General features: G+C 37.1%; 2 protein-coding genes across 3 annotated transcripts in view; both read right to left on the bottom strand.

Annotated features, from left to right (window-relative positions):
- Positions 1-2,301, bottom strand: part of SLC35A3 (solute carrier family 35 member A3) — a 52,475-nt gene extending 50,174 nt beyond the window's left edge. Inside the window, exon 1 of the mRNA XM_049616745.1 lies at positions 2,158-2,301. The gene's annotated coding sequence lies outside the window, so the exon portion shown is untranslated. The remainder of the gene's footprint in view (positions 1-2,157) is intronic.
- Positions 2,302-22,504: 20,203 nt separating this feature from the next.
- AGL (amylo-alpha-1, 6-glucosidase, 4-alpha-glucanotransferase) lies at positions 22,505-105,773 on the bottom strand. Of its 2 annotated transcripts, none has more exons than XM_049616746.1 (34): positions 105,433-105,773; positions 104,731-104,880; positions 89,225-89,435; positions 88,297-88,463; positions 87,262-87,465; positions 78,444-78,625; positions 77,969-78,080; positions 72,934-73,060; positions 72,483-72,585; positions 72,290-72,387; positions 71,263-71,402; positions 70,017-70,204; positions 68,304-68,427; positions 67,319-67,482; positions 66,649-66,750; positions 66,375-66,530; positions 66,127-66,277; positions 63,592-63,716; positions 63,390-63,502; positions 62,891-63,025; positions 59,734-59,864; positions 55,717-55,853; positions 55,335-55,468; positions 53,877-54,052; positions 49,982-50,084; positions 46,481-46,706; positions 45,139-45,250; positions 37,610-37,745; positions 36,258-36,370; positions 35,111-35,322; positions 33,817-33,914; positions 31,072-31,159; positions 30,823-30,956; positions 22,505-25,402 (listed from the first exon to the last, which is right to left on the bottom strand). In XM_049616746.1, the coding sequence occupies exons 2-34, from the start codon at positions 104,810-104,812 to the stop codon at positions 25,285-25,287; spliced, it is 4,602 nt and encodes a 1,533-aa protein (XP_049472703.1). In that variant the 5' UTR covers positions 104,813-104,880; positions 105,433-105,773; the 3' UTR covers positions 22,505-25,284. The 2 variants fall into 2 exon arrangements, with proteins under 2 accessions (XP_049472703.1, XP_049472704.1); XM_049616747.1 differs by lacking the exon at positions 105,433-105,773 and adding an exon at positions 104,957-105,416.
- Between the last annotated feature and the right edge of the window lie 10,476 nt (positions 105,774-116,249).

The following is a 116,249-nucleotide window of genomic DNA, read 5'->3' on the forward strand; positions in this document are numbered from 1 at the left end:
AAGAAAGAAAGAAAGAAAGAAAGAAAGAAAGAAAGAAAGAAAGAAAGAAAAAGAATACTTTGGACTAATAGTAGACTTCAAAAAGCTTTATAAGAAGGAGGTATAGGGGCACCTGGGTGGCTCAGTTGGTTAAGCATCCAACTTCAGCTCAGGTCATGGTCTTGCCCTTTGTGGGTTCAAGCCCTACGTGGGGCTCTGTGCTGACAGCTCAGAGCCTGGAGCCTGCTTCTGATTCTGTGTCTCCCTCTCTCTCTGATCCCTCCCCTGCTTGCTCTCTGTCTCTTTCTAGAAAATAAATAGACATTAAAAAAAATTTTTTTAAAGGAGGTGTCAACTTCCAGTTATAAATAAAATAAGTCAGTCCTGGGGATATTGTACAGCATGGTGACTACAGTTAATAATACTGTATTATATATTTGAAAGTTGCTAAGAGAGTAGATCTTAAAAGTTCTTATCAGAAGAAAAAAATGTGTAATTATGTGTGGTAATGAACTTTAACTAGACTTATTGTGGTGATCATTTTGCAATATATACAAACATCAAATCCTTATGTTGTACACCTGAAATTAATATAATGTAACATGTCAATTATATCTTAATAAGAAATATTTTTTTTTAAGAAATATTTTTTAAAAGAAGGTGGCATTAAAGAATAAGTAGAATTTCTACAAAGATGGTAAGGAAGACCTTCCTTGTAAAATAAAGGATACAAGCAAAGACCAAGGCAGGTAGGCATAGACCATGTTCAGAAATAACATTTCCAAGCAAGTACTGTGGTTTTGTTAAAAAATAGAATTGTGTGGGATACAGTAATTTTAAAAAATGAAAAGGATATATCGATCTGAGTGGAGCTATGAACAGCTCCAATTTTGAAGGGTTTGAATGCCACCCTAAATCATTTTACATTTGTTTGGGAGCCAATAGTGGGTCACGGAATATTTCTGAGGGAAATAACCAGGGACTGCATAAGCTCCCTATCTTTAAGAAGCAGTATGGAAGGGAGTGACTGGAAGAGGAGCAGATTGAGGGAAGCAAGTTCAGTTTGGAAGTCACTGCTATAGTGCAAGTAAGAGGGCAGAAGCACCACATTTCGCACACAGGGAGTGGGAATGAAATAGGGGAGAAGCAAATTGAAATGCTGAAAAAAGTAGAATCTATACTTGGGAGGAAATGTTAAGACCAGAAATGTAAACTTAAAAAGTCATTACCTTAAAGGAAACAACCCGAGTTTTACCAATGAAAATAAGAGCACCAAGTGAGAAACTACCACATTTCATCTTTAACTATCCAAGCTGAATGCTGACGGAAAACCAAAAACTCTGATTCCACTTTCAAACACTGCATGTAATAGGCCATAATAAAAGATTCAGTCTTTTCCACTATAAAGTAATGAAGTGTAAGTGGTTTGCTAAGCAAGGCCCATTACATTTATTATTATTTTTTTGGCCCATTACATCTAATATCATTCTTTAACTCATGTGAACCAGCATTCCCGAGAGGTGTTTAGTTGGTTTAAATAAATGTTAACATCTTACCTTCCTCGACACTCAGAACCCTCCCCCAACATACACGCGCGCACACACACACACAACCTGTTCTGATACTAATCTCACCCAGCTTCGGACAGCCCTTGCCTATGTACTACCCTTACCAAGGACAGCACTTCCATTTCCTTAAGTCCCTGCAGCTTCTTGAGCGCAGGGTCCTGGTCTGGTGGATCAGCGCCTACCACGAGGCTACACTCGGAGCAGGAGCCCAAGGTTCGTTCACTGAAGGAATGACCGCCAACCGGGCCCACGGGCCACCTGGCCCCGCACGCCCCGGGCTCTGAGGCTCACAGCGCGGTTTTCAGTCGCTTGACACACCCCTTTCCTCGGGCCCTTTTCCCTCCTCCACCCAGCACATTCCGCACGTCTTCCCTCGGAGGTACAAACGCGTCACTTCACCCGCTCCCACCCTTGCTGAGTTCGACACGGTCCCCTTCACTCGGACTTTCCATCAGCGCCCCCGCACACCTTTTCCCCCTCCTCCTCCTCCCGGAGCTCCTCCGGGCCCCCGCCCCCCAGCCCCCCGCCAGCAGCCTCTCGCGCCCCGGCCGGCCGCCGCAGCAGCCGGCTGCCCTGCGCCCGCCGCCCTCCAGGAGCGCGCCACGCTCACCTCCCGCGCAGCTCGGCCGGCTGCGCGCACCCCGGGCGGCGGCTCAGCCCCGCCCGGAGCCCCGCTGGGTCCCCCGCGACCCCCGACGCGCAGAGCTTGCCGGCTCCTGCCGCCTTCGCCGCCGCCAGCTGGTGCGGCCCGGGCGTTTCCGGGTTCCCGCGGTCCCGTCCCCCAAATGCTCCGGCTTCCGCCTCGGCCCGGGCAAACGCAGTTCCCGGCTCGGCTCCCGCGGCCCCAGCTTGGCACTTGCCCGCTCTGTCCCGAAAGCGAGGCACCTGGGCAGCCCGGCGGGCAGCTCCCGGTGCAGGCTTCACTGTCGCGTCGCCACCTCGGGCACTGCCTCCTGCTGGATGTGTTCCAGGTGGAAGAGTCAGATGGAGCGTCTCCCGCCCGCGGGCTTCTGCGGGCATGTCCGGTTGTGGAGGGTGCCAGGTGTCCAACTGGGAAAGGAAAGGCAAAGTCCTTTGGGGCAGAGGACCCCGAGAGGGGGTGGGGAGGCGGATCCAGGAAACCAGCCGTAGAAATAGTTGTCGCTGTCACTGAAAACGAGATTAGCTCTGGAGCAGTCTGCCACCCAGGAGCCTGGAAGAAGTCTTGAGTTGGAAATGACCACCTTCTCCCACCCTCGCACCTTGAGTCTGGGGACAGCCCAAAGCGACGCCAGCAATGCGCCTAGTGCTATTAACCAGGAGAGGGGAAGAAACAACAGCAACAAAAGACAAATGGGTCCGGAGGATCTCAGAGTCCTAGGGGACTAACCCCTTCCTGGCTTCACGGATCCCTCACACAACACTAGCTTTTAAAGGCCTTCTGATATCTTTGTTGGAAACCGTCCAGCCACAGCGGCCCATTCTGATAATGAACAGGCTGGAATTAATATTCTACATCCAGTTTGGTCATCAAAGAGTAGGGCAGGACTATCCCTTTCCTCTTAACACAATGCCTGGATAAATTAAGCCTGCATCTGTTTATGTTGCGCATGATTAAAACTACCTCCATAGAGACAGGGAGAGAACAGAAAAATAAAATTAAGCAACTGTGTTAGAAAAATAACTGGCTTGGGGCTGGCTCAGTTGGAGGAGCATGCGACTCTTAATCTGTGGGTGGTGAGTTCAAGACCCACAAGGGGTGTAGAGATTACTTTAAAAAATAAATAAAACTTTAGGGGTGCCTGGGTGGCTGAGTCAGTTAACTATCTGACTTCAGCTCAAGTCATGATCTCAGGGTCTGTGAGTTTGAGCCCCTTGTTGGGCTCTGTGCTGACAGCTCAGAGCCTGGAGCCTGCTTCACATTCTGTGTCTCCCTCTCTCGCTGCCCTTCCCTCCCTCATGCTCTCTCTCTGTCTCTGAAAAATGAATAAACCTTAAAAATAATAATAAATAAAACTTTAAATAAAAGAGAAAAAAAGGAAAAGAAATGACTTTAAATTTTTCTATGCTATGACCTTGAGAAAATCCCTGGATGGTGAAATATATATTAGATATTTTTTTAAGGAGATAGAAGTTTATTGAACACACCCAAGGGAGTGGTGGGCAGGACAGCAGAGGAGAGGCTGTCTGCTGAACTATATATTAGATCTTAATGCTTGTCCAAATAATTTGGAAACAAAATATGGCTAATATAAAATGATAATAGCTATGCACTATCCTAAGATATCTATATTTTTTAATTCAAAAAATAGTAGGTAGTCAGTAAATATGAGTTGTTTTAAGGGGTTGTAAGGGGAAAGAAAGATGTAAATGTTTTAAAAAATATACTAGCTGGAAAAATATACTTTAACACATGAATAGAATTTTTTAGATACAGAAAGACCTTTCAGTCTGCACAGAAAGCTTTAAAATGAGAAAGATGAGAAGTGGAAGCACTTTTAATTATGAAACAGTAACATATGTCTTGGCATCTGGGACAGGCTTGAAACTGAAAATGACCAAAACTCTATACAAACAAAAGCGACAATGAAAATGGAGGGCCAAATATATGAAACACACACCTGATGTAAAGATAGGAGCCCTAACACTGATGACCAAAGTAATACTTCCATTAATCTTTCCTAGCTTTACTATTTATACTCATAATACCTACTGAATTGCTTTGAGTTTCCCTGTATATAGCATCCATGGACTTTTTTCCTATTTCTCATGCTGTTCGCTAAGTGTAGAATATGTTTCCACTGCTCCTTCATATTTTTTATAGCTAGCCCCACTCCACTTTTAATTCTCTGCTCAGATATTATCACAGACTTGAAGCCTTTTCTGGCCTCCTTCCTCCCGGGGGTCTGAACTCCTTCTCTGTGGTCTCATAGAGACTTGAGGAATCCTGTGCATACCTAGATAATTTCACTTCATTGCATTGTGATCTGTTTGATATCAATTCTTTCTGCCTAACACTTGCCTTGAGATCAGTGCTATCCTATTTATCTCTGGATCTTCAGCATTTAGCATACTACTTAGCACATGGTGGAAACTCAGTACATATTTCCTGAACTGAATTGGTTGGTAATAATGTCAAAGACAAGCCAGACAGTACGAAATTTACCAAGGAAGAATGTGAGCAGAGCCTGAAGTGCAAATCAAAGAAGTTAAGTCAGTACCAAGGTCTAAAGCTCTTTTAATAATAATTTAATAGAGGTGCCTGGGTGGCTCAGTAAGTTGAGCACATCTAGATCTTGATTTTGGCTCAGGTCATGATCTCAGGGTTTGTGGGATAGAATCCCGCATTGGGCTCCTGGCTGAGTGTGGAGCCTGCTTGGGATTCTCTGTCTCCCTCTCTCTCTCCCTGCCCCGCGCCCCCCCCCCCCCCGGAACTCTCTCTCTCTCTCTCTCTCCCTCTCTTTCTCCCTTTCTAAATACATAAACATTAAAAGGAAAAGAAAAAAGAAATGCCCCAACCTTTTGTTTTCCAAAGTTCTTTCACCTTTTTGTGTTCTGAGAAATGGCTTACCATAAAGAACCACCTTTTCCCACTTAAATAAGATTTGCTATCCAACTTATTCGTGGTTCTCATAAAACTCGCAAATATCTCCATCGTTTACCCATGACAAGCCCCTTTTACAAGAAACCTGATGAGGTGGGCAGACTCAAAACATCTAACTTCCATTCTCTGTCTCATGATTGATGAGCTGAGATTAGAAATGCTTGTATGCCTGAAACTAGCTATACACAGAGAAAACATCCTGTTTAGCTAACTAAGTGAGACTTCAATGCTTGCAAAACACCTCCAACTACAAATCAATCTGCATGAATACTGAGACACTCATTGCAAAGCATAATTTTTAGCTTACGCACTTTTTATGTACTTTTTGCCTCTCATTTTTATGTGAAACAGAGAGGCCATATATTTGGATCTGTTAAAGAATGTGTTCATTTTTGCAGCCCCGGGATGTGTATGGCTATAAAAAGTTATAAGTTGTATATTCATAAGCTCTGCTGGTCTGCTGAAAATAGTAGTGTGTTACAGTCAAAATTATCTAACCTCTCAGAAGTCACTGTGGTTTAAAGTTATAACCAATATATGCGAATAAGTCTCAGCAATAATGACAGAGAGGAACAACATTGCAATAATGACAGAGAGGAACAACATTGTATGCAAGGTTTTCAGGATGACTTTTTGTTAAGCAAAAAGAGAGTAGTTTTGTGCCCAAGTAAAATGACTCTTTGTACCACAGTGAGAAGGAAGAAAGTGTAGGAAAAAATCCAAATGGATATATAAAGTTGTAGAAGGTTCTCAGAAAGGAAGTTTTAATTGTGGTGGTCAAAGCTGGATAAAGTTTAATTGAATAATATTTTAATAAATAAAAGTTTAATAGAATAATGTTTAAAAGAATAATGTACATTTAATCAGATATGATCACTTTTAAGGAACTATGGTTAATTTTATGACGCTAATGCTTACAAAGCATGCTTAGGAAAACTAGACTTGTATCTGTTTTATAGGGTGAGTAATGAAGATCACTGCCTCGCAGGTCTAGGAAACTTAGGATATTTTAGGGAATCTGAGAGGAGAGTTCACCCAAGTTTATATGTGCCACAGATGAAATCTGATGGCAAGTTCTTGGCTTGGCTCAAGAGGCTTTTAAAAGCATACTCTGACATCTCTTATTAAACTTTCAACAAAGCAAATTGAAAGAGCACTATGTGAAAGATTACTATTTTTGCTGTGACTGTGTAAGTAATAAGACCAACTTTATTTTATGATCAAGAGTCACCTTTCTAGGGGCTCTGGGGTGGCTTAGTCGGTTAGCATCTGACTTTGGCTCAGGTCATGATCTCACGATTCTTGAGTTCGAGCCCCGCGTCGGGCTCTGTGCTGACCGCTCAGAGCCTGGAGCCTGCTTCAGATTCTGTGTCTCCCTCTCTCTCTGCCCCTCCCCCACTCACACTCTGTCTCTCTCTGTCTCTCAAAAATAAATAAACATTAAAAATAAAATAAAATAAAATAAAATAAAATAAAATAAAATAAAATAAAAACAATCATCTTTCTTGGAATGCCTGGGTGGCTCAGTTGGTTAAGCGTCCAACTTGATTTCAGCTCAGTTCACGGTTCCTGGGTTTTGAGCTTGGCATGCTCTCTCTGCCCCTCCCCCTACTTGTGCTCTTTCTCTCTCTCTCCCTCTCTCAAAAGTAAATAAATAAACTTAAAAAAAAAAGAATAATCTTTCTTTGCCAATATCTTTGATTAAAAGGGGGAATGCTTGTAGAGAGAAATTTTGTATTTCAGTGCAAAACTATAGCACACTCTTCAGACTCTAGTCCCAAGTTAGCAAAAGTTGGGTTATCAGACTACAGCCCTGTTCACTGCCTTTACTCTATTTAGGCACTTTGTAAATTTCAGTTAGTTGGTAGATATGCAGACTATGTCTTCTCTGGTGGAGATTTCAGTGAATTCTCCCTGCTTGTGGAAAAACCAGTTTGGGTACCTTCCTGCAAATCCGACCAGAAGTTATCCTATTACCTTGCACAGAAATCATTAACACTTACCAGTTCAGTTCTAGATTCCTTCAATATCTGGCTACTACTCTCTAAACTAAATTTTCCAAATTTTCTCCCTCTTGCTTGACTCAATGTGTTCAAGAACTAAAACCTGACCACCCATACCCCTTTTGTGTGCTGCAAAGGCCTTTCCCTTCAGGATCTGAAGAAGCGCTGTGAGCTAAAGCCCGGATGACTTCATTTAAACCTTGAAGAGCTCAAGCGTTTATCATCATAGTAGACCATGCAGGGTTGGATTACTCCCCGGACAAGCCACTGTCTGGATCAAAAAGGAAGCTTGGCAAGATACTGGGTTACACATGCCCTTACATAAGAGGTAACCAAATTGTGAATGACATCACCAAGAGCCTCCACACCTTAGCTTTCAAAGAACTCAGTGAGTGGTGCTCCACCAACTTCTTAGAATCCACTGGACACCAGGTTCTCTTCTGAGGCTATTTACTTTGGTACAGACTTTCACATTTATGTTTCCCCTTTCAGTTTATTTACTTATTTTTATTATTCATTTTGAAAGACAGAGAGAGAGAGAGAGAGAGAGAAAGAGAGAGTGAGCACAAGCAGGGGAGGGGCAGAGAGAAGGAGAGAGAGAATCCCAAGCAGGCTCCACACCATCAGTGTAGAGCCCAATGCAGTGCTCTAACTCACAAACTGTAAGACCATGCCCTGAGCCGAGATCAAGAGTTGGTCACTTAACTAACTGTGCCACCTAGGTGCCCTTATGTTTCCCTTTTCATTTCAGGCATTCCATTTGATTGATTGATTGATTGATTGATTGATTTTGACTGACTTAGAGAGCAGGCAGGGAAGGGGCAGAGGGAGAAAGAATCTCAAGTAGGCTCCACTCCTAGCACAGAGCCTGATAAGGGGGCTCAATGTGAGGACTGTGAGATCATGACCTGAGCCAAAATCAAGAGTTGGACACTTAAGTGACTGAGCCACCCACGTGCCACTCAGGCATTCCCTTTTAAAAGATATCTGATGGGGATGATAGTATTTTATTATCTAAAATTAAAAATAAATAAATAAATAATACCTGATTAAAAAAGATATCTGATGTCTAGGACTTTAAAACAACTGAACTTTTTCATGACCTCTCTACAAATGGTTCATGTAATTTTACAGAAACAATATCAAAAAGAGACCTTAAGAGATTATTTCTTGGACCCTACTTGGCTCCACTTAGGAATTTATTCACCCCTCTGAGTTGTTGAGCAAAAAATGATATTCATTCACCTTGAACAAAAGATATGTTGAACTCCACCTGAGCCTTGTGCCCTTGGAGAACAGAGTTAAGATACTCCCCCAACCACCACACAGCAATCTCTTGTGTTCCAGGAAAAGGCTTATGGCAAAGACATAACCTTTTCTGTATGACTTAGATAAGACTCACTGTCCACTCTTTCTCATGACCCCTATAAGACTTGAGGATAACTCTACTATTTATCTGTGACAAAGCCAAATATATACCTTTCCCTTTTCTCATGAACCTGCGGACAAGGCCAAATAGACCCTCCTACTTCTTGTTCTTTGTTTCATGATCGATTAGCTGAAATTAGATTCTTTTCCCCCTGAAGCCAGCTGTGCTGGTGCATTTTAGGTGTCAGCTCTGCTGGGCTAATGGATGCTCATATAGCTGGTAAAACATTATTGCTCTGTCTGTGAGGGTGTTTCCAGAAAAGATTAGCGTTTGAATTGGTGAACTGAGTAAAGTGGTGGGTGGGCTGGGAATCACCCAATACTTTGAGGGCAGAATAGAACAGAAAGGAGAAGGAAGGATGAATTAACTCTCTGCTTGAGTTGAGACATCCATCTCCTGTTCACAGCTCCTGATCCTCAGGCTTTTGGACTCAGATCAACTTTACATCATCAGCCCCTTGGTTCTAAGGTCTTTGGACTCAGTCTGAATTATATCACCAGTTTCCCTGGTTCTCCAGCTTGCAGATTGCAGACTTTGGTCTTCTTGGCCTTCATAACTGTGTGAGCCAATTCCTTTAATGAATCTCTTCGTGTGTGTCTGTGCATGTCTGTGTGTCTGTGGACACACACACACACAGACACGCACAGACACACACAGACACACACACACAAATTGGTTTTGTTTTTCTGTAGATTCCTGACTAATACACTAGCTATCCACAGGGAAATAAAATATCCTGTTCAGCTAACTGAGTGAGACTTTCCCTGCTTGCAAAACAAGTTTAACTGTAAATCACTCCATCTACAACTTGTTTACTCCTCTTTATGAAACTCTAAGGCAAAACCACCTGCTGAAATACTCTGATCTTTGGATCTGAATGCTCTCTCTTTTGCAATAGCTTGAATAAAATCCATGTTCTTCCCTATCCAGTTTTTGTCTTTGACAATAGCAAGAGGAATTTTGTAGATTATTTAGGATCTCTATAATCAGTGGACTTAAAGACAGGGAGACCATACTTGGTGGGTCTAACCTAAACAGGGGAGACCTTGAAAAGCACTGCATTTTCTCTAGCTAGCCACAGGAGGGGAGATTAGAGAGACACACTCTATATGACGGGCAAAAAACTAGGCATCCATGTCATTAATTGCCTATGGGTATGATATGGCCTGAAACTGCAGGAGGCCTTTAGTTGCTGACAGTAGCCCCAGCTGATACACAGCCAGGCAGTGGGGGTCTTCAGTCCTTCAACTATAAGGAACTGAATTGTGCCAACAAAGTGATAGCCTTGGAGAAGTTCCTCAAGCCTCAGATGAGAATTGCAGTCTCACCAACACCCTGATATCACCCTGGAGGCTGACCAGAGATCCCAACCACATCATGTTGGACTTCTGATCTACAGAACTGTGAGTGAATAAATGAATGTTGTTTCAAGCTGCTACACAGCAATAGAGAATGAACACAACCCCATACAAACCGTTCTGCATCTTCACTGATCTGCACCTTTTTTCCTTTCTTGGTGCTTGACACCTCTGTGCTATGATCCCTCCGCTTTCTGCACCCTCATTGACAGATGTCTTACTCTATTGATTGCTCATATTGTTACTCTTCCTCTGGTTCATTCCTCTCAACATATAAGCATGCTTAAATCTTTCCTATTAAAAAGAACACCTTCAGGGCACCTGGGTGGCTCAGTCGGTTGAGCGTCAGACTTCGGCTCAGGTCATGATCTCACAATTCCTGAGTTCGGCCCCTCATCTGGCTCTGTGCTGACAGCTCAGATCCTGGAGCCTGCTTCCGATTCTGTGCCCCTCTCTCTGCCCCTCTCTCTGCCCCTCCCCCACACGTGCTCTGTCTCTCTCTGCCTCTCAAAAATAAAGAAAACTAATTAAAAAATTAAAAAAAAAACCCTTCATTTGAACTTATCCTATACTGATCTCTTCTTCCTTTAGTTGTCAACTGATTTGAAAGAATAGTAATCTACACTTGATGTTTCTACTTATTTCTTATTTACTACTGATCTGTTATAGTGGGGCTTTTAAACAAACATACTATCAGAATTGGTCTCAGCAAGGTCACCAGTGACCTCAGTTTTGTTAAATGCAGTATATGACTGTCACATTTGATCTCTTTGTTGTGAGAAATAAGCCCACTGACCCAATCAAAGGAGGGATGTGGAGACTGGGAGCACAGTGAAGTGAAGCTTTAATCAATGTTCTTGCAAGACCCGGTGTCTGATGGACCGGCACACTCCGGGCAGTCACAGCAGGCAATTTATCTCCTAGCATGTAAGTCCCTCCCCTGTTCTTCATTGGCTGAGTACTACAGAGGTTACAGCCTTACCAGACATTGCTTATGCCCATGTAATTCAAAAATAGTCTTATTGGAACAAATGTATATTCCCTGAGGTGTCCCAGAGACTTTCAGTCCCTCCTTCCTCTGTTCTTTGGCACATGCTCATTGCAAAGCCTGCTAAAATAAGCCCGTGAAACCAAGAGGGGAAGAAGAACCAGAAAGTGAAGTGTCTAAGCGTTTGGGATTCCATTGTGTGTGTGTGTGTGTGTGTGTGTGTGGTGGGGCGGGGGGGGGGTTGTACATATTTCCAATAGCTTGTAAACTTATTGTTAGAGAGCACAGCTTTTATTTGGTATTTCCAAAAATGAATCATCGCCCTTACTTGTCCCATCTTTTTTGTTGTTGTTGTTGGGGGTGGGGCTGAGTTTCAAGAAGGGGCCCTGGAAGCTGTCTGCTGAGTCAGCTCCAGGTTCAGAGCACAGCCTTGCTGGAGGTCACTCAGTGAGATGGGCAGCTGGAAACACACTTGTGGACCTCATGCTGCTTAGTCAGCATTGATCCAGCCTAAATCCAAGCCAGTTCTGGTCTGGAGTGTCCACTGATCTTTCTCCTCTACAACTCTCATTCTTCTGCCCGGACCCCCTGCTCTCAGAGACCCCAGGCAGCTCAGTGTGGGCATACAGGGGGAGCAGAGGTGGGATGGATGGAAGAGATTATTAGTCTCAACGTGCACTATCCAGAGTTTGAGTCCCACATGGGATGAGCTTGAGCCCCGCTTTGGGTGAGCCCTGCTTCTCTCTTTCTCTCCTTTTCTCTCTCCCACCTCTGCCCCTCTGGTATCCCCCCCCTCTGCCCCTTACTCACTTGCACCACCCCCCTCAAAAGTAAATAAAAAAATAAACAAAACAAACAAACAAACCAACAAACCTGCCCTATCCAATATGACAGCCACTAATCATCTGCAGCTATTTGAATTAACATTAAATCAAATTAGAAACCCACTTTCCTCAGTTACCCTAGCCACATGTAGCTAGTGGCTCTCATATTGGACAGCACAGTCTAAGGCGTTTCTATCCTTGCTGAAGACTCTGCAGCCCAGCGCTGCACCCCACTTCCTGATAAAAGTGGGGCCTGAAGGCTGACAGGGGCACCTTCTGTGCACTGCCCCACTGCCTCCAGTAACAAGTCAACTTATAGGAGGCATCCATGGGTGAGCCCCCGGGGGCCAGGCTAGCTCTACAGTCCACTGCATGAGGCACAAACTTCCATCTCCTCAGAGAGGTCAGGCTGAATTTCCATTTTTTCCAGATCTTCATGGTCCTGCTTATTCTTGGGTTGGGATAAGCTGCAGACACTTCTTTTCCTTCTCTGATAAGTGTTACTTTATCGATACTCTCCTGCTTTCCATAACACCACTCTCTTGTCTTTTCCCTCATTTCTCTGATGATTCCTTTGCTTCTTCTTAGTCTCCTTTATGGGAATCCTCTTCCTCTACCCACTCCACGCATTAACAGTGATAGCTCTGATTTTTAGGGTTTTGCACTCCCTTGCTACTGCACCTCACACACACATTTGTGCCCGCACACACCCCACACTCCCACACCTCCCGCACACACATACACTCTCCCTCGATTTAACTGGGATTCACTTCTCACGAACAAGTTGCTGCAATGGCTGGTAAGTGATCTCCTTCTGTTATTGCTCATGTTCTCAATTGTACATATGCCTCCCAGTAGTGGCTGTCCCTGCTCTACAAACATCACACCCCCTTCCAATGCTGCTTCCACCCTTCAGCAGATAGAAACAGAACTCAGGAGCTCCAGACCCTCCACCTCCTGTTTATTTTAATTTTTAATTTCTTTATTTCTTTATTTCTTTTTAAAAGTAAGCTCTATGCCCAACATGGGGCTCAAACTCATGACCTTGAGTTCAAGAGTCTCAAGCTCTATACTGAGCTACCATGTGTCCCTCCACCTCCTATTTAAATTGGGCAGTTACCATGAGCAAAGTGAGCAAACTGAGGTCTGCAGTGAGGAATGCAATGCCTCTCCCCCCCCCAACCTTGTTTTATCTGCAGTTAGAGGGAGTGTCTAGTTAGTGTTGCTTGTTGCCTGATGCTTCACTACATTTAGGAAAAATCATTTCTTTTTTTTTATATAATTTTTTTAACGTTTATTTATTATTGAGAGACAGAGAGACACAGAACATGAGCAGGGGAGGGACACAGAGAGGGGGAGACACAGAATCCAAGGCAGGTTCCCGGTTCTGAGCTGTCAGCACAGAGCCCAATGCGGGGCTTGAACTCATAAACCGCGAGATCATGACCTGAGCTGAAGTTGGACGCTTAACCGACTGAGCCACCCTGGCACCCCTAGGAAAAATCATTTCTTGCAGCCTTGTCTCTCTCTAGGACTCAGACTTAAATACCCAGGGAGAAAAATGGAAATAGGGTCCATGGATAACCACTGAAATGTTCTTGAAATGCTGCTCCCCTCTAATGGCAAAGTTCTTCTCAATTCTTTACTGAGTCAAGTTCATTAAACTAGTTCTTCATCCTTTAGGAAGAATCTGTTCCCAGGAGGCTCCTAAGACCGTGAAGGCAGGTCTCTCCATCATCACATCAGATAAGCCCTGATACTTCTGAACCTCCTCTAAGGGGCGACTAGGGCAAAGTTTCTCAAATGATCCCAGTGACGGACCAATCCTTTCCCTTCCAAATCATCTTGGATTGATACTTTTGGTAAAATACAATAAAAAAGAACTGCCAGAAAAATGTGATAAAAATCAGTCCGATCACGCAATGCCAGACTGCTATAAAATTTCCTAAGTGCTTGTACTCAGTTTCTATACTTCTCTATTTGTAGACCTATAGTACCCTGTTTGTTTCCCTACACTGGTTTGTGGAGCATTCTGAGTAGCCCTGATCTGTGGAGAGAAGGGAGACCAAGGTGCAAATGTTGTCTGCCATCTTTTTTCAGGATTTATTTTTTTCTTCCAGCTTCTGGTGAACTGGGAAGGTGATGACCATCTTTATTTCATTTGAACTCCCTGCTCTCTATTTGTGGGTGCCAAACCTTTTACTTTCTGAATTATTTTTTGATCATAAACGTTCCTCTAAGTGTCCTCTCTCTTTGGTTGATTGCTCCTTAGTAATGTTGACATCTTCACTGGAGAGTGTGAGAGGTATTTTGCAGGGAGTTAAAATGCATTGTCAGCATTTTTTGTAGCAACTCTTGCTAGAGGTTAGGGTTAAACACAAGTTTGAATGTGATTTGTGAATTTCATTTTACTTCAGAAAAATATTACTGTATTCTTGATCTGAAGGATCATCCTTTAGAGCAAGACTTAGCTGACACAGAACGGAAATAGTCCTCTAAGCAGGTGATAAATGCACAGCGGGTGGGCACTGGACTCACTTACATCAGCCTTTTCATCTACACTCCAATGGTTCTCTTTCCTTTTCCAATTTTCTTCAACTCCTTTTTTTTTTTTTTTTTAATGTTTATTTATTTTTGAAGGAGAGAAAGACAGAGTGTGTGCGGGGCAGGGGCAGAGAGAGAGGAAGGAGACAGAATCCGAAGCAGGCTCCAAGCTCTGAACTGTCAGCACAGAGTCCAACACAGGGCTGGAACTCAAGACCTGAGCTGAAGTTGGACGCTTAACTGACTGAGCCTCCCAGGCGCCCCTCTCCAACTCTTTATTGGGTAGATGGTCTTAATCTCTAGAGCTCTTTTCCAGGCTCCGGATTTTGAATCATGACGTGAGATTCCCAATTCAGAAAAATTGAGGAGGAGGGAATTATCCGTATAAACGAAGCCATATTCACAATTGTTTTCTTTTACATATAAATCTCTGGGTCATGAACATGAAAGCGATGTTAGACCTGAAGTTTTTTCACTTTTGTTATTCGAAAACACCAACTTTGACTAGAAAGGACACTCAAGAGCAATTTGTGATCATTTTTGAGGAGAAAACAAACAAACAAAACCCCTTCAACACCTCTGGGATCTTTTTCTTTTCTCCCAATACCAAACAGAAATGGATATGTGCCTAATTCTTCCTTTACAACTTGTTTGAAGAGGTTTAAAATGCCAGTTTTAAGAATGCTACCAGTAAAGAAAGGACCAAGGTTATGGACCTCTCCTCTTAGTAATAAGCTGTCATATGTTAGGTATGGTCATGTCTCATATTTTTAAAAAATTTCTCTAGATACTTGTGCCCTGAAAGTCTCTGAGTTGAGTAGGAGAGGCTCTCATCCAAAATTGACTGAGAACAAAACAGGACAGGATTGAGTTACTTTGTTTACTAAAGGGAAAAGATTAAACTTTACAGAGTCATATAAAATGCTGAGACATTTTATAGAGTCTACAGAAAACAGAGCTTGCCTTTCAACCTCTCCAACTTCAAATACTTTGCAATGAGGAAATGTCTCCCATGTTTCTTTACTCAGTATCCTACCCACCCCTAACCGTAGGAAATAATTTGAAGGCAGTGGGAATTTTGTCATCCTGACCCAAACTGGCTACATAGAAATACCTTACCTCTTAATACTGTAGTAGACATTGTTATCCAAAGAGACTTCATGTAAAAGTGTTTTTTTCCCCCTCCCATATAATTACTAAAGTGAAATTAAAATCTCTTTACTGGTTGCAAAAAAAAAAAAAAAAAAAAAAAACCCTCTTCAATTTTCTCTTGAATTAAAACTTCTCTTGAATTATTATTGTTACAATTATAGTATTTAACTTTGGGTTTGGGGCCTTGGTTTCATTTTTCCCTCCAGCTTTATTCTGATATAATTGACATGTAACATTGTGTAAGCTTAAAGTGGACAATGTGATATTTGCTGTAAATATATATTAAGAAATGGTTACTGAAATAAAGGATTTCTTTTCAATAAGGATGCATGAATGAGCTTGCTGATAAAGAGACATAGGTAGGGCACCTGGGTGGCTCAGTCAATTAAGCAGTCGACTTCAGATCAGATCATGATCTCCTGGTTTCTGAGTTCAAGCCCCGTGTCCAGCTCGTGCTGACAGCTCGGATTCAAATTCTGTTTCAGATTCTCTGTCTCCCTCTCTCTCTGCCCCTTCCTGCTTGCACTCTGTCTCTCTCTCTCAAAAATAAATAAACGTTAAAAAATTAAAAAAACAAACCAAAACTATGTTGTTTAAAAAGAGATGATAGCAATTGGAGAAATTACCCTTTCTTGAATGGAAATGTGAAGAATTTGTAAATTCACATTTTCAACGTGAAGAGACAGCTATTGTCATAATTGGCACTCTTACCGAGCGATTTGTTAAAAAGTCATCGCATTTCTTTTAGAATCAGTTAACTCCTTTCCAAGGGTAATGTCACCAACCCCAATAGGGAAGTTTGGGAGAATTTGGAAAGGTTTATGTAAAGACTGACAAGGCAGAGCAGAATAATTATGCTCATTATTGATCCAAAAGGAAAGCGAAGTTTCATTTATGACAGGAAAGATGTCCATAGCTTACAATTTATATCAAACTTACTATATAGTTAGATATATTATGAAATTGAAAGAAAGCATACATATCCTGATTTCACCTGGCAAAGGTCCGAGGTTGGTAGGGTAAAAGAGTTGGTTCCTCCAGCCTTAGGACAGTGCAGTTCTTGGTGAGTCGGGTGGTGAGCTGAGCACACACTGCCCTCTGGTGGCGCTCGCCCGAGTTTGCCCAGCCTTCAGAGTCGCCCTCAGTAGAGACCCGCGCATCTCTGCCTGTACAACACTCCTGGATCTTCAGGGGGCTTGTAGAATGGCTCTGCAAAGGCCTTCTTTTCAAAATTAAACATACATTTAAGAATATGGCAAAAATAAGAGAGAAATCTTAATTGTACCTAAGTTTTCTAAGATGGCTTTTTGTGACATTTGAGAAATGACTAGTGCTTTAAAAAAAATTTTTTTTACGTTTATTTATTTTTCAGAGACAGAGAGAGACAGAGCACAAGTGGGGGAGGGGCAGAGAGAGAATGAGACACAGAATCCGAAGCAGGCCCTAGGCTCTGAGCTGTCAGCACAGAACCTGACCTGGGGCTCAAACCCACAAACTGTGGGATCATGACCTGAGCCGAATTCTGGTGGTTACTTTACCTCGTCTGAGCCACGCAGGCACCCCGAGAAATGACTAGTGCTTTTTAACTGAGGAGTTCTGTTTAAAATATAAAAAAATTACCATGTTCCATAGAAGTCAAATACTACTTTAAATAAATGCTCATATTGTTTTGATGTGAATTCTGACTTTATTGAATTCCATGACCTCTCCACCATAGGGTCGATTTTATACCTTTGTCCAAATGACATAGAACCCTCTGTTGTCACAAGAGGGCAAATGGCAGCATTCATCAGGGAAGTTGCCCAGAGGCATCCAGCTCTTTTCTTATATGGTAGAATTATGGGGAAAAAGATCTCCGAACTAGGCAATGTTACATCTGTGTAACATTGGATAAAGCACTTAGGTCCTAATTTTTTTAGAGAAATGTATAAAAAGGGGTGTTGTGTGTGTGTGTGTGTGTGTGTGTGTGTGTGCGCGTGCGCGCATGACAGAGAGAGAGAGAAAGAGAGAGAACTGATTACAGATGAAAAGACTTAGGATATGCTAGAAGCCTATATAAAACTCAAGCTAATTATGTAAATATAATTAGGACAAACAGGTTTACAGATCAAACTGAGTAATAATTCTATAAGCATAAATTTAGCGTAAATAAAAACCAAGACTACTTCACACAGTAGATGGTCTCAAAAACCTTAAGTGGTAAAGCACAAAATCTAAGTTCAGTTACAATTGAAAGAATACAAGGGCTCTGTAAAGGTTTTTATGGCAGAGGTGGGGAGACTTTTTATTGATCTCTAACCTACAGAAAGAAAAGTGCATAAATTTTAAGTGTGCAGCAAGAATTGTTAAGTGTGTAGCTCAAGTACAACTGTGACCCTTGTACAACAAAGGGGTTAGGATGCCAATCCCTTGTGCAGTCAAAAAGCTGCATATGACTTTTTGACTCCCCCAAATAAATATTTTTTAATTTTTAAATGTTTATTTTTGAGAGAGAGAGAGAGAGAGAGAGAGAGGGAGAGAGAATGTGAGCAGGGGAGGGGCAGGGGGGCGGGCAGGGCAGAGAATCTGAAGCGGGTTGTTTGCTGACAGCAGAGAGCCTGAGTGGGGCTTAAACCCACAAACCATGAGAACATGACCTGAGCTGAAGTTGGACACTCAACCAGCTGAGTCACCCAGGGCCCCCATGATTCCCCAAAATCTTAACTACTAATAGCCTCCTGTTGATGGGAAGCCTTACTGATAACATAAATAGTTAACACATATTTTGTATGTTATATATGTTATCTACAGTATTCTTACAATAAAGTAAGCTAGAGGAAAGAAAATGTTATTAAGAAATAATAAGAGAGCGGCTCCTGGGTGGCTCAGTCAGTTAAGTGTCTGACTTTGGCTCAGGTCATAATCTTAGGGCTCCTGAGTTCAAGCCCTGCAGTGGGCTCTGCACTGACAGTGTGGAGCTTGTTTGGGATTCTCTCTCTCTCTGCCTCTCTCTTTGCTCCTCCCCTGCATGCACTCTCTTTCTCTCTCAAAAATATATAAACTTTAGGAAAAAAAAGAGAAATACGTTTAAAGTACTGTACTTAAAAAAAATCCATGTATAAGTGGACTTGTGTCTTTAAAATTTAATGTGTTAAATACATTTAAAAAATTTAAATATAAAATTATTAATTATAAAATTTGTTCTTATTTCAACCAAGCCATAAAATTTGCAATGAATTTAGACAATATGAACTTTGACTTCTTGTTTTCCCAAGATCAAGCTTTGGAAAGTCAAGAGAAAAAATAATTTGGAGAAACCACTGATTAAAATAAGTGAATAGATTATTGTACACCTCTGCTCATATCTAGGAGACAATGAGCTCACTTTATACCTGAGAAATGATAGAATGTACTTTGTCCAGTAGTTGCTAGCCTTGGTTCCTGATGACCATGGAACCAGTGTATTAGCTTTGGATTGCACACCTCTGCACCTCAATCTCATGTAGGGCACTGTCATTTGGGTTCTGTCACATGCCATCAATCTCTTTTTTTTTTTTTTTTTTTTTTTTGAGAGCATGAGCATGAATGGGAGAGGGGTAGAGGGAAAGGGAGACAGAGAATCTTATGCAGTTTCCATGCCCAGCATGGAGGCTGACTCGGGGCTCAATCCCATGACCCTGCGATCATGACCTGAGCTGAAATCAAGAGTCAGATGTTTAACCCACTGAGCCACCCCAATGCCCCACATGCTGTCATACTTAATCCTGATATACCATGGGTTGCCTTCATGAATCTTTACTTCTCTATAGGGTAGGTATTACTATTATTCTTTTTTTTTAATTTTTTTATTTTTTAATTTTTTTTACTATTATTCTATTTTAAAGAATAAAATAATTTAAAAATATATATAATATATATATTATATATATTTATTTTATTTATGTATTTAATTTTATATTTATTTTTTATTTTATTTATGTATTTGTTTTATTTTATATTTATTTATTTTTGACAGAGGGTTCGCTGGGAGGTGCACAGAGAAAGGGAGAGAGAGAATCCCAAGCAGGCTCCACAACATCAGCACAGAGCCCAATGTGGGGCTCAAGCTCACGAACCGTGAAATCATGATGTGAGCAGAAACCAAGAGTCGGATGCCACCCAAGCACCAAGTATTACCATCATACTTTGTTTACAGTTGAAGAAACAAAGGCTCAGAGAGGCAAGTAATCAGCTTTGGAAAGAGCAAAGTGTCATTGCACCAAGACTGGAAAGAGATTGGGCCAGATTGTAGAGGATCCCAAATGTCCTCTGAGCAGTGATGGGTTATAATCAGTGTTCAAGAGAGATTTTCCTCATAGTTCTATGAGAGTCAAAGTAAGTTGTGACCAACAAAGAAATTATTATATTAGTCTGAGCATAAGACAAGAGTGCAAACAGAAAGAGGGGAATAGATGAGAATCTAGTCAGGTAAACGTGAGACTTTTGTGAACTATCGAAGGTGATGTGGAGTTAAGATGAATCATTTTTGGAGCACTTTTATGTTACAATAAAAGGTGTCTAATAAGACTTGTGCTTAGTTTTGCACTTTCAAAAATCATTAATTACCATAAATGTTAACATTGAACATCTGCAGAGTTAAGTGCCATATTTGTTGGTAAACTTCCATAGATATAGCCTGCTTCCTTTAGTATTCTTCATGCCTGAGAGTGAATTCTAACTTCTTACCAAAATTTTCATGTAGCCACTTTGACAGTTGGCCATCTCTTAACCATTCTTATCCTTATTGTCTGACTTTTTTCTGCCTTACCTTGATAGGACACTTATATTTGCAAATGTATCCAAGTTGTGTAACGTAACCAATGCTTGGCACTTGGGGTCTGAATATTTAGCCAGAAATAGATCAGTTACCTTATTAAGGCAGATGACTGCAGATACAGCATTTTGATCGGGTGATAAGGGATTATGTCCAGACCTAAATAGAGCAAGATCTAATGCTTTCTATAATCAGGTGGCAACTGATAATAGCCATGCTTGACCTATGGATGGATGATGGCAAGAACTGTGAAACCTTCAATTTTGAGGATCTTTGGGAGTTGTAGTAGGAAGACTAAGGGTGGAGTCTTGGTTCAGTAATTTATGTGTTGTGTGACTTAGGGCATGACTCTTTTTTTTTTTTTTAATGTTTATTTGAGAGTGAGCAAGTGGCAGAAGGGCAGAGGGAAAGTGACAGAGAGAATCTCAAGCAGGCTCTGTGCTGCGGGGTCAATCTCATGAACAGTGAGATCACGAACTGAGCCAAAACCAAAAGTCAGATGCTTAACCAACTGAATCACCCAGGAGCCCCAAGTCTGAATTTGTTATTCCAACTAATTGGCTGTTAAGTTGAACCCAAATGGATTATGTACATAATAGCAACAAAAAACATAAAAATCAGTAAGAATTTCAGCAAGCTAAAAATTTTTTTTGGATGTTGTTAGATGAAATTAAATACTGTCAATGCCAGTTCTAATCACATTAACTTACAGTGTGAGTATACGTTTAGTAAAAATAGTAAGAGAATACTTTTCAGATATGTAGAAATACTTAAGAAGAACAAAGGAGGGTACATAATACAGGATTCTAAGAAAGGGGAGTAGGGGATTGGCAAGAAAGAACTCTAAAAATATTAAAACAAAATATTATAATAGTTAAATGAGTGAACGGCACAAATAATTCCAATAGTATATCCCAGAAATTAAATAATTGAAAAAAGGAATCACTACCAGTCATATTCAATTCATGAGTGTGGAATATAACAATTTGGAAAAAACCCAAGTAATGTCTCACCTCATTCCTGGACACTGCTATAAAACACTAAATATTAAATCAGAAGAAAAAGCTTATTAAATTATTAAATGAAGTTGATTAAATTTTGAAGACATTGAAGAGTTCACAAAGATAAACATGAAAAGACTTGATTAAAGAAAAATCAAATGCTTTTTGTAAGTTAAACAAAATACTTTTAACCAAAAAAAAAAAACAACAAAAAAAACCAAGGAAAATATTAAGAAAAAACTGTAGCCAAAATGATAAAGTATCAGTATTCCTTAATAGTTCAAGGCTAATACAAATGGAAAAAGAAACAAACTAAAGAATGTGCTTCAGTTTATTATTTTGGCACATTGATCAGTTTGACAAATTCATTCATAAAAACTGTTTGATAGAAGTTTGGATTTCTATATAATTTTTTATCTGAAGATAAAGAGATATATTTGCAGGAAAAATGAAGTAATTAAGGCAAAGACTAAATGGATCAACTTTGGTCACTAGATGTTATTCTTTTTTAAAAAAATTTTAATGTTTATTTATTTTTGAGAGAGACAGAGACAGCGCATGAGCAGGGCTGAAACAGAGAGAGGGAGACACAGAATCCGAAGCAGGCTCCAGGATCTGAGCCGTCAGCACAGAGCCTGATGTGGGCTCAAACTCTTACGACCTGAGCCAAAGTCAAGACGCTTAACTGACTGAGCCACCCCAGGCACCCCACTGGGTGTTATTCTTATATTATAGTTAAAAGTGAAACAATCTTTCTGGCCACTACAGGAAGCACACATCTACATTATATCAATCCTAGCCTACGGTATTTGCCTTTTAGCAAGTTGATGAAAGGTAAATAAAAAGTTCATGGTAGAGTAAAAGGTTTCAAGAAGTACCAGGAAAGTGTATAGTTGCTAACCAATCTAATTATGTATCAAGAGTGTGTTTTGGGGCTCCTGGGTGGCTCAGTCGGTTAAGTGCCTGACTTCAGCTCAGGTCATGATCTCACAGTTTGTGAGTTCGAGCCCCACATCACACTCTGTGCTGACAGCTCAGAGCCTGGAGCCTGCTTCAGATTCTGTGTCTCCCTCTCCCTCTGCTCCCTCCCCTGTGTATGCTCTGTCTCTTAGAATTAAGTAAAACAAAATTTTAAAATAAGTATGCTTTGCTCCTAATTTCAACTTGGCTAATTAAATACATTGCCAAACAGCCTAAAATTCTTCTTTTTCTTTCTGCCCTCATACATCCTGCAAAAAATAAACACCCAAAAATAAATACCCAAAATAAGCAAGCCCTGAATAAATGGTAGTGGCATCAAAAGATCAGTTAACTGGTAAATAATGGAATGAAAGTAAAATATAGTCCTTTAGAAAATATTTTTATTTTCTTGGCACACAGACATAAAAATGACATTTCTTACTAGATGTAGCAGTTGAAGACATATCAGAAATGGATTACAATTCACATAGGTTTTATTGTCCACAGATACGATGACAGGTCTAATGTTTCCTCAACTATCCTTGAAACATTAAATTATCACAGCATACTGGCTCTACTGGCAAACTTACGTCTCATGTTAAAGAGTAAGATTGATCTGGATTAGTGAGGAACCAAGGCATAGAACCATTACCGAAACATAATATAATGGTACATCATCCAACATCATTCAGGAATGAAGCATTCTATTTAGATGTTCTTTAGTGAAATGACATTTATGCCTCTAAAGTCTAAAACCATTATTTTAACTACCTTTGATGAAATAATGTCTAACATGCCTTCTTAAACTTTAAAAAAGATCATGCACATTATCACAATGTTCTTTCCCTAATATTCCTTATTAGAATATCAACCACTTAATTTTCTAGTACAACATGATATCCTTAAAAATTACTGAGGTGGGGAATTGCCTTACAACCCAGTATGGTTATGTTTTAGAAGTTCTCAACTTGTTTATCTATCTATCTATCTACCTACCTACCTACCTACCTACCTACCTATCCATCCATCTATCCATCCATCCATCCATCCATCCATTCATCCTATTTAATTGTCAACTATTACTTCTTGCTTTTATTAAATACATTGGTTTTCGGTTATTTTTCTTACTATCTTTAATATAGAAGTTAAAGTAGAGCAACATAACTGCATCAACCTTTGATAACTAATGGTTTTCTCTCTCAAGGAATGTCATTCCTTTTAACTGCAAAGCTTAGAGAAAGTTATATATTGAGCAATGAAGAAGGAAGGGAAACTTGGAAACGAATGTATTTAAAGACAGCGATCAGATTAATATCACAACTCTCCTTAAATTTCTAGGATTTAATCTGCTTTAGGTTGGGAAACCAAAAAAGCAAGCTAGTTAAAACTATTTCTTTTTCTTTTAATTTTTAATGTTTATTTATTTTTGAGAGAGATAGAGTGTGAGCAGGGGAGGGGCAGAGAGAGTGGGAGACACAGAATCCCAAGCAGGCTCCAGGCTCTGAGCTGTCAGCATGGAGTCGGACATGGAGCTTGAACTCCACAAACTGCGAGATCATGACCTGAGCTGAAGTTGGATGTTCAACCAACTGAGCCACCCAGGCGCCCCTAGTTAAAACTATTTCTAAAGTACAGTCCATTTTGAAGAAGACTGTGCAGTATACATTAAGTTACATGAGCTTTTAAGCATGGGTATTTGATATCTTCTGTATTCATAGATTTTTACTACCTAAAAGTTTTAGTTTACTTTTCTTATTTTTATTTCTTAATCATACTTAAGATGGTTGGGTACGTTATCTTTAACTGAGAAAAGTATTACTGTACCATTATTTTATTAGCTATAAATATACCACTGAATAATATTAAATAGCGATGAAAGGATTTTTGCAACTATTTTCTTTCAACTAAAAGTATAACGATCTGATTTAAGTGTTTTCTTGAGACAAAAATAGTAAACAATAAAAAAAATCCATCTAGAGAATAAGTATTATTCAAAAATATTAACTCATATGAATGTTAAAAACCTTTTTTCCTTTTATGACTTTTTGGATTTAAGGTCATGAAAAACTTTTCAAATGATTCTATTGAATTCAAGAGAACTACTAAATTCATATCTATATTTTTATTATACCAAGATTTTTCTCAGTGCTAAACTTGTCAATGTAGGTTTTAGTTAATAGGAAACTAGTATCTGCTATGATCTATCAATACACTTTTGCACACAAACTAAAAATAATTGTTAAGTTTTAGAAAATTAATATAGCATGTTTTTCTTTAAAGTTCTCATAAATATGCCCAACAATGTGCATTTTGAGAATGTGAACCATCTCATAGTAGGAAACTCGTACTCAAGATTAATTTTACAAAACTATTTTTAGGAAATAAATTCTTAAATGCTTGTGTTTTTTCATATATCCTGTGCATCATTAACATAAGCAAATTATGACATTCATTATATTAAAAACATATTAGTATTCTAGTGAAAAAAAAACACACACAGTGAACATCTGTGTTCTGAACATCCTTTCTGAACATAACAGTGTAGGTAGACAACTCCATGAGTCAATATTCAGTTAATATTTATCAAATGCAGTGTAGAAGGTGCTAGGAATAATATAGTAAAAGGTGAGAACATTAGTTAACCACAGCATAATCAATATGTATTATTACTGAAGAAAATATATACCACAATTTGAAGATACTTTTCCATTTCTTTCATTATTACATTCTAATACTTCATTTTCACTTATGTACAAGTGGAAGATTACATAACTTTTCTGTTTCAAACTCTGGACTTCAAACTCTTATTTATTTCTAGGCAATTAAGGAATACTTCATGAATTCAAAAGAACATCCCATTGGTAATGATAGTTTTTCTTCCTGATTCAAATCAAAAGCTACCTCTCTGTACATTAAAAACAAAACAAAAGAAAAGAAAAAGACAAATCACTGTTTTTAAAGTCTTACCTAATTGGGCATCATTATTATATAAATTAGATTTTTAAAATAACTTCAGCCTGTGCATATAAACCCTTTATATTATATTTGACCTTGCATTCCATAATACAAGTAATTGCATACTTCATACATATCCATGAATCAGCTATAAGTCATAAAGCGTTTCGAGAATAGTAGCAATTGACCAGGCTTGTGTTTCACAGCTGAAAGGACAGTATTGGCCATTCTCATTGGTCAGTTCAGGAAGTCCTTTCCAAGGGGATCTTAAAGAAAGAAAAGACATTTTATGAGATACAATCTAACACATCTTGTCTGGATTAACAAAATAGGCAATAACTTGGTGGTTTTCCTTGCTAGTACAGAAAAACAATCATATATAGTCATTTGCTACAAAATAAAACAGGATATCCTAAAGATCTATGTATAAAGAATTTAGATTAAAATTATTCTTTGATATTCAGTGTTTGGGATTTAAGACCTTCAAACACAAAGGATTCCTTTTATGTATTAAAAACAGGGGGTGCCTGGGTGGCTCAGTTGGTTGAGTGCCTGACTTCGGCTCAGGTCATGATCTCATGGTTGGTGAGTTTGAGCCCCATATGGGGCTCATTGCTGTCAGTGCAGAGCCTGCTTCAGATCCTCTGTACCCCCCCCCCTCAGCACCTTTCCCACTCTCTCTCTCTCAAAAATAAACATTAAAAAAAGAAAACAGAAGAAACTATCATTCTAAGCATATACAGAGTGACAAATATCCTCTCAGGTCTAATTTTAGTACTTTCAAATTAAGTTTATGAAATTCAAATTGTAATTATGTAGATTTTGACAAAATTATAAAACTAATATAGAATAATGACGAAACGCTGAGAGCTATGACTAGGAAAATAGTGCCAATTAAAAACAAATCTGGTGGCACCTGGGTGGCTCAGTCGGTTGAGCATCCAATTCTTGAGTTTGGCTCAGGTCACGATGCCAGAGTTGTGGGATCGAGCCCTGCATCTGGCTTGCACTGAGCAAGGAGCCTGCTTAAGACTGATTCTCTCTCTCCCTCTGCCCCTCTCCCCTGCTTGCATTCTCTCTCTCTCTCAAAAAAAAAAACAAAAAACAAAAACAAACCAATATGAATTTCTATACTAATCTCTCATTCTACTAATACAGTTAGTATTTATTATGTTCTAATACTAAGTGACTTATGTACATTATCTCATTTAATGCTCACAGCAACCCTGAAAGGCAAGAACCATAATCATCCGTATTCACAGAGCAGGTAAGAGGTTTAGAGAGGTTAACTAATTATCAGGTCTTATTATCAGAACACAGTATTGTTTCCATATCAAATTTCTTCTTCTTTTTTCTTTTTTTAACTTTATTTATTTATTTAAGTAATCTCTACACCCAACATGGGGCTTGAACTTACAACCTTGAGATCAAGAGCTGCATGGTCTTGGAACTGAGCCAGCCAGGTGCCCCTCAAATTTATTCTCTTTTAAAAAAATGTTTATTTATTTATTGATCAAGAGAGAGAGAGTGAGAGAAGCAGAGAGGAAAGAGAAAATCCCAAGCAGGCTGCAGCTGTTAGCTCAGAGCCCAACGACGGGGCTTGATCTCATGAACTGTGAGATCATGAACTGAGCAGAAATCAAGACTCAGATGCTCAACTAACTAAGCCACCCAGGTGTCCCTCAGTTTTATTCTTAATTTTAGTGTAATCTCTTAAACATGAAACATAAAGTTAAAAAATCCAGAATTCTGTATTGTTTCATTTTTAAAGTTGGGTTATGGGAATGTGTTTTGTTTCACCATTATAACATTGTAACTCATGGCTGTGTGAAGAGTGTATGTTACATTATACTCTTCTGTAGGCATTAAATTTTTCATAAGTATGGAAACATAATTCCCTTAAGTAAATATGGAGACAGTTTGGATAATAACTAATAATAATAACACCAGCTATGTACCATATTTAAAAAGCCATCACAGAGAAGTACAAAATATAGAAACTTGCTTCCACGTGTTCAAGTTTCTTCCGAGTAAAATGCCAAATTACTGAAGTTAGGTACCAGGGTATCTGTAATAGGCTGAACTGTGTCCTCCTCAAAATTCATATGTTGAAGTCCCAACCCTCAGTACCTCAGAATGTAAACTTATTTGGACATGGGGTTGTTACAGATGTAATTAGTTAAGATGAGGTCACACTGGAATAGGATGGGCCCCCAATCCAATTTGACTGGTGTCCTTAGAGAAATTTGGACCAAGAGATGCACACAGAGAGAAAGTCATGTGAAGATTGGAGTTATGCTACCACAAGCCAAGGAATTACCAGAAGCTGGGAGAGAGGGCTGGGAGAGATCCTTCCCTAGCATCTTCAGAGGGAGCATGGCCCTAGTAACACCTTGATTTCAAACTTCTGGCCTCTAGAACCATGAGGCAATAAAGTTCCTTATTTAAGCTTTTCACTTTGTAGTGCTTTGTTATGGCAGAGTCAGCAAACTAATATAGTATTGAAATTAAATAAAACAAGCTAATAGAACCAATAATATACTGCTCACAATTGTTATGTGGAACCAGAACATGGAACATATACATACTGGTATAAAGAAGTCTTCTTTTTCTTCCTTTCTGAAAGAAATTCATTCCTCAAGTCATTAGGTGGGACAAAGGAGGTCAGTGACCACAACTGGGGAGGAGAGGACATAAGGGTAGCGGGAACAGCACAGGGTGGGATGCCAGAGCCTGAAGGGTATGAAGAAGTTCATACCAAGGGTGGGAATGGCCCAGAGCCCAGATGGTGCAAGGGGGGCATCCGCACATAAGTGTGGTTTAGTGTGGGATTGTCAGGCCCAAGAAGGACAAAAGGTCACCTATGTCTTGGGGCAAGCAGGGTGAGCCGAGTCCCCATGGTAGTGGATAGCACAGTGTGGAGGGTAGGTTACTCATGGCCCTAAGATCAAGAGTCGCATGCTCTTCTGACTGAGCCGGCTGGGTGCCCCTGGATAGCATAAGGTTTTTTATGAAAAGAAGAAAGCAGCAATTTCAAATATTATAGGAGTGTCAAAGAAGGGAAATGAAAGGATGTCATGGGATCTGAGAACCTGAAAGAATCTTGTTGAGTGGCTTCACAGAGTGGTGAGGGCAAAACAAAAGCCAGACTGAAGGTGGAAAGGGGTCAGAAAGCAAAAGGATTGAGGCTGCTCCTATAGGAAGTGAGCTGAGAAGAAAACAGAATGATAGGACAGGGCTAGAGGCAGGAACAGTATGAAAGCACTTTATTTTAGGATGGGCTGATCTTTCTAGATTAAGAAGGAAGGATCAAGTGGAATACCAAGAAAGGATAATTACTGGAGCAAAATCAGGACACAGGTGGGAGGGATGGGATCACAGGTAAAGTAGAAGAGTGATCCCCGCAGTGTAAGATACTCTTACTTTTCATGGACAAAAGGGGAAAAAAAAGAGAAAATAGATGCAAACAATGAGAAATACTGTGGCAACAATGAGAAATACTGTGGCAATAACTGGGGCAACAAAGGATAGAATATAAGAATGTTCACATCACACAGATTCAGTCTCAGTTTCTAGATGAGGTACAAGAACTCTGGCAGGATTGGGTTTTCTGTGACTACATCCAAGCTAATAAAAACAAACTGAAAAAAAAGAAAGCTTGACACGACATTCATGGTGATGATGGAAGTCCCTCATGCTCTTGTAATAAAGGAGAGAACATTAATGTTGTTTATGCATAATAATTATGAAGCAATAAGCTGTATATATACAGCCATACCTTGTTTTACTGAACTTTGCTTTACCGCACTTTGTAGACACTGTTTTTTACAAATTGAAGGTTTGTGGCAACCCAGCATCAAGCAAGTCTACTGGTACCGTTTTTTCCAACAGCATTTGCTCACTTGGTATCTGTGTAACATTTCGGTATGTCACACAATATTTCAAACTTATTCATTATTCTTGTATTTGTTATGGTGATCTGTGGTCAGTGATTATGACTTGCTGAAAGCTTAGATGATAATCAGCATATTTTAGCAATAAAATATTAATTTTTTTTAACGTTTATTTTTGAGAGTGAGAGAGAGTGGGGGAGGGGCAGAGAGGGAAAGACAGAATCTGAAGCAGGCTCCAGGCTTTGAGTTGTCAGCACAGAGCCTGACACGGGGCTCAAACTCATGAACTGAACCGTGAGATCATGACTTGAGCCGAAGTCAGATGCTTAACTGACTGAGCCACCCAGGCACCCCAGCAATAAATTTTTTTAAAAATTTTTTTAAGGTTTATTCATTTCTCAGAGACAGAGAGACAGAGCATGAGGGAGGGAGGGGCAGAGAGAGACAGAGGGAGACACAGAATCTGAAACACGCTTCAGGCTCTGAGCTGTCAGCACAGATTCTGATGCGGGGCTTGAACTCATGGACTGCAAGATCATGACCTGAGCTGAAGTTGGACGCTTAACCGACTGAGCCACCCAGGTGCCCCAATAAAATATTTTTAACTTAAGGTATGTACATTGTTTTTTTTAGACATTATGTTATTGCATATTTAATGACTACTGTACAGTATAAATGTAACTTTGACATTCACTGGGAAACCAAAAAATTCATTTGACTTCCTTTATTGTGATTTTTGCTTTATTGAGGTGGTCTGTAACTGAACCCACACCATCTCTGAGGCATGCCTGTATTTAGGTTTAATCTAGAATTTGGGAAATTAAGCTAGCTTTCAACTATCTTTGTATCATCTTATAAAGACACATAACTCTGACACTATTTATCTCCAATAATTCGGACAAAGGAGGTGACAAATGGGTTTGAGATAACAGTCAAAAGACCAACCTTGATACTTTAATTGTAATAAGTATAGAAGTATAATAAATATAAAAACATGTTTACTTATTTATCAAGAGAGACAGAAGGAGGGGCAGAGAGAGAAGGAGAGGCAGAGAAAGAGGGAAGAGAGAATCTGTCAGTGCAGAGCCTGACACGGGGCTCGATCCCATGAACCATGAGAGCATGACCTGAGCCAAAATCAAGAGTCAAATGCTTAACCAACTGAGCCACCCAGGTGCCCCTATAATAAAGCATTTCTGAAAATTATTTATTGATATATCTTTATTTTTTTTATTTTAAGTTATTCTGATTTTATTTATTTTTTCAAATTATTCTAAATTTAAAAAGTTTTAACATACAGTGTTACATTAGTTTCAGGTGTACAACATAATGACCCAGAAATTCTATACATTTCTTGGGTGCTCATGAGGATAAGTGTACTCTAATTCTCTTTATCTATTTCACCCATCCCTCCACCTACCTCCCCTCTGGCAACCACATAAATCTTTAAATCAGCTAACTCAAAATGCCCAGGCTGAGAACTTTTAGTTTTTTTATTTATTCTGTTCTAACCATACCCAAAAATATCCATGAAATTTAAAAAATCAGACTATTTGACATGTATAAATCATACACTATCAAGTCTTCAAATCAAAATAAATAACAACCTAAAATAATTAAAAGAAGGTGAAATTACATCATTGAATTTGTCATGTTAAATAAGAGTAAAGCTTTCAGATTTCATTGGGGTACCTAGAGTATACAGAAACTAATTCTAGGAGCTGTTATTTACCTAATATCTAATAAATTGACTAAATACTGTTATGGGAATTACATGCTGCCCAACAACTTACCTCTCAAGATGAACATAATGCCGGGAAAGAACATTTTTAACCAAAAACACAGTCTTTGCATTAGCCTCTGGACCCATCAATTTGGAAAAATATAATTTTGCACGAAGAAAATAGCCAACGGGCCATAGCCACTCCTAAAAAAGATGATTTAAAAGTAAAGGAAAAAAAAAAAAGAGCTGTGAATATTTATAAAGTTATTTGAAAAATAACTTAAGCTGAAAATTCTGAAAAGAGAAATGAAATTCTTACAGGTCCTTGGTGATAATTGAAACCTTTAGCAAGATTGTAGTTGTCATTGTCTAAGGCGTTGTCATAAATACCACAGTAAACCATATCACTGCAAAATTATTGAAATTTAGGTTAGAAAAAGATCAGACATTACATAAGAAAGATTTTTCAATAGCAGAGGTAAAAGAAATAATCAAGTTATTTTGTCTTCCAAATCTATTAACCTTAGATTAGTATATACTGGGCTCAGAATGTCTTTTTTTTACAACTCATTTTAAAAGATTTATTTGTTTGTTTATTTATTTATTTTTAAGTAAACTCTCTGCTCACCATGGGGCTTGAACTCACAATCCCAAGATCAAGAGTCACATTCTCTACTGATTAAGCCCAGCCAGGCACCCCCGGAATACTTTAATACTGTGTGAGGGAATGATTAACAAATACTTACTGGCTAATACAAAAAAATATAAAGTATTCAGGTATCTTGCCTTCAAGGAGTTAGTCTAACACTAAATATTGGTTAAATTCAATTATTTCACTAAGCTTCTAATATACTTATTATAATTAAAATATATACAAAATAAATTAACAAACATTAAAGAGATTTTATTAAATATAAATATTATATATTGGAAAGATTGTTTTTAAAAAATTTTTTTAACAATTATTTATTTTTGAGGGGGGGGGATAGAGCATGAGTGGGGTAGGGGCAGAAAGGGAGGGAGACACAAAATCCGAACCAGGTTCCAAGCTCTGAGCTGTCAGCACAGAGCCCAATGTGGGGCTCGAACTCACAGAGTGAGAGATCATGACATGAGATGAAGTCTGACACTTAACCGATGAGCCACCCAGGTACCCTGGAAAGATTGTTTTTTAAACTTCTCCAGTAAGTTACTTAAAAAGTAATTAAAATTAGTACATTATCATTACAAATAGTAACCAAATGGACACAGAAAATTTATACACAGTTATAAACTAAACGAAGTATTACAAGCTTATTGTGACAGATAATACAAGATAGTTATCTATACTCAGTTTAATTATTACTTTTCTTTTCTTTTAGTGAGAGAACTTGCCACCTGAGTAAGCTTATTTATTTATTTACTTATTTCAAATGAGTAGGCTTTAACTGTGGGTTTTAGTCTTGATCATTGGTTTGTAACACGTCTGAAAATGTGGAGAACACTTCAGAACATGGATAAGCATACACACAAAAAGTCTGCATCTCAAGATTGAAAGGAGTACATAGTAAATTAGGAAAATTCTACAAAGGAGAGGGTATTATATAGAAATGGAACTCTGTCACCTATTGATATAGAAAGCAAATTAATGTTGGGCATCAAACATTAAAGGAAAATCGCAGAAGACAAACAGGGAGGTCATTAGAAACTCAAGAAGAAACAAAAGTTGGAAAAGAAAAGAAACGTAAAATGGCATAAACACATAATCATAAAGTAAAAACAAAATCGGTTATTGGTTAAAATAAAAATAGTGGGGTAATTACACAGAAAGGATGGAAATGGTTAGTGGTGAGGATAGAGTTAAATCCTCATCTGTCAACACAAGAAATAACCAAATAGTGTCTAATATTTAAAAAAAAAATCAAGAAACAGGGGCACCTGGGTGGCTCAGTCGGTTAAGCATCCGACTTTGGCTCAGGTCATGATCTTGCAGTTTGTGAGTTTGAGCCCCGTGTCGGGCTCTGTGCTGACAGCTCAGAGCCTGGAGCCTGTTTCAGATGCTGTGTATCTCCATCTCTTGGCCTCTCCCCTGCTCATGTTCTGTGTCTCTCAATAATAAATAAATGTTAAAAAAAAATTTTTTTTAAATAAAAAAATCAAGAAACAACTGCATCCACACATTATTTAGTAATATGGGAGCAGGGATGCCTGGGTGGCTCAGTCGGTTGAATGTCTGACTCCTGATTTCGGCTCAGGTCATGATTTTGCAGTTTGTGAGATCGAGCCCCGAGTTGGGCTCTGTGCTGACAATGCAGAGCCTGCTTGGGATTCTCTCTCTCTGCCCCTCCACCACTCACACTTGCTCTCTCTCTCTCAAAATAAATAATCAAAAATTAAAAAAAAAAAGAAATATGGAGGGAACTGCTAGGGGTAATAACTTGGAAAATTTTAAAGACTGTCTTTGAGGAGACAATATGTCTATACTTCCAATGTTCACAATAATCATGTATTACTTTTACAATCAGAAAAAGTAAACATTAGGAAATATTCATGACATATTAGTTTTATAAACATAAAACTTATTGATTATTAAATATAGGACAAGCATTGTGAACACTGATGTTTAATGAAGATACAGATGGTGTTCTTAAAAACTCAGTTTGAATGCAATTTTAGAGTTTACTGACAAGCAAAAAAATTATGGTTGATGCAATATAAACATCAACAACAACATTCTTTTTTTTTTTTTTTAACGTTTTTTTATTTTTGAGAGAGACAGAGACAGAATGCGAGTGGGTTGCGACAGAGAGAGGGTGGCACAGAATCCAAAGCGGGCTCCAGGCTCTGGGCTGTCAGCACAGAGCCTGACGCAGGGCTCGAATTCACAAGCTGTGAGATCATGACCTGAGCCGAAGTCGGATGCTCAACTGACTGAGCCACCCAGGCGCCCCAACAACAACATTCTTAATACTTACACTCCAACGTACTTGGGGTTCCAAAGTTTTCATGCCAAGATTAAATATAAATATAATTATATATTAAATATAATATGAATAATATTCTTAATATTTATACTCCAACTTACTCTGGATCCAAAGTTTTCATGCCAAGGGGACCAAGCAATTTTTTTTCTGCAATCTCCAAAGCTTTCCATGCTTTTTCTGCAGTAAAGAGCTCAGGGGCCTAATGAATATCAAAAGTGAATATTCAAACTTTTTAAGATCACAAAAGAATTAGTTTCCACCCACAGTGGAACATAAACTATTCATAAACTCAGAAATGAAAACGGTTTAAAAATACAGTGTGCGTCAGAACTCATTTCAAGTGCAGAAGCTTAACCGGATCTAATGCTATGGGGCTGATGTGGGTGCGCTGCTCTTGGCCTTAGAAGTGAGCAAAGCTGTTAGATGTGATTATTTCCTTGTGTCATTTTAAGAAAGTTATGAGCTCCAAAAGGAAGCTGCCTCAGCTACAATGAAGGCAGAACACACTTAAACCCATCTAATTCATTTTTCAGGATGTTTGCAATAGCTTCCTTTAAGTATATCTGGTAGTCATTTTTTTGCTTTTGGGGTCATAGTAAAATACAGAATGACTTACACTCTAAAAGCACAAGTAAATGTACTTATGATATGGAGGAGAGAAAACACTGGTGGCTAAGAATCTCTATTTATTGTAATGGTTAAATGAAATCAAATGCACATTGAGTAGAAGCTATCTTTATGTACCTTTGCATTTTTTATTCTTTTTTTGCAGCTTTTATTCTACTATAATTTATAGTTCCATGTTTAGTGCTTTTTTTGACAAGATGGAAACAGCTATGTAGTCATGGAGGAACACATACCGTCTCTATTTTACTGTTCTTACAGTTTATTTTTAGACTAAGAGGTAAAGTAGAGTCTAGAATTCTAGAGTGAATTGCAGCAATACAACAAGGAAACAGAATATGAGTTGAAGCAACTTTCATTAGTTCACCAGTCTAGATCTTTTCAGTTTGTATGCTGAGGCACTCACTGGTCACAGCACAGGTGTGCCCAAATATGGATGCCATCAGCTTTCAAGTTGGGTGGGGCCTGGGGCTAACTGAAGCAGTTGGATCTGGCATGATCAACCTAATCAATTTAGACCAATGTACTGTATAAATATCGTTATTTTTTATGTGTGCTATGATAAGAAAAACATTGGTAAGCACTCCATTAGTCATCATCTATTATTTTCTGTTTTTTGATACCGAATATCATAGGTTAAGGGTGGTATAAAACTAGCTAGTAAACAATATACTTTTTGGCAACTACATGAATTTGAAAACAAATGGGAATAAAGAACTAAATACACTCTACCACAATGTTTTTGAAATTTGAAAGTAGCAATTCACTTACTACAACCATTGCTATGGTGAAATTAGGTCTGAGCTGATAGTCACACCACGGGCTTGAAGCTCCATAGCTATCTTTGTATATCCCACGTTTGTGAACCAGATTAGGATGCTTTTCATTAGAATCTGAAGGGTCTTCTGACACATAAAATAGCTTTTCGAAGTTGTCTTGTATTTTTCTGTTCCACTCATCGTATGAGATTGTCACAACCTTTCCTGAAACATGATAAAAGATTTGGCAGTTTTTAAGCATTCAAAGAAATCCATACATTTAGTTACAGCCAAAGAGTAATATTTAGGCAATAAATTACCCACTTCTTACAACTGTCAGGGTCTTTTGATAAAAGACTTGGCAGTTTTTAAGCATTCAAAGAAATCCATACATTTAGTTACAGCCAAAGAGTAATATTTAGGCAATAAATTACCCACTTCTTATAACTGTCAGGGTCTTTTGAAGGACTCTAGCTTGAAATTAAAATTATCTTTTGTTATATTACCAAAAAGAATTAGACTCCAGTAAATGATCCCTGATTTGTCTTTGTATCACTCTTAACGTGTTTGATAAAGTTACATTTATGGTGCGCTTGGAATGAGGCTACTCTGAATTGAGAAGTGCCAGAAGTGTAAATATACACTGGATTTCACAGAAAATACTCTCCCCACAAAAGAATGTAAAATGGCTCATGAATAATTTCATGCTTATTACATGTTGAAATAATATTTAGCACATATTGAGTTAATAATGTATATTATCATAATTAGTTTCACCTGTTTCTTTTTATTTTACTTTAATGTGAGTATTAGAAAATTTAAAATTATATTTCTTTTGGACAGATAGCTCTAGAAAAAGAGATGTAAAGATTTCATAAGTGTTCACAAAAATGCAACTTGCTCACAGTCACATTAAGGAAAAGAAAGCATAATAAGGCAATTAACTATGATGTTTTTCATATCTCAGTTCAAAGTTGCTATAAAAATATGGTTAGTAACCAGGTTTGTTACAATTTCATAGTAGGAAATTAATGTTCTTTCTTTCCTCTTAATCTTAAGAGTTTTCTAATATTAGCTCATTGAGTCAAATGATGATTATGTAGATTAAGAGTATAGACTGTACATTTGAAGTTTCTTTTTAAATAAAATGCACAGCTTACCATGTCTTCTTATGGTGACTTCATGATAAGGGAAAATTCTTTTTTTGGATAATTGCAGCAACCAACGGACGGTAGATTTACTCAGGCCCACAATTTCCACAGCAGACCCATCTCTAAAATTAAAATAAATTTTACTCTGTGGGTTGGAGTCATTTAAGCACTACTTAAATGGCATTCAATAAATAATTCTGATGAATTGTATAATTAATATGTTATAAAAACGACTATGAAAAGCCCCTCACTTTATTGAAATGTATAATGCATACATAAGAAATCTCTCCACTAATTATTTTGCCATTTCTTACCTACTTAACAATTAAAAAAAGTTCCGTGAAGTGGAATGGTGATTATGGAGTTAAAGACGATGGCAGCTGGAAAAGGTAGGGAATGCATCAGAGAATATTGAAACAGAGTACCAAAGACAGAAAACATGGGATAGAAGGACTGGAGAAAGCCAGGGAAAGTATAATTAGTAATTTGAAAGTGTGGTTTTTTTTGTTTTTTGTTTTTTTTTAGAGAGTTAGAGAGAGAGAGAGAGAGAGAGAGAAAGCGAGCACAAGTTGGGGAACAGGGCAGAGGGAGGAGGGAGAGAATCTTAAGCAGGCTCCATGCCCAGCACAGAGCCCGAAGCGGGGCTTGTGACTTTGGGATCATGACCTAAGCTGAAATCAAGAGTTGGATGCTCAACCGACTGAGCCACCCAAGTGCCCCTGAAAGCTCATTTTTAAGGAAAATGAAAGGGAAGTATGAGACCTAATAACGTACCGAAATAAACATGCTTTAAAAAGAATTCACAAAGCATATAACAACAGCTATAATTAAATGATTTTTTCACAGTTCTGACTGACGATAAAATTTAGAATAAGAAAAGAGTTTCTCAGACTTGATACTATATTAAGCATTTAAAACCATAAAAAGAAATAATGGGAGAAAAGACGAAAAAATTTAGGAGGATAAAAGGTTCAGAAATTAAAAGTATTTCAAAAAGGACTGGGTAATGGGGTGTTTTCTATATGCATGAAAGATGGGCATAATGAAATGTTTACAATGAAAGCATTTTAGGTTAAGATCTTAACCACAGGGATAACGAATCATAATAATAATGAATCACTCCTTTGAGGTGCTTGTGGGGAATCACCCCACAAGAACTCCCTGAAAAGAACAGCTTTCCTTGATGACTTGTAACAAGAGAGCTGTGTGTGTGTGCTGTGGGAGAGGAGGAAGTGGATGAAGGGAGGGAGATTTTGACCGATTTAATATGAAGACTTCGTGGTTAATAGAATAAAAGATTCCATAAGTATGTGGTTTTAAAAAGGGTAAAATTATATATGCACAATACAAATAAATACTACCTTGGAGTGGCTGGGATTCCTCTGTTTCTGGCTCTGTCACTTTCTCCCATTTTATCCATCCATGTGCCGCAATTTAAGCGATTTCCTCCATAAACAAATCCTGTTTCTTCGTCAACACCTGCAGTTATACTGAAGCCTAGAAAAGCAAAATAAAACATTTATAAAATCTGAAAGGAATACAACAAACTAGGATAACTACTCTGGAGAGGACTGTGCTAATGCCTTAAAAGCTGAAGACGTGTATGTTCTACCATAGAGTAGTTTCACTTCTAGACACATACTTTAGAGAAATCCTTACCCATGTGCATATGAAGGTACGCACAAGGATATTCAATGCAACACTGTATTAGCAAGAAAATAAATAACTGCTAAGCAGAGAAGTGAATAAACACTGTGGTTTATTCATACAGTGTAAAACTCTCTATACCATTTCAAATTAATGAACTAGATTTACATGAATCATAATGTGCAAAACCCCAAAACAAAATGATTGAGCAAACAAGTTGCAAAAGGATATGCATAAGATACCTTTTCTTAAAAGTTTAAAATATAGACAGTACTAATATATATAATCATATAGGTCTATATGACTATGTCTAATATGATAATATTTAAAACATACAGTTATGTGTATATATTATAGTCTGAATACATATATAATGTATAATATACTGAATACATACTATATAATATACTGAATATATACTACATAATACATATGTAATTTACACATACTCAAACACAAACTCATAAAATTCAAAACATAAATGGAAATAATAAACCCTGATTCTAGCATAGTCATTAATTATAGAGAGGGAGGGAAGAGAGAGAGAGATGAAGCTCTACATACAATTCTGATGGTTTATTTTCAACACAAAACAGAAAGATCTGAAGAAAATATGATCAAATGTTAATATCTGTCTAATTTTATTTTTAGGTTTCAAGGTGTAATTTATATTTTTCTCTAACTGGAATGTTTTACAATTAAATCTAAAAATTAAAATAATTCAGAGATATCACAAAAAATGTTCTTTTAAGTATAAAATCTATATCTATTTAGTGTCCTGAAAGATAAAAAAGTATCAGTGATTTTTACCAGTTCAATCATGTATACAATTTGTATGTTACCACCACAAACAATAAATTAACTAAATGAGGTTTTAACTATTTTTTTTTTTTTTTTTGAGAGAGCTTGAGTGAGTGAGGGGCAGAGAGGGAGAGAGAATCCCACAAGGGGCAGAGAGAGAGGGAGAGAGAGAGAATCCCGAAGCAGGGCTCCAGCTCACCTGATATGGGGCTTAAACTCACCCGATATGGGCCAGGACCCGAGCCAAAGTTGGATGCTTAACTGACTGAGCCACCCAGGCGTCCCTAACTACTGTTTAAAATGTAATTTAGGGGCGCCTGGGTGGTGCAGTCGGTTAAGCGTCCGACTTCAGCTCAGGTCACGATCTCGCGGTCCGTGAGTTCGAGCCCCGCGGCGGGCTCTGGGCTGATGGCTCAGAGCCTGGAGCCTGCTTCCTCTCCCTCTCTCTCTGCTCCTCCCCCATTCATGCTCTGTCTCTCTCTGTCTAAAAAATAAATAAACGTTAAAAAAATTTTTTTTTAAATGTAATTTAAAACCTGCAAGAAGGAATATAAGTTTTTGAGTTTACGTCAAAATTTGCCAATGACTTAGTGAGTTATCTGAAATAGCTGAAATAGATCACTTAAAAAGATGATCATTTTACAGTAAAAACAATAGTGTTTAAGAGCAACAAGAGTCCATAATCCTATTACCCTAACAAAAACCATTACATTTATGTACTCCTTTCTAATCTTTTCACAGAATAGTAATATTTTCATAAATAAATCCAACTATTTTTCATGTGTTAGATTCAACACCCATATAGTTCTTAATATTCAAATAATATTACACAAATTATAAAAATTATAATCATTACAAATTATTGAATTTTTCATTCAAGTAAATGTAAAGAGGGGCGCCTGGGTAGCTCAGTGATCCACAGTTCATGGGATCTCAACAGTTCATCTGATCTCACAGTTCATGGGATCAAGTCCCATGTGGGGATTCTCTCCTCCTCTGTCTGCCCCTCCCCCTCTCATACACACACACACTCTCTCTCTCAAATAAACATCAAAACAAAACAAATGAAGTCAATTTAAACATTTCCTCTTAGACATAATTATTTTATTCTTTTCTGTGATTATAAGCAAAGTTATGATCAGTATCATGTAATATGGACTTTTTGTGTTTTAGGTTATTTCATAGACTAGATTCCCAGAAATGGAATACATTTATGAACAAAAACATGTGAATATTTTGTATCTCATGAAATATATGTGGATCTCTCTCTCTCTCCAAGTTGCTTTTGAAGAAGAATGAGTTAATTTGCAATGCCATCAGTAGTATCTGAATATCTCTCAAAACTAAAATCTATTATTTGTTATTGTTTGCTATGGATTGAATTGTGTAAATGCCCAAATTCATATGTTGAAATCTTAACCCCAGTACATCAGAATGTGACTTTATTTGCACACAGGAATTTAAAAAGTTAATCACATTTGGGGCACCTGGGTGGCTTAGTCGATTAAGCATCTGACTTTGGCTCAGGTCATGATTTCAGTTTGTGAGTTCGAGCCCTGCATTAGGCTCTGTGCTGACACCTCAGAGTCTGGAACCTGCTTTGGATTCTGTGTCTCCTTCTCTCTCTGCCCCTCCCCCACTTGTGCTCTGTCTTTGTCTCTCAAAAATAAATAAATGTAAAAACAAATTTTTTTTAAAAAAGTTAATCACGTTAAAATAAGGGCATCAGCCTGGGCTTTAATCCAATTTGACCAGTATCCTTATAAGATGAGGAATTTTGTGCACAGACAATGCACAGAAGGAAGCTGATGTGAAGATACAGGGAGAACACCATGTAACCATGAACATGGCCATCTACAAGCCATGGAGAAAGACCTGGAACAGATCCTTCTTTCATAGACCGAAGGTTTAGTCAACCCTGCCAACACCTAAATTTTGGACTCCTAGCCTCTAGGACTGATAGACAATATATTTCTGTCATTTAAGCCACCCAGTGTGTGGTACTTTGTTATCCTAGTCCCAGCAAATGAATACATTGGTTTTTTTGCTAATAATAAACAGTAGACTTATAGAGCTCACTATATGCCATGTGCTGCTCTAAGTGCTTTAACATACATATTTCATTGAATCCTCGTATCAACCTTAGGGGGTAGGTGCTGCTATTATCTCCCTTTTACAAATGTAGAAGAGAGAGGCAAAGAGAAGTTAAAACTTATCCAAGGGAACACAGCTAGAAAATGAGCAGAAATGGGATTTTTAAGATAGCAAGTCTGCGTCTAGCATTAGCGCTTTCATTCACGCTCTGTTGTCTCATGATAATTTAGTAGAGGAAAAATGGTGACCGACTTTAATATGAATTTGTTTGAGTGCCGGTAAGACTGACTGAATGCTTCTCTCATGTTTATTAATGGACTATCCATGTCCTTGGGCAAACTACTTGTCTGCCTCCCCTTCTTATTTCCTGAACTGTGAGCTAGGGATAGAGGTACTAGCCTCTGGAAAATGTTTGCAAAGTAATACACAAAGGCAAGGAGGCTTTTAATTTATCTGATATTAAGTATATGACAATAATTGGATATTAAATACATGGCAATAATTGGATAATCAATGGTTAGTGATTTTCCTCTCAGAGATTTAGTGGAGCAAGAGAAACATACACAAAAAGGTACATGGGTTAAAATAACTGTAAAAGGACAGGTTGCTTCAAATGTACAAAAAAGTAACAAAGAAATCATATTTTTGTAGTTTCTGATGAAATGGCAAAATATCCCAGGCTATGGGATCTCTCCCCAAAATCACCCCTAGAGAAACTACAGAATTGAATGTGAGGTACTGATTTGAAGAATTCACATAATTTTTGGGAGAAACTGACAAAAACAAGTGAAACCTGACCAGCCACTCTTGGGCTTTCACTCTGTCTAGGCTTTTAATGTTGTTGTGTTATAAGCTAATGAGATTGCCTCTTTTCAGAGCTGTATGGAGTTACTACTAATCCAGGGAACATGAGCTTATTGAGAAGAAGAAAACATTAGATACCAGATGAATCTAACCACTATAAAAGGAAAAGAGGCAGGGTGCCTGTCTGGCTCAATTGGTAGAGTGTGGGACTTTTGATCTTGGGGTTGTGAGTTCAAGCCTCATGTTGGGTAAGAGATTACTTAAAAATAAAACCTTTAAGGGGTGCCTGGGTGCCTAGGTTGGTTAAGCGTCCGACTCTTGATTTCAGCTCAGGTCATGATCTCATGGTTCGTGAGTTTGAGCCCGTGTCTGGATTTGTGCTGACAGCATGGAGCCTACTTGAGATTCTCTCTTTCCCCCTCTCTCTGTGCTCCTACCCCACTCTATCTCTCTCTCTTTCAAAAATAAAATAAACATTCAAAAAAATTAAAAAGAAAAAAGAAAAACACTTGAAGATAGTGTTCACATCACAGTAAAAACAACTATAGCAACTTATAGATCACTTTTTACTAGGCACTGTTCTGAGAGGTTTCATAAGTAACAAATAAATGAGATTAACTCATTGAACTAACTCAAATAAATAAATTTGAAGGATGTTGTAGGAGATATGGAAAGAAAAGATGATCAAATTGCACATAAAAGTTTACTGCTGTAGAATATATGAGGACCCCTTGAAATCAACAAGAAAAATACAGGAATGCTAAAAGAAAGATAAAGGCAAAGAACATGAAAGGACAATTTATAGAAAAGGAAACCTTCTAAAAAGGATATTAACATATGAATAATACTCAAATTCACCATTGATAGGAGAATCACAAGTAACAACAATTACACGTTGCTTTACACCCATGAGATTAGTGGACAATGCGGGTGGGCACAGAAGAAGCCACTTTGATTGTCAGTGAGAATACAGACTGGCGTAATAATTATGGAAAGAAATTTGGTAGTACTTAATCAAAGAGCATAAGAGTATAGTATATATAGCTCTGATACAGCAATGCTAAGTGAAATAAGCCAGACACAAAAGGACAAATACTGCATGATTCCATGTACACAAGGCATGTAGAATAGTCAAATTTACAGAGGCACAAAGTAGAATAGTGGTTATTAGGGATGAGGGAGGAGGGAATGAGGAGTTATTGTTTACTGGGCACAGAGTTTCAGTTTAAGATGATGAAAAGTTCTGGAGATGGATAGTGATGATGGTTTCATAATAACGTGAATGTACTTAAAGCCATTGTACACTTAAAATGATACATTTTATGGTAAAATGCTAAACATGTTATGTGGATTGTGCTACATACACAAGAAACCTCAATAGTGGAAAAAACCAACACTCCAATTAAAAAATGGGCAAAAGACACAGACATTTCATCAAAAAGAGATACAAATGGCAAATAAGCACATGAATGGATGTTCAATACCATTGGTCATTAGGGAAATGCAAATTAAAACCACAATGGGTAGTGGTGTACCCAACTATCAGAACAGCTTAAAAAAAGTGATTAACGTCAAATGCTGCTGAGGATGTGGAGAAGCTGGGTCTCTCAAGTTTGCAGAAGGGAATGTAAAATGGTACACCACTTTGGAAAATAGTTTGGCAGTTTCTTATAAAACAAAATCCATACTTACCATATGACCCAATCACATTCTCAGGCATTTGTCCCAGAGAAATAAAAATTTATGTTCATACAAACACCTGTATATAAATGTTGGTATTAGCTTTATTTATATTAACCAAAAAATGGAAATAACCAAAATGTCCTTCAACAGATGAATGTTACATCCAGGAAAGAGAATACTACTGAGCAATAAAAAGGAATAAACTACTGATACATGCAACAGCTTGGATGGACCTCAAAGGGAATATGCTTACTGAAAGAACTTATCTCAAAAATTTACATGCTATATGATTCCATTTATATACATTCTTAAAATGACAAAACTACAGACTCTTAAATACAGAGAACAAACTGAGGGTAGATGGGGGGGTAGGGGAGAGGGGAAAATGGGTGAAGGGCATCGAGGAGGGCACTTGTTGGGATGAGCACTGGGTACTGTATATAAGCCAATGTGACAATAAATTATATTAAAAAAATAAAAATTAAAAAATTAAAAATCACAAGACTGTAGAGATGCAGAACAGATTAGTAGTTGCCAGAGACCAGGGATTGTTGGTGTGACTCTTAAGGGGTAGCACAAAGAAGACATTTCTATATATTGATTGTGGTGGCGATTACGTGAAGTTACACATGGGGCAAAATTACACAGAGCCATGCACACACATGTACACACACAAATGAGTTAATGTAAGAATGGTGAAAATTGAATATGGTCTAGTTAACAGTATTGAACCAATGTCAGCTTCCCGATTTTGATATTGTATTACAGTAAGATATAGATAAAATAGGTAAGATATCCTCATTGGGGTAGCTGGATGAAGGCCTCAGTATACTCTTATGTGTCATTTTTACAGCTTTCTATCAATCTCTAATTCTTTCAAAATTAAAAAGTTAAAATCTACATGCACATAAAGCAGTATATGTTTCACAGAACAATATATAAATATACAGCAAATGTATATGTATTGTATGCCCTGCATGTGTCTTTATATTACTTCCTGTACGGAATGTCTCTAGAGGGAATGGATAATAAAATAAATTGTCATTAGCCTTGCGTTGGCTGATGATGATAGTGTGCCATAAAAATAGGAACATGATAAACTTAAAAGAGGTTAAAAAAGTAGATCTATTTTAACTCTGTAGACAAAGCTTTTTACAAAAAGAATCTTATAAGAGCCTAAGTTACAGAGAAAGATTGTGGACAAATTCCTAGCTCTGCCACTTAGTAGCTGTGCGACTCTGGGCAAGCTACTCTGCTTCGGTCATCTTATCAATACACCTGGGAACAATATAATGCATCCCCAATGTTCTTGGGAGTGTTAAATGGGAATAACATAGGTAAAGTAGTTAGCACAATGCCCAGCACATAGTAAGCCCTCATTTATTATGCTTATAAATGCAACCACCAAAATTACCTTTCAAATTGGCTGGCAAAAAGATACAAAATTAAAAAGATATAAAATTTTATCTTTCCTCTAGAAACTAAAACTAAACCGGTGAGATCAGGAACTGTGTTAACCTTTCTCATTGTTATATTTTGAAGTTTCACACACAAATAAAATATTTGTCAAATACATGAACAATTAGGGGCTCCTGGGTGGCTCAGTCAGTTAAGCGTCTGACTCTTGGTTTCAGCTCACGTTACAATCTCACAGTTTGTGGGATAGAGCCCCACAATGGGCTTTGTGCTGACAATGCAGAATCTGCTTGGGATTCTCTCTCTCTCTCTCTCTCTCCTTCTCTCTCTGCCCCTCCCCTGCTCTCTCTCTCTCTTAAAACAAACAAACTTAAAAAAATACATGAACAATTACAAGGTTTAATTCCACCTCATCAGTAAATCTTTACTATGTAAAGTTATGTACCTTCATCCTTCATGTTTCGATCTATCTGTGGCCCAGCATTCCTTTCTCGGAACTGTATGCCCTGCATATGTCTTTGCATTACTTCCTGTATTACTTCAAACAATGGCTGATCCTGTTTGAGATACAATGGATGTTATTTTTGTTAGAAACTGTATTTTTCTTACCTTTTCCCAAATCCCACAACTGTAGTTTTGTGAAAACATATTTTCCTCTGGAAGAGAAATGGGGTGGGACTGGGGAAGGAAGTTCCTATACCCCACATTAAACAGTCAGCCTCTGGCATATGAATATTTAACATACTGTAGTTTCGACTATTCATGTCTGTGATATGAAATAGTTTGTAATTTTGCTGACACATGAAAATGAATCTTGTGAGTTTGTATAGTTTCTGTTCAAGTGAACTGTGCAGATAATAAATGTATCTAGCTTCTACAGAAGCTACAGAAATCTAAATTGGCATTGCTGTTTTTACGCATCCACATATATAGTAACAGGGATAAATTACATGGTAAAGTGACACTTTAGGTAAAAACTTTTTTTGACAAATGTTCTTTGAATATTTCATGACAAAAATATCATGGGGGCACAGATCTCTGCTAACTTTAAGTTGGTTTAGAAGTTCTCCACAATCACATACCAAACAAACTATAATATAAAGGCGGATCAGAAATGGCAAAAGTACATAATATTTGTACATTATTGACTGGGAAGAAAACCACTCAAAACGTTTATTTTTTCTGCACTGTTCACAAGGTAAGGGCATTGTGGTTTGGTGATCAGGCTCTCTGCAACCTTGTTCACCCTTTCCACTATCTCTTATTACCCTGCAGGTGCCCTACACAAAAAGTCAAACTAGACTGAGCAGCATGTCCTAAATGTGCTTCAATCCACCCTGCACTTTATTTTTCCTTTCATCTTTGATGTTTTCTCACAACTTCCCTCATCTCTGCTGAAATCCTACTCCCCTTTTAAGGTTCAGTTGAGGTGAAATTTTAGCTACTTTATGAAGTCCTCACTAAGAACCAACTACCTATTAGATTCTCTCTCTCTCTTTTATGCATGGCATTTCCTATACACCTTTTTGTAATGACCATAATATGTATACGTTATCTTTTCTACCATGTTGCAAGTTCCTTCCTTGAACTTGAAGTTTGAACTTGCACTTGAAGATAAGCAGTCTTATCACTGCAATCTTTCAAAGTCCTAGCAGGTGCTAAACAAATACCAATACTTGAATTCTTCAGATCTGGATTTTTAATTACATGCACTTTTATATTTTATACACTTTTACAGCTAGAAGTCATTTTTCAGGAAAAAGAAATTATTTTAAGATGATTTTTACCAGTGTGCCGGCAGACAAAGGAGCAGAATCATCTGTAGGATACATTCTGGAAACTGGGCACTTGAGAATGTCTAGGCCATTGGGAACGAATTTACAATAATCCTGAACACACTGTAGCCACCACCACACAGCATCCCGGCAATTGTATCTGGCATAAGTTCCTTCGCCCAGGAGATTAGGAATGAGACCGTGTCTCAGGGTACCAGCAAATGCTAAAATAATATTCCTAAAACAACAGAATTAGGTGGATCATTTGATATGAAAACAATCAGTTAAAAAATTTTAAGTCCCTTTTTGTAACTACTATTTCTGCCCTTCTTCGAAATTTCATGGAGAAGTGGCCATAATATGATACATCAAGCACTGAATTAAAGGCCAGAAACCTTGATCCTAGCCCTGGCTTTTTCTCTGACAATCTTACCTTCTCTGGGATAGTTTTTTTTATCTGTGGATTTAGGGATTGGACTGGGTGGTTTTTAGGGCCCCTCATATCTCTAGATTCTACTTTTGAAATCTGTGGTATTTCAAAATCTAAGTAACTATGAAATGAACTTTATTATTTTAAATAGCAGATAAGAAGAGCAAAGCAAATATGTAAGAAAATAAATGAGTAAAAGTTGACCTTGAAAATCATGATTTATTTTCAAAACTGGTAGAGAATACATCTTTTAAAGTATTATTGTACTGTCATATACCAAATGACAACTTTGTAAGATGGCATATTGCATTCTAAAATCTAAGACGTAAGAAATAAGAAGACTGAGGTTTAAAACCTAGCATTGCCATCTGTATTACCTAGGAAAAGTCATTTAAAATGTCTGGCCTCAGTGCTTTTTGGCTAAACCATTTGGAAATTTAATTAGTTTTGTGTCTCAGTTTAATGCCTGTCTCTTAAATAATAGTGCAATAAAAATCCTTCTTATACCCTGCAGCACAAAAGTGTTAGTAAGGATAGTGACAGTTCCAATTAATAAAAGGTCAGAATGCAGCAATCTTAGCCATCCAGAACAATGTCGCACACTTGAAAGTTGAATACAAAGACTTCTGTCCATGAATATCTCTGCAGAAGGAGGAAGTAGAACTCTCTGTGGTAGAGATAGCCATGTGTCCACCAAAATGGCTTTCCCCCATGTCCCAACCTACTTTAGAGCTGGCTGTGACCAGATTACTGGATTCTAAGGCAAACATGTGAATGGAACTAATGTATGTTAAGTGCACAGAACAGGTGCATTTTCCTTAGGCTCTTTCCCTCTCTGCCAGCTGATTGGAAAGTAGTACTCAGAGGCCCTGGGAGATGGTCGATCCTCAAGATGAAGGAGCCTGCATCCTTGAATCACTATGTGGAAAGCTACCTCCTGAACACCCATTTGGGGCGAGAAGCAAGAAATAAATTTCGTCTGTGAAAAACCATTTAAGTTTATAAAGAAAAAACATTTTTTTTAATATTTATTTTTGAGATAGAGAAAGAGACAGAGTGTGAGCGGGGGAGGTGGAGAGAGAGAGAGGGAGACACAGAATCCAAAGCAGGCTCCAGGCTCCAGGCTCCAAGCCATCAGCACAGAGCCTGATGTGAGGCTCAAACTCACAAACCATGAGATCATGACCTGAGCCAAAGTCAGATGATTAACCGACTGAGCCACCCATGTGCCCTAAGAGTTTGTAATTTATATAGCAGCTAGTACTACCCTAACACATACATTATCCTCTTGGAATCATCTAGATCAGGGTAAGCAACCTTTTTTCCGTAAAGGACCAGAAAGTAAATATTTTAGGATTTGTTGGCCATATATATGGTCTCAATCATGTATTCTTCTTTTTTAAATGACTCTTTAAAAAGGTAAAAATTATTCTTTGCCCCAGGTGATACAAAATAGGCGGTAGGCCATATTTCATTGACCCCTGATCTAGACAGTCATATGTAAAATTGAGAAGGAGAAATTGTTGGTAGTATATAGAAGTGATAATTGAGAGCCCAGATAACAATGAAAATAATAATAATGATTAAAAAATTAACATTTGTGTAATGTATGTGACAGATACTGTTCTAGACGCTATAACTGGATAGCTCATTCAATCTTCACAAAACCCCTGTAGGTTAAGTACTATCACCATTTTACGGAGAGTACAACAAAGATAATGTGTCAGCTGGTAGTTTGGAACCAGGACTAGAACCTGGCAGTCTGGCCGAAACCCAATTTCTTAGCCATTGTGCTGAATTCTGATGTTCCATTTCCTACTTTTTAATCATGGTAATTTAGAGCATTTGGGGAAGAAGCAAACAGCGTCCCAAATCTCTACAGACCCACAATGGTCTCTTTAGTCAATAAGAAATGATCTTATTATATTAGGTTAGCAGGGAAGAATATGATACATTTCAGATGCCTACTTAGACATTTTCAATTTTAAAAGGATTGAAAACAAAACTTTTGTCATTTGAAGAGGCAAATTTCAGTTATTTTCTGAATGACATCAAAACAAGGTATCATATAAATGCTTTTTTTGCTGAAAGTTTTAACTTGTAGAGCAGTGCTGTCAAACTTTAGCCTTGGGCTGCTGAAAATCACCTGGAAAACACAGATTTCTACCTGGTACTCTGCCCTCTCTATCTCCACAGTTGGAGGTCCAGCATAAGGATCAAGAATTTACATTTCTAACAAGTCTTTAGATGATGGTGACACTGCTGGTTGGTGGCACTGAGTTGTGCTCATTTGAGCAGCACTGCTATAATAGCTTCTCTTTTCTGCCTTTGGTAGTTTCATTCATACGATTGTGACATTAAGAAACACTATTTTAAATCTAAAAAAACATAAAACTGGAGGTTCCAAGGCCTGACAACAGATAGAGGAAAAGCTGATACTACAATTCTTTCTACAGGACTCAGTGTTCATTATAGAAGGAAAAAAATGATAAAATTCAAATTTTACCTAAAGGTGAATCTGAGTTCTTATAGTTAATTCAGGCATAGAAGTTTTATTCTTTAGTGAGTGATGTTAGTAACATGGTTAAATATTTTTTAGTTTTACTGAAATCAATTAGCAAATGCTGAAGATAACCTGACCTATAACATGAAGGACTAGAACTTAGTAACTTCAAAAATTTTCACTACTTTGAAATTCTGTGATCTTATTAAATGAACATGTATAAAATAAAATAGGGGCACCTGGGTGACTCAGCTGGTTCAGCATCTGACTTAGTTCAGGTCATGATCTCACAGCTCGTGAGTTCAAGTCCAGTGTCAGGCTCTGTGCTGACAGCTCAGAACCTGGAGCCTGCTTCGGATTCATTCTCTCTCTCTCTCTCTGTCCCTCCCCCCTCATACTCTGTTTCTTTCTCTCTCTTTCTCAAAAGTAAATACACATTAAAAAATATTAAAAAAAAAAAACACCTAAGGAAAACCTACCTCCCAACTGTTACAAATAGATGGCAAGGAGGAAGGTTTGAAGAGCACGTGAAAAATATTTAGACACAAACTTGTGCTCCAACTCTTTAGAGATCTCCTACCTGGCCTCCAAATAGCGTCCAGTAATCAGCAGTAGACCTCTCAGTGCAATAAAAGTATCCCTTCCCCAGCAACGGAAAATACCAGAAGAAAAATGAGGTAAACCTAATAGAAAACACAACAAAGTAATATATTAATAATACACCCAAGCCCCTATGAACTCCATTACTATAGGCCAGTTGCTTTAAGGGTGGGGGACAAGAATAAGCTATAGGGAGTCTGCAAGCCCTCTAAAATTATATGCAAAATGTGTGATGTATTTATACCTACATCAACTTTGTGTGATGAGGTTCCATATTCTTATTACTTTCTTAAGGGAATCCATGATTTTGAAGATATTAAGAATCAAGGACTGGAGAGGGATACTTACCTGAATTGATTAGAATGTGAGTCTTTAAACACAGATAAACTTTCTTTTAATAAGTTAAAGCTAAATTGAAATCAGAGATCTAGTATTTAACATATAAACAAACAATACAATATTAATTATATATATATATATTTTGAGTAACACAAGTGGGAAAGTTTAATAAAGTGAAAAGTACACTCTCCAGATATGAGAACAGATAAGCTCGAGAAAAAGACAGCTGCGCCATATAATGTTAATGATATATTTGAAAAGATTCCACCTGCAATTTAAAGGCAACAAATTACTCTAAATACAAAATGATTACCTTACTGATATATAATTGAATATGTTTATTAATCTATCAGTCTAGAGACAAACTTTAATACCAAATTTCCCATTAATTCAAAACAACTTAAAAGTGTTAGACTTTGTTAGCCAGTTTTTATAAATGAAAATAAGGATTTCAAGTGCTAAATAACTTGAACATTCTAGGTAACTACAGCCTTTATGCATGAGATAAGATAGGGTGATTGATGGATAAAATCTACAACTTTTAGATTGAGTTTGGTTTCTTATAAAACAAGTAAAGAATATATTGTTATCTTTATTGGTACCAAAAACAATGATCAGTAGGAAAGTAAAGGAAATTAGCATTCCACTCAAAAAAAGAACTATGCTAAAGCATAAATGCAACACATTTTTCAGGAAGGGAAAACTAAGGACATAAAATGTACACCGTGTTCATTCATAACTATCTTCTAAACACTTAACACTATATGACATTATCTTGTTTGCTTGTTTTCTGGTTTGTTGAATGAATAAATGTCTCTCCATAGTGGAAAATAAGATTCACGACAACAGAAACCTTATCTGGCTTATTTACCAAACTATATCTATTGCTAAAAGTTGTAACTGGTAAGAAAAAATTACAAAAATTTATTGAATGAATGAAATAAAAGACTAATTATAAAAGGCAAATTGTGGGGTGCCTGGGTGGCTCAGTCAATTAAGCATGTGACTCTTGATTTCTGCTTAGGTCATGATCTCACGATTCGTGAGATCACTCCACGTTGGGCTCTGTGCTGACAGCTCAGAGCCTGCTTGGGATTCTCTCTCTGATCTCTCTCTCCATGCTGGCGTAATCTCTCTCTCTCAAAATAAATAAATAAACATTTTTAAAAAAAGGTAAGTTGAGAAGTGAAAGAATTTGCCTGAGATAAAAGAAAATTTTGGCCATTCCTAAGTATACTTCACAATTTAAGTTTCTGCTTATTGGGTCTTTGCCTTCTTGGAGAGTCGACATTACTTTCTATTAAGAAGGATCAGAACTAAAGGCAATATTAGACGTTTCATTTCTACACTGTCTCTAAAATAATGGTACAAAATTTCTCTAAACACTTTGTGTATTATTTGCACATGGTTGATTATTAATATATGGTTTATATATGGTTGATGATTGTAACTTTGATGACGATGAGGACAGTAGACATCTATAATACCACTCTATGCCACACAGACTTCCTGGTACTTTAACCCATTTAACACTTTGAATAAATTATGAGTATAGATAGATTTAAGGGTAAATTTGAGTTGTTATGCCCTAAAGTACAGGCAATTTGTCTTTGGGAAGAAGTCAAAACTATAAAATCTCTAGCACTGATATGTGGAAATGTTAGCGTTAACCTTTTGACCTCTAAGAGTATAGGACTTACCACATATCTTCTGAGTGATTTCTACCTTGTCAATTATTATACAAGTTTACAATTATAATTTTTTTTGGTACTATTGTCACCAAAGACCTTGGTATTCATTTTAAAATGAACCCCCAAAAACCTATCTGCAAAAATGAGCACAGTTCTGTTTTTTGTTAGTATGTAGCATACAGAACAGTCTCTTGGGATACTAGAAGGAAATATCAAAACTTCTATTTATACTTATCAACTTAACTTTCTGGTTTCTTAAAAATTTTTTTTGACATTTATTTATTTTTTGAGAGGCAGACAGAGAGTGTGAGTGGGGGAGAGGCAGGGAGACAGAGGGAGACACAGAATCTGAAGCAGGCTCCAGGCTCTGAGCTGTCAACACAGAGCCTGATGGGGGGCTTGAACTTATGAACTATGAGATCATGACCTGAGCCAAAGTCAAATGCTTAACTGATTGAGCCACCCAGGTGCCCCATTACCTTTTTAGTTTCTGTTTTTATTTTACACTGTACAAGATTATATCACATATCATAACATATCAATATACCAGTTATGATACCAGTATATCAGTATATTTATTTTGGGAGTGCTTAACAATAGCAGTGCATAGTCAAGAATGTTGAGATCACTATACTGTGTAATAGGCTTCTAAGCAGTGGGCTTTAAAACCAAATTCTGCATATCAATTTTTTTTCCACAATGACCCAGTTCAGTTTCATGAGCATCTGCATGAATTCACAGGGGAAATTAAGTACCAGGAGGAGATGATATTGAGTGAAAATCTAAAACATGATTATATAATTAAAACATTCAGAGGATTCATATGATCATTCTAAATGAAAAGTTAATTTCTTTTTTAGTTGTCAGGTCTTAAGAAGTCTTTTTTCTTGGTCTGAGTAGATGCAAATTCAAGGGTAAACAGAGGAAATCACATAACTACTATTATCTTCATCCTGCAATTTGGTATTTTTCAGTTTAGTTTGGAAAGTTTTAAATTCAGTGGTGTTAAGTATTAAGCACGTTCTAGAAATAGCTTGAAATATATTAAAAAGAAAATAAAAGCCTGTTCTTTAGCCTATTTTGCTTACTGAGATTTGTTTCTTGATTCAGGTTTTAATACTACTTGCAGGAAAGGATGCCAACAAATAGAGTTGAAAGAATTTTATTGCAATTAGACACATAATAAAAATTATTTAACATTTGTTTTGTGTTTTGTAACATGTAGAGGATCTTCCTATTATCTCTTGGTAATTTGCAAGGTTGAGTTAATTTTTTTAACTGTTTATTTTTTAGAGAGAGAGAGAGAGGGAGACAGAAAGCAAGCAGGGGAGGGGTAGAGAGAGAGGGAAACACAGAATCAGAAGCAGGCTCCAGGCTCTGAGTTGTCAGCACAGAGCCCGATGTGGGGTCCGAACTCACGGCATGGACCGTGAGATCATGACCTGAGCTGAAGTTGGATGCTCAACCAACTGAGTCACCCAGGTGCCCCTTGAGTTAATTTTTTAAATTGGGAAAGAAGTATAATATAATGTAAAAGAGTAGTAAAACAAATATGATAAAAAAAATACAAAATACTCAGAGTTGGAAAAAATAGAAACATGCAGAAGAAAAGGATTAATGAGCCACAATGAAAACACAAATATAAATGTCTGTTGCACAGTATTAATTAAATAGTAAGCACAATTGTTAGTTTTACAAGTGAGTAGCTATGGAATTTTACTAAGCAGTCATATAAAATCCTGGGTAACATCATGAGTTTTTTTAAAAAATTAGTCATTTCCCCATAGCTTTTCCTCTTTGAAAAAATATTGACTGACACATTTTAACCTGTATGTAATTTCTTACCTGCAGCTAGAGATACACAATATTGCTCCTTTTCTTTTGTGATCTCATTTAGCCTATATGGCACATCCATGAGTGAAGGTGAAAGACGTGGCAGAGAAGGGCACTTTCCTACTCCACACATTTGCACTGATCCCAGTGAAAGGTGTTTCACAAAGGTAGAACCATTCTGAACAAAGCTGTAACAAAGTGACCGAGTTTAAAATATTTGTAGAGGGGCACCTAGGTGGCTTAGTCAGCTGAGTGTCTTACTCTTGATTTTGGCTCAAGTCATGATCTCAAGGTTTGTGAGATTGAGCCCTGAGTCAGGCTCTGTGCTGAGCCTGCTTGGGATTCTTTCCCTTTCTCTGCCCCTCCCCTTCTTGTGCACATTCTCTCTCTTTCTCTCTTTCCTCTCGAATAATAAATACACTTAAAAATATTATTTGTAGAAATGCAAAATTGTGGTGTTCATACCACATACTTGAAATCTACTCTCAACAGATCTTAAGCGTACAATGCAATACTGCTATTTACAGGCACAATGGTACAGAGCACATTTCTAGAACTTACTCATCTTGCATACCTACTATTTCAAAATTATTTAGCAGTGTCATTTTATTTGGTTTCTTTCAAAGTCTCTCTACGCAGATGTGTAAAAATGGTAATACTAGTTGAAAACATTTTCAATTTGGTTGGATTTCAGAACTGCTTTCATTTCACCCAATATTACAACTGGCTTTAAGTCCATGAGCTTGTTGTGCCAAATGGAAGGAAGGGCTGAAGTTCTGTTCTTTCTGAAATTATGCCCAAATCAATTTGGTGGCTCTTCAGTGGCACATTAGATCTGTAATTTCATTTTAGGGAAATTCATCACTAAAGGCAGATTTCATTCATAATAACAGAATAATTTTTTTCTTAATGAAAAATTAGAAAAAGAACTATATATGCATATTCTTTAAAAAAATTTTTTTTAAACATTTTTATTTATTTTTGAGAGACAGAACACGAGCAGGGGAGGGGCAGACAGAGAGGGAGACACAGAATCCAAAGCAGGCTCCAGGCTCTGAGCTATCAGCACAGGCCCTGACGCGGGGCTTGAACTCACACACTGTGAGATCATGACCTGAGCTGAAGTCTGACGCTTAACTGACTGAGCTACCCAGGCATATTTTGTATGCATATTCTAAACTTATATCCATTAACGTAACAAGTCAACGAGTAAACAGAAACAAATAATATAAAACAATTAAATTTTCTCATGAACATGTTTTTTAGCTTTACTGAACAGATTTTAATGGGGATGTTGTTTTTATATGCTCCAGATTAAAGGATGCAAATATATTTATTATCCACTTACAGACTCTCAGCTCTGAGTCTATGACAATTCCTTACGTTTTGGTCTTCCAAATGTGTGTATAAACTGACTACATACAGTTTCTACACAAGCATGCCTATTTACTCAAGCTTTGTTGGATATACCTTGACATCTGCTTCCATGCTATATCCAGAAGAGTGGTGTATGCACCGATTAGTATAGCATCAAAGTAGCATGGGATAAGATAACGTGGGATCTGCTTCAGGTAGAAGAACATAGCCTGCAACCATTTACCAACCTGTCATAAAAACAATTTTAGAAGTTAATTCGGTGTGTTTACAGGCTGGATGCATTTTAAGAGGTAAATCCAAACATGCATCTATTATCTAATAATCCACTAGATTTCCATTTATTAGAATCAGAAGATGATGAAGAAGGGAGGGAAATATTTCAGGTCAGAAAACAATGTTAATTTTATAGATACCATAGTAATATAATTTTTATTTGTGTCCTTGTTTTTTTCAGCTAGAACATAGCTTTACTTACTTCAGCAATAGTTCCTGACCGCGAAATAAGCCGGTTACTGACATAGTCAATCATCCAATCTCCAGATCTCAAATTATCACAGAAGGGATGCCCCAAGTCATTCTTTGGTCTTATTTCTGCCAAGACGGACATTAATCCTGAAAATTCATAGAAATATCATGCTGTTATTAGCAGAGGCAACTTGTTCCCATAGCCTGGGCTACTGCTGTCTCTAATGATATAGACGTAGACACAAGGGCTGCAAAGACCACAGTGGCACTTCCCGTGGTTGGAGATAAGTGTGGCAACAGTGGCTGGGCCCAAGATACAAAGACATACTGAAGGAGACTACTGTCATCGGAGCTATGCTGAGCTTTCCAGGATGCTTAACTTCTGAGACTTGTTTTGTTCTTTTGAATTTGAATATTATAATATTCAAAGGCAACTAAATGTCATAGTTTCCCTACCCTAAGGCACTGGGGAAAAATTGGTAAGTCTGTGTCTTCTCATAGTGGAAAGTGGTAGATTCATTACTATTCAGGCAATCACAGGACTGGTTTCAGAGAGAACAAGAGCATCTCTGGTAACAATAATAACAAAGCCTGCTTTGGAAAGAATCTTTGAAATATAACAAGAGGTAGCTGGGACTAAACAAACCATCAAGGTGAATATATGGGCATATCCTTAAGTAATACTCAACAGAAACTCATAGAATTCCTATGCATACATAGCAGAGTCTGTTATTTCAATGACAGAACAATAGCACTTCTTTGGTTGCCCAATAATGCAATAATTTCCACCTTAAAAATATATTAATAGCCTCACCAAGTTCACTTTGACTAAATTTATTTATATATTTAGAATTTAATTCTACTATGTAGCATGTCTCGAGAAATTGAAAAAATAATTATATAAATTTAAGATGTAGTTCTTTCTCTCAAGGGCCTTTACAACCTTCTTTGGGAAACAAAGCTTAAAACATAAAAAAAAAAAAAAACAACTAGAAAACAAGACAGTATAAAATAACATTTCACTTTTGCCCTAGTATTTTAAGGGAAGGCAAACATTGCTCAGCAAATGTGAGCTCCACTTGTTTAATAATGGTGACATGATGGAGCAGCGTTTTAGAGATCTGATATATCAATGGGATGGAATGATTTGTGGAAGAGGTAACAAGAGGTTGGAAAACAGGTTACTTGGTTTTGCAGACGGGACTTAGTCTTTGAATAGGGTGCTAACTACGAAATAGTTATAGAAAATAGAAATAAATAATAGAAAATAGAAAATAAAAGGATATGGCATATCACAGAGAACACAGAAAAAAATCCAGAGTCATAATCACTGATTAAATAGTGAAGATAAGAGGGATGGATCCAAAAATAGATTCCTGGATTCCAACATGACTGAATATGTATTATTGTAAGAAGTAGAGAAGAAGAGAAGGGGAATGCGGCTTAGGGGAGAGAAAGTCAGTGAAGTTGGTTGGTTTGATGTAACTGGATATTGCTATTTAAAAAATTTTTTTTAATATTTATTTTTGAGAGAGAGAGAGAGACAGAGAGAGAGAGAGCACGTGTGCGTAAGCATGGGGGAGGGGCAGAGAGAGACAGAGACCCAGAATCTGAAGCAAGCTCCAGGCTCTGAGCTGTCAGCACAGAATCTGACATTGGGCTTGAACAAACAAGCAGTGAGATTATGAGCTGAGCTGAAGTCTGATACTCAACCGACCAAGCCACCCAGGCACCCTGAATGTTGCTATCAAGAGCCTGCTAGAAATATTCAGTGGAATGTTGGAAACACTAAACTGTCAGAGAAAAAAGGGATTGATATAAAGAAAAAAATAAATTAGGACAGAGTTAGTAACGAACTAGACTTAACTCTAAGAAAGGAAAGAAAAGAAGTTCATGGAGGGCGCCTGGGTGACTCAGTCGGTTAGGCGTCCAATTTCGGCTCAGGTCATGATCTCACAGTTCATAAGTTCAAGCCCCACATCTGGCTCTGTGCTGACAGCTCAGAGCCTGATGCCTGCTTCAGATTCTGTCTCCTTCACTCTCTGCCCCTCCCCTGCTCATGCTCTCTCTAAAATAAAAAATTAACATTAAAAAAAATTTTAAAAAAAGTTCATGGAAGTCTTTTCTGTCAAGTAGCAGGTGTTCAACAGCTCGGAGTGAAAATGGAATGAATAGCTGTTTATGACTGGTAACATATACATTTCTTTATTTCTCACAGCACAAAACATTATGTGTTGAAAGTGAGACTGTTTTAGAAAAAAGTGTCAAAAGTACAAAAATCTGAAATTTATTGACAGCTTCTTATGTGCTTAGTTTTGTAGAAAGTATAAAAGCTAAAAAACAAGAATGCAAAAAAGGCAAACATTCGTTTTTCTCAAGGTACAATCTACTTAGTGGAATTTTAATTTTTTTTTTTTAACGTTTATTTATTTTTGAGACAGAGAGAGAGAGACAGAGCATGAACGGGGGAGGGGCAGAGAGAGAGACACAGAGTCAGAAGTAGGCTCCAGGCTCTGAGCCATCAGCCCAGAGCCCAATGCGGGGCTCGAACTCACGGACCACGAGATCGTGACCTGAGCTGAAGTTGGACGCTTAACCGACTGAGCCACCCAGGCGCCCCTTAGTGGAATTTTAAAGCTAATAACCACCAAGTACTAACTATGAACCAAGCATTGTCTAAATGCTTTACATGTATTATCTCATTTAATCCTTGTGGTAGGCACTAGTACTGTTTCCATTTTACAGGTGAGAAAATTGAACCATGGAGAGCTTACTCTAAGGTTATACAGCTAGTTAGTATAGAACCAGCAAGTCTGGTTCTAAATCCTTTTTTCCCCCAAATGTATTTATTTATTTTCAGAGAGAGCAAGTGGGGGGAGGGGCAGAGAAAGAGGGAGTGAGAGAGAATCCCACGCAGGCTCCATGCTGCCAGCACAGAGCCCAACACAGGCTCCAACTCTGGAAACTGTGAGATCGTGACCTGAGCAGAAACCAAGAGTTGGACGCTTAACTAACTGAGCCACTCAGGCATCCCTAGAGCCCATTCTTAACCACAACAATAAAGATTCACAAAACACGTTGTGCTAATTACTAAAATACGCAATATATTCCAAGGGCCAAGTAAGAGGAATAATAAATTAATACAATGGGTATCTAGGGGACAAAGAAATAACTGTGAAAATTAATAGTTAAGGAATGCTTTGTGGAAAATGTAAGAATTGAATTCATCTTTATTATTATTTTTTTTAAATTTTTTTAACGTTTATTTATTTTTGAGACAGAGAGAGACAGAGCATGAACGGGGGAGGGTCAGAGAGAGGAAGACACAGAATCTGAAACAGGCTCCAGGCTCTGAGCTGTCAGCACAGAGCCCGATGTGGGGCTCGAACTCACGGACCTTGAGATCATGACCTGAGCCGAAGTCGGCCGCTTAACCAACTGAGCCACCCAGGCGCCCCTGAATTCATCTTTAAAGATGGGTTAGATGGACAAAGAAAATAAGGAGTTGCAAAGGAGGCATGATACATGGGATCCTATATGAACCAGGAACACATGTGTGATAAACCAAATTTTCCGGACAAACATCCAAGAAAATGTTTCCAACCAGATGGGTTAAACTGATAATTAAATATTTAGCTCCTATGTTCTGTCTTACAACTACTTAATATTTTATTATAAGTTCTCTTTGTAGGATAAGACAAATATGCAATGAAACAAAACTTCCAATTAGATGAAAAAGAAAGATGAATGTATAATAGTTACAACCTAGTCCCTTTTGGGGCCCAAATAAATCTTCTCATTTAGTCTTCAAGAAAGCCCTATGAATCAGACAATATTTTTCACATTTTATAGAGGCAGAAATTGGAGCAGAGAAAAGGGAAGTTACTTGCTGGAGATCCAGCTGGTGGAGCCACAATTTGAACCTAAGCAGTCAAATTCTGAGCCTGGACTCCTATTTCCATAAAGAAGACACCATATGACCCTAAAAAAACCCTCCAAAGATTTAACTATCCTTGCATTTGCTTACCTTGAAGACCTGCATATTTAAGAGATGACCAGTTTGGGATGTCGTAACAGCCTCCACCATCTTCTTGTTCTTCTGCTTCACATCGGTAAAGTACCTGATTCAGCTCAGCCAAAGTTAATTTAGAAGCAATACTAAGAAGTTGAAAATAAAGAGAACTGGTTAAATACAGTAAAATTTCACTTGCTGTCAATAAAACCAAAGAGGAAAATCTGAATCATAACCATAAAGTGTCTTAGCAATATATGTTTTAGGAATTTGGCATTATGATATACATTATAAACAATATTCATTATGAATAGTAGTTTAAAGATAAAACATGCTAAAAATTCAGTTAGAAGTAACACTTCTTCCAAGCAAAAAAAAAAAAAAAAAATGAATTGCCAAATTTTACTACTTAGAGTATGCTAGAAAATTTTTTGGTTGCTACCACCTTTTTCTCACAAATTTACTTTTTTAATCTTTCTAGTTGGGCTTAGTTTCTTTATATTCTATGTAGGACATCAATAGCTTTTTATGCTAATTATCTTGAAATCAAAATACTTCTCAAAGACTAGTAAAGGGATAATCAAAAGTCAGTTAACCACCTTAGAAATCAGGTAGCATTTCTCTCCTTTTCCTTTTCTCCTTTCCGCAGGTTGCATTACCCTTTAGTTGGGTTATTCAGGAAACCAGGATTTTCTTAGATAAAGATGCTTCTTGATAGTAGTTGGAAGGAAGTGTCTATCATGGCCTTGGTTTCCCTTTGTCCAGGTAGCAGTGAGACTGTATTACTGACTACACCTGAGTACAACCGAAAACTCTACTTTCTTGCAATTCTAGCTGTTTAGTCATTTCATTTCACCTAACTGAACACAAATCCTCCTGAGTTGTATGTGAACACATATCCTCTTGAATGTACTTCCTTCCTTCTCTTTTATTTCCGCCTCAGCTTAGAAAATTATTGTTGGCTGTGCTTTATTCCCTGTCTCTGCCTAGACTCTGTCCCCACAGCTGGGACTGACTTCTCCTTCATCTGCAGTCTGTGAATCAAGTTTGACCAAATCAGTCAGCAGTCTCAGTATCAACTCCATTCTAGGGCAATATTTTTCAACACGTAGCCAGTGAACTTGCATATGAATTCCCTGGAGCTTATTAAAATGCATATTTCTTGGCCTTGCCCCAAAATAACCTGAGTAGGTCTGAGGATGAATATTCATTTTATAAGTACTGTGCAGAAACACCAAATTGCTTCATCACAGATTTTTTTTAGAATGCAACTACTTTTCTAACAATAGTTTGAATGGAGCTAATATCCTTAATGATAAAAGCTCTTATAAAAACAAAAAGTTGAACACAACAGAAAAATGGACCAGTACATAAAATGATATTTCATGGACAGCCAGTGAACAACAACAAAAATTTAGCTTGGGGGTGCCTGGCTGGCTCAGTTGGAGGAGCATGCAACTCTTGATCTCAGGGTCATGAGTTCGGGACCCACACTGGGATCCCAAGAGATTGCTAAAAAGACAAACTTAAAAAAAAAAATTAGCTTAACTAATATTTAAAACAAATTAAGATGTGACTTTAAAGTAGTTTATGTTTACAAATTTGATTAGTAATAGCTAACACTCATCAATCACTTACCATCATCTTATAATCACTGTTCTAAGTGTTTTACATAAATAATCATAACTGTTTAAAAGAGGCACTATATTGATATCTATTAGGTTGCTTGCCCAAGGTCTTACTTCTTACAGCTATGAGAGTCTGAAATCAATTCAGGTTGGTTCGATATTCTATGCTCTTAACATTACATTGTAACAATATATACTCAGAATTGGTAACAATGTCAAGTAATGTACACCCTTACATAGAGCTGAAAGAATAAAATCTTTCTGGAGGAGATTTGGCAGTTTTAAAAGCCTCAGATATGTGGAGATAGCCTTATGAAGAAATTCTGTGTCTGGAAATTTATCCTAGTATTTATGACCGCAAACATATATTGAGCATTTATTATATGCCATCAAGTGTTAAGTGCTTTCTATGCAGTATCCTATTTAACCCTTACTAAATTTAAGAGGTAGGTGCTATTATCAGCCCAGTTCTTCAGGTGGAAAATTGAGATGAAGAAAATCTTAATATGTTGTCTAAGATTATTTTAGGAATAGTGAAGCTGGAGTGAAAGCCAACTCTAAATTTCAAAACCCAAATTTTTTGGTATTATGTGGTACCACCTAGTAAGGGAATAGATAGTAAGGGAATGACTAAGAATTCAGGCAAAGATGAATGTAAAAAAACCATACATAACAGGGAATTATTGGATGTAGTTTAGATGTCCAAAAACTGGAGGCTGAGTAAATAAATTTGGGGCTAGCCAAATAAAAGAATAATATGCTCCCCCTTTTTGTGTGTTTCAAATTTTTATTTAAATTCTAGCCAGTAAGGGGCGCCTGGGTTGCTCAGTCTGTTGAGCATCTAACTTTGGCTCAGGTCACACTCCGTGAGTTTGAGCCCTGCATCAGGCTCTGTGCTGACAGCTGGGAGCCTGGAGCCTGCCTCAGATTCTGTGTCTCCCTCTCTCTGAACCTCCTCTGTTTGAGCTCTTGTCTTTGTCTCAAAAATAAATAAACACTAAAGAAAAATTAAAAAAAAAATTCTAGCAAGTTAGCAATATAGTGTATGTTAACTCTAGCAGGAGTAGAATTTAGTGATTCATCACTTACATATAATACCCAGTGCTCATCACAACAAATGCCCTCCTTAATACCCATCACCCATTTAGCCCACCCCTCCCCCGCCCACCTCCCCAATACAGTCTCATTTAAAAAATGATGTGGTAAGGAATATGATGAATGTAACTTAGCCTCAAATAGTTCAGAAAAATTGTGTACATGTGCATGTGTGTGTGTGTGTATAGAGATGTATGTATCTGTTTGCATGTATCTACCTATTGCTACATATAGAGAGTGCGTGAGTGTGAGAGAGTGCACAAGCAAGCACACACACAAATGATAAAGTAATAGGACAAAATGTTAATAACAGATGATGCCGATACTACTGGCCTTTGGACCACCGTGTGAGTAGCAAGGATATAGAGGACTCTTATAAAAAATTGCTTCAATCAGACTTGTGGTAACTGATCAGTTATTAAAATGGCAAATCTCCATAAACTACTTACAAAGCGAAAGGAATTTTTAATATAGGATCTGAGTTGTCAACAGCAAGGCTTCCAGATTTAAAGTGAGGACTGAACTGTGTCAGATGATTTCGAAGAATTCCAACAGCGACTTGTGCATGTGGATCAAGACTAACTCTGAAAATGTTAATTAAAAAATGGTTACTTTTTAGGAATGATTTATTCCAAATTAACTCAATATATAATCTATTTTACAAACAAATATATAATCTATTTTACAAAAAACTGAGCCTGGGTGGCTCAGTTGGTTAAGGTCTGACTTTGGCTCAGGTCATGATCTCTTGGTTGACGAGTTTGAGCCCCACGTTGGGCTCTGTGCTGACAGCTCTGAGCCTGGAGCCTACTTTGGATTTTGTGTCTCCCTTTCTCTCTGCCCCTCCCCTGCTTGCACTCTGTCTCTCTCTCTAAAAAATAAATAGACATTAAAAAAAACAAACAAACCCAAAAACAAACAAAGTCAACAATTTGAATTCCAACATACCTGAATATAATAACACTTCCCGGAGACAAGTTTTCAAATTCTATTTCTTGAATATATTCATTGGGTCCTTTTGTGGCAACTCCAGCTTGTTTAACAATTTTACTTTCACTAAGCTTGAAAAAAATTGTATAAGACCATTTAACAAATAATTCTAATGTCCTTAAAATGTTAAATACAGCAGTAAGATTAGAGTCCCAAATACCTGAATATGTTCTCTAATTTCTACTGTGATATTTGGCATTCCATTGATGAAATTCTCATCCTTCCGATAAGGTTTTGCATTTCTCTCAATAGTTCTGGCTTCAAGAACTACTTCTTCAATTTTGCCTAGGAATACATGAAATGTTAATGAAATTTCATATTAAACCACCTGAAATTAGGAATTGCTAAAGGGTTTTAAAATAACTTAAAGTTGAATATGAAATATCAGTCTGAGGGTAGATGATTGTACCCAAGATGCATTTTTCACACAATGCTTTTGTTTTTAAAACATAAATTAACAAAGATTTATTTGAAAAGAGATCTTATTCAAGTAATAATGGCTTAGCTCTCAGGAACAATATATAACCTTCCTAATTTTGAGCAGAGAGAAAATAAATCACTTAGAAGACTTGTATTAAGAATTAGAAAATTTCAGAAATACAAAAAGTAGGGAAAAATTAAAAAAACCCAGGTCCTACTTCCTAGCTTAAGAAAACATTACAAATGTGTACCTTTCCTTCTCCTTCAGAGGTAACTACTATCTACAGTTTGGCGTTCACTGATCCTGTGCACTTTTACTACATATGTCTGTTTCCCGACACAACAGGTTATTTTCCAATTTCCAAGCTTTATTAAAATGGATTCAGATTATATACATAGTTCTGCAACTTGCTATTAAACAACACTGTATATTTTAGATTTGTTCACATTGCTACATTAGCTGCAGCTCATTTATTTCAAATGCCAAATAGCATTCCACTGTATGAATATACCAAATATATTCTCATCCCTGTCTTCTAACGGAATATCTGAGAGTTGTTCAGAGATATACCTAGGACAGAAGTGCTGAGTCAAAGGATACATAAAACTTGAATTTTATTTTTTAAATAATTTAAGCTTTAAGCCATTAATCTGACAATAGGTAACAGCACCCTTTGGATCCAGAAATTCTACTTCTCGAAATATATACTAAGAGCTTGTTTAAATTTTTTGTTAATGTTTTATTTATTTTTGAGACAGAGAGAGACAGAGCATGAACAGGGGAGGGTCAGAGAGAGAGGGAGACACAGAATCTGAAGCAGGCTCTAGGCTCTGAGCTGTCAGCACAGAGCCCGACGCGGGGCTCGAACCCATGGACCATGAGATCATGACCTGAGCTGAAGTCAGATGCTTAACCGACTGAGCCACCCAGGCAACCCACTAAGAGCTTGTTTAAAAGAAAAAATTATTCTGAAAAAATTATTCCTAATGTATATTTAAAACTTAAATAAGACACCGCTAAACATATAAAGAATATTAAAAATAGAATACTAACATAATAAAATATGAAATATTGAACATCATGAAAATCACAATTTCGTGGACCAAATGGGGATGTTTTAGTAATGATTGGTGACCAAAACAAAATCTGAGGTAATACTGTCCACACTGATTCCAGCCATGTAAAACTATATATGTACATTAGCAACAATTAGACAAGATTACTGAATATACACTTGTAAACAGTTAAAAATAGCTAATGAACATTTAATTCTAAAACTGTTCAAGTTGATAATTTTTAAAAATTGGAGTTATGCATATTTAACAACTAGCAACCGACATAGAATATGATTATTTTTATAGGAATCTTCATCTATTCTTATAATTGACAGACTGGGATAGCTGTTAATGCTCACAGGAGAATGTTTTGCTAGAATATATGATATATAACAGTAAGTGAGGAGATAAAATACACACATCTAGAAAAAAATCTAGCAATAATAAGGATATATCTCAGGGATGCATTTTATAATTGTCAAAGAAGAGATATGGGAAGACTATAATTGCTGTATGTTCACAAAAGAGAGAAATTACTGAGTACTTAGAAAAGGTTTTTCAAGGGAGGTGGAATTTTAGTTCTTGAAAGATGTGAAAAATACACATATATAGATGTTAGTAAGACTACTTGAGGACCAATGAAAATATCTATCTGGTTAAAATAGTGGAGTAACAGAGGGCTAGGAAGGCAGTTGAGGATGGGTTATGAAGAGCCTTAAATATTAAACTCTTTTTTACTTTGGTTTATATAAGTGTGTAGGTATGTACATGCACATACACAAATACACACACACGTATGTATACATACAGACACATGAATGTACACATATATTTCTTGGGTATAAAAGAAATACATGTAGGTTTTATAAAAATTAGGAAATATGGGAATGTATTAAGATAAAAATAAAGCTATTTCACAACTCAAAAAATGTTAATATTTGAGAATATTTCTGACCAGGTTTTGTTCCATGTAGTAAAAATGTAAGTTCCCCCAAATTAATTCCTTTCTTCCATTCTTTTTTTAAAGTAAGTTCTATACCCAACATGGGGCTTGAACTCACAACCCTGAGCCAGCCAGGTGCCCCAACTTACCCAAAATTTCAAATTCTTTTTCTCAACTACAGCTATACTTGCAATGTGTTATAATATATGCTATATAATTACAATTTAATATAACAAAGTAATATAATCACAATATACCGGGGATATATTGCATTACCAGGGATGCACATTTGAGGTACTTCCTTGCTGTAAAATGAGGTCTTAGGATTCCTGAAAGCAGTTCTAGACACAGACACAACAGACTGATGAATACTGGGTGAATGTCTTGTTACTGCTACTATGTCTTCATCAACCTGATCCACATACACCTGAGAAACAGAAAGAGAAAACACATTAGCACTCAAACTGGAAAGACTTACTCTGAAATTAAACCTTAAGAAACTTAACAAAAATTTAGTTTCTTGCCTGAATGAAACCCTTGGCCCCAAGCTCTTGATGAAGTTTATTGATAGCACATCTGGCTGCAATAATTCCACTTTGTAAATTAACTTCACCTGTATTTGATGGCGATGCTCCAGGATTCCACTTAGTATAAAACCGTTCTTCAGAAACCACTGAAATCTGAACAAAGTTAAAACTTAGCCATGTATACATTTTAATTATAATGAGAACTTTTGGTAAAAGTGCTCAAGGTTGTTGGCCATTGTGGATTTAAAAAAACAACAACACACAAACACACCTGATGAGGCACTAATTCATCATAGCCTTTAGTACTTCCACTAGCACAACATGCCATAGAAACAATCGTGGTACTCGGGAGAGCATCATATTCTGACCTATGCTAGAGAACAATAAACAAACAAACAAAAAAACAACCAAGTTTATTTTCTTTTAAATGCAAAGTGAAGTAAAGGATACATAGTTACACACTATAAGACATTCATATGCTTTAAAACAAATAAAACATTAAAAAACTATGTACCACAATCACTTATAAATCTAAGACATGATTCTGAAGTATGTAGATATTATTGCCACTAAGTATCAGAGAACTAAATATCAAAACATTTATTTATTGATTTTTCCTTTTTCAAGTTTTTATTTAAATTCCAGTTAACATCCAGTGTGTAACATTAGTTTCAGGTGTAGAACTGAGTGATTCATCACTTACATACAACACCCAGTGCTCATCACAAGTGCCCTCTATAATACCCATCACCCATTTCATTTAGCCCATGCCCCCACCTACCTCCTCTCCAGCAACCCTCAGTTTGTTCTCTATACTTGAGTCTCTTTTATGGTTAGTGTCTCTCTCTCTTTTTTTTCTCCTATGTTGATCCATTACATTTCTTAAATTCTACATGAATTTAGCAAAATAAGTAAACACAAGAAAGAGATTAGATGCTTACCACAATAGGACACTCATTATCATGGGTAATATCCATAAACAGGGCATGTGCAATAGCCGGCATTAAAGGCCTCAGACAAGGCTGAACAAAGGATCCAACGGGTTCTCCTCCATATCTATAAACTAACCTCCCTTCTTCATGGCTATTATATGCACTCATTGCCTCTGCAAAGCATTACAAAATATTTTAACAATCTTCATTATTATTGTCCAGAAGAGGTTAGGTTTCTTATCATAACTAACTTTCCAAACAAAGGCCACATAAATATTATAAAAAATAAAACTACTTTAAACATTTAAACAAATGTCTATTACTTTAGGTGACAAAAAAGTCTTCTCTATAACTTAGCCGAAGAAAAGGCTTATGTAGGTAAAAGGGAACACATGTTGTTTATTAGGATGTTGGTTATATAAAATCTATGGGAAAAAACCTAAGATTATATCATCTATCCAAGTAGGAGATGAAAAACAGATTTGTACATTTTCAAAAACAAAAAAATACTTTTGTTCATGAGTCATCAATTCATCCTACTGGTCTTTCAATTTAAAAATGAGATATTTTGGGGGTGCCTGGGTGGCTCAGTTGGTTAAGCCTCCGACTTGGGTTCAACTCATGATCTCATGGGTCACCAGTTTGAGCTCCGCGTTAGGCTCTGTGCTGACACTCTGAGCCTGGAGCCTGCTTCAGATTCTGTGTCTCCCTCTCTCTCTGCCCCTCCCCTGCTTGCACTCTGTCTCCCTCTCTCAAAATAAATAAATAAATAAATAAACATTGAAAAAAATTTTAAATGAGATATTTTTCCCCAAAGTGGAAATTTTTCCTAATAAAAACAGACTGAGTTACAGAAAATTTTGTATAGAGTATTTAAAAGAACATCAACTATGTTGGAAGTTACTAAACATTGTATGTAAAGCTATTAAATGCCTTTAATCTACTTCAACAAAAACTAAAGTTTCAGATGGGAAATACATGTCAACAAGCCTACCTCTTATTAGGGAGCTAATGCCCAGTCTAGTAACAAAGACATTGTCCAGGTCTTCGCTTCCCGTGAACAGTTCAGCTACTACATACAAATTGGGTTGCAATCTCCTAGCAGCATCCAACATGTACTGCAAAAAGCACAGTCACAAATGTAACACAAAGAGAAAAGCGAGTAGTGGGGAAGGAAAGGAGGCAGAACTAGGCATGGATTTGACATAGGAAAATATCATGGAGCAAGACAAAATGGAAATCCAAAAGGAATTTCCAAATAAATTTAATTGTACACATGTAAGAAAACATAAAACGGACCAATACACAGAGGAAACAAGAGAATTTATAAATGGAAAACAGAAAGGAAGATTAGATTTTGCAAAGATATAGAAACACAAGGGGGGCAAAAAAAGGAAGAAGAAAAATGTTAGTGTCACATTAAAAAACGTAAACCATACTGCTGTGATTCTGCTAGGCTTTACTCCTGTTTTATGTGCATTTGTTTTTAATACTCTAAGCAGACTATTAATTTTCAGGCAGCTGACTAAGCCATTATTAGGAAATTCCCTCATGGTGAATCATTTAGCTATTGCAAAGATTAGGTCTGACGAACCATACTAAAGCTAGCTTTTCCTACAGATGGTAGTAAAATCTTAATCAGAAATTAAATCAATTCCAATTTTTTTCATATAACATTTGTAAAAAGGTTAACAAAATAATTGAAATTCTATCAGCTAACAAGTAAAATCCTAGAGGATTTTGTAACTCAAAATTAAGGAAACTGAGTTTTAATTTTCTGATTTGTCATAATAACAACCTTAGAAATATGTATATATGGCTGTTGCTAAAAGTACAATAAGAAAAAGACCTCTGCTACTTTTTGGAGCTAAAAAATGTGCTACCATCTAAACTAATGTTCACTAAAGTCTTCCAAATCAAGTCAATTTTTCATCATAGGACTTGAAACATATTCATTCTAATACGGCTTTAGAATAATCGATATTTTCCAGATATGCACACATTCGGAAAGAATAGTAAGTTGTCACTGGGAAGCTATCAAAAGTCTTATAAACGGGATGAAAATTTTAAGTGTTTTCAAAGCTGTATTAGGTAGAAGATAATGCTATAAATTTTGGCACTGTTTCAGTTTCTATAAAAAAGCCCGAAGAGGGATAAACAACCTTTATGTTTACACTTACACTTTTATAAATAATTAATTACAAATTGAATGAAAGAGGCTAAAACTAGCTTCAATATGCTGTAATGTTAGTACTTAATAACATAATATGTAACAGGTGACTTCACAGTATCTATTAATATATTAAAAGCAACCTAAGAATAACAAGGATAAGACAAATTGAAATTTATATACCACTAAAATATTAATATTATTTAAAAGTTAATAATAAAATAGTAATAATATGTTAACAATATGCATGACAGTATGGTTATGTATATATTATCAGAGACAATATGATCTACTTCCCTAAATTAAAATAAAAATATTAACCTATCAAACATTTTATAGCCCAGTATTCCATAACAACTGCATCAAAAGATTCTGTTACAATTGTGAAATTATGCCAAAGTGCTAAATACTCCCACCAAATCAATGCCAGTGTCTAACTAGCAAAAGGAAACATGTATTTGCATGTTTTATTTAAGGAAAGCGAGAAAAGAACACTACATTTCTTTTTTTTAATTCAGATGAATTGTTTTTCTGTACCTCAGCTACGTGAAGGGGTGTTGAGTGGCAGTTATCAAGACGCACTCCCTGGAAATAAGTCGCAGTTATTTCAGTGTATTTTTTCATGTGTGCCCAGAGAAAAGGACAGTCGTCTGGTTTATTCCCATAGCGTAATTTGACGCTGTCTCCCCAGCAAATAAGTTCTCTCCTTAGATAAACATCTGAACCTGTTAAGAAAGGAGCTTGCTTTCAGTGGGTCAGGAAATAGAATAAAAACAATTACTTCAAGGAAATACTGCTGTTTTTAAATCACACCGAGTATTTCTACCACAAACCATATATTGGTTAAAATTATGTCTAAAATGGTATTGGCATCTAAATTTATAAAGTTTTAAAAAGTTAACATTATTTTATATCTTACATCTATTTCACCAAAATTCTATGTTACAGTCTCTTCTAAAAATGTGTGCTTAATGTCAAAAATTCAAGTTGCTTCTGAAAGGAAAACTGTAGCAGTAGTATCACAGGCCCTTTGAAGATAAGAGTTTTACCAAAAACATTTAAACCTGCCTTTCCACCTTGTTACTCATTGTTGGCAATAAGTTACATTACATCCACAGCCTAGGGCAGAAGGCCTTTTCTCACTTAGAATAACTAGAAAGGAGAACGCAGAGATACTTAAACCCAAAGTACATTCTTTTTTAAAAAATGATATTTTTGAATTAAATTTAATGTCATTAAGACAGACTTCTGAAATGTTAAAAAACAAATATATTGATGGGTCCCCAGCAAAATTCTTCCTGGCAAAGAAACAGCTGTAGAAAAATAAAATGCTAGGAGAGAGAGGGAACCTGAAAGCTGAATTTAGTGTAACTGCTATTCAAATACCTTAATACCTCTCTGGCTACTGAATGAAATATCTCTTAAGGTAATATAATTATAATAGCAATAGTTTCAAATGTCTTTTAAAAATGCAATAGATTAAATTTTTGACCAAATAAAACTTTATGCAGAACCATCATATAAAATAGGTAAAAGCCATTCTAGTTGAGCATATGAGGAGAAGGAGGGGAAAGAAGGGGGAAAGGAAAAGATGAATCCCATCTTTTTCGTCAATCCCTTCTCTTCTCTCTCAAACTGCATGCACTTCTGGCACCTCTGTGATGAAATGCTTTAAGAACCATTAGCCTAGTGGGGAAAAAAAGTCAACGAAATAGTTTATATTTTGAGCTTGCCATAAAGTTTTCTTTCCCTATCCACAGAGAAGTTAACAAAAATGATGTACCTGGTTCAGCAAAGTTTCGAAGGGGATCATCTCCCATTACCCACCCATTATGTGCCATCAGAAAACAAGCTTTATTTGGGTGATGAATCATAGATTCTTCTGCGGAGAGGGTCATTTCTTCAAATGGGAAAGTAAAATATCTATAGAGATACAATTAAATATTAAATCCACAGAGAGAAACTCTTTGGAAACAATTTAAATTAGTACTATCAAAATACAGTACTTCCTCCTTAACAAATAAAATAAGATTAGTTCGACACTATAGAAAATAAACTTCATTACAGGTCAAAACTCTTCAGAAGATTTCCTTTTTTTTATTAAAAAATTTTCAAAAATGTTTATTTATTTTTGGGAGAGAGATAGAAAGTGAGTGGGGGAGGGGCACAGAGAGAGAAGGAGACACAGAATCTGAAACAGGCTCTGGGCTCTGAGCTGTCAGCACAGAGCCTGACACGGGGCTTGAATTTGGGAACAGTGAGATCATGACCTAGGCTAAAGTAGAACACTTAACCAACAGAGCCACCCAGGTGCCCCCAGAAGATTTTCTGAGTAAATCTACTAGATTTGAGAAATGCAGTTAGCATTATAGCATTCTCTGGTTAACATCTTAAATAATAACTTAAAAAATCTCATAAAATTACTAAGAAAATCACTGAGGTATTGATGTTACTTTGTAAAAGCTATTACTACACTTCAGTTGCCTAATCTGTGCTGCACATGACCTACAAGATAAGGAGCTAAATGCTGGTTCAATTTGATTGACATTGAGTTTATTATAGTAAGTACACAGTCCTCCAGAAACATTATTGTAAATGATTATAAATTGGTTCATAGTGATGATAGTTTCTCTAAACATTGGACTAACAAAATTAATTAATATTAAGCCTAGCTACCAAATCAAAACTTCTATTTCAAATAAAAAATGTACTGGAGTTACACATTAAAGGAAGCATTCAGATTAAACTGAGAAGTAAAATACAATTTTCAATTTTTAGCCTTTAATGAGAAGAAAACAAAAATGGAATACCTGGTAACTAAAGGATGTTTTCTAGTGACAGGTCCTAGTTTAGGACCATGGCCAGCCAGTCGTTCATAAAACACATTTCCCAAGAGGCAATTAACTGCCTAGAACACATTAAATGAGGTTATGTCAGTAAAACCAACAACAACACACATTATTAAGACTCAAAGAAAATCAGTAGTTCAAAAGTAGGTGAAACCTGTTCCTGATGATAGTTCACAAGTTGGTGCTTCTCTGAATTTAATTCCTCAATTCTCTTACGGAACCAGTTACAGCATTCATTAATTGCGGCTGGCCCATTGCTAGAGCAGAGACAGCAATACACACTTAATATTGAATGGTTTTAAAATTCTACATTTAAACATTTTCTCACAGGGGTGAATGAATATATTTAAATATATTCATCAGGATCTTAATTATAGCTGAAGAAGCTTTCCAATTGTAAAAAATTTTATATACACATATAGGAACACAGACCAGCACACAGAAAATAGAGGAAAGCATCATGCATTTGAAGGAGTAGAATTATGGCAAAATCATTTATCTAATTTTCTATTCAGGATTCTAAGAAATAGCATAATAGTAATACTAGCCGTGAAGGTTTGTAACTAATATCATCCTTTATTTTGTAGGAAAAATACATAACATACTCATGTGGTATGAAAGTTGCTAGTGCAATGTTCATGTCTACAGTACAGCCAAGCCTTCTGTATTCAGGATCTTGAATAATCTTAAGGTGTTTCTTTGAATCAGGTTTGGTTGTTATTTTCCTATTTTCTGAAAGCAAGAGCAAGAAAAGATGATATCTTAAATGCAAATATCCACAAGGAGATTGTAATCATTACTGATTCCAAATTTTTAATTTACAATTTTTTCATAGAAAATAAAATGTTTATTTCACAAGCAGCCTTCCTACCCCCATCTTCCTGAACACCACCTAACACACACACATTCACACACACACTCACACACACACTCACACATATATATATACACAGAGAGGGTGGGGCGGGAGAGAGAGCGGGGGGGGGGGAAGGGAGGGAGGGAGAGACAAGAACATTATAGAAGAAAAACACAGGGATTCCTATCAGTTCAAACACTTCCCCACTTTTCTGCTTCAGTCGGCATTCACTTATTCTACTATACATATTTTAGGGCATTAAGGATGCTGGTGGCACAAGTTTTCTTTTTAGGTGTTAGCAAATACACTAATATCAGGAGGTCTTTTTCTTCAAAGACTGCTTTCTATTCAAAAGTGTTTCTTTACATTCTCTGAAAGAAGCACACAGGGTTGTTTCTATACTTTTTTCCTTTTCACCAACAAGCATATTCCTTACATAAAAATAAAAAATTAAAAAGTAAATAAATGCTCTGTGGGAGGAATTTTCATGCCTTTTCTGGAACTTGTTCTTAGTAAATTAGATGTTGTGCAGGATTGCCCCCACTGGGCTTGATTTTATAATTACTAACTAATATCTGGCTTATTCTAAAGAGAACTTGAAGTGGCTTATAAAAGCACAAAATAAGATAAAATACATATAAATTCTTAAAATCCAGTGTCTGAGGTTCATCTGCAAGAGTAACCATATGAGCAATACCTATCAAAATAATACCAGCATTCTTCACAAAGCTAGAACAAACAATCGTAAAATTTGTATGGAATCAGAAAAGACCCCAAATAGCCAAAGCAATCTTGAAAAAGGAAACCAACACAGGAGGTATTATAATTCTGGACTTAAAGCTGTATTACAAAGCTGTATCATCAAGTATGGTACTGGCACAAAAACAGACACTCAGATCAATGGAACAGAATAAAGAACCCAGAAATGGACCCACAAACATATGGCCAACTAATCTTTGACAAAGCAGGGAAGAATATCCATCCGATGGAATAAAGACAGTCTCTTCAGCAAGTGGTGCTGGGAAAACTGGACAGCAACATGCAGATAAATGAACCTGGACCACTTTCTTACACCATACACAAAAATAAACTCAAAATGAATGAAAGACCTAAATGTAAGACAGGAAGCCATCAAAATCCTCGAGGAGAAAGCAGGCAAAAACCTCTTTGACCTTGGCCACTGCAATTTCTTACTCAACATGTCTCCAGAGGCAAGGGAAACAAAAGCAAAAATTAACTACCAGGATCTCCTCAAAATAAAAAGTTTCTGCACAGGGAAGGAAATAATCAGCAAAACTAAAAGGCAACTGATGGAATGGGAGAAGATATCTGCAAATGACATATCAGATAAAGGGTTAGTGTCCAAAATCCATAAAGAACTTATCAAACTCAACACCCAAAAAAAACAAATAATCCAGTGAAGAAATGGGCAAAAGACATGAATAGACACTTCTCCAAAGAAGACATCCAGATGGCCAACCGACACATGAAAAAATGCTCAACATCACTCATCATCAGGGAAATACAGATCAAAACCACCATGAGATACCACCTCGCACCTGGCAGAATGGCTAATATTAACAACTCAGACAACAACAGATGTTGGCGAGGATGCGGAGAAAGAGGATCTCTTTTGCGCTGCTGGTGGAAATGCAAACTGGTGCAGCCACTCTGGAAAACAGTATGGAGGTTCCTCAAAAAACTAAAAATAGAACTACCCTATGACCCAGCAATTGCACTACTAGGTATTTATCCAAGGGATACAGGTATGCTGTTTTGAAGGGGCACATGCACCCCAATGTTTATAGCAGCCCTATCAACAATAGCCAAAGTATGGAAAGAGCCCAAATGTCCATCGATGGATGAATGGATAAAGAAGACGTGGTATACATATACAATGGAGTATTACTTGGCAATCAAAAAGAATGAAATCTTGCCATTTGCAACTACGTGGATGGAACTAGAGGATATTATGCTAAGCAAAATTAGTCAGTCAGAGAAAGACAAATACCATATGACTTCACTCATATGAGGACTTTAAGACACAGAACAGATGAACACAAGGGAAGGGAAGCAAAAATAATATAAAAACAGGGAGGGGTACAAAACATAAGAGACTCTTAAATATGGAGAACAAACAGAGGGTTATTGGAAGGGTTTGGGGAGGGGATGGGCTAAATGGGTAAGGGGCATTAAGGAATCTACTCCCCAAATCATTGTTGCACTATATACAAATTAAAATTAAATTAAATTAAATTAAAAAAGAGTAACCATATGAAAACTGCCAAGAAGTGTTTGAAAAAAAAGAAAAAGCTACACAATCAGTGTAAATGATAAAACAGTCTTCAATATTGATAGAGTGAATAAAAGATCACTGTAATAGTATAGATAACAAACCTATATATATTTCGCATATGACTACACTATGAAGGATTTATGGTGGTACTACAAATCAGTAAAAAAGGATGGATTATAAATTCAATATCATTTTCTGAATAAAAATAAATACCTTATATAATATACAAAAATAAATTACAGGTGTATTGAACATTTAAATGTAAAATATAAATAAGATTATTAGAATAAAACAATGTTGATGGAAGGATTTTTCTCAGCATGATGTGAAATCAGAAGCCATAAAAGACAAGACTGACAAATTTGACTATACTGAAAAAAATACCTCCATAAATCAAGAGTTAAAGGGTCAACAGCATACTAGGAGGGCATATGTGAGGCCAGTATAATAAGGAATCACCAATAATAATAAGTCAATGTGAAAATGTCAAATAACCCCAACCTAACAGAAAAATAGGGAAAGAACATTCATATACAATTAATGGAAAAATGGTAAAGTAACATGTGAAAAGATACTTCACTAATGAGCAAAAAGCTGCAAATTAAAATAAGGAGTGTTTTGTCCAATTGACAAAGATTATAAAGATTAATGGTATCTTGTTGGTGAGGGTATATTTAGTGATGATGTAAATTAGTACAACTTGTGTTGAAAAGCAACTGGACAGTATCTATTGTAAATTTATCATTAAATTTGTAAACTCTTTGACCCAGAAATTCTGTGTCTAACAACTTATTCTGCAGATTTATTCACATAAGTAAAAACACATACAAGGATATATTTTCTACAATACTGCTTATAAGGATATAAGTTCTACTAAAGTAAGGGCTTGCTGTGTTCACCACTGAATCCTCATGCCGGGAAGAGTACCTAGTATGTAGTAGGTGGTTCAAAAGATAAGTATTAAATGAATGAAAGAATGATGAAAAAACTGGAAATAATTTATTGAAAAGGCTAAAGAACTTCACTGTTTAAACAGTCTGTAAGCTGTAGTCTTCTGTGTGTGTATAAGAGATATAAAACATATATTTAATTTATACATACACAATTATAAAAAATGTATATAAAATTTTAATTCCTTTCAAGAAGAGTCTGAAAAGAGACACAAAAACTATTAATTGGTACATAGTTCCCTCTAAGAATTGAGTTCTGAGGGAGAAGGAGTCACACATTTTTTTAATTGTATTTTTGTACTGTTTGTTTTTTCTTTACTATGAGTACACACTATTGCATTTAAATAATACAGCTTATAAATATCAGAGGGAAGAGAAGATAGAGGCCTTTTAGTGAAATGAAACATGAAGAAAAGTTAATATAAAAATTTCATGTATCAAGATGTTACACAATTGGGAAAGCTGAAGTGTGAATCTGACCTTAAGTTTCTAGACCTCAAGTAATACGGACTTTTCCTTTTTTGGTGTTAAGAGGAAATGGATTTTATTTTATTTTATTTTATTTTATTTTATTTCATTTCATTTCTTTATTTTATTTTATTTTATTTTATTTTATTTTATTTTATTTGAGAGAGAAAGAGAGCGTGAGCTGGAAAGAGAGGCAGAGGTACAGAGAGAGAATCCCACGCAGGCTCCACTCTCAGCATGGAGTCTTACACAGGGCTTGATTCCATGACCCTGGGATCATGACCTGAGCTAAAATCAAGAGTCAGTCGCTCAACCAACTGAGCCCCCCAGGTGCCCCCTGACTTCTCCTTTGAAAGTAGTATTTCTGGGTATTATTCTAGCTCTAGATTCTAGATGAGGAAGAGAATTTCTTATTTTAAGAGCCAGCAATATCCTTGCTGTTAGGCTGTCCTACACTAATTGTAGATACATCTTTATGATATTTCTCTCTAATTTGCCTCCTCAAAACCCTTTGAGCCTTTTACTCCCCTCCTTTGTCAGGGACACAATGATTCACTTCTTTAGTTTAGTTATGTCCTGAACTGAAGATCTGCTCCTTGCTATTATCTGGGTCAGTCTTACTAGTGGGTAGGTAGCCTTAATGGTGGGCCCCATCAGCTGGAAGCCCTTCTACCTCAGTTAAGATTTCTACTTTAGCCAACAGAACACTACATTTCTCTGTTTCAAAGCCTGTTTTGAGCTTTCGGCAGCTGAAATAATCTGCTCTACCCCCTTCCCATTCATGTATTTAACAAACATATACTGAGCTCTATTATATTCTGAGCACTGTGCTAAGGAACCAATAGTAAGAAACAGTCCCCAAGAGAAATTATTATGTTATGTATTATTATGACATACTCTTTAGATGTCTCTGCTAACTCTCAGCTTCCACAATCAGTTTATAGTAGCACAAATATCATATAATGATAACAGATTTAATAATGTCTTAACCTTAGAAAAGAAGAGCTATCCCTTTAAGAGTAATAATTTTTTTTTAAATTGCTAGGAACATTCTAATGTATATCACTTACCTTGTGTAAGAAGTCCTCTAAATTGCTCAACTGCTTTGTGAACGTCCACTTGGAAAAATTCCCAGAGTTGAATCTTTGGAAAAATATCCTCCCAAATTATTTTTCGAATGCACTGAAAAATTTCAATAGTTGAAAAAAATATATTCAAAATCTTTTCACAAAACATATTTACCATAATAAAGATAGACTCTAAGTAATTTTCAACCATATATTTAATTTGTACTTTAGAAATTCTGTTATTCTGAGAGAGGAAGGGAGGCAAACCACATGAGACTCTTAAATACAGAGAACAAACTGAGGGTGGATGGGGGGCGGGGAGTGGTGGGGAAGAGGGAAAATGGGTGATGGGCATTGAGGAGGGCCCTTGTTGGGATGAGCACTGGGTGTTGTATGTAAGCCAATTTGACAAATTATATTTAACAAAAAGAAACTCTGTTATTCTGTTTTAGTGTGGTACTCCTCTATACATACTGACATTCATTTGATGATCATTTTCAATCAAAGCAGGTACTCCTTTTTCTTTGTATTTCCCTTCTGCAACGTCACAGGATAAATGCCACAGTGCTCTGTCTAAGACCCAGGCAGGTTTTAAGTGTGGAGAATTTACAAGGTTATATGCACTTTCTGGATGTTCGTGGATCCATTTACTATTAGCAGCTTAAAGAAAAAGGAAACATAAAAGAACATCTTGTAATTAAACTCAAGTTGGTATCTATGTTAAGTTTTAAGATGAAATAAAATATCAATATCCACTACTCGTTTCCTTCCTTCCTTCCTTTCCTTCCTCCCTCCCACCTTTCTTTATTCCTTCCTCCCTCCCCTCTTTCTCTTCCTTCCTCTCTCCCTCTCCCTTTCTTTTCTTTGCTTGCCCTTTCTTTTTTTTTTTCTTTCTTCCTTCCTTCCTTCCTTTCTTTTTTTCTTTCTTTCTTTCTCTCTCTCTCTCTCTCTCTCTCTCTCTCTCTCTCTCTCTCTTTCCAAGTAGGCTTCACGCCTAGCGTGGAGCTCAATGCGGGGCCTGAACTCACAACCCTGAGATCAAGACCTGAGCTGTGATCAAGATTGGACGTTTAACTGATTGAGTCACCCAAGTGCCCCCACCACTGATTTTCTTATATATTAGAAACAATATTTAAATATATTATAGAAATTATATATTACATATTAATGTTATGTTTTATATTAAATATTTGATATTAACTTAAATATTTATAGTAATTTATGATACTGCAATTTGAAAAACATTTTTTTTTTTGTTGGTTGTGGTATCCTGTCATCTACTTCACCATACCTTTTTTTTTTTCTGTTGTAAGAATTTTTAATTGTAAGATGCAACATTAACTTATTAACACCCTTCTAATAACACGTTTACTATTGTGGGAGTTAAGAAGGGTCTTGTCCTCAGCCCATTTTGATGGTCCTTGAGTCAACTATTTTTTGGAATGTTCCTTATAAGCCTGAAAACAATATTTCCCTGTAAGACAGATAGGGCTTCCACCCAATTTCAAGTTCACTGTCCTTGTTAAAGCAGAAAGTTACCTAAATCTTCACTCTGGTTTAGGCTGCTCGGTGACAGGTTCTAGAATATCCATCTCCCTTTTCCCCAGATGCCTCTCTTCTTTAGTCTCTTGAATGAGAGGGCCCTTCTTTGGCCTCACCTAAGCTCTAGTTCTATACTACCAATCTTTAGAATTCAAAATGTCATTTGCACCTTTTTTTCCTATACAATCATTTCTTCTTGTATTTTTGGGGAGGAGGGAGGTGTGGTTTCTTCCTCTGGGTCTTTAAATATGATTGTATCTCCCTAAGGCTAAGAATACAAATACACATTCTATCCAAACTCAGTTATTTCTATGACTTCTGAGTCTGTTAATATCAAGATCAAATGTCTAGGAAATCCAATCTGTATCTGCTTCCACTGTCTCCCCACAGTCTTGTTCCTTTTCCCACTTTAATCTGCTTCTGCATCCATCACTCCACTGAGATTACTCTAAGCCTCCCAATCATGAAATTCAGTGCTACTTGCTCAACTTCATCAGTTTAACCTCTATAACATCTGCCATTATTGATTAGTCCTTCACTGATTTATAAAACACCTCTTCCCTGATTTACAAAAGGTATCATTATCTTGGTGTTTTTTTATTTTTCCTCCTCTCTTTTGGCTCTTCTCTTAATTTTTTTTCTTAAATTTTTTATTTTTCAGAGAGAGAGAGCGAGAGCAAGAGAGAGCACAATTGGTGGAGGGGCAGAGAGACAAGGAGACACAGAATCTGAACCAGGCTCTGAGCTGTCAGCACAGAGCCCAACGTGGGGCTTGAACCCACGAACCATGAGATCATGACCTGAGCTAGAGTCAGATGCTTAACTGACTGAGTCACCTAGGTGCCCCTCTTCTCATGTTTATTAAACTTCGTGGGAGGTTCATTACATCTTAGTCCTTCTCTTTCTCTAAACATGCCCTTCCTCATCACAGCCACTCGTCTTAATACCCACATCTCAAACCTGTCCAGCTCCGGCCAAGGCCCAGGCACATCTACGCAGGCACTTGATGGGTAGCACTGCCAGAGGACAGCATAGTAACTCAAAATCCATTCATGTCTCTGCATATATCTACACTTAAAATGTGATATATCTTAGGCACTGTTTTGGGAGATGGATATTATGTGGCAAAAGTGAGCAAGGCTCCTGTGCTCATGGAGCTTTTTCATTCTAGAGAGGTGGGTTTTTTTGTTTATTTGTTTGTTTGATTTTATTCTGCTTAGACAATTCTGACAGAATAAAATTCAGTTCTCTCACAGGCAACCTCTTTGGATAGCTAATCTTGAATGGTTGATAAGATTTGTCGTTTTGGTAAGACTGATAAAAGCCAGGCTCAGAAATTGCTAAAAAGAAACACACTGAGAGTACAAGGATGGAGCTTACATCTTATCATTCATTTGTATCAGTAAGTTTAGGATCAGAACAAGAGGAGTTCTGCAAGGTATTCCAAGTATTTGCAACATTAAAGAATATGTGTTTTAATTTTTAAATAAACAAATAAAAGTTATACATATTTTGTTTCATCTTTAAAATAGAGTAATGACCCCGAATTCACAGAGAAGCATGAGTGGTTAATGTACATGAAATAAACAGTAGTAACAACTACTGAATACCTACCATATGCCAGGAACTGTTCTAAGCAGCTATATGCACTAACTTATTAATCCTCATGTCCTATAGCATAATGTAGGGCATACAGTTATGTTCCTTTACCAGGGGAAGAACTGAGGCACAGAGAGATAAGTAACTCAAAGTCATACAGCCAGGAAAGTACTTGGGCAAGATTCTTCAGACCCTGCAGTCTTAACCACTCTGTTCTTCTGCTGAGATGAATGTGTTCATACCTCATTCACTCAGCTGAGCACCATTACAATCCTTGCAGAGTTTAAAAATCATTATTTTTAGTTTCATTTATTTAGTAAATAATGTGGTACATAATTTACTTACTTATTATTTATTTATATCCATAATAAACACTTGGATGGAGACAGGATATATAAGAAACAGAGATGTCGCAGTAAGTTAAATTAATAGTTATTTAATTATGAATCAAGCTGCGTTTCCCTAGATTCATCATCATATTATTAGAATTCAAGATGTAGGAGAAAAATGTAATGATGATTATATCTAGTTAGGATTTTCATTTATTAAGAATATTAAGGCTACCCTAATTTTTTAAATGGTAAAATCCTGAAACTTTGTTACTTATCTCAATTTTTTGAAAGAAAATCAACTGTAAAATGAAGGAATTCTAAACATTAATTCCACCTGAAAGAGAGGTCAAACCAAACTACATCTTAATATGTATCAAAATCAAAAATGAAACATGGATTTCTAGAGTGGTGCAGTGAGGAACTTAGCAGACATTCTCTGGAGCAAAACCACAATTTAAATAGCAAAAATTATAAAATATAATCATTTACAGTCTCTGGAAATTGTCCTAAGGGCTTTCAGCATATGGAGAAACATTTATTTAAGAAAATCTACCAAATCTTGGCAAGAATAGCAACAGTCTGTGGCATGTGAACTACAACCTTCTCCCTTAACTCTCCCAACCAGCCACGTGTTAATGGAAGCTGTATGCCAGGTGCTCTACTCCGGGAAGGCATGGCCAACATGGAGACTCCCCCTTTCCACAACTCCCAGTCTGGGGTTACAGTTTCACGCTGGGGGAGGCAGGCTGCCTGTGTTTCTCACTCCCTCCAACCCTATTTTGTAGAAGCTCCATTCCAAGTAGGCAGGCAGAGAAAATCTTGGCTCCCTTCCTCCACCTAGTCCCCACCTGTAGGGTGGATGTTCTACCCAGCTGCGGGAGGCCAAGAATATTGGGACTCCAACTGCCTCCTGGGAGCTGGAGCTCACTTGGAGGGTGAAGATTCCATATGGGGGGGGGGCAACTGAGAAGACCAGGGACTGCTATCTCCTGCCTCAAGTGTCCCCAGAATGAGATGGCACTTGGGGAAAAGTGGTCTCATCCCCAGCTCTGGAGCAGTAGCACAAGTGTTTTGCTTGGGGAGAAAGACAGTTCATGAGGATGAAAGGCTCTGCCTGAAAGGACTGACTTTATTTGGAACAATGAGTGAAGAACTTCATGCCTAAGGTGTTGTTGAAAATAACGAAGACATTGGTAGAGAGTAGTTAAGAGAATACTGGTAGCTCCATGATAAAAAAAAAAAAATCATAGCAAACAAAACAGAAATTTAATAGAGAGAACCAAGGAAAGAGAAAGCAGAGGACAGCCCTCCTGGGATCACAGGAAACACTGGGGGTTGAGAAGGCTGGGTGTGTGCACTAGGCTGCACCCACTCAGAAGCAATTCTAACAGGACATGGGAAAGACCTGAAAACATTCCATAATCCCATACAGACCCATCAACACAGGACAACTCACTGGCAAAAGGGACTTAAACACAACCTCTAACCAAACATGGAGTGAACACTAAACTACTGTGACCCAGGGTAAATACTGGGAAGCCAGGCTTCAAAATAAAATCACATTCACCTCTGGCAATCTGCAAGATCATATGTATGCCCAAGGCTGTGCTGTCTCTGGAACAAGCAGAAAGAGAACCTCCAAGCTCCCAGCCCTTGATAAGTCTTTATTGATCTTTTTACTGTCAACCTATTTGTATCTTTGAATCTAAAGTGTGAAAAAATGTAATGTTTGCATTTTGTATAAAGAATGAAATATTTATTGACACATAAACCATGTGTCAATTTTATCATCGGATCTGCTAACAATGGAGATATAACAATAATAAATAAATAATTCAAAAGATAAAAAAGAAAGTGTGTTGCCTGTAGGCAGCATATGGTTGGGTCTTGTTTTTTCAAATAACTTTGACAACCTCTGTCTTTCAAGATACAGGCACACCTCAGAGATACTGTGGATTTGGATCCAGAGCATCGCAATATAGTGAAAATCACAATAAAGCAAGTCAAACAACTTTTTTGTTGTTTCCTAATGCACATAAAAGTTATTTATTTTTTTTAAAGAGGGAGGGAGGGAGGGAGGGAGAGAGGAAGAGACAGAGAGAGAGAGAAAGAGAGAGAGAGAAAGCAGGGGAGAAGGGTAGAGGGAGATCCACACTCAGCCTTGAGCCTGACATGGGGCTTGATCCCATGACCCTGGGATCATGACCTGAGCCAAAATTAAGAGTCAGATGATCAACTAACTGAGCCACCCAGGTGCCCCCAAATGTTATGTTTATACCATACTGTAGTCTATTAAGTGTGCAATAGCAGTATATCTTATAAAAACAATGTACATCCCTTAAATAAAAAATACCTTGATGCTAAAAAGTGCTAACTATTATCTGAGCTTTCAGTAAGTCATAATCACGAATCACAGATCATCATAACAAATATAATAAGGAAAAGTTTGAAATATTGTGAAAATTACCAAAATGTGACACAGAGACATGAGAAGTGAGCAAATGCTATTGGAAAAATGGCATCAATAGACTTGCAGCAAAGTAAAGCACAATAAAACAAGGTATGCATTACTTTCAAAATTCCCTGGATCTTTGGCTTTAAAATGTTTTTTTACTAAGATGTGGTTGAGTGTGGCTACTTTTGTGTTTATGTTACTTAAAGTTCACTGAGCTTTGGGATGTGTAGATTCATGTTTGTTTGTTTGTTTGTTTTTAATCAAATTTTAAAGGTGGGGAAGTTTTCAGCCATTACTTGAGGTGTTTTTTCTATTCTTTTCTTTCTTTTCCTTCCGGCATTTCATTTCTATGATGTGGTGTGCTTCAACATGGCCCACATTTTACTGAAACTCTGTTCATTTTTATTTTTCTTCAGTTCTTCAAAATGTATAAACTCTGTTCACTGATCCTTTACTCTGTCACCTCAAATATACTGCTGAACACCTCTAGTGAATTTTTAATTTACTTTTCGACTCCAGAATTCCCATTTGTTATTTAAAAATATTTTCCATTTACTTATATTTTCCATTTGATACTATCATATACTCTCCTTTACAGCTATAAGCTGGTTTCCCTTAATTCTTTAAATACATTTATAATAATTGCTTTGAACTCTATGCTGACTAAGCATGACATCTAGGACTTTGCAAAGGCGATTTCTGTCGCTTGCTTTTTTCTTGCGTATGGGTCACATTTGCTGTTTCTTTGCATGTCTCAATTTTTTGTTGCAAATTGGGCAATTTAGATAATGTATTGCAGCAACTCTGGATATTGAGCCCATTCCTTCCAGGTCTTGTTGGTTGCTTGTTTGTAACTTGGCCGTACTATTTCAGTGAAGTCTATTTCCCCCACGGTGAGCAGCCACGGATGTTGCCGCTTAGAGGGCGCAGCCTTGGCCATCTGCATTCAGTCTGGGATGTCGGTGGTTTTTAGCAGGGCTCTCTCAACTGTCTCCTTCCCTGAACTCTGTTAAGCTGCTTGCATCCACTGGAATCACACTTAGCTGTTACTCTTTTGTGCTATTATTTTTGATAATATGCTGAAGCATAAATTGCTCCACAATATGATCCAATTAAATTTGGGCCCCTCGGCAGGGGTAGTCTCTGAGGCCAGTCTTTGAGACTTGTAGGACTCTTGGAGGGCTGTTCTTAGCTGCCTCTTTCTCTGGTTCTTTCGGTTAGACCACTTAGCTGGCCTATGGTTTAGTATGTTGCTCTCAAGATGATACCAGCCTTCTCTTGTTTACCACCAAAGTCTCCATTGTTTTCAACAGTGTCCCATGCTATGTACCAATAAAGTCAATTTCGTTCTTACTCTGTTCTTACTGCACATCTCTTCCCCTGGGCAGAATACCTGTGTCACTGCTCCACAGCTGGTTTTTTTGGCTTACCTCTCTAGGTGTGGAAGCTCCACTGCACAAGCAAACTGGGACAAGGGCAACTAGGGCCCAGTATTCTTGCTCTGCCATGCACGGGGTAGAGCTTTCCCTCCATGAGTAGGGGTTGGATGAAGGAAGGGACATCTCAGGTGCTCTTGCTCACAACGGAATTTCTACAACAGAGTGCTACAGTTGGGAGGGACATAAGAAATGTTGGAAGTCTGCACATTTAACTGGGAGCTGGAGAGAAAAGGAACCTTGTGTTCCCACCTGCACATGCCAGGAGTAGATCTATCATCATTCTGAACTGGGGCAGGGAGAAGCAGGTCCTGGTTCAAATGTCACAGATTATCACTGCTTTTATTGAGATTTAGGAGATTTTCTTGCATAAATGCTTTTCCATATGCTGAATTCCCTTAGAACAATTTTCAAAGACTTTAAACAGTTCTTTTAAAAAATAATTTTTACCAGTTGTTTTGCTGGGTACAGAACTCTAAAGCCCTCACACTGCCAATCTCTGGAAGTCGACTCCCCCGGACAGTAATTTTTTAATGAAAACCTATTTCACAAAAAGCACATTATAATTTGCAACACTTTCCAATTTAGGGCTGAAGCAAAGTTTACTTCTTTTATGTTGCATAGAATCTCTCAAAGGCTTCAGAAATAGTCTCTAATAGAGACTGTTACTATACTCCAATTTTTTTCTCCCTTTGTTCCTTTAGTAACAGAATTCCCAAGGTTCAGCTGTACACATGGCTGACAGACTACATTGCAAGGTGTGACAAGAGACAGAATCCTGTCTGATAAATATGAGAAAATACATATATATATATACACATATATATCACATATATTTATTGTGGAATTATAGATATATATCTTATATCACATACACACACACACACCAGACCATGCCCTTAAAGTCATGACTTCCCTTCTTCATTTCCACTAGGTAGAGGTGATACTGGGAGCTGGAGCAGCCATATTTGATTAAGAGTTGGAAGCAAACTATTGGAGAGAGAGCAGCATGAGAGAAAGAACCTAGTTCCCCATCACCACTGAGCTACCACAGCAGTCTTGGGATGTCTATCTAATCTTTTATAGGAAATAAATACAGTTTCAGAGTTAAGTCACTATATTTTTGTCTCTGTTACAGCTGCATATGCCATATCCTAAACTCATATAATGTCATTATGTACTTTGATAAACTTGATGTGAATAATATTATAGATGTTAAAGCAATTATCAATAATGTCAAATTTTCAAGTGAAGAATACTGATTTCTAAGATATTAGGAAGTTTTCACTGTGGCACACAGAGGAGATAATGTTTGCAAGGTACAGTGCGTTAAATTGAAAGCTGATCATGGTCAGTGGCTTCTCCAGGCCCAGCTGTCTGACAGGTGACAGGAGGAATCATCTCCCTGAGGATCGCCAGTTGGGAAGTTCTGATACATTTTATGGAATTGTATACTGGTAAAGAATCTTGAGATCCAAACAGATTAACTTTAATAAGCCCTTTTAACATGTAAAAGGTATAATTTTTAGATTTAACTTCTAAGAGTTTACCAATAATTTTCTCCTTAAATAGTCATTCAGTTTTTTCAAATATATACTATAGTACCAGAGCTACTGCTGTATGGGATTCACAAGTTGGTCTGCAAAGTATTAATAATGAAAGTTGAAATATGTGATCAAATGTCCCTTCTATGATCACTCTCCTGTTTTTATAATCATCACATGCAAAATAACTATGTATTGATATACCTTCAACTAACACTTATTTTCTCTGAAAGAAAAAAAGTGATACTATATAAAGTGATTTTTAAATTGAAGGACACCTATATATCATTGTTTTCAAATTTTATGTTACATAAAACAGCAAGAAATAAAATAATCAGAATATAATATTCTCATCAAAATTAATGGAGGTAGTTAATTAAGCTCATACCAGTATGGTTGTAGACAACGTCAGTAATACAAAGAATATTCCATTCCTTTTTCAATTTTTCCACTAGCTGTCCAACATCATTCCAGGTATACTTTTTATTAGGTCTTGAAAAGTCAGGACTGAATTCTAACTGGTTAGCTAGGGAGTAGCATGACCTAGATAGTCCAAGAGTCTGTAAAGGGGTAAAATGAATCATGTTGTAACCTGCAATGCAAGAAAATAAACAAAGACCACTGTAAGAAAACAAACGAACAAACTAAAACTAAGCAAAATATAAGTTTAGACTTCCCTTAAGTAGTTTCAAATAGCAAGGCAACCATGTAACTAGAAAAGGAATCAAAGACTAGGGTTCAAATCTTAGCTATACCATAAGTGACTTCAAGCAAGTCTACTTAAATCTTTCAGGATATATAAGACAGAGATAGTGAAATAATGCACTTGAAAAAATCGTACACAGTGCCTAGTTACTATTAAGGGTTCAATTTATATTTGTTGGATGGATATATTTACATGTAGAGAAATACAAGTATATTAGCATGTCTTGCTCCCACTTTTAATGTTCCACTGTCTTGTGTTCTGTTTCAGTTATGTCAATAAGTTTCTCATCTCTTTCTTCATATTATATTCAGTTTGAAAGTAAAAAATATTACTCTTCAGTATGTATGGCAGCACACACCTTCCACATGGAAGACAGTTAATCAATGTTGAATTAAAATTATATACAATGATAATACATGTTCCAAAACATTTTAATAGTTTACTACTAATTTTTCTATGTCAAAGTAAAGTCTTAGATACAATAATGATCTCATTTTATTATTAGAGTTCCTTAATTTTCTAAGTTGAACCATATAATTTGCTATTTTTGCAGGTTAAAAATGGTTAAGTCTTAACAACTTTATATGATTCTATCTATTTCTATTACTAAATATACTAAGAAACAAAATTAAAAGGAGAATCAAAGCTCTTGAAATCTATATCACAGAGGATAATTACATTTATTTTAAGAAAGAAAGGAAAGATAGCTGACATTACCTGATTCTTTTGCAACCCTAAGTCTGCTTTCCCATTCATCAAAGGGTCCCATACACTTAGCTAAAAATGTCTGAAGAGTAACACAGTCCAAGGGTAACACGTGATTGTCAGCACCAACATGTAAAATAGGATCCACAACTATGTAACCCCCACCACTTTTTTCATTTCTAAGGAAAAAACAAAACAAGAACTTCTCAATTAATGATAGGAAAAAAAATCCTCATCTAATATAGTCTGACTCTCTAATGGGAAGGTGAATTGTCCCATTTTAATATGTGTTTCTAGAGGCACCTGGGTGGCTCAGTTGGTTAAGCGGCCAACTTCGGCTCAGGTCATGATCTCACAATTCATGAGTTTGAGCCCCGCATTGGGCTCTGTGCTGACAGCTCAGAGCCTGGAGCCTGCTTCAGATTCTGTGTCTCCCTCTTTGCCCCATCCCCACTCATACTCTGTCTCTCTCTGTCTTAAAAATAAATAAAACATTAAAAAAAATTTTTTTAAATATATTTCTAAGCACATAAAATCATTTAAAAAGTTGCAATGAAACTCAATGGAAAAGCCTTGTTTTATCCTTTTTCCAATCTCTACATAATGACATAGTATGTATAATATCTAGTAATGTTGCATTAAGGAAAAATAAGCATACCTATCAGTAATAACAAGGACACTCAAGCAAATAGCATCTTATAATGAAGTTATATGAAAAGACTATTCAAGTGGTTACTTAAAAAAAAAAAATTGAATCTGCAATGAGTCTTACAATTGCTTCCTAGGAACTGAAGAACCATATTCTATTTGCATCTCAAAAAATCCTGTAAAAAATTGCAGTCCATGGTTTATATATTAACTTTTTTTTACAAGCTAGATAATTTAACTAGATAGAATGAATTAACTTTTTCTCCCCCAACATATAGGACACCTGACTTACCCTTGAAGGAAGTAATACTGAAATGATCCAGCTTGCTGAAGATTAAGTTTACAGTATTTATCAGAATCATCTTCTCTTTCTGTTGGATTTTCCCATTCCAGGGAACGGAATTTTTCTCGATTAAATGGTTCTCCAGGAAATGGGTAATTTGTAAATACAGTAACTGCTTTTCCCTGTAAAGTGGGGCCTAGTCGGAACTGTAGTTCAAACCCTAAACAAAAAGCACATTTCAATAAACTCATTGTAAGAATTTAAATTACCACATTAATAAATAAATGATTTAGTTAAGGTTTTACAAAAACTATGGTTTCTCAACTATGTTTTAAATATATATATTATATAATATATATACATATTATATATTATATAATATATATATGCTAATATACAACACTGCTGGTTTTGGAACTATTCTGCAATCTAATTTAGCTGAATTGTATATTTTAACATACAGTATACAACACAGAACTGTCTGCTCTGTATTGTCCCTCTCCTCTCTTCCTGGAAATTGATTCCTATTTGCATGGCTACTTTGGGATATGCAAGTTCTTTTTTTTTTTTCCTTTTTAATAACATGTCTTCAAGTTTATTGAGAGTACTTTTAGAAAATTAGGATAGCTTTAAAGTGAAAAACAAATGAAATTTTACCGAACTTGAAATCTTTCTAATTCCAGAACAGTTAACATACAGTGTTACATTATTTTCACATGTACAATATAGTGATTCAACAATTCTATATATTACTCATTGCTCATCATGATAAGTGCATTTTTTAAAATATATATATATATTTAAAAAATTTTTTTTAACGTTTATTTATTTTTGAGACAGAGACAGACAGAGCATGAACGGGGGAGGGGCAGAGAGAGGGAGACACAGAATCTGAAACAGGCTCCAGGCTCTGAGCCATCAGCCCAGAGCCTGACGTGGGGCTGGAACTCACGGATCACGAGATCGTGACCTGAGCTGAAGTCGGACGCTTAACCAACTGAGCCACCCAGGCGCCCCTAAAATATATTTTTTAAAGTTTATTTATTTTGAGAGAGAGGCAGAGACTGAGAGAGCAAGTAGGGGAAGGGCAGAGAGAGAGAGGGAGAGAGAGGGTCAAGCAAGCTCCATGCTCAACATGGAGCCTGATGCAGAGCTCGATCCCATGACTGCGAGATTATGACCTGAACCAGAACCAAGAGTCGGATGCTCAACCAACTGAACCATCCAGGTGCCCCATGTATTCTTAATCCCCTTCACCTATTTCACCCATCCCCTTACCCACCTTCACTCTAATAACCATCAATTTGTTCTCTGTACTTAAGAATCTGTTTTTAATTTGTCTCTTTTTTTCTTTGTTATGCTTCTTAAATACCACATAGAGTGAAATCACATGGTATTTGTCTTTCTCTGACTGACTTATTTCACTTAGATTATATTCTCTAGATCCATCCATGTTGTTGCAAATGGCAAAATTTTGTTACTTTTAATGGTTGAGTAATATTTCATTATATACCGTATCTTCCTTATCAATCTATTGATGGACACTTGGGCTGCTTCCATAATTTGGCTACTGTAAATAGTGCTACAATAAATATACGTGTGCATGAATCTTTTCAAATTAGTGTTTTTATATTCTTTGGGTAAATATTCAGTAGAGGAATTCTGGATCATATGGTAGTTCTATTTTTCATTTTTTGAGGAGCCTCCATACTGTTTTCCACCATGTCTACACTAGTTTGCATCCTCATGTTTTAGTATTTAAGTATTTTTTGGAATTCTGAGGGCCAAAACATTCCCAGTTTTGCCTAAGTTAGGCTATTTCTATTAAAATGTATCTGAGACATCTATAATGTATTGCAAGTATTTTGCCATGGGAGGCAAAAAAAAAAATTAACACATTATAGTCATAATTTTACTATAAAATAAAATTACGGTTGATTCTGGGAAGATTTTATATCTTGATACCAGAATGTGAAAATTCTGACTACAGTAAAGTCTGTTAGAAATATAAAGCAAATAACAGTATACTTATGATGAGCACTGAGTAATGTATAGAATTGTTGAATCACTATTGTACACCTGAAACTAATATAACATTGTATATTAACTATATGGAATTAAAATTAAAAAACCTAATAAAAAAAGAAATATAAGGCTTAGAAATTTTAATCATGAAGATAACAATTCAATTAATGATGGGCAATAATAACCAATGAAGGCAGGAAAATTTAGTTCTGATGATTATAATCTTTAAGCTTAAGGAAATTAAAAAATATTTTATTTTACTTTTTATTTATTTTCGAAGAACAATTGACATACAATGTTGTATTACTTTCAGGTGTACAACATAGTGATTCAACAATTCTACACATTACCCAGTGCTTACCACAGTAAGTGTGGTCACCATACAATGTTATTACAGTATTATTGACTATATTTCCCACACTGTACTCTTCATCTCTGTGATTTATTAATTTTAAAACTGGAATTTTTTACCTCTTAAGAAACTTTTTGAGAAGAAGCATACTAATATCTATATTTTTAATGCTCAATTTATGAAACATCTAACAAAGTATAAAAAATTATGTCATGAGTGCATACTATGTATAGGAAACAAAATAGACAATGATCTCTGCCCTTGTGGAGCTTGAGTTCTAAAGGGGGAAGGCAGCCATTAAACAATGAACATGATAAATAAGTAAGAAACAACTGTATATCAGGGAAGGATAAATGCTAAGAGAAGAAAGAAAAATCAGAGCAGTGTAAGGAAAATGGGGATAAAGGAGCGATGGTGGGGAGGCAGTAGCAATTTTTAATATTAAAAAGTTGACGAGCTAGAGAAAAGTCAGGGAGTTATTAGCCACATGGCTATTCATGGTCGTCCATGGAAAGAATTGACCAAGCAGAGGAAACCAAGAAGACTTGGGGTGGAAGCAAGCTTGGTGATTCCAGAAATAACAAGAAACTCAGTATGTGTGGACTGGAATAAGCTCGGGGAGAAGTAGTACAATACAAGGAAAGAAAGGTAACAGGGGGGCCGGATCATGGTCTTGTAGGCCACAGTAAGAATTTGGTTTCTTCTCTGAATGAAATGAGGAGCCAATGAACAGTTTTGATCAGAGAAGTCACATGACCTAACTTGTGTATTAAATCACTTTGTATATTATATCACTCTGATTATATCATTCTGATTATGTCTGCTTCTGGCCATAATGGAGTAAGTGGTATTAGATTTGTCCTCTGCTGAGAAACTAGAAGAAATAAATGAGACAACTGTTTTCAGAAATAAGGAGTGAAGGACTGTGATGCCAAAGAGAATGGTGATTCCAATGAATTCTCTAGCTTTAAACTAGGAGAACTTTCTGTGCTATGACACAGGAAGCAGAAATAGTAGTCTGAATTGAGGAGACAGAGATTAGAATTTGAGGATGGTGAAGAAACTATAATTTTCAGGGCAGAGTACGGTGCAGAAGAAACCATGCAAAGAAAAAGCTCTAGAAAATTACCAAGGGTCATCTTGAGTCTGCCTGAATACCAGGCTCACACGAGTAGTGTTTGAATCCATGAGGCTGGGCAAAGAACAACTACTAGGAACTATCAATTGACCAATTCCCAGAACTCAGGCCTGGGAGACATTATAATTTTCAGAGTGAAGAGACTTCGTTGAACACCTGTTGTATTCAAAAGATTCATGTCTTATGTAGCAAGGCTAATATAGTCCTAGAGTAAAAACTACTATACCTATCCTGTCAAAGCTTAAAACAGCCGCAAAAGGGGGGTGCTTGGGTGGCTCAGCTGGTTGGACATGTGACTCTTGATTTTGGCTCAGGTCATGATCTCACAATTCATGGGATTGAGCCCCACGTTAAGAGGCTCTCTTAATCCTCAAAAGGATTAAGCTGATCCACAGATAATGTAAATGCCAAAATAAAAGACATCACTTCTATTTTTTTGGGGGGGGCACAAAAAAGGTGGTTTTATTAAAACACAGGGATAGGACCTATGGGCAGAAAGAGCTGTCAGGGCATCACTCCTTTGAAGGAAGACAAAAAAATCCAGAGATATGGCAACAGAACATTTATAATGTCCAGCATTCAATACAAAACTGCTAAACAGAAAGAGGAAGTGACAGCCTTGATGACACAGGTATCTACGGTAAGGCATTCCACATAGAGGAAACAGAAGATGTAAAGGACCTGAGACTTCTGCTTCTGGCAAAGATGGAATGAATAACAGGGATTGGATTTATGCTGTTCCTTGAAACTTGAAAGAAGAAACCAAGAAAAACCAGAAAACATATATGAGTTTTCAAGCCTACACATCAGGCCACAAAGTACAGTGATGCCTAAGAGACAGAAAATAAACAATGTGAAGCCTATAACTGCCCCTTCTTACTACCTTGAAAGAATGTCCAGGTTGAGGCACAAGGAGGAGAAACCCAGGCAGAGCTCAGCTAACTTCCTAAGCTGAGAAGATAGAGTTAAGAATCTGTTGAGACCAAAGCAGCTAGTTTATAGATAAGAGTAGTTAGTGAGGAGGAGAAAAGTGCCCAAAGACAGAACTCCAGAGATTTGCAGCAGGTCTCCCTTCTGCACTTTGCAGAGTACTGATCAGTGCATGTCTGTGACCAGGAATAGTGCTTGGTTAGAAAAATCAAGTGCCAGATTGGAAAAACTCATAATTCATGAGGCATTGGGTAGAAAATTCAGGGGATATTGCTTTAGGAGTAGAGAACAAAGAGCCCTACACAGGGCATAAACTAGCTTAACAAATCATAAAAGTATAACTAAAAAGTATTAAGATATTTCCAAGTAACTTAACTTCATTCCAAAACAAAGACAAAAAAATTTATAAGAATCCAAAACCACCCAGCATTTTTGGTAAAACTCAATAAGGTAAAACTCATAATGACTGGCATCCAAACAAAGATTATAAGACACACAAAGAAGCAAGAAAACCGAACCCATAACAAAGAAAATAATCAATTAATGAAAACTGACCAAGGAATGACATAGATGTTGAACTAGCAGATAAGGAACGACATCAGTTATCATAACTGTATGCCATATGCTCAAAAAGTTATGTCAATACATGGAAAATATTAAAAAACAAAACAAAACAAAAGATCCAAATCAAATTTAAAAATGAAAACTACGAGGTCTGAGATGAAAAATGGAATAGATGGTGAGACATGGCAGAAAAAAAGATTAGTAAATTTCAAGACACAGGAATAGAAATATGGAAAACGAGGGGCACCTGGGTGGCTCAGTTGGGTAAGCCTTCAACTTTGGCTCAGGTCATGATCTCGTGGTTTATGAGTTTGAGTCCCGCATCGGGCTCTGTGCTGGAAGCTCCAGAGCCGGGAGTCTACTTCAGATTCTGTCTCTCCCTCTCTCTGCAACCTCCCCTGCTCATGGTCTGTCTCTCTCTCAAAAATAAACAAACATTAAAAAACCCCCACAAATATGCAAAATGAAACCAACAGAGAAAAAAGAATCTAAAAAATTGAAAAAGCATCACTGATCTGTGGAACAATTCAAGTGGCCTAATATATAGGTAATTTGAGTCCTCAAAGAAGAAGAAAGGGGAGACATCAAGTATTTAAAGAAATAATGGGTAAAAAAAAAACCCAAATGTGATAAAAACAACAGATTTATAGATACAAAGAAGTTCAATAAGTCCCCAATCAAGAAACATCACACTATGAAACATCAAAGTCAAATTGCTCAAAACCAGTGACAAAGAGACTATCTTAAAAGTAGCCAGAGGGGAGGAAAATGTCACAGTAAGTTCAGAGGAACAATGATAAAGATGATAGCAGATTTCTCATGGGAAACAACAAAAGCAAGAAGACAGTGGAACAGTATCTTTAAAAGTATAGTTGATCCTTAGACAATATGGGATTGAACTGCACAGGTCTAATTACACTTTTTTTTTTTTTTTTTTTTTTTTTTACAGTACAGTCCTATAAATGTAAAATTTCTCTTATCATTTTTAAAAAAAGTTTATTTTTTTGAGAGAGAGAGAGCATGAGCGGGGGAGAGGCAGAGAGATGGGGACAGAGGATCCAAGTGGGCTCTGTGCTGACAGCAGCGAGCCAATGCGGGGCTTAAATTCACAAACCATGAGACCATGGCCTGAGCTGAAGTCAGATGCTTAACTAGTTGAGCCACCCAGGTGCCCCTCCTTATGATTTTCTTAATAACATTCTCTTTTCACTAGCTTACTTACTGTAAGATTACAACATATAATACATATACATACTATGTTTCATCTGTAAGGCTTCTGGTCAACAGTAGGCTATTAATAGTTAAGTTTTAGGGGAGTCTAAAGTTATACTTGGATTTTTGGCTGCATGAGGGGTCAGTGCCTCTACTCTCTGCATTATAAGGTCAACAGTAACTTAAAGAAGAAAACTATCAGCCTAGAATTCTATACCCAGTGAAAATATCTTTCAAAAATAAAAGTAATCAAAGCCAGGTTTTTCTTTTCTTTTCTTATTTTTTTTTTAAGTTTTATTTATTTAAGTAATCTCTACACTCACTGTGGGGCTTGAAGTCACACTCCTGGGACCAAGAGTCATGCATGTGCTCCTCCAACTGAGCCAGTCAGGTGCCCCAGACCTCACAGTGTTAGAGAAAGACGTTACAAATAAGCAAGGGGAAAGCTACAACAAACCCTGTTGTGGTGGATATGAAGCATAGACATCATCATGAACTGCTATTTAAATATACATAATGAACGCCAGTTTGATTCCAAGCAAATCCTGAAATGCAGAACATGCAGATATGTCATGTCACATCATTTCTAAAATTGCTCTAGTAGAAGTAAATTCTCACAATGATGTTCAACAGATGGTAAATTCTACACCACAGTATTAAATACTGGATAAGCTAGTCTTTATGAGCAAAATATCTCAACAAAAGACATTGGGAGAATGATGGACTCTTTCAACTTACTGTAATCCAATCAAACACCTCTACCTTTGCCTAGATAAATACGAATACTCTGGCATACTGCAGTATGGATAATGTGAGAGATGGAAGTTCTAGGAATTCCTGCAAAAAATTATAATTTAGTGATAAGTCCTGCTAACCATATTTTTGGATTGTACTAAATAATGAATATAAATTTTTCATAGCAAATGGTTTTAGCAAGTAAGAAACAAATTATCCAAATGGTATTATTAAGTAACTGCAAAAATCCAGGGACTCACTTCTATTTCTCACATTGTACAGTGAAACTTATACTTTCTTTTCCAAGTAGCTATATATACAAATTTTTCTATAATTGGCATAAATATTCTAGGAATATAATAAGGCTTATGTTTGACTTAATAATTTCATATAGACATGTATTTTCTTAAGAATTAATCAGTGATGTAAACATAGGCTATATTCATAACAGCTTCATTTATTATAATTAAATAAACTGACAACAAATTAAATATCTAATGATTGGAAATGATTAGATAAGTTGTGGTACAAAAATGGTATTATGTAAGCTAGAATATTACAAAGTCATTATAAGTCATGTTATCAAAATATATTTAATAACATAGCTACTTTTATTCTGTTTTGTCAATTTTATGCATCTATATAGATCTATTGAAATCTTTTCTAGATGGCTTCCCAGGGGACATTTAAAGAAGATTTAATATCTATTCTTGTCAAACTGTTCCAAAAATAGAAATAGAAGGAAAACTTCCAAACTCATTCTACAAAGCCAGCATTACCTTGCTTCCAAAACCAGAAAAAGACCTCACTAAAAAGGAGAATTACAGGCCAATATCCCTGATAAACATGGATGCAAAAATTGTCAACAAGATATTAGCAAATCATTCCTAAGTATTTTATTGTTTTTGGTGTAATTGCAAATGGGACAGATTCCTTGATTTCTTTTTCTGCTTCATTATTGGTGTATAGAAATGCAAAGGATTTCTGCATGTTGACTTCATATCCTGTACTTTTCTGAATTCATGTATTAGTTCACAGTACATTAAAAGAATTATTTACCAGGGCTGGTTCAATATTTGCAACTCAATCACCATGATACACCACATTAATAAAAGAAAGGATAAGAACTGTACAATCCTGTCAATAGATGCAGAAAAAGCATTTGACAAAATACAGCATCCACTCTCAATAAAAACCCTCAACAAAGTAGGGATAGAGCAAACATACCTCAACATTATGAAGGTCATATAAGAAAGACCCACAGCTAATATCATCCTCAATGGGGAAAAACTGAGAGCCTTTCCTCTGTGGTCAGGAACAAGACCAGGATGTCCACTCTCACCATTACTACTTAACATAGTATTGGAAGTCCTAGCCTCAGCAATCAGACAACAAAAAGAAATAAAACGCATTCATCTTAGCAAGGAAGAAGTCAAACTCACTATTTGCAGATGACATGATACTCTGTAGAAAACCCAAAAAACTCCACCAAATAATTGCTAGAACTAATACATGAATTCAGAAAAGTATAGGATATGAAGTCAATATGCAGAAATCCTTTGGATTTCTATACACCAATAATGAAGCAGCAGAAAAAGAAATCAAGGAATCTATCCCATTTGCAACTGCACCAAAAACAATAAGATACCTAGGAATAAACCTAACTAAAAAGGTAAAAGATCTGTACTTCGAAAACTATAGACTACTTATGAAAGAAATTGAAGAGGACACAAAGAAATGGAAAAGCATTCCATGCTCATCGACTAGAACACTGTTAACATGTCTATACTATTCAAAGTAATCTACACATTTAATGCAATACCTACCAAAATACCACCAGCATTTTTCACAGAGCTAGAACAAACAATCCTAAAATTTGTACAGAACCACAAAAGACCCCTAATAGCCAAAGCAATTCTGAAAAAGCAAAACAAAACTGGATGCACCAGGATTCTGGATTTCAAGCTATATTACCAAGCTGTAGTCATCAAGACAGTATAGTATTGGCACAAAATCAGACACATAGATTAATGGAACAGAATAGAAAATCCAGAAATGGAACCACAAGAATATGGTAAACTTATCTTTGACAAAGCAGGAAAGACTATCCAATGGAATACAGTCTCTTCAACAAATAGTGCTGGGAAAACTGGATGGTGATATGCAGAAGAATGAAACATGTACCTCAGTGTTTATAGCAGCATTATCAACAATAGCCAAACTATGGAGAGAGCCCAAATGTCCATTGACTGATTAACGGATAAAGAAGATGTGGTATAAAAAACACACTGCTCTACTGACTGAGTCAGCCAGGTGCCCCTACACACTTGTGTAATTTTATAATTGGGTGAACATCATTTTATTTTATTTTAATTAATTAATTAATTAAAATTTACATCCAAATTAGCATATAGTGCAACAATGATTTCAGGAGTGGATTCCTTAGTTCCCCTTACCCATTTAGCCCATCCCCCCTCCCATAACCCCTCCAGCAACCCTCAGTTTGTTCTCCATATTTATGAGTCTCTTCTGTTTTGTCCCCCTCCCTGTTTTTATATTATTTTTGTTTCCCTTCCCTTATGTTCATCTGTTTTGTCTCTTAAAGTCCTCATATGAGTGAAGTCATATGATTTTTGTCTTTCTCTGACTGACTAATTTCACTTAGCATAATAACCTCCAGTTCCATCCACATAGTTGCAAATGGCAAGATTTCATTCTTTTTGATTGCAGAGTAATACTCCATTGTATATATATATACCACATCTTCTTTATGCATTCATCCATCGATGGACATTTGGGCTCTTTCCATACTTTGGCTATCATTGATACTGTTGCTATAAACATTGGGGTGCATGTGTCCCTTTGAAACAGCACACTTGTATCCCGTGGATGAATGCCTAGTAGTGCAATTGCTGTGTCATAAGGTAGTTCTAATTTTTAGTTTTTTGAGGAACCTCCATACTGTTTTCCAGAGTGGCTGCACCAGCTTGCATTCCCAGGGTAAACATCATTTTAAAGTTAGAGGTACAATTATGAAGAAATAGATGGAGAAATAATTGCTCAAAGAATTGAAACATGAAATTTTAATACTCAGTGATTGTGAGAATCATAAATATCTACATCTCTAAAATAACGATTAAACTTACTATAGAAGATGTAGTATCATTTTGAACAGGTAAAAACATCAGAGATTAGCTGTCTGAGCATATTTAAACAACCTGCCCCCTGTTCAGTTTATGCAAATATTTTTTTTATCATTACACAAGGATTCAGAGAACATGTAGTACAAAGGTTAAAACTCATCCAAAATCCCAAAACAGTATTTGGATCAGTGGTATACCCTCAGAAAAAAAATTGACAAGCATTCTCTAAACATAAATATTTATTTATTTACAGAATATACACGTATGATGATTTAATAGATTATATAAATCACAAAACACAAAAATGGGATAAGATGTAAATAAATAATATTTTAAATAACTAATTTTACCTATTAGTGGATGGAAAATATCTTTTAGTTCTCACTAAAAATTAATATTGATAATATCTGTCAGTGAAAGCAATGTGATTAAAGAAATTTCATTAATTTTAAGTCTTGGTTTAATATTTTATGATAAAGTAATTAAAATATTCCAAGTTCTGTTTATTGATATTTGGTTTAATTGCATCAGACTTGAAAAAATAAAACACAAAGATATCCAAATTCAAATGGAAAAAGTTCTTAGTGACTATGTTTACTAATCCATGACATTAACTTTTCAACCCCACTCACAAATTATGTAAAGATTTTTGTTGAAATGTGCTAGTAAATATATATTTTCCTTGTTATAAGCAATGGTTTTTATAAGCTAATAAGATATTCTATAGTTATATATTAAATAGATGATTTGAAAAACAACCAAAATCCTTTATTGGAAAGATTTTAAACAGATTGGAAAATTTTGTTATCAATTTTTTAAAAAGGGTAAGTATTTATTTTTATGGCTAAAATCATATGATGGAAGTGTTACTAAAATACATACGCAAAATACTCTTGCTATACAGTAAGGGTCAGCAAACCATATCCAGCCTGTTTCTATAAATAAAGTTTTATTGGAACACATTCATTTATGTGTTGTTTACGTTTGCTTTCATGATATAATGGCAGAGCTGAGTAATTGCAAAAGAAATGGCCCGCAAAGCTGAAATATTTGCTATCTGAACTTTTAGAGGAAAAAATGTGCTCAACTCTGCTCTATGGTATCAATTTTCACCAAAAAGTAGTTAACTTTCTCACTCATGTTTACCTCACAGTTAAATTGTGTTTCCTTTTTCAGAAAATATTTTCTAAGTATCATACTATTGAAAGCTACATGTCATTCCTGAAAAGGACAAATCTCAAACAGCAAATTTCAAACACTTTCTAACTCATTTTTCAGTTTGACAATATCCTGAGGTAAAAGAGGCATTTATGATGATTGTACCTTTTGTTATGAAATATTGTAAAGACTCTACTATTTAAGGAATTATAACTTGTATATCTACTTAACCTGGATTAGGTAAAATTGTAACCCATGGCAACATACCACAAACAAACCAGTGATGGTGTGACTATGAACCCCTTCAAGACCTACAACCTCTACTATTTTCTCAGAATATGTCTTTTTTGTTTATAACTTATTTGATACATAAACTGAAAGCATCAATGTCAATTTATATGTTAGCAAAATTTAAATGCTTTAAAAAAATCTTTTTTTATTACAGTTATTTATTTTTTAGTAATCTCTACACTCAATGTGGGGCTCGAACTCACAACCCTGAGACCAAGAGTTGCATGCTTTTCTGAATGAGCCAGCCAGGTGCCCCCAAATGTAATTAATTTTTGAAAACAAAAACAGATGAAAGAAAAAAAAGAGAAAAGAAAAATCCTGTTCTTTCTATGTTCTACTAGATAGATGAGGGCATAGCCCCAAGAGTATATAGCTACTCTGTAGATGTCCAGTACAAGTCTCTGAAACTAAAATTTTTATATACAGTAAATGAAACATTAGAATACCTAGACTATGTCAGATTCCATAATGACTCACTCGGTTTGCTAAAATTAGCTTAGGTCACAGCAGTACATAGTGTGGCTATCTTATTCCTCATAGAACAGTAGGAATACCTTACTCAGATTAGCCATTTCCCTCTTGCAGGCAACTAGTAAAGTGAGTGATTAAACTATTACTATGAAGTAAATTTTTCCATCTTGTTCCATCTACTAAGTTTATATAAGCTCAAGCTCCTAATCAAGAAACTTTTATAAGTATTTTCTTAAAAAAAGGGTAAAAGTTGAAATTTAACCAACCTATATAAAAATGGAACTCCAGGTTCAGCAAAAACTGACTTTGTTCATTATTCTGCCACTGAATGAAATAGGAAATACAGGGAAAGGCTATGATTTGGCTAGAAAAAAATTTTTTTGGTCTTGCTGAGTTAGAAGAGTCTATAGAGATATTAGCCTCGAAAATGAGGAGGAATCCTTTCTTAGGGAAAAGTGAAAAGAAAAACGAAGAGAGACTTGGTGATCAATTAAATATGAAAGAACCAAAAACTGCCAGAGTTTTTCTTCACATCTAATTGTTCACTAAGTCCTATGAATTTTAAAATGTCTCATACTCTGGGGCACCTGGGTGGCTCAGTTGGTTAAGCGTCCATCCCACTCTTGCCTTCTGTTCAGGTCATGATTTTGGGGTTTGCAAGACTGAGCTATGTGCTGGCAGCACAGAGCCTGCTTGGGATTCTCTCTCTCTCTGTCTCTCTCTCTCTCTCTCTCTGCCCCTACTCCCCCCCACCCCCCCATAAATAAATAAACATTTTAAAAAAATATTGTAAAAGGGGTGCCTGGGTGGCTCAGTTGAGTGTCTGACTTCAGCTCAGGTCATGATCTCGCAGTCCATGAGTTTGAGCCCCACATCAGGCTCTTGTGCTGACAGCTCAGAGCTTGGAGCCTGATTTGGATTCTGTGCCTCCTCCTCTCTCTGCTCCTCCCCCATTCATGCTGTTTCTCTCTCTCTCTCTCTCTCTCTCTCTCTCTCCCTCTCTCTCAAAAATAAACATTAAAATAATAATAATAATAATAATAAATAAAATAAAAGTAAAATAAAATGTCTTGAACTCTATTACCTTTTTTGACTCCAATGTAGTTCAACCCTTATTTTTAACAGATGTGTTTTCAAAATAGCCTTCTTAATGATTTATCTCCAATGTCCCTTCATCTTTCACATTTTAATTATCGTCTATAGTAATATGATCACCTCATTACTGCACACAAAAAAACTGACGTGTTCCCATTTATATCATTTGGTTGAATTTACTGGTTTTAACTAGATTTACAGACTCAGTCACATCATTCTTATTTTATAAACCCTTCATAGCTCCTTCTTCAAATAGTTTGGCTGAATTTAACACTTTTTGTTAGCTTTAACTAGTGTTTTAGTAATGAATCAGCAAGGATTTAATGGCTGTTATACATTGTACTAGGTTTATAATACTTTCCTTATTCTCACAGATCTTAAACTAGTTGGATGCTATAAGATCAATAAACTTTGAGACACTGCTCCATCATTCAGTACTTAATTGTTCTGTGCCTATTGTGTGATTGGAAATCAAAGAAAGAAAATAACAAAAAAATTAAGAAAAGACCTCATGGAGGAGGTAGAATTTTAGCTGAAGGTAGGCAATACACAAAATGATAGTAAAGGGATTTAATGGATATAGAGGAATCTGATGGGGGTGAAGGTGTCAGGAGAGCTATGAGAAAATCCAGGGGAGAGGGAATTGACAGGGGAATTGTAAAGATGTAGGACACTAATAATGAGGAACAATGAGATGCAACCTTGGCTAGTGAAGGTGGATTCTATTAGAGAATGTCTTGGAAGCCCCGCAGAGGCATTTAAATTTGACTTTATATACAGACACCAATTAATAAAAAGAAAGAGATGGCATTATTCTAGCATCCATGTTTAGGCATATGGAAGAGATAGACAAACAGAGACATTTGGAAAGAAATTACAGGGCTTAAAGGGAGATTGCAGGTAAAGAGAAGAAACTGTCAAAGGTGAGTACAAAGTTTCTGGCCTTGGAAACTATAAAAATGGAGACATCACTAAAATAAACAGGATGGGAAACAAAGAAGGTTTGAGAATGGGGAGTAGGAGACGGTTTGGGACATGTTAGATAGATGTAAGCATATCAAGTGGAGCTATCCCAAGGCTATTCTATAGCGTAATACTGGATGAAGCCAAGAATCCAGTGCAAAAATAGATAGGTATAGTGATCTATCAATGCCTTGCACTTGTTTAGGATTTTAAAGCCATATAGTATTAATTTTGAGCTTCAACATCCAGGAAGGTAGAAGAACAGAAATTAACACCTTCATTTCACAAATAAATTAATGTTTAGAATTCATGTGACTTGCCCAAAGTCAAAGAAGTTGTTAGCAGGAAAGCCAAGAAAATTCTAGTTCCTTACTCATGCCATTATACTCCTGGCTTTTAAGAAGCAAGCAAAATTCAAGGCTCTTCTTCCAAAAAGAGCCATCAGCATGGAGGCAACAAGTGAGGCCATGAGAATGTATAATTCTTTGAGGGCAGAAGAAGAGAAGAAGAAAAGATCTCTTGCAGACAGATACAATTAATTAAAATAAGGAAGGAAGACAGCTCAGCAACAGATACCACCAAGTAGACAGAAGCACTCAAGAGGGTAGGAAAAAAATCAAAACCAGGAAAGTGCCGAGTCAGGAAAGCCAAAAATGGAGTAAGTACTCAGTGATCCTAAATGCCAAAGTTGGAAGAAGGTGATTTGGCATGGAGGTAACACATTTGACGGTCGATTTGTTTTTCTTCAAAAATGTAACTCTTGAGATATTGAGGGGGAAAATCCCTCAATGTGTACTATCAACATCTATCTGTTGCACTATTAAAGGGGGCTGCATTTTATTTTTCATACATTAAAACTTCCACTTCACAAGTTACAGTAACACAAAAAAGTGTGAAAGTTTTCAATGTTAAAAAATTATAAAGTCTAAAGAATAAGCTCAAATATATTTCAACATAACCTGATCAGTTTTTTAAATTTTTATTTGAGAGGCTTTTGATATATATAAATAACAGTTTGCTTTTTTCTGTGACCTATTTTACTAAATCAAAGTTTCAATAAAGGAAAAAAATGAGGGCTATGAAAAAGCAAAACTATAGATATCCTCCAAATAAAATTACATATGAAATAATTTACCAAGTTTTATAATAATTAATAGAAATAATATGGTAAATTTCTTGATCATATATGCAACTTCTGTCTTAAGTGGAAGCATGGAAAGAAAAGTGAACTATTTTATCCTCCTAACATGACAAATATAACATTTTCAACTTTATAACTAAAATCAACTTTCGTTAGTGATATTGTTAAAATATGGCACTGTCTTTGCACTAATTGAGTTTAGAAAAGTCTTTGGAAATTTTACCTGTCTTAAAAAATTAGCATGACAATAGATTAAAAATTTAAAAGACACAGCTAATCAAACAACTTGCTACTGACCTTGTTCAAGTCTGAAGAGGGTCTTTTCCAGCTTTTCCATTTCGTTCAGAAGTAAAATTCTAATTTGTTTACTGTGTCCCATTTTGGCTTTTAGAAGATTTGAAATCTTTCAGAAGAATTAAAAGAACTCCAAAATCGAATGAGTTACCCCTATGAAACAAAAAGGAATTAAGATCAAGAAAATAACTATTACCTTTAATTCCTCAAGGCTGACAGCCGCACTTACATGTTCTAAATGTGTTTTAACCTTAGCAAAGCAAAAAGAATGAATCCTATAAAGAAGACCTGAGAAGGTAAATAGTTGTTTCCTCCCTTAGAGAACAATAGGACCAAAGCAAAACTATTGTATTATAGATTCTTACAATTAAAACAAAAAACAAAACTGAATTATTCTCAGAGAAAAGCAATACGTTTTGGAAAGCCTGGATTTGGGTGGGGGGGAAAATTCCCGGTCCCAAGCCAAAGGGCTTTGAAGACTACAAACGGCACTTCTGCTTACAAGAGATTAGTCTGCTCAAAGATAACAGGTGGGAGAGCTCCCCATTCCCAAATTCGGGTTGGAAGCCACCAATGGGGAGATGAGAACAGAGGGAAGCAGTTGTTGCCCCTGGAATAGCTGCTGCAGACATAGGATGTACAGACGGAGCTATAGATAGAAAGAACCCATTTCCCTGAGAGGCCAGCGGCATTCCTAGCACTTACACGGAGCAAGTTATACGTGCAGCTTCTGGGACACTGCAGGACCCGCGACTCTGGTGTTGGAGTCGGGGGAGGAGACGGGAAGGAAAGCAAACGGGGAAAGGCAGGCTGCCCAGGCGCAAAAAGCAGCCCCAGACAAGGAGGGCCGGGCGCCGTGAAGGGCAAAGGGCGGGGCGGCGGCAGCCGGGCCAGGGATAAGGCCGTTGTGTGAATGGCAGAGAGCTTCTCCGTGACTCCGCCTCGCGCTGGTCCCGGAGAAGACCCTCGACCCACCGGGCCTCAAGTTCCCCACACGCCCGGGTGGGAGCCGACAGGTCCCCTCGCCCACTTCCGGGAGGTTCCTCACCCTGCTCGCCGCGACCGCTAGTCTCGCGAGACTGCGGTCAGCGGGGCCGGGGTCCGGGAGGCGGCTGGGGCCCAGGCAGCGAGCTGCTTTTGGTTTTCGGCGCTAGGGAGGTGCGAGGTCGGGAGTGTGCACTTTCTTTACCAGCCTGCGACTTCGTGGTTGAACATTAAAATGCTACGGTAGAAGGCTGCCAGCTAGATTGAGCTGCGTATGTCACAGGGTCGTTTTGTGGACCGGCTGAATGGTGGGAGGCGAGAGACCTGGCTTCCTGTGCTTTTTCTACCACGATGTGTTTTGTGTCTTTGTTTTGATTTTTTTTTTTTTTTTAATTTTAACGTGGCCTAAGTTTACGTGGCCTAAACTCTCTGAATCTTGATTTCCCCGTGTCTAAAGTAAGGGGCCGTCTACAATCTCAGACATTCCATCCTTCGTGTGTCTACCACCTCTAGTGCTAACACAGGGCACATCTTGAATGCAGACACGGAACTACTAGGTAGGTGAAATGTGGCCAGTTTGCAAACAATTGAGGGTGCAGATACCGCTTGTACAACGTCTGGTTGTATCTGATGTACACTGCATAGACCTGAAGAGCATATGCGATTAAGGATCTATATTGGCTGCACATATTTCAGGCCAGAAATTTAGGATCTGGTACAGATGTCTAAGGAGATTTTATGCCTGAGGAAAAGAAACCCCTTCTAGAGTTTTTTGAGGACACCTAGGGATCATGAGAAAAAAGACATGAGTGCAGAGAAAGGTCTTGCTTTCTTTATTGTGGAAATAATGTAGATCCAACAACAATGGTTAAAAACTAAAGATACTGAAATGTTTGTTTCAGTAGATTTCTGAGAATGGCTAGTTGCAAGTGGTCCAAAACTGAGTTTGGGTATCTGTAGTTCATTTATTCATTCAACTAGTATTTATTGAGCACCTAGGATTTGCCAGGCATGGAAGTGAATCAAAGTCACTGCCCTCATGGAACTCTTACATTTTGTTGGTGGGAGGCAGATAAATAAATAAGATAAATAAATTATATAAGATAACAAAAGGTTGTAGGAAGTGGGAAGCATAGAAGAGTCAGGAAAAGGAAGTTTGCAATTGTAAATACAATAGTCAGTAAAGGACTTGCTGGTGAGTTGACATCTGATCCCAGTCAGAGAAAGAGCAAAGAGGATATCCAGGGTAGAGGGTTACATACAGAGGTACAGAAAGTTCAAAGGCCATGAGGTAGGAGCACCCTTGTGGATTTAAGGAGGCCACCATAGCTGAGTGAAGAGAGTGGTAAGAGATTAGGACAGATAAAGGGGGGGGGGCTTGACAGCCAGATCTTGTAAGGCTTTGTAGGCCATTGCAAGGATTTGGGCTCTTAATATGGGCAAAAGAGACGTTGGAGCATTTTGAAAAGAGGAGTGACCTCATCTGATAGACCTTTTAAAGGATTACCTTGCAACTTTATGGAAAATAGCTAAATAAACTGGAGGGTGTGGTGAGGAAGGAAGCGGGACCAGTTAAGCATTTATTTCAATTAACCAAGATACAATGATGTTGGGTGTGTGTGTGTGTGTGTGTGTGTGTGTAAAGAAGGTATAGCAATGAAGGTGGTGAGAAGTTGTTGAATTATGGATCTATTTTGAAAGTAGAGCTTATACTGATGATGAGAAAGTAGTGTTCTTCAATTTGTAAGTCACATTGAGGATTGTAAATCATACCCATTGAGGGTTATAGAAGTAATTTAGTTGCAGCCAACAATTTTTTTAATGTTTATTTTTTTTGAGGGTGGGGAGAGAGAGAGAAAGAGAGAGAGAATGCGAGCAGGGGAGGGGCAGCGAGAAAGGGAGACACAGAATCCAAAGCAGGCTGGGCTCTCAGCACAGAGCCCGACACTTGGCTCTAATCCAGGAACTGTGAGATCACGACCTGAGCTGAAGTTGGAGGCTTAACCACCTGAGCCACCCAGGCGCCCTGCAACCAACAATTTTTAAAATAAAATAGGAATGATCTGAGTGCATTGCATCTGGTAAGACTATTATTTCAAGAAACTTCTGTTTCTGTTACTTATGTTTTGTTGTAGTGAGTCCTGTATTCCTACTGGGAGTCATGGTCAAAAACATGTTTGAGAGCCACCACTCTCAAAAATTATGCTGTGTAAAAGCATAACCATTCATGATTATGAAATGTGCCCGTGTTTTAATCCCAGCTCTGCCACTAACTGGCTGTTCAGCTTTCTAAGATACTTAACCTTGGCCGCCTGGATGGTTAAAGTCAGTTAAGCATCTGACTTTGGCTCAGGTCATGATCTTGAAGTTCGTGAGTTTGAGCCCACATCCGACTCTTTGCTGTCAGTGCAGAGCCCACTTCAGATTCCCTGTCCCTCTCTCTGCCCCCAGCTTGCGTGCTTTCTCTCCCCACCCCCCCTCAAAAAATAAATAAACATTAAAAACAAATGGAATGAATGAAATATGGCCCTTTGTAGCAACATGGATGGAACTGGAGAGTGTGATGCTAAGTGAAATAAGCCATACAGAGAAAGACAGATACCATATGGTTTCACTCTTAAGTTTCTCAGGATCCACATAAGAGTGAAACCAGGGGGAGGGGAAGGAAAAAAAAAAAAAAAGAGGTTAGAGTGGGAGAGAGCCAAAGCATAAGAGACTGTTAAAAACTGAGAACAAACTGAGGGTTGATGGGGGATGGGAGGGAGGGGAGGGTAGGTGATGGGTATTGAAGAGGGCATCTTTTGGGATGAGCACTGGGTGTTGTATGGAAACCAATTTGACAATAAACTTCATATATTGAAAAAAAAAAACAAATGGAAGATACTCAACCTTTTTGTGCTTTGGTTTTTACAACTGTAAAACAGGGATAAAAATAGTGCCTACTATTAATTAAATGAGGACTTAGCACCATACCTGAGACATGTGTAAGTACAAATACTAGAATGGGACCCTGACTGATGTGGAATACAGTTCATGTTTTTGTTTGTCTTCAGGGTCTCCTTTCCATACCCCCTTTGAGTCTCTCCTATGACCATCTCATCACACTGTTCTCCTGTTGATCACTCTTCTCCAGGGCTCCAAAATTAGCTTTCCCTGTTCTCCCTCCACCAGCAAAACTGTCACTTTAGGGCCCTTTAGCCTTCCAGCTAAAATAAGGAGTAAAATAGACTGACAAAATGAATTCCTTTAGTGGTGAGTTATTCTTACACAAATGCTTGCATTTTAAAAGATTCGTCAATCCAAATGATCTTAATTTTGGAGATTTCATACTGTGAAAGAAAGTGAAGAAGGTCAAGTAATGGAAAAATTATGACTCAATGTGATGTGTCTCAGAGATTACATTTACAAGCCACACAGCGTCCTTTTTAAAAAAGAAGAGTCACGCTAAGTGTGCTATTTGTGAAGTTCTTGGAATGCCAGTGAATTTGCAGTCTAGAGCTACAGTGGTACCATGTGCTGCCTTCATTTTGGCAAACATTTGTCATGTGCCTGTCGTGTGCATAACAGAGATCTATATATACACAATAATCTCATGCTAGAGTTGTCAGGAGAAGAATCTCCTTGAGGAACATCTGATGGATAATCTCAGCTATTTGGCAGTGACTCTAGTGTTTTCTAAAACATTGATATGAATGTATCTGGGGAGTGGGAGAAGGGCTGTGGTCAGAAGGGTCAGAAAACACTAGAGTGTTTCTTAAGGTCTGTGTATGGGAGTGTCTGTTTTGGGAAAGGAAAGGAGTTATTTAGGGTATTATGTATAGTCTGGTCCCAGTCCTGTGAGATTCTGGGTCTGAAGTGGAGGGATCTGCCTTATTTGGCTTTTATATTCATCAGCATTTTTTGTGTATCTTATTTTGTAGTGATTATATACTGACATTATGAATAATTTTATTTTGTAAAATTTGGAATTGTGTTTTCAAAATCTCTTCTAAGTAGAACAGTTTATTCTGCATTTTTGGGAAATATCCAGACTTAGCCAAGGAAGAGAAGGGAAGATAGGAAGGAAATAGAGCTGAAGTCAGACAAGAAGAAGGACCTAATATAATGGTGATAGAGATACAGAAACCAGAGAGAGATTTTTCAAAAAAGGATAGTACGACACAAAGAAAACGAATTTTTGGAAACAAACTCGGGATTAGTTTTAATCTCTCTGAATTACAGTTGATTCATCTGTAAATTGGAGAGAATAACGCTTCATTTGGAGGGTGGTTTTGAAGATTAGATGAAATAATGAAAGCATTCAAGGCATCTATTATATAGCCCTTGGTAAAAATCAGGCTTTTAATAAATGATAGCCTAAAAAGAGAAGGGCTGATGGCCAGTTGTCTTTGCTGGGTTTTGATGGCAGTTAGACAAAGCAGATGAAGAGGAAGTTTCCCAGAGCCTGGCCAACAAAAGAATCTAAAGGTCTGTTATCTTACTCTGTGAAGAGGGAGTATAAAGGTGAACTCAGAAAAGGAAGTCAGAGCCCAAGGTTTTAGACTAAATCATAGAGAACAGAGGAAGGACGTAAGAAAGAAGTAAGGTTTTGTTGCTGTACAATTAATATTTATTAGAACAATTATTGACATGTACATGTAATGGAGGTAAAGATAGTTGTATTTTATTTAAAAAAACAAAAACAAAAACAAAAGCCAAAACTTGAGTGGGAAAAGTCATTAAAAAAGTCCTAAGCATTGATATAACAAATTGACCAAAAAGAGCATATGGAATGCTTTGAAACCCTGGTAAGAGGAAACTCGAGAGGGTGTTTTAGTGGTGATGGTTTCTTTTTTCTAAAGATAGGTATTTTAAAATGTTCTTTGGCCCTAAATTTAGAGCTAAATCATTTTTACCCTTGCAAATAAATTTAACTTCCTGTTGAAATCCTGCCTCCAGAATTTCCCTGTGGAAGGATGGAGTTGGCAGCCTGTTTGGGGAACAAGGATGAGGGAAGGAAGACTTGAACTGATTTTCTATATTTGTCAGGACCACTTTAGCTGCATATGACAGAAAACAACAACAACAACAACAACAAGGCAACAGTGGCTTAAACAAGAGATAAATTTGTTTCTTTCTTGCATAAAAGTTTAGAGGTGAGCAATTCAAAGCTGGTGTGGCAGGTCTGTAAAGGCAGTAGGAAGCCGGGATCTCTCTAGCTCACAGCTTCCTCCCTCTTATTATGTGGATCTTATCATAGTACCACAAAGCTGCCAGAACTCCAGCTATCATATCCAAGTTCAGGCAATATAATGGAAGAAGAGGAAAAGAAAGGTGTACCTCTTCCCTTTAAGCTTTCCTGGAAATACCAGACAGCATTTCTGCTTCTATCTCATTAGCCAAAACTTGGTCACAAGGTACACACAAATGTAACTTGTGTCTGGGCAGCAATGAGACTAGCCAAAATACAGGTTTTGTTATTAAGGAAAGAGAATGAATAACTAGTAGTGTCTGCCACAGTTTGCGTGGCACTTTATTTTCCATTTTAATTGTTATCAAAGCAATGCGGTTTGGAGCAGGGGGATGGAAGGCCCAGGAGGAGTGTCTCCAAGGCAAAAAATGGAACTGATTATTTAATGTGCTTGACCACATGGAGAGATGTTTCACAAACACCTTAGTTTTCTGTCAGAAAGCTTGGGGGTGATTAAGCAAACTTCCCCCAAACTTTAAAAAGTCCAGTTGGAGATTGCAGCTATAGACCTATTAGCCAAATGAGCTTGCTACAACTGAACTCCAGAACCAGCCAGTTTACCTAACCCATCATGGACAGACTGGAGAAATCATGCTCACTGCATGTTTATTCTCAGAAAAGGACAGAGGTGGGGCGCCTGGGGGGCTCAGTCGGTTGAGCGTTTGACTTCAGCTCAGGTCATGATGTAACAGTTCTGAGTTTGAGCCCCATGTGGGACCCTCTGCTATCAACAGAGAGCCTGCTTCGGATCCTCTGTCCTTCTCTCTCTCTGCCCCTCCCCCGCTCACTCTCCCGCCCCAAAATAAATAAGCTTAAAAACAAAAAAAGGACAGAGGTAAGCCAAGCTCACCAGTTATTTTTCCACAAATTTACCAACCAGCTAAATCACTCTCCACTCCCCAGGAATGGAGTAAATTAACTAGTGCAAAGAGAAGCCAGAGATTTATTTAGGGAAGCTCTTTCTTTAAAAAAAAAAAAAAAAAAAAGAATTAGGGGAAAGCATTCTTCTTCAGGCATTACATAAGCCCCTTAACTTCTTTTGTGGTCTAATTCCTAAGCTGTAATTTATCTTTCAAGGATATACAAAAATAAAATGTCTGAAATGTTTCAAAAATTAATATATACCCTATAAATAGTTAATAACACTGAATGTTTAATGAGCATCTAGGAGGTGCCAGGCACTGTTCTAAGCCCATTACATGAAATAACTCAATTCCCAGGACACTATTGTTACCCCCAATTTAAAGATATGTAAACTGAGTGCCCAAGGTTAAGTAGTTTGTTTAAGGTCGTGTAGGAATCAAGTGGAAGAGTGGGATTTCAATTGTATTCTCAGCGACTCTGTTCAGTCAACTCTAAATCTGAGGGCATTGATGTTATCCCCATGGCCTGGAAATCAATAAAGGTTTTCTAAATTGAATTTGGATATTGCTGACTTTATATATGGCTATGACAACAGTGAGTTTGTTTTCTTCTAGGAATATTCTGGCTAATCTAATACTCAGTCATCTCAGGACAGCTGCTTCAGGAAATCTTTCCCTGCCTTGCCCTCTTTCCCGTGGGTCTGGGTTAGGTGTTCCTCTTTCATGTCCTCTGTTGTATGATGTATGATATCATGTTGTATAATAACTGCCTTTTCTCTTTCTCACTAGAGTTTTTGAGGCAGGGATTGTGTTTCCTGTGTCTGGATGGCAGAGCTGTAAAATTGTTTACATTTCTTAGATATATTAAGAAAACTATACTTTCTTCTTTTTAAAAAAATTTAAGTAAGACTTTTATTTTAGAATAGTTTGAGTTAAGAAAATAGTTGCAAAGAGAATACAGAGAGATCCCAGTTTCCCCTGTTGTTAAGATCTTACAATAGTATTATTCATGTGTTACAATTAGTGAACCAATATTGATACATTATTACAGTCCATAGTTTATTAGATTTCCTCACTTTTTACCTCCTATCCTTTTTCTGTTCTGGGAGCCCTTCAGGATACCACATAACGCTTAGTTGTCATGTCTCCTTAAACTCCTTTTGGCTGTGACAGTTTCTCAGACTTTCCTTTAAAAAAAAAGTTTTTATTGATATATAATGGACATATACCATTGTGTAAATTCAAGGTGTGCAATGTGTTGATTTGATATATATTGCAAATATGATTGCCACTATAGAGTTAACTAACATTCCGCCACATCACATAATCATTTCTTTTCGGGGATGCAAACCTGTAAGACCTAGTCTTCTAGTAAGACCTGGCCTCTTTGAAGTTCATAATACTGTATTATTGTCTATAACCACTATGCTATACATTAGATATCCAGGACTTATTTATCTACTGGTTGCAAGTTTGTAACCTTACAATATCTCCCCATTTCTCCCACCCTCAGCCCCCATACATACTATATCTTCTTTAGCCATTCGTCCATTGATAGATACTTAGGCTGTTTCCTTTCTTTTTCTTTCCTCTCCTCTCCTCTCCTCTCCTCTCCTCTCCTCTCCTCCCCTCCCCTCCCCTCCCCTCCCTTCTCCTCTCCTCTCCTCTCCTCTCCTTTCCTTTCCTTTCCCTTCCTTCCTTTCCTTCCTCTCTGTCTCTCCCTCTCCTTCTTTCTTGCTTTCTTTCATGATTTCAGGAGTAGAATTTAGTGATTCATCACTTATATATAACACCCAGTGCTCATTCCAACAACTGCCCTCCTTAATGCCCATCACCCTAGGTTGTTTCCATCTATATTTTTAAAAACTGCTCTGATCCCCTTTACTGCTCTCCAACTGCTGGACATGGGAAAGCAAAAATAATTTTTGTCTGTTTTGAAACTAATCCTGATCCAATTATTTAAATAATTTCTTTGGGGCATGTGGGTGGCTCAGTAGGTTCAGTGTCTCACTCTTGATTTCAGGTCAGGTCATGATTTCGTGATTCATGGGATCAAGCCCCACACTGGGCTCTGCACTTTCAGCACAGATTCTCTCTCTCCCTCTCTCTCTGCCCCTCCCCTGCTTGTGTTCTCTCTCTTTTTCAAATATATAAACATTAAAAAATAAAAAAATAAAAAATAATAATCTCTTTAAACTTGCCTCTATGAAATAATTGTTTTATTGTTTCCATCCCCCTTCTCCATACTTCTAAGCTGATGTCTGCCATACAGAGCAGGGTCTCACATGGAATCATTGCTTTGGAGGAGTTGAACTCTGTGGCCTTGAACTGGGCATTGTGTAGGGGCTGGTGTTACCTAAAGTACATCTGTATAGTCCTGTTCCTGGTTATTCTGTTGACATAAGCTGCTAATGTGTATAGCTGATAAATTGTGGTCATTCTTTCTTGGCTTGGTCAGAGCCTAGAAGCCTTCTCTGCTGTTTAGGCTTCCTTGAGGTCCTCCTTCCGCTGCAGACCCCTCCAAGAGCCTGAAGGGTTCTTAACCTGGCCCAAGGCCCAAGGCATCCATTTCATAAGCCTTTGCTGGAATCACCTCACTCTGCCATGGTGAATCCATGTAATATGGGCTGGGGATGGAAACTAGGTCCTGCCTGTAACTGATGTCCTTGCTTTACCCTCCTAACCATGCTGGGGCTCCCCTTTTTGGACCTTCCCCACCTTTTTTTTTTTTTTTTTTTTTTTACCTAGCATAACACTCTTCAACCAGAGTTCAAAACAGGGAGCAGAACAAAAAGTCCTCTATGCATTTGACAAATACTGTGCCTGCTGTGTGGTAAACACCGTTCAGGAACTGTAGGAACAGTAATGAACAAAGCAGACATAAATCCTTGCCTATCTGGAGTTTCTATTCTTTAAAAATTTTTTTTTAATGCTTATTTATTTTTGAGACAGAGAGAGAGAGAGAGAGAGAGAGAGCGAGCACATGAGCAGGGGAGGGGCAGAGAGAGAGGGAGACACAGAATCTGAAGCAGGCTCCAGGCTCTGAGCTGTCAGCACAGAGCCAGATGCAGGGCTCAAACTCATGAACTGTGAGATCAGGACCTGAGCTGAAGTCAGATGCTTAACCAACTGAGCTACCCAGGTGCCCCTGGAGTTTATATTCTAATAATGCCCTGAACCTGTCTGACTTGTTCCCACCAGGACACATCACACTATTTCTCTCACGTCCCTCTCTCTTTAGATGATCACATTTTCACAATTACTCAAGCCCAGAAGGAATGGATTTCCCTTCCTTCCTACCAGGAACTAGTTCATTAGTCCCTGTCTCTAATGTTAAATGAGAGATAAAAGAACTTACAAAGTTCTGTATCAAACATGCCTATAGTCTTGCTGCAAAATCATATTTTGAGTGCAAAGTGTTTAATATTAACCCTTCTTTCTCTTTACATTAATTCTTTAGCAACCCAAGACTCTTACTGAGGCAGTTGGGTATCCTAGGCCAAATGGGAGAAAGTCTGGTATGTTGCAAAGGCAAATGATAAAGGTACATTTATATCTTTAAAATAGTATCCTGGATTACATTAGGATCTGCATTGCCTGGTGTAGTACCTGACACTGAAAGCCATTCAATAATGGCTATAAGAATGAGTGAAAGATGGAAGGAATGGATAACTTAATGGATTATATTATATTTATACTTTTGTTTCTGGATCAACGAATAATTTACTTTAGGCTAACATTTTTGACATTTACTTTAGGCTAACATTTCTGGCTTATTTCACTTACCATCACCTCCTTAGGGTTCACTCATGTTGTCATGTGTCAGAATTTCCTTCCTTTTTAAGGCTGGATAATATTCCATTGTATGCATTTACCCCATTTTGTTTATCTATGCATGTGTCATTGGACATTTGGGTTGTTTATGTCTTACCTACTGTGAATAATGCTGCTGTGAACATAGGTGTACAAATATCTCTTTGAGACTCTGCTTTAAGTTCTTTTGGAAATACACTCAGAAGTGGAATTGCTAGATCATATGGTAATTCAATTTTTAATCTTTTGAGGGTCTGTCATACTGTTTTTCATAGCAGCTGTACCATTTTAGATTCCCATCAACAGTGCACAGGGTTTCAATTTCTCCACATCATTGCCAGCACTTGTTCTTTTCTTTTTTTAAAAGTATTCTATTTTTTTAATGTTTGTTTATTTTTGAGAGAGAGAGAGCCAGCAGAGGAGGGGCAGAGAGAGAGGGAGACACAGAACCTGAAGCAGGGTCCAGGCTCTGAGTTGTCAGCACAGAGCCCGATGCGGGGCTCAAACTTGTGAACCACGAGATCATGACCTGAGTCAAAGTCAGACGCTTAACTAATTGAGCCACCCAGGCGCCCCTCTTTTCTTTTTTCTTTTCTTTTCTTTTCTTTTCTTTTCTTTTCTTTTCTTTTCTT

Source organism: Panthera uncia, assembly GCF_023721935.1.
Source record: "Panthera uncia isolate 11264 chromosome C1 unlocalized genomic scaffold, Puncia_PCG_1.0 HiC_scaffold_4, whole genome shotgun sequence".
NCBI lineage: Eukaryota > Metazoa > Chordata > Mammalia > Carnivora > Felidae > Panthera > Panthera uncia.

Excerpts from the sequence above, each read along its gene's own strand:
- AGL (XM_049616746.1), bottom strand. The coding sequence starts at position 104,812 with ATGGGACACAGTAAACAAATTAGAATTTTACTTCTGAACGAAATGGAA. Across the intron at positions 55,469-55,716 it reads GGTCAGGAACTATTGCTGAA|GTTGGTAAATGGTTGCAGGC; the intron begins GTAAGTAAAGCT and ends TTTTTATGACAG. Across the intron at positions 35,323-36,257 it reads AGTCACCATAAGAAGACATG|GAAAGGTTGTGACAATCTCA; the intron begins GTAAGCTGTGCA and ends ATCATGTTTCAG.